This window comes from Panthera pardus, unplaced genomic scaffold (assembly GCF_024362965.1).
Source record: "Panthera pardus isolate Hobbes unplaced genomic scaffold, ASM2436296v1 HiC_scaffold_11, whole genome shotgun sequence".
Lineage (NCBI taxonomy): Eukaryota > Metazoa > Chordata > Mammalia > Carnivora > Felidae > Panthera > Panthera pardus.
Window position 1 is genome coordinate 72,880,919 of NW_026526666.1, and position 121,896 is coordinate 73,002,814.

Genomic DNA, 121,896 nt, shown 5'->3' on the forward strand with positions numbered 1-121,896 from the left:
GCAGCCGGGCTTCCTAGTGGAAAGCTGAAGTGGAGATTTTAGTGCCGTTTACATTGAGACTTTTAAACTCTATGTGCCAATTTTAGTTTCCAGACGCCAAGTGTTGGGGCCCTACAATTGCAGCGTTACTGGTAAGAGACCATAGTTGGGCCAGAAAGGAAAGGGAAATTAAATGAACTATCATTTGCCCCTAACAACTGAAAAATGGACTTGTGTTTTCGGAGTTCTCAAGACCCAGTGGGGCAGCCTCATGCTCCACGGTAGGCTGTGGAGCTAAATAGGTCTGCAAGTGGGGCACCTGGGTGGCTCAGTCGGTTGAGCGTCTGGCCTCAGCTCAGGTCATGATCTCGCGGTTCGTGGGTTCAAGCCCCTCATCGGGCTCTGTGCTGACAGCTCAGAGCCTGGAGCCTACTTCGGATTCTGTGTCTCCCTCTCACTCTGTCCCTCTCCCACTTGTGCTCTGTCTTTCTCTGCCTCTCAAAAATAAAGAAATGTGATAAAAAAATTTAAAAAAATAGGTCTGCATGTGCTCAGTAGGGTCAGTTATTTCCAGCGATTGTGAAAATCACTGTGTATTTTTCATAGCGGATCTAGATTTGGGGCTCCCTTGGTCCTTTTGGGCTGCCACAACAAAATACCTCAGATTGGGTGACTTACAAACAACATTTCTTACTGTTTGGGAGCCTAGAAGTTGGAGATCAGGTGCCAGCACTATCAAGGTGAGGGCTGTCTTCCAGGTCACAGTCCCTCACAGGGCAGGAGGGGACAGGGAGGTCTTGCAGAACTTTTTTTTTTTTTTTAACATTTAGAGAGAGAGACAGAGACAGTGTGAGCGGGAGTAGGGGCAGAGAGAGAAGGAGACACAGAATCCAAAGCAGGTTCCAAGCTCTGAGCTGTCAGCACAGAGCCTGATGTGGGGCTCGAACTCACGAACCGAGAGATCATGACCTGAACTGACGGGATGCTTAACCGACTGAGCCGCCCAGGCGTCCCTCCCAGACCTTTTTAATAAAGGTATTAATCCCATTCATGAGGGCTCTGCCACCATGGCCCAATCACCTCCAAAGCCCCGCCTCCTAACACCCATTGGGCATGAGGATTTCAACATGAATTTTTTTGGGGGGTGGGGGGAGGGAACGCAAACATTCAGACCATAGACAGCAGAGTCCTTCTCCAGGAGCAGGTTAATGAAACCAAGATGGGGACAGGGCAATAGCTTCACAGGAACCCATGCCTGCATCCACTTGCCTTCCAAGCCCCCTCCCGTGTGCCAGACCCTGTGCCACATGCTGAGGAGGCAGCCAACCACAAGGACAAACCTCATGCTTTGAAATGTGTAGCCTCAAAGGCAGCAGAGATCCTTTCATGGCAGAAACCCGAAGACTTGAAGCTTCGGGCCGTTTGTCTGAAGAACGGGAACCAACCCACTCTTTGGGGTAAGGCCCATGTTGTACTGGGGTTCCTATTAGAGGCTCAGTGTTTGATTCAGGGACACATGTAGTGATGTCTGATCCATAGTGAGGTTCCTTTGGAATGATGTTTCTTTTGTGGGGAGGCTAGGTGCCAGAGTAACCGCTGCAGAACCGCAGGATCCGATTTGGCCCTGAGAATGCCCACCCCTGATTGTGCTACAAGGCGCCAATAATTGCTCAGTCTGAGAAAAACGATAAGAGAAGCTGTCTTTTCCATTTTGACCAGAGGGACATAATTAACCTCCCCCTCCCCCCACCGACCACCTCTCTCCACACACACACACACACACACACACACACACACACGATGCCCAGCTACCGCCTGGCTACAGCATGTGTGTACTTCTTCAGTGACAGCTATACTCTTTCATGGCCTCCTGCACCTCTGATACACGAGCTTCAACTTCCTTGTAATAAATAAATGTGTGTTTGTCATGTTGTATTATAACAGGGAAAGGCGTGGGGAGGGGCTGGGTCTTCCTCGGAGGGAATTTCCAGTTTCCATCACCCCACAAAGGGTGGTCCTCTCACAGGAACCCGGCACCAAATCAGCAGCCTGAATCGGAAATGGATTCACCCCTGGTGGAGACCGGGGGACGCACTGAATGGTGTGAATGTTCAAGGAGGTTCTCTCTGGGATCCACGTGGGGTTGAGAAAGAAGTGAAACCAGAAGGGAAGAGGTGAATGCCTGGACTCTGAGGTGTTTCTCTCAGAGAAGAATTTGTTCTCCACGAGTGAGTTACAGGAGCAGCAAGAAATACCTGCTTCAAGGTTGAAGATAGGCGAGGTGGAGGAGTAGACTATGCAGCTTTTCAAATCACGGGACCAATGTGTCGTCCTACTGCGCATGCCTGATAGGCAGCCCGCGCTGCTTGCCGTGTGGATTCTTTAACACCCGAGATGTGGTCTCCCCGTGCCCACAGGTAGAGCGCTCTGATGTCTCGCAGCAACATCAGATTGATAGAAATATTCCCGAATGCTTACTCTTGCTTTCTACCCTTGTCTCTTGTGACACACTAGTCTAGTGGGGGTAACAGACGAAGAGGGTTAGGGGGATAGGTGGCTGGGGTCAGAGCCGAGGTCTGAATTTGTTTTGATTATAGCATTTCTGGGGTATGACAGAGTCTATAGTGTGACTGTGTGAGTGGCAAGGAAGTGAGGGCCACAAGATAGAAGGAAGTCCAACAGGGGTATGGAAGGGTCACCTGTAAAGATATGCTCCTTTTTTTCCCTCACTGTTCGGAACATACTGTATCTTTACATAAAACAGACATATAAAGACTCTGCACTGGGCGTTTCCAACACAGGCCTTCCTGATTTGTGTACCACCTCTGTCTTGACTGTAAGACATCAAGAGTCTTAAACTATTTCAAGATGGAATTCTGTCCTTCCTACACAGCGGTTCAGAGTTCTCTTGGGGTGTGATGGGAAGGACAGACCTCCTCCAAAATGATGGGGGTTGAGTTGGCCATGTTGGTCTCCTTGGCCAAGTATGACCAATGAGCGTCCTACTTGACCCCATGGTGCTCAGAGGACTCCAGACAATGGGAGACCTGCTGTATTTGCTTATTTGGGGCTGGGGACTGCTTTTCTCCAAGTTGGTCCATCTCCCGTCTTCCATTCTCTTCTGTGAATGGAGGTCGGGGGGGGGGGGGCGGGGCAGGGAAGGGGAGGAAGCGGGGAAAAATAGGGAAGAGTAGACCACGTTGGGTAGTGGGCAGGAGGCTGGGTGGGAGCTTAGTCTTAGGGACGAGGGCTGGCTGGCTGGTCAAGGCCCCACTTAGATTGTACTTCAGATGGTGGTGGTCTTGGGGAAAATATCCTTTTCCCTCATCTTAGGTTTAAATCAAGAGACTACCTGACCCTTCACCTTGACCCTGTGAAGAAGTCGGGGATGGGGCTGGTGGCACCTGGCTGGGCTTCCTCAGCCTCAGAACTATGGGAGATGCTGGCACTGCCTATCACCGCGGCCCAAAGGCTCTCATGACTCTTGTTCTCCTGAGCTGGAGGAGGCAGTGCTTTGTTTGTTTGAATAAATTGTACTTCTTAAAACCATGTTAGATTTACAGAAAAATGGAGAGGATAGTACAGAGTTCCCATGTATGCCACACTTAGTTTCTCCCCTACCATTAACATCTTACATTAGTATGATATATTTACCGTAAGTAATGAGCCAATATCGATACATTGTTATTAATTGAAGTCCATAGTTTATTTAGATTTAGTTTAGGCCTTTTTTCTGTTCCAGCATTCCATCCACGATACCACATTACACTTAGTTACCCTGCCTCCTTAGGCTCTTCTTGGTGTGACTGTTTTTCTGGCTTCCTGTTTTTGATGACCTTGATAATTTTGATCAGTACTGGTCAAGCATTTTGCAGGATGTCCCTCCATGGGAATCTGTCTGATGTTTTTCTCCCAAGTTGGCTGGGGTTACAGATTTATCACTGTTGATATTGACTCCGAGCACCTAGCTGAGGTGCTATTTGTCAGGTGGTCCCATTGAATCGTCACTTCTTTTCCCGCCTTTCTGCACTGTCCTCTCCGAAGTCACTATATACAGCCCACACTTAAGGAGGGGGGACTTCTGCTCCTTCTTCTTGAGACTTTACATAAAGTATTCAAAATTCTTCTGAAAGGGAGATATGTCTCTCTTCCCCTCCACTTCTTTGTCTAGGCAATTATTTATTTATTTATTTATTTATTTATTTATTTATTTATTTAATAGTCTGTCCTTTATTTCCCCCAAGTTGTTCCATGACTCACTGAAAAAGCAACGGACATTCTGCTCAGAATCCTTTCCTGAGCTATCCACCCATTCCTCCCCCCACCAAAAACGCTGTCCTGGCCATCTCTACCACTGTCCCAGTGTGGTCTCAGCCCCTCCACTTGACGGGATCTCCCGCACGCTTCATACGCCATCAGATGGACAATACTCCCTTTCCTGCGACCGGAGTTTCTCTCCATTTGTCTGTTTCTTCTGAATGAAGAAAAGCAATAAAGGTGGTTTGATGTCTGATCTTATTTATTTGTTACTCTTACAACGATCTCATTTTTGACTGGACTCAGACTTTGAGGTAGAAGCTGTCAGAGAAGTCAGCCTCCGTCTCTTGGCAATCTGTCCCTGGCGCTTTTCTTTGGCCTCCTTCATTCTGGCCAAAAGCTTAGCATCTTCTGAGCCTCTTCCTTGTTTTTCTTCGTGCGCTGCTTCTTCAAAGCAATGCGCCAACAAAGTTTGTGTTGGAGGACACGTGGCGTAACAAGACGCTGAATCTTGGGTGCTTTGGTTCGAGGTTTCTTACCTTCTTTGTTTAGGGGCTTTCTCACAACATACTGGCGGACATCATCTTCCTTCGAGAGATTGAAAAGCTTGCGGATTCTGCTAGCTCTCTTGGGCCCCAGGCGATGAGGCACGGTGGTATCAGTGAGTCCAGGAATATCCTTCTCCCCTTTTCTCACGAAGACCAAGTTGAGAACACTGAGATTGGCATCCACGATGCAACCCCGAGCAGATTTGCGCTTTCTTTCTCCAGTCCTCCGTGGTCGGTAGCAGGAATGCCCCTTACTCAGCAATAGGCGGACACGGCCATGGGTCAAGACACCCTGCTTCATGGGGAAGCCTTGTTTGTCATTGCCACCACTGATTCGGACCACATAACCCTTCCATTCTTCCCCTACAGCATCAGCAGCAACTTCTATAGCCATTCGTACCACCAAAGTTACGAAGTTTGCGTTCGTGGTCCACTTCAATGAGTTTCTGGCAGCCAGTGGCTGGGAAAGAGATGTTCAGCTTCATTGTGGTCTATGTTTATTTATGTTTGAGAGAGAGCGAGCACAAGCAGGGGAGGGGCAGAGAGAGAGGGAGACAGAAAATCCGAAGCAGTCTCCAGGCTCTGAGATGTCAGCACAGAGCCCGACGTGGGGCTCGAACTCACAAAACCTGAGATCATGATCTGAGCCCGAGTCAGACGCTTAACCGACTGAGCCACCCGGGTGCCCCTCGTATCAGCCATTTCTGAGGAGCTGTGCTTTCTTTTACTTGAGAATGACTTTAGAAACCAAAAGCTGGGCACCAGGCATGCTCATTGCTCCTGGGATATTGCTGCTAGACCCTCTCAGCCAACAGAGCAAGGAAATCTGTGTGTTTATACCAACTTGTGCATATACACATATCTATAAGTATTTCTATATTTAACGATTTGTATTTATATTAAGCTAAACGTGAGTTCATAGGATGTCTCCAACTCGAATCCATTACTACATGGGTCGGGGCAGTGCTTTTTGTCTCAGAACCACCCTCTCCCCTGCCAAACCCAACATTCATCCCTATTGCTTGATTTGTTAAAAGCATATTTTTCAGAAACGAATCACATCTGATAGTGAGAGATTGTCCATAACAAGAACCAAATGCACTTTATGAGAAAGATAAAAGGTTAACCCACGATTATCGGTGAATTCACCTCAAGTGTCAGATTTGTAAAAAGCCTACTTGAAAGACTTCTCCTGGTAAGAACAGTCAGGAAAACTCTGAAACAGAAGACCAATGAAGGGTGTTCCAGCCCAATCAGAACATGTGGCAGGTTGTATTTTCCCACACTGGCAGCGGTATCTCCTACCCTACGTGTTTTTCTTACAATGTGACCTTGACATTTGCCCTCCTGGGAGGTGGGGTCATGTTTCCTCTTCTTGGCTTTGGAGGGGATGGAGTCATTGGCAGTAAGACAAACGCAGAGGATGGGATGCTGCCTGGGTCAGAAAGACTAGACAGCTTCTAGTTCCTGGGAGCACTTGCGCTGTCACTCTGAGCTGCCATGTAAACCTTCCTGCTTCTCTGAAGCCACCATGCTGTGAGGAAGCCCAAACCAGCTCCTGGAGAGGGTCCACGTACAGAAACCTTGAAGTCACCTGATGAGAAAGAGATGGCTGGCCAGCCCCTAGCTGCTCCAGCTCCTCTCCTCCAACACTTTCCTACTTGCAGTTACTGTCTGGTAACCTAACTGTCTGATAAACCACCCAGCTGTGACTTTCCTCAATTCCTGACTTACAGAGACTGGGAGATATAATACAACAATTTTATTTGGCATGACCAAGTTTTGGGGTGGTTTACTTCACAGCAATATGGAAAACATATTACATACAAAAGTAAATTAAAATTAGTAATTAAAATAACGTGGAACTGGGACACAAACAGACCAATGGAAGAGAAAATCCAGAAATCGACCCAAATACATACAGGAACTTAGCATAGATTAAAAAGTGGTATTTCAAATCACTGGGAAAAGTTGGCCTTTCTAATAATGGGTGTTGCAACAAATGGTAGCTGTATGTAAAAAAATGAAGTTGGATCTGCATCATATATCAAGACAAACTCCAAATAGTCTAAGATTTAAATGTTAAAAATCAAGCCCACAAAAGAATTAGAAGAAAATGTGGGTGGATTCCCTTCTGACTTTGGATTGGGCAACCTTTCTAACTAAGCCTCAAAATCCACAGACCTTAAAAGAAAAGATTAATCAAATTTACTGTGTATAAGAAAAACCTGAAAGGCAAAATAAAAAAAAAGGGGGACAAATGTCAAAAATATTTGTAATTCACATTGCACATTAGAAATCAAAAACACATAAAATCCAATAGCTAAATGGGCAAGAACTATAAAAAAAGATAATATGTTAACTCACAATTTCATGATTATGAAAAGTTTATAGAAAATTAAATACAAATGGCCCTTTAAAATATAAAAATGTGCTCAGCCTTACTTGTAAAAAGAATAATTCAAAGTAAAACTCTTCTAAGTACCGTTTTCATCCATCAGTTTGGCAAAAACAGTCTTGACAAGGCTGTGGGGAAGTAGGTATGCTCACATACAATACATGTTGGAATAGCTCCCACGGAGGGCAATTTGGAAATATCTGTCAAAATCCCAAACACGTTGACTCTCCGACTCCCATTCTTGGGATCTAATCCTTTACAGCGCTATATGTAACGGCAGAAGATCGGCAAACACCCAAGTGTCAGTCAGCATGCGACTGGGCCGATAGATTTTGAGGAAGCCATATGATGGAATATTCTGTGGCTATAAAAATGGTTGAAGAAACTTTAAGTCTATATGAGGCTCTCCACGACACACTAGTGAAAAAAATAAGACGCCGAACAGTGTGTGCAATATGTTGGCTTTCGCGTACGGGAGGAGAAAATAAGTGTGCATATTCATAGTGCTTGTATTTGCATAAAGAAACTGGAAGGACATCCCAGAAATTCATAAAAGTAAGTACTCGGGGTGAGCAGAATGAGGTAGTTGGGAGCAGGGGGCTGGGAGCAAGCATCATCACCGTCCACCTTTTCCATTTTTCTGATCTCCGACCCACATTGCCTATTTGAGAACAAAGTAAAATTCACGTGACGTAAAGGAATCCAGCTCTTCATATTTATTTCCTCAATTTGAAAAAAAGGCGAAAAGCATTCTACTATACATGAGACAACTCAGGAGCATGAATGTCTGGTTGTGGTATTAAGTACCACATTAGAGGGAGTGCTCAGCTGTAAACCAACCAAAGCATTCTTTTCTTGACTTTTATTTTAGGAAAGTTAAGGGCCCATTTCCTGCAGTCATCCCAAGGAGTTGGGCCCACCATTGTCCAAGTGACCCTCATGTTCAAGAGGGACAGAAAAGCCCAACTCTCCAAGGTCCACCACCTCCCTTAACAGGTCATTCAGACAACACACTGATTTATGCCCCTTCCATGGTCTTCCATGGTGTTCCACGTGGCTTCTTAACCTGCACTAAGGGTTTTAGATTGCATGTGAGTATTCGCAGAAACATCTGACAGGCTCCTTTGAAAACGCCCATGAATTCGACTTCATTTTCTATGTAGACATGTTCCACAGTCTTCTTGCAGAAAAGGTGGTGGGATGGAGACCCATCTGGGTGAGATTGTTATGCAAATTACACACAAAACACTATTCGTGAAATTTAGGGCTGGGTGGGTCGACAGAGGGTAAAGAAGACGAATCCTTCCAAGTTGCCCCTCAAAACTGACATCAAGGCCATTGGAGTAAGTGTCCGATCGGCCTTCTTGTAAGTCACAGAGACTCCTCCCAAGGAAATCTGCCAGACAAGGGTACATCACCTGGTGTCCATGCAATTACTTCTGAAAATACACAGCGTGAGGGTTCCATCTTTGCTTCTTGGATGTAAGTCAGGCTGTTATTTACAAACTGTGTGAAGTCAGTATGTGAAGTTGAATGCCGCTTTGTTTTCTGCACTGATGTTAAAGGAAATGGGTAGTTTCCACCCTGCCCTCCCCTTCGCATTCCTACGTTCTCCTGAAGCATGCCCTTGTGTATTGGCTCCTAGAATATTTTGAAAAGTATTTAAGATATTTCTTTGTTATGTGCTACCCCAAATGCTGCTGTTTTTATATATTCCATAAGTGCTTTATCTCTCTCTCCTCTTTGTCACAATTGCTTTTTGAAGAACCAAGTAAAATGTTGCCTAAGCAACTTACGAAGTTTTCTTTTGGTTGAAAGAAGCAACATGTTCACCCAATTCCTAAGTCCGTCTTTGCCTGAAATCGACTTAACCAATAAATCAGTCTCCATGTTGATAAGCAAAAATAAAAAAAAGTAATTCTTTTCAGATTTTTTTTTTTTTTTAGGTCATTTGGTGGAAACAATAGTAACTTCACTTAACTTCAGCAGCAACTGAAGCAGTGTTGTCAATTCAAAAACAGGTTTTGCGGGGCGCCTGGATGGCGCAGTCGGTTAAGCATCCGACTTCAGCCAGGTCACTATCTCGCGGTCCGTGAGTTCGAGCCCCGCGTCAGGCTCTGGGCTGATGGCTCGGAGCCTGGAGCCTGTTTCCGATTCTGTGTCTCCCTCTCTCTCCGCCCCTCCCCCGTTCATGCTATGTCTCTCTCTGTCCCAAAAATAAATAAAAAAAAAAAGTTGAAAAAAAAATTAAAAAAACAAAACAAAACAGGTTTTGCTGTTCTTCCAGGAAATAACTGTATTTGGGAGGAAGTTTGTCAGCAAATGCTTCTGGAATGTCAGGCTGAGGCTGTGTTCCTGGAGTTAGCGAGTGTGTGTGTGTTTTCACTCTGGGCTGAAAAGATGTGCCAGGTGTTTGTGACAAGCTGTGATGAGGACTGTCCATTGTATTCTTTCTCCTTGTTGGAGAAAGAAAGCTTCTGAGAACAAGCCCTTATTTAAAGGAAGCCCCAGTTAATCCAACAAGGCTTTGAATGAAGTCCCTTTCATGCAAACTGCTTCACGAAGGCCATTGGCCCCCACCCCTACCCCGAGAAACCCTATGAGGCCAGAAGCCGGAATCAACACCCCACAGAGGGTTCAGACAGTTCAAAGCTCAGGACTTACTTAAAATGTAACAAATGTTCACTGACCTTGGTCAGAATGAAAACGGCCCAGTAACACAAGCAGCAGCCTTCTGTGGAACACCGACAGACCTCCATCACCATGACTAACAGTTATTAAACATTTACAGGTGCTGGTGAAGGTGCTGACGCCTTCTCAGGGGCTCTCTGCCTTTGCGGTAGGTTTCCTGATTGTTATCCCCATTTTTCCCGCGAGGAAATGGATGCTCCTTCACATTAGCCAGAGAGCTTAACTCTGTACCAGGCCTGCTGGACTGTCCTACTAGAGAGCAGGCAGGTTGAAGTCCCCAGCAGCATTTGCCGGGGGGCTGCTCCCGAGGGCCCGTGTCGCCCCCAAACTCCTAAAAACTATGTAAGAAAAGCCAACCCTTGTGTACCCTGAAAGGATTCGGGGTTTTACTCTGGAAAAATGAATTCAGGGCTGTGCTGGGTTATGATCAAGAGGGGGCCCGACAGAGATGGGCGGGCACGACTTCTCAGGGTGTCTGGCCTTGAGGGTACACAGGACCTGGTTTCACCCTCCTCGCCCTGAAACCCTAGCACCAAGAGCACACAACACAAAAGACTGTTGTCCTTCTGCCTCAAACAATAGCACGCCTCCTTAGATTACAAAGCACGTTTTATGAGAGAAAGCTGCCACCAGGGGCCACAGCCACGCATCCCACAGAATCCACAGCCTGGGCGAGTGATGGGGCTGCTTCCCGCTTGTTCGATCTCATTTCGAATATTGTTTGAGGATAAGAGGTAATGACGGCACAAGGCCATTAGCTCGCATGATTCATTGGTGGTGACACAGGGGTGTCAAGGAAACTTCTGAAGGCAGGGCCCCGACTCCCACCCTTTTCTTGACACACTTTCCCCCTGAAGGCCCGTCGGTGCTTTGCCAGCTCCATCCTGAGGAAGGGACGCTGGTACAGCAACATGGGGCAACATGGGGCGACACGCCTCCTTTCAGCCTTAAGTGGCACCTGCCACCAGAGGATTTCCACACGGGACTGCCCCAATACTCCGGGGTGTCTCAGGAGGGCTCCAGCTTTCCTCCCTCCCCCTTTCTTACCAGAGCCCCATGAGAAAGCGGGACTGTGGGAGAGATGATTGCTCCCCCCTACTGCCTGGGGAGGCGGGGCTGGGAGGGGACAGCAAGATGGGGCCACTCTGTACAGCTGGTCTGCCACCTCTCGCCACATGTCATCCCTGGCGGGGGTGTCCCCTGCTGAGTTCTGTCCTCCTGGACCCGGTTATTCCAGGGATAACGGATCACGGGGGGTGGGGGTGGGGGCTGCAGACTGCTACCTCCTTACACTGGGCACGTATGATCTCTAATTATATATCAAATGAGGCAAGATGGGGCTGGCGACTTGGGAAGAAGAAGATGTTGGATTGATGTGGCAACCATCCGAGGTAATTATACTGGAGTTCCAGGGTGGTGTGGTTGGGGCTATAAGAAGCTTGGTAAAGCTCTCCCTCAGGGTTTCGTGGAATACCGTGGCCCTGGACAGGCTTGTCCGCCTTGAGGAAGTGAGGCAACTTTGGAAGGTCCCATCCACCTCCAGTGTTTCCCTGGTCTCAGCTCTGGATCTGGAAAGTTCTGCTGGGATATAGCCTTTGAGCTTACTTGAGTGAAGTGTGACTTCTTGATGATGGCCAGGTCAGAGGATTTGTTCCACCGAGCTTTGCTTTAAGCCCATTCCCCACTTGAGACTTGGGACGACTTCAGGGATGCTCTGAACGCTGGGCCATGTCCAGGAGGTCAGCCTCAGGAAAGGTGGAGGTTGAATGGAGGGTGGCCCTAAGGAGGTGCTGACTCCACCTCCAGGGGCTTGCAAGAAGAAGGGGTCCTCGGCCTATTTAAAGGGGCCATCTGTTCACAATAGAACAGGTTCCTGCATACAGAGGGCGAAGGGTTAACACCAATTCTTAACCTGGAAAGGCCCGGTGAGCCCCCCAGGAATTCCAACTATTCATCCATCTGACAAGTTTTTGTTTTCTTTTCTTTTTTTAAGTCGGCTTCTCAAGGCTGGGCTCCAACCCTGAGATCCAGACGTGAGCTGAGATCAAGAGTCAGACGCTTAGCAGACGGAGCCATCCAGGTGCCCTCTGCCAAGCTTTTATGGAACACCTACTACATGCAGACCTGTAAGCACATTTGTGACTGCGAGCACTTTCCTGCTCTCATCAGCTTCTTGAAGAGGGACCGCAACTACCCCAAGGCGAAGACCCCTGGGTCTGCCCCAGGGAGGGGCTCGGTCAGATGGACAAGGGAGTGGGTTCAGGTGGGGAGCAGGACACCTTATTCTTTGCTTGCTCAGCATCTGTTCCCTGTTCTATCAGCAGCACCCTCAGTTTCCTTTGGGAGAGACAATCACATCTTTGAAATGATGGTTGTCTGTCACTACAAATGACCCCTTGATGGTAAGTTGTACTCACAGGAACAGAGGGATCTAGTTGGGGTATAACGGGAAAGGTGCTGGACTTGGAGCCCGAAGACCTGGGTTCGAATCCTGTCTCTTCCATTTACTAATAGAGCTATTAGCATGTTATTATAGACCTCTGCCTAGCAGGTTGAGTTAACATGCTTCAGGGAACAGTGAAACCACCAGTGGTCTGTGTCCGCCCCCCCCGCCCCCCCCCGCCGAGGATCACTCCACGTTTCACGTCCTAGGGTGTATCTGTATTAAGACCGGCATCCGCTGGGCAGCCCTCACTCCATGTGCCACATGCTGGCCGCATCCTATTTTTTCAACCCACTCTCTCTGGCACAGCAGCGATTGCTCCTAAAATCCATCTGTCCTCCCACTTTTCCAGGGCTCCTCACACCTCCCGTGCCTGGTCCTCGCTTCCCTCTTTACCCTGCCCGGAGTGCACGGGCCATCATGGCAACCACTCCCTTGCCTATGGCTCGGCTCCCTTGCCCCTCTCTGACTTTATCAGTTTTGCCAGGCAAATCCCCAATCCTGGCCAGACCAATTCTCTGTCCTGAGCCCCAGGATGACGAAATAACACCTTCTCAAACCCCAGAACCAGCACCGCCACCTGCGCTCTTCACTCTGAGCTGATGACATTGCTTCCTGTTTCTCTGGAAAAACAGAAGCCATCAGAAGGAAACTCCCTAAGGCTCCCATCATTTCACCAGTACACTTCACTTCGTCACAGAGACTCTCCCTGCTCCTGTCCAACCCCAACCCTCCACCTGTACACTTGACCCCACACCCTTTGATGCCTTAAGGACTCTCACTCCCATTGTCCCTTCTCTCTGTGTCATCAATTTCCTCTCTCTCCTGGATTATTCCTATCAGCATACACATATGGTCTAAAAGCCCCTAGCCTTAAAAAAAAAAGTCCTCCCTGGATCCCACACCTTTCTCCAGAATCTGCCCCACTTCTCTGCTCCTTTCATAGCAAGATTCCTTGAAGGAGTTGTCTTGTCTTCGTCTGCTCCCACACTCATGCATCGCTCATACATCACACATCATGCCCAGCTGGGCATTTGTCCCCACCATGCTGTGAAATTGCTCTTGTCAAGGTGGCCAGTGACTGCCACATGACCAATTTCAAAGTCAGTTCTCAATCCATAGATTAACTGGCCTATCATCAGCATCTGCCGTAGCCAACCAAGCTCCTGCCCTTGAAATGCTTTCTTCTCCCGTTTCCCAGGACCCCCCCCCCCCGCCCCCCATGTCTGCCTCCTACCATGCTGGCCACTCCTATCCTCCTTCCTTGCTTCTGCTCCCCTCTTTGACCTCTGTTCCCTGCATGCTCCAAGGCTCAGCCCTTGGCCCTCTTCTCTTTCCACACTTCCCTTTGGGGATCTCATCTGGACGACTGACTTTAAAAATCATCCACATTTTGCTGGTTCTGAAATATGTATGTCCAGACCTTACCTTCCTGCTGAGTTCAGGCTAGTTTGTGGTACCCGCCCACCTAGGACACGACCTGGATGTGTCATGGGCGTCTCACAACAAACACGTCCACCACTGAGGTCCTGACCGCCCTCCCAAAACTGCTCCTTCCAGAGTCTCCTCATTTCAGTCGATGACAACTCCATCCTCCTACTATTTGCTCAGGTCAAAACTTTGGAGTGATTCCTCATTCCTTTTTTTTTCCCCCTCAAACCTCACATCCAGTCAGAAAAATCATGTCAACTTCAGAATATGTCTAGAGTCTGAGCATTTCTCATTTCTCATTTCTTTTATTTAAAAAATTATTTTAATGTTTGTGTGTGTGCGTGTGTGTGTGTGTGTGTGAGAGAGAGAGAGAGAGAGAGAGAGAGAGAGAGAGAATGAATGGGGGAGAGGCAGAGAGAGAAGAGGGAGACACAGAACCCGAAGCAGGCTCCAGGCTCTGAGCTGTCAATACAGAGCAGGAGGCGGGGCTCAAACCTATGAACCTTGAGACCATCACCTGAGCTGAAGTCAGATGCTTAACCAACTGAGCCACCCAGGAGACCCTCCCCGTTTCTACCCGACTACTCTGATGCCACATTGCCTCTCTCCTGGATGATAGAAATAACCTCCCAGCTGGTCTCCCTGCTGCTACCCTGCCCTCCTCTAGTCCCTCCTTCACATAGAGTGAAAGAAGTCAGCCCCTCTCACCCAGGGAGGGAAGGATGGGGCCCCACGTGAGCTGGCCCCACACACCCTTCATGCAACTCCTTCTGTCCCTCCCCACTGACTGCACTCCCTCCAGCTGGCCTCTGTTCTGTTGCTTGAATAAGCCAGCCAGGCTCCCACCTCTTGGGCTTTGTTCTGGCTCTTCCCTCTTTCTGGAACGCTCTTCCCCCAGATATTGGCATGATTGCCATCTCACTCTTAGATCTCAGCTCGAACATTCCCTCTTCAGTGAGTCTCCTCTTTTCCTGACTGTCTACTGTGCAGTAGCAGTCACCTCTACAGCTCCCTATCACATGAAGCTATTTGACTTTTTTTGTTTTAATGTTTATTTATTTTTGAGACAGAGAGACAGAGTGCGAGCAGGGGAGGGGCCGAGAGAGAGGGAGACACAGAATCTGAAACAGGCTCCAGGCTCTGAGCTGTCGGCACAGAGCCTGACACCGGGCTTGAACCCACGAACTGTGAGATCGTAACCTGAGCCGAAGTCGGACGCTTAACTGACTGAGCCACTCAGGTGCCCCTAAGCTATTTTACTTTTCATAGCACTCACCACTATCTGAATTAATTTATTTCTTTACGTGGGCATTGTCTGTCTTCCCAACCAGAATGAAAGCTGAATGGTGGTGGGAACTTCGTCCTCAGTGCTAGCACTGAGCCTACCACATGGTTGCCAGGGATGCCATGGAAGGTTGTAAAGGTTGTTCACTGCATCAGAGCTCCTGGCTGGGGAGCGGGCGCTGACATCTGGCCTGTTCTCTGCTCTCCATGCACTGGGGGCATCCAGCAAGTTGCCTTCTGCTATTTTGCAATGTGTGCTGTATGGGCTGGTTGTGGCTCTGTGATGGGTGTTCAATAAATATTCATTGAATACATGACTGATGGATGTGCAGACGCTGTCTCCTTCTGCAGGGCTTCACGCAAATTACCTTCTCAGAGCCTTGTTTTCATCATCTGTTAAAGGGATAATTAACATCTATCTCATAGTACAGCTATGAGGTTTAAATGAAATAGTTTATTAAAAATCTGGCACAAATGGGATTTGTGGGAATACCCAGAACAGGCAAATCCACAGAGACAGAAAACAGATTAGTGGTTGCTGCAGGCTGGTGGGATGGGAAAATGAGAAGTGACTACTTAATGGGGTGCCGTTCTGGTGTGATGAGAGTGTTTTACAACTAGATAGCTGTGCTTCCGCAACATTCTGAATGTACTAAATGCCACTGAAGTGTGCCCTGAAAATGACTAAAATGGTGAATGCTTTTCGTGGGAATTGGGTTATGTTACACGAATACCTCAATTTAAAAAAGAACCAAGGGCAGGGCACCTGGGTGGCTCAGTCAGTCGAGTGACCGACTTCGGCTCAGGCCCTGATCTCACAGTTTGTGAGTTTGAGGCCCGAGTTGGGACTCTGTGTTGACAGCTCAGAGCCTGGAGCCTGTTTCAGATTCTGTGTCTCCCTCTCTCTCTGCTCCTCCCCTGCTAGTGCTCTGTCGATCTCTCTCTCAAAAATAAACATTAAAAAAATTTTAAATAAATAAATAAATTAAAAAGAACCAGCACTGGGACTGGTCGGTCCCAGGTGGGGACTGGTAGGTGTTCAATTGATTATCTTTTGGATCCTAGGATTTCCTGGATTCAAAATCAAAGCAAGAGCCCAAACCTTCCTTGGCCCCTCACTGCCCCATCCGGGGTAATAATCACTTTCCTCTCATTCATTCATTTGAGAAGCATTTATTACTGCCCTTTTAGACATTGGGGATGTGGAGAGGAACAGGACGGACACAGACCGACCCCTTGTTTACTGGTTCCTAGGGAGGTTGGGGGCACGGTGGGTCCTAGGAATAGAGAACAGTTCGGACTGGAGCTGGGTACGGAACAGACAAGGCGGGAGAGTTTGGAAGGGGCCAAGGGCAGTAGGACTTCAACTCCGTGCTAAGATATTCAAGGTCCTGCATGAACTGACCTTCACCTTCCAGGCTCCGTTCTACCATGCTGCACTTGCAAACCCCTGACTGTAGCCCTTGCTCTGGCTGTGCCCTGTGGGTCCCTGTGAATTCTTGTGCCTGCATGGTTTAACTCGTCCTCGTAACAGTTTCTCCTTTAAATATTTACTGAGAACTGCCCTGTGCCAGGTGCAGGGAACCCAGAGATGTCAAAACCTGGCTCCACTTTCACTCCACCAAAAGAAGAGGCAGCACAGGGGGTGCTTAGGACAAGAAGGTGGGGCTTGCAGGGGGGAGGCGGTGCTAGTCTGGGAGGACTGGGAGCTCAGGGAAGGTGACTCTTGAGCTGGGTTTATTTATTTATTTATTTTTATTTTTAATTTTTATAAGTGTTTATTTTTGAGAGAGAGAGAGACAGAACACGAGCTGGGGAGGGGCAGAGAGAGAAGGAGGCACAGAATCTGAAGCAGGCTCCCAGCTGTCAGCGCAGAGCCCCGGCGTGGGGCGGGGGCGCTCGAACCCACAGAACAATGAGATCATGACCTGAGCTGAAGTCCAACACTTAACCGACTGAGCCACCCAGGCGCCCCATTGAGCTCGGTCTTAAATGACAAGGAGGCACTGGGCCTGGGGAGGAGGAGTAAAAAGGGAGAGGTTCAGAGAGCCTCTCTGAAGAGCCTCTAAAGAGAGGCTCTCTGAACTCCCAGTATCCTCTGATCCAGATGAAGGCTGGACGGCTCCATCCCGGTAAACACTCTCGCACACAATAACTCCCCAAGGGCACAGATACACTCCCCATTTACCTCCACACCCCTCTATCCGCCCCCCTCTCTCCATCCTCCCCTCAACTCCTGCACAGGCTCACACACATTTTTGCAGGCAACTTTGAGCGTCCTTGGTCCCCGCGGCTTTGCCAGGGAAGAATTCCCACCTCCTCCCCTCCACTTCCGGCCCACAGCCTTCCCAGGCCTGCAAATCTTCCTCTTCCAACTCTGGACTTTGTACCCGTCACGGGAAATTCACTAGCTTATCAGGGCCGTCAGCCCGGGCAGTTGCCTGCTGAGGTGTCTGCCCGCCCATTCTAGGGCCCGCAGGACCCCTCTCTGGATCCCAGCTGCACCAACACCCCTCCCCTCCCCCCACTTTCTGCACCCGGCGCTGGGGGTGCGGGTGGGGCGTGCGCCAGAAGGTTCACTGCAAAAGCTTGGGGTGAAGTGTAATTAGTCGTCCTGATTGGAGGCGTTGCCTGCAGCCCAGCCCTCCGCCCTCCCTGCGGATTCAGCCCCGCCTGCCGGCTGCGTCCCCAGGTGAGTCAGGTGGCGGTGGCTTTGGCCCACCCACCTGTTCTGGTTCTGCCCGCCCCAGCCGGAAGCTTCATCCAAGGACTGTGCACAGTTCCTACAGGTGGGGAGCAGAAGGGGAAGACCTTGGGGGGCCTGGGAGGGGGATCCCACAGATTCCTGAGGGCTCCTGGGAGCAGAAAAGGAACCACAAAATCAGAGTGGGGTGTGTGTATCTGTGAGATCAGAGGGTGTGTGTTTGTCGGTGGAAGAGACGTGGGGGTAGGGTGACAGCCCGTGTCCTTGGGAAGAATTCACAGGGACAGAGCAGGCAGGAGAAGGATTAGGGTTAAACCTTACAGACCTCGAAGTGAATACAATTCACTTCCAGTTAACAAAATCTTATTTTGGGGGGATCCAGTGCCTAGCGTGGGGCCCAGAGTAGGCATCCAATGAGTGAACGAGTGCTTTAGCTCTCCTTTCTTTACAAAAAACCCCAAAAAGTTTATTTATTTATTTTGAGGGTGGGGGAGGAGGAGAGAGAGGGGGGAGAGAGAGGGAGAAAGAGAATCCCAAGCAGCCTCTGCACTGTCAACGCGGAGCTTGTTGAGAGATTATGACCTGAACTGAAATCAAGAGTTGGATGTTTAGCCGACGGAGTTACCCAGGCGGCCTTAGCTCTCCTAATACCCGCTTCACTCTCCAGCTAGCCCATACTCACCTCTCACCCAGACTGAGCTGCTGAGCACCAAGCTGTCTGCCAGAGCCCGGGCACATTTTAATTGACTCCGTCCTTGCCCCCAGACAGCTGCCCATCCAGTAACTGGCCAATCCTGATGGGTGGTTGACTGGGTAGGCCAGTGAAGGGGTCATCTGAGGGGTCAAGGGACAATCTCATAGGCAGGCATGGTTTGATTTGGCCTTGGGGGATGGGGAACTCAAAATACCGAGAAGGGGTGTCTGGGAAACAAGAGAGTGGGTGAGGTGGGAGGTGTGTGTGGGTGGAGCATGGTGGGGGGGGGTGGGGACTGTGAGGAAGACAAGATCGGCTGCAGGGCCGTGTGCTAGATTGTGGAGCCTTGAAGAACATGCCGAAGAATCTGCGTATAGCCCCGAGGGCCTGGGGAGCTCTGGAAGGATTTTTAAGCGGGAGACTGATGGGATCAGATTTGGGCTTTAGGTCCACCACTCTGGGGAGTGGACTAGAGGTGGGGAAAGACAGGATGGGGGGGGGCATTGTAAGAGTGAAGGTACAAGATGAAGGTGGCTTGGACTGGGGCAGTGGCTGGGTGCAGAGGAGGGACAGAGTCATTCCGGAGATACTTAGTTCCAGGAAGAACGGATGGGGCTTGGTGACAGGTTGGAGGTGAGGAGGGAGGGTATCATTAAGATATCAGCATTAAAGAATATATGGCAGGTACTCCCCTAAACCAGATGCTTCTCTCCTAGGTGCTTTCCTAGCCTGGATCCTCCTCCCCAGGTACTCCTCTGATTGAGGTGGTCCACCTGCAATAATCTCCGGTCCTAGCTGTTCCTCTGACAGGTACTTCCCCAGGTACTCCTCAGATTCGGGTGTTGCTCCTCCAGACATTCCTCTGACTCAGCTGCTCCTCCTACAGGTATTCCCATGCCTAGATGGTCTTCTTCCAGATACTCCCTTAATTCAGGTTCTCCTCCCTAGCCCTAGTGGTTCTTACCTAGGTAATTTCCTGATCCAGATGATCTGCATTTGGCTACTCGCTGAAACTGCTTCCCTCTGGGCAGAGGTGGATGGACAAGGGATGTGTCTGAAGAGCTGAGGGTCAAGGTGGGGTGGCAGGGGCTCCTGCCTGAGGAGGAGAGGGGCCCCCTGCCTGGGTAGGGACAGGCACCGTCCTCCACGTGTGGTCTCTACTTTTGTTCATTAGTTCTCAGCCGTTGCTGTTGTCTGACCCCTGGGAGCCAGAACTGCCTCTGTCCCATCTTCCCAACCTCAGCCTATCAGGCAGTGTAGCAGATTGGGCTCTGGGCCCTGGTGTCAGAGACCTGGGTTCAAGTCCCGGGACTTTTGTCCGAGTTGGTTCACCCCTCTGGGCCTCCGAGTCCTCATCTACAGAGAGAGGATAATGTTTATACCCACCTTACAGTGTTCTGTGAGGACATCCCGCCCGGTGCCTGAATCATACGTAGTGCTTAGCAAGTTCCAGCATTGATTTATTTGTTTCAGCTGCTTTCTGAGCTGGACCCTACAGTCTTCCCTTACAAATAGCCAATTTCCAGGTACTCAGCTTCTCTTTCGTGCACAATCGGTTATGGTTAATTGTCCAGTGCCCAGAGTTGGTGCAGCGCCCTAACATGGCTGTGAGTCTGCCCTGGAATGTGTACCTGTGGCCTCCCACGACACCCGCACGTGGTGTATATGTTCTAGGACTCTGTGCTCCAGGGCTGCCTGGCATCTGGGGGGTCTCCTTGGAGCTACGGCTCTTCTGGCAGAAGCTGAGGCTCACCGGTGTCTCCAGGCCCCTTCATGAGTGAGGCAAACCAAAGTGAGTGAATGGGAAGGGGGCTGGGGAGGGGGTTGGGAGAAGGACCCTGTCCCCACACCTTTCGGTCTCCCCAGGGAACCCATCTGGGGCCCCATGCATAATGCTGTCCCTTTCTCTGCAGCCACTGTGGGGCCCTCAGAGCTCTCCACAGCATCAGCCATCTCCCCTGGGCTGGGCACTGGGGCCCGGGCATGGCCTGTGCTGGTGGGCGTCGTGCTGGGGGCTGTGGTCCTCTCTCTCCTCATCGCGCTTGCTGCCAAGTGCCACCTCTGCCGCAAATACCGTGCCAGCTACCAGCACCGCCCGCTGCCCGGGACCGGGAAGGGTGTCTGTCCGGAGGTGGGTGAAGAAGATGACGATGGCTTCATCGAGGACAATTACATTCAGCCTGGGGCCGGCGGGCTGGGGACAGAGGGCAGCAGGGACCACTTTTCCTTCTGAGCCCCCATCTGTGGTCACCCCCCACCCATACCTGACAGCTGAAGGACAGTGGATACCACAAGGGGACCGTGAGCCTCAGGGACGGAGGTGTCTAGGGCGTAAGGGCTCACCAGGGGTAGAGCAGTCCTCCCTTCCCTGACACTGCTGCTGCTCGGGTGACAAACTTTCTCTTGCTCAATCACCCTCGATGACTCCCTGCTGTACTCAGGACAGCTACCAAGGGCCGGGCTAGGGAAATAAGGCCTCTGTCAGCCTCTTGGTTCCCTTTCTTGCCTTTCCCGACACCACTCCCTACTAAACGAATTATTTGTTTTTCCTTCTCTCCTACATGGTGTTTCACCATGCACTTTTTGGTCACGCTCTCTCCCCGGCCTATACTGCCCTTCTGTTCTTGCCAATCCTCCATGACTGTGATGAAAGTCCCTGGTCCATCGACTCCCTGTAGCCCGTCTACCTGCTAGCATTTCAAATGAGCCCGATGAGAACATTTTAGCAGGTGCCAAGCAGTGTGCCAACTTTCTTGTTGAAAATTTTCCCTATCAATAAAGTGAGTCATCTAAACGGTTACAGTATATTACACTTTCCACGGGTATTAATAAATCTATTTTCATTTTAAACAAAAGTAAAAAGGAGTCCCTGCTTCTCAGTTTTCCTGAGTTGGAACCTGTGCATAAAAGCATTCCTTCTCATAGCTGGATAGAACTGCTCGGATGTCCCCTCCTCCGGGGGACGCCTTTTGTGAGCCCCTCCGTCTCATAACACCCTGTGAGTTTCTCTACTATTCTCTTGTCATGGTTTATTTTGTTTTATTATTTTATTTTATTTTATTTTTTTTTATCTTTTTTATTTATTATTCTTTTTGCCACGGTTTATTTTAATCTGTATTGCAATTTGCACCTACCCCTTACCGTGCCCGTCCCCACAGTTAGTGAACTCTCTGAAGACACAGGCTGTGCCTCATTCTGTGTTCTCATTCTTGCGCATGGCAAGAATGCTAAGTAAGTTTTGGTCAAGTTTGTTTAATTACTGCAGGCTGAGGAATGAGTAGATGAAAGGTGAGGGAGTGAGGCGACCGTGGAAGACTTTGTCAAGAATTGATGAAGAGGAGGAGGGCCGGGTCATCCTTGCTGTTGGGGAGATTGGGACAAGGGAGGCAGCTTTGTGTTTTTTTGTTTTCTTTGTGTGTGATTCAACAGTTCCATACATTAGTCAGTGCTCACGTACTGATACTTGTATCCTAATCCCCGTCCCCTCTTTCACACACTCCCCACCCACCTCCCCTCTGGCAACCATCTGTTTGTTCTCCGTAGTTAAAAGTCTGTTTCTGGGTTTCCTTTTTTCCCCCCTTTGTTCATTTTTCTCTTAAATTCCACATATGAGTGAAAGCACATGCTATCTGTCTTTCTGTGACTGACGTATGTCACTTGGCATTATACTCTCTACCTCCATCCATGTCATTGCAGATGGCAATATTTCATTCTTTTTGATGGCTGAGTAATATTCCCTTGTGTGTATATATACCATCTTCTTATCCATTCATCTATTGATGGACACTTGGGCTGCTTCCATAATTTGGCTACTGTAAATAATGCTGCAATAAACATAGCGATGCACACCTTCTTTCAGATTCTTTGGGTAAATAGTCAGGAGTGGAATTACTGGACCATAGGGTAATTCTATTTTTAACTTTTTGAGGAATCTCCATAGTGGCTGCACCATATCACGTTCCTGCCAACAGTGCACAAGGGTTCCTTTTTCTCCATATCCTTGCCAACACTTGCTTCTTGCGTTTTTTATTTTGTTATTTTATTTTATATTTTTTAATGTTTATTCCTTCTTTGAGAGAGAGAGTGAGAGAGAGCACGAGTGGGGGAGAGGCAGAGAGAGAGGGAGACACAGAATCTAAAGCAGGCTCCAGGGTCTGAGCTGTCAGCACAGAGCCCCACACGGGGCTCAAACTCACGGACCGCGAGATCACGACCTGAGCCAAAGTCGGACACTTAACTGAGTCACCCAGGGGCCCTGATTTTATTTTTTAATTTTTAAAATTTATTTTGAGAGAGGCAGAGGATCTGAAGCAGGCTCTGCGCTGACAACAGCGAGCCCAATGTGGGGCTCAAACTCATGAACTGTGAGATCATGAGCTGAAGTCGGACACTTAACCAACTGAGCCATCCAGATGTCCCTGTGTTTTTTTATTTTAGCCATTCTGACAGGTGTGAGGTGGCATCTCATTGTGGTTTTGATTTGCATTTCCCTGATGATGAGTGGTGTTGAGCATCTTTTCATGTGTCTGTTGGCCCTCTGTCGGTCTTCTACGGACGAATGTCTGTTCGTGTCTTGTGCAAAACTAAAAGACACCTGAGTGGGAGGAGAGATTTGCAAATGACATATCTGATACAGGGTTGGCATCCAAAATATATAAAGAACTACGACTCAACACCAAAAAACCAAATAACCCAAGCAAGGGAGGCAGTTTTAAGAAGGGACAAAGTCAAGCTTCTTTCCAGTTGCAAGCAATGGGAGGAGAATTGAAGGGACAGCTGACTCGGGAGGGCAGGAAACAGGTGGCTCTAGCAGCCTGAGGACAGGAATGGTACCTTTTGTGCTCTGTCACTTGTGGGCGTTAATGACGCTCCATGCTTGGGACTCCTGAGTTCTCGATGGCAAGTTTCAAATACTCCGGTGACAGAGTCTCATCGGCCCAGTTTGGGCCAAATATCCACCACTGGTCCAACCCACTGTGACCAGCAGCAGGCTTCTATAGTGCAAATGTGATTTGGGGAGGCTGCCTGTTGGTTTCAGGTCATTCCCAGACAAGGGGAAGTCATCAGGAACCAGGCGGCCACCCCACACATGCTCACTGAATGCAATGTTAGCCTCTGAGGAAAGAGCCAGCAGAGAAGGAGGGTGAGGGCAGGACTGATACAGGGAGGAGCTTGAGAAAAAGGCAGGAGGTCAAGGGGGGCTGCCGTGGAGGGTCAAGGGATGCCCTCGGCAGTGGTGAAGTTGAAGGGTGGACCAGATCAGCTAGGGCCATCATGCCAAGATAGCTTGCACTTCAACATGAGAGCATCTGAGGCTCATCTGTGGATGTTTTTGGCCAGGGAGTGAGGTAATCATGATAGAAAAGTCATTCTGGATGCTGTGCCAATGGGTTGGAGGGGAGACACCCAGAGAGAGGCGATAAGACCTGCCTAAGCTGAGGCAGGGAACAGAGAGATTCCAGAGACACGAGGGAGGCAGGGTTGGTGGGCTTGCTGGCTGCTGGCCGTGGGAAGTAGAAAGGAGGTAACGAGGTTGTCCTGGTTTCTGCGTGGGGGGCTGGGCACCCTGAGGAGGGGCAGGCTTTGAGGGAACAAGGATTCAATGCCTGACGTGCAATTTCCAGGGGGAGAGGTCTGGGGACAGCTGGGTGCACCCGGGAGGACTCTGGTCTGCGGTGTGTGTTTGGGACTAGTTGGCAGTGGGGTCACCAAGAGCCGGGAGTGAAGAAGATCAGGAGCCTGGGTGGAGTTGAGGAGGTTCTGAGGACTAAACAGGGAAACACTGACATCTAAGGGCTTGTCAGCAGCGGAGGACGTGGCAGAGCCTAGAGCCCATGTTCCCAACCCCAGCAGTTGTTCCTGAGTCCAGAGACAGTCTGACTCTTGCAGGTCTGGCAAGTTCCTGTGTCTGGGACAGCAGCATAGGCTGCCCCAGCCCAAGACCTTGAGGAGGACGTTGAGGAGCAGAACTAAGGGGTGGAGGGCGTGTGTTGAACAAGGGAGGAGCTGCTGGAAAGTCAGCTGGGCCTGTTCCCTGCCTTTACACTCCCTCAGTGCTGACCTGGGTGGCACTGGGCAGGGTGCAGGGGGACACTGTCCTGCCTGCAGTTCTGGGCCTGGAAGCAGCTCAGCTGTCCCCGTTGTCATGTATTCTTTGGGACCCGAGTCAGAGCCTCTGAGGGATCCAGACAAGGGAAGGGCTTGCTTTCCCTGAGCCCAGCACCCAGCCAGGGTCAGCAGGGAGGGCTTCTTCTAGGAACCCGCTGTGGGCATCATGCCTGGCTGAGCAGGCCCCTGAGCAGGACCTTGGACCCTGTCCTAAGAGGCCTTCCTAGATTCCTCTGAGGAGTGATTTCCACTGCGCTCTGAGTGCTTGAGCCTAAGCACAAAGAGGGAGCATGATTTGGGCCCACAGGGTCAAAGCTGAGGGATCCTAGACTTTGTGGGATACCTGGGACTCAGCCAGACCTCTCTCTGGTCCTCCCTCCTCTGGCTTCAGGCCCTGGCCCCAGCCTGCCTCTGTTCCTAGCCCTGTACCCTGTCCTGCACCCTCAGCAGCTGCCAGCACCTTCTCTGTCCTGAGAGCCTGACCCAGACAGACCTGACTGTGGAGGACAATTCAGCTTCCCAGCTGTCTTGTCCCACTGCCCCCAAAGCAAGGCCACATCCCTCTTCCTTGTATGGAGGCCAACGATGGGTTCAAACAAGCCACAGGCATGAAGTTTAAGAAGCTCAGCAGAGCAGCAAAGTGAGCTGAGAGTAGACTACTTCGATTCAAGTCCCAGCTCTCAGTAACTTGCTGTGTGACCTTGGGCAAATTGCTTACTGTCTCAGGGCTCCAATTTCTTCTCAGTAAAATGGGGATGATAATAGGGCTTATATCATATGGTTGCTATAAGGATTAAATGTTAGTATGTAAAGTAGAACACAGCTATAAACCTATGGGTACCCTCAGGGCTAGCTCCCTACAGCAGGGGGCAGTCTTAATCCTGAAGGAGGAGCTTGCCAAGCCTCCTCCCTCCTCATTCACTCTGGGCTGGGATTTGAATGTGTCTGTTTCCCAGGACTCAGGTCAGAAGATCTGGTGGGGGCAGCAAAGGCCTTGAATTAGAATCTTGGCTACTGTAGAATATAGTCACAGCACGAACAAAATCAGCCATAATAGCACCGATGCTCTAGCCCTTCCTTACACGGCTCTGCTGGGCAGGCACCCCCATTTTATAGACAGAGAAGTTGAAGCTCAAACAAGTTAACTGCAACTTGGCTGCTTCACTTCACAACAACGCCGTGATCTCACCCCAAAGTAACGATGAAACAGACCCAGAGAGGGGACCTTTGGTGGTTGGAATTGCTCCCACCCTGCCTGGGCCGACACCCTCTCCCCTGAGTGAATGGGAGCTGAGAATTTTTAGGGCACAAGCTCCCGGTTTGGGAGGGCAGGCCGTGGGGGTGGAAGTGGTACGTTCCATCCTTGGCTGGGTGTCCCGGTCTCTGGGGCTGACTTCCATGGCCATGTCCAGGGAGCCTCTCAGGTCCCGAGGAACAGTGAAGAAGGCAGCCCCTGTCAGCATGCAGAAAACTGAGTATGAGGGGGCATGTGTTGGTCCCCTGAGGCCCAGAGGAAGCTCCTCCAGAAACCTGAGTGTCCCCAGAAGGCCTGAGGTCTCATTGGAGGTGTGACTGGATATGATGTAAAGACCACCCAGATTGGAACAGATCAGAAGTTTCTGGAACATGTTCTCCAATATCCAGGGGTCCAGGTGACACAGCTGAGAATCTGGAATGTGTTGAGCCCAGGAGGAACATGTGGCAAATGCCTCTCTCTACCTCCCCTGCTGCCCAGTGCGGACCTCTGTCTAGGCCCGGATCACTCCACTTCCTCTCTCATTCTCCATAGCAGCTCTTTAAAATGGCCTCTGCATCACAGAGAAAATAGCTGTTGGTCAGGGCCTCCCTCAGCTTCCTGCTACAGACCCCACAAACTTACCTGTGTCCACGTTCTTCCTTCTCTCCTGTCAAAGTGGCACCGTAAGCCCAACGCCACCATCTTGTGCCCTGGAGGCACCCTCCCTGCCTCTCTGTTCAGGGACTTTAAGAACAGCCTCTTCTCTGCCTTGTGTCTTAAACCTGTCTTTCCATCAACATTCTGTCAACCCTTCACACCTCTCCCATCTTAAAAAGCTCCTGAGTCACGAAGACATGTTGGTCCCACCCTCTGAACGTCCATCGAATCTGTTGTGTTTCACTCTGTCCCAACAGCCATCCCTTTGGTCCCCGTCATTGTGCATCTGCCGATGGCATTCGTCAACCAACTGATTCCCCTGCCTCTGTTTTTACCTCTTCCAGTTAATTCTCTGTGCTGCAGGGGGGAATGACTGTCCTAAAACCCAATTTGACCTCTGCTTCAAATCCTTCCCTGGCTTCCTCTTGACCTTAAATGGTGCCACCTGTACAGAGCCTCTGAAAGAGTGGTCCAGGGCTCCTCCCTGGCTGCCCCTCCTGCCTCCTGCCAGTGAATGTTCCAGTTCTAGCCACACAAACCCTTTGTGTTTCCTTGCAGGAGCCAAGTTCTCTCCTCTCTGGACCCTTCTTCTGCTCTTTCTTCTTTCTGGCACTCTTTCTTCTCAACCTCTCTAGCTTGGCCAGCTGCTTCTCATCCCTCAGGAGCCAGCAGCAATGGCACTTCTGGGCCTGATTGGACATTGCTTCTGATTCTTTTTCTCCTAAGGCCCGTTCCTGGCTCTACGCTGCAGCCAGCTGGCCCCAAATCCTGTTCTGGCCAAAGTACTTCCCTAATTAAAAGCTTTCCATGTTTCTCATTGTCCTGAGGACAAAGTCCAAATTCCTCAGCTGGGCTGACGAGGCCATTCCACAGATAGGAGTGAAGGAGGAGCGATTTGGGGGGAGCAAGGTGAAGGCCTCCCACCACATGACCCTCGTTTTCTCCTGACAGGGGAGGTCACACCATCTGCAGGGGGTGATGCTGAGGTGTGAGGGGCGTGGAGAGAACTTGGGGGGCCCGCTGTGAAAGCAGGAGCTGACCAGGGAAATGCAGCGTAACTGATGAGCAGAATCGCAGACCAGTCGAGATGAGTGATGAGGAATTCGTGGTGACACCAGGCGGCCTGGCCTAATACCTGGTCACTGGGAGGCAGTAGGTGTGGCAAAAGCAGCTGGGTGAACTTCAAAGGAGCGGGGCGCTAAGGGGTTGGGGACTGACTCTGTGAAGGAGTGGGTGAAATGTTGGGCGATGGGATTTTAACCAGAAGGGAGATGAAGACAGGAGGGGACAGCTTTAGAGAGAGAGAGAGAGCAGAGGGGCCAGTAGTTGGCTAGTTGCAATGTAGACCAAGAGAGGATTCAGTGAGATGCTTTGAGCAAACAAGCTTGAGGTTGGCGGTTGTGGGAAGTCTGCTTTAGAGATCCCGGAAGTAGTAGCATTTCTGCCCTGCCTGTGCCTGGACCTCGCTCTCACCCAGACCCATGTTATAGCTGGGTGTGTGGGTGCTGACTTCCACTGCCCTTTGGAACAGCCCTCTGGGGCCACGGGCCATATTCTTCATCTGGCATCTTTCCCAGGAAAGCTCAACAAAGGCCCTGCCTGCAGTAGCTGCTGATCTAGACATTTGTGTGATGTAACCCGTCCCTTCCCCCTTCTCTAGGCATCTGTGTTTCTGTTTTCCTTTAGGTGTTTTGTTTTTTGTTCTTTAAGGTTTTTTTTAAAGCGCTCTATTTATTTTATTTATTTTATTTTATTTTTATTTTATTTTAATTTTATTTTTTTTAAGTAATCTCTATGCCCAGCATGGGGCTCAAACTCACAACCCCGAGATCAAGAGTTGCATGCTCCACCAACTGAGCCAGCCAGGTGCTCCTTCCTTTAGTTTTCTAAAGCAAATATGTTGAAAGAGTAACCCTGTCTTAGCTGAAAAGAAATCGCATTTCACCCCATATTATAGGATGGAGAGGCAGTGTGGGGTTCTCTGGTGGCCCTGTAGCTGGTGATAAAGATAGATTTCTCTTGAGAATTTGTGGGGAGGCAGAAAGATTCAGGGCCAACAGTGGGGACAGTGGCCTAAGTTTCCTACCCATTCCTATTCTAGGTGGGTCTTTCCCTGATCCTTGCATACACATTGCCTTCCAACCAAGCTGAGTCCTTCATCCATGCAGCAAAGCACTTGCTATGTGTCAGGCCCACCTTGGGAACAAGGGGTGTGCAGATGGGCAAGACCCAAATCCCCCCAGGAGGAGCCAACCACCTGATTAAGGAGACAGGCACACAGAGAAAGAATTGCAGACTGGTGTCTACAATTACAAGGACAGGCACAGAAAACAGACAACTCATCAGTTTAGGAGGAGAGGGTCGGGAAGAGGCCTGGAGAACCGGGTCTTGAAGGGTATGGAGGAAAGGAGAAGAGAGCACACAAAGGCCGGGAGAAGTGAGAATATGCGGAGGTCACAACAGTTCCGCGAGGCTGGCTCATGGGGTGCTTGGAGGTGTGAGGGAGGCCGAATCATGTCGGGGATCCTGCACAGTAGCCTGCGTGTGGTGGGGGCCCGGGGAAGGACTTTGTTTTAGGACAGTGCTGGGTTGCAACTTGGAGCTTCCCGGGTGTGACCTGAAGCTGGCCCCGGTGCATGGAGGTCAGGCAGAGGCCGAAGACAGAGACAGGCCACTCCAGAGTGGTGACTGGCAGGTGTAACAGGCAAGGAAACTCCCTTAGAGGCTTGTCTTGAGTGGCCACAAGTCGAGTAGACCGCTGCACCTGCCTCTCATATCTTAAAAGTTTACATAGAGGGGCGCCTGGGTGGCTCAGTCTGTTGAGCGGCTGACTTCGGCTCAGGTCATGATCTCGCGATCCGTGAGTTCGAGCCCCGCGTCGGGCTCTGTGCTGACAGCTCAGAGCCTGGAGCCTGTTTCAGATTCTGTGTCTCCCTCTCTCTGACCCTCCCCCATTCATGCTCTGTCTCTCTCTGTCTCAAAAATAAATAAACATTAAAAAAAAAATTAAAAAAAAAAAAAGTTTACATAGAGGCCTTAACTGGGTTCCATCTCATGTACAGTCCAGATAGTCTCAATGCTGTATCATTGTCTCAAGGCTCTATCCTTGGGGTAGCTTCTCGGAGCCAGAAAGGCAAGTGGGACAGACATTCCAAGGACAGGGGAAGGGGTAAGGAGCCTCCCATCACCTGGGTCCGGCTCATGGGTGAACAGGTGGTCATGTCCTTCCACCCCACCCCTCTGCCCGCCAATACCTCCCTAACAGTCACTGTGGCTCAGGTGTACGTGTTGGGCTTGGGAGAGAGGTGAACTGAAGAAGAAAAGAGGGGCGCCTGGGTGGCTCAGTCAGTTAAACGTCTGACTTCAGCTCAGGTCATGATCTCATGGTTTGTGAGTTCAAGCCCTGCATCAGGCTCTCTGCTGGCAGCACAGATCTTTGGATCCTCTTGTCTCCCTCTCTCTCTGCTCACACTCTCTCTCAAGAATAAACCAACATTAAAAAAAAAAAAAAAAAGCAAAAGTAGGGACCCCAGGCGGGAGGCTGCACAAATGAGGCAGAGATGGAGAGGGCGCTGGGGGGTGAGTGTGGAGGGTTGAGCACCGCACACACATCTGTGGGGAAGTCCGCAGGTGATGTTCACTGGACACAGGATAAGGAGGGAGGCAGGGTGCCGTTTGGGACCACAACCGAGCTTTCTAACCCAGGTGCTGGGTGAAGGGTGCCCCCCCGCCCCCTCTGGGTGGGACAAGGAGCTGGTTCAGGATGAGGAGGGGGATCCGATGTTGAATACGTGGGGTCTGAGATGCCACGGGTCCTGGGGAGAGGTTCCACTGTCCTCCTGGACGTGCCCTCTTCTTCTCACTCACCTTGCTCCCTCCTTGGCTGGCAACACCCTTCCTTCATCCATCTGCTCCGCGTTTTCTCCAGGAGGCCCCCTAGGTCTTGACTCCTGAAAGCAATTTCCTCCTGTTGGAGAACCTGTATCTCCACACTTGGGGCCCCCTGGAGGCCTGTCTGGTTTCCCAGCCCATCTTGGTGCCCTGGCGGGGCTGCATGGCATCTGACCTCGAGAAGCAGGGAGTGATGAAACTAACCGTAGCTCCTGTCCTGGTGGAAGGTGCTGGGTGCCACATAGGCCGTTCTGCACCGTAGATGGGAGATCCTGGGGCTGACCCCAAGCTGGGAGTGACTCTTACCGCCCAGGGGGGGTTTCAAACAACCCTCCCATACCCGGGGTGGGGGCGGGAGGGCCCGGAGGAAGGCCAGCAGGTGCAGCTACTACATAGGCCAGGACGATCCGATTCCAGAGGTGGGGTAGGGAGTGGCAACCTCCAGAGAAACTAGCTGATAAAACCCCGGCACTTAAGACTTCATCTTGAACCAGCACAGGAGCAAATGTGAAGGACTCAGGCCACGCTCCTCCCCACCCCCCCTTCCCTCACCCCCTCTCCCCTCCAGCTTCCTCATACCTGTGAGGAGAAATCACAGGCCTGATAGGGGACACGTCAGGGTACCTTTTGTCAGCTTGAGGTAGGCAGTGTGCACCGTAGAAGCGGTGGTTGTCGGGGAGTGGAAAGCCGAGGGGGAGGGGAGGGTTTCTAGGTGAGATGGTGAGGTACCGACAGCGACAGTGACAAGGGCCACCAGTTTTATTGCACACCTGCCACGTGCCCAGTCCTTCCTCACAATCGATTACCACGACCACGACCGTGACTCTCTGGAAACTGAGGCTCAGAGAGCTTAAGTCACTTGCCCAAGGCCCCCCAGCCGGTGGGGGATTCCAGTCCAGTCCTGTCACATTGTGGAGCCCGCGTTCTTTGCACTTTGTCACCGGGTACTCTCCTCAGTGAAGTCGCCGGTATGGTCTCTGGGGTAGGACAGTCGCTCCCGGAAATCTCCGATAGGTGTTCCAAGGCAGGGTTGGATTTGAGGGGGGCTGGGAACAGGGGCCAAGAATCTTCAGGGGTCCCAGGTCGAGACGGGTAGACTCTGACAGTTCCACGGCCACAAGCCCCCAGTTCCACCTTCCTGTGGCATGGATGTGTGGGTACACGCGTCACGCAATCCCACGGAGGGCCGGATGGTCCTGGGGACACCTACGCACTCACGTGCGCGTGCAAGCACACACTCACACCCACTCCCACCCTGGCACGGCGTCGTGGACGCTGAGGCAGGTCGCGGGCAGGGGAACTCGGGCTCGGTCAGATGAGGCTGGCGATGCTGGACGTGGTCTCATGACGCCGCCCGGCAGAAAACCGTCCCGAGATGCTGAAGATGCTGCCGTCGCCACCGTGGTGGGCGTGGGTGGAGGGGGCGGCCGCACGGAGAGGCGGACAGTGTCCACTGACGCCCACCTGATAGAGCAGCAAGCCCAGCAGCAAGAGCGCACCGGAGGCGGCCAGGCCGATGCCCACAGACAGCATGGCGGCCAGGGGCCGGGCCGGGGCCGGGGCGGCGGCCAGCCCGGCCAGAGTCAGGCCGGTGACCAGCACCACCAGGCCGCTGAGCAGCACGACCAGGGCGTCCACCCCGCCGCCGCTCCGCAGCAGGGCCACGTGGTGGGGCTGGCGGAGGCAGTTCATGTCCTGCACGGCGGAGCTCATCAGCTGCTTGACCAGGACCAGCAGGGCCAGCAGGCACAGCACGGTGCCCGTCGCCAGCCGCCACTCGCCCGAGCGGCTGCTGGTGGAGGACAGCAGCGCCACGCCACCCGCCCCGCAGCCCGCCACGAGCGCCACGGCCACGGCGAAGCAGAGCGCCGAGCGCCGGGGCTGCTGGGACCACCACAGCTCTACCTGCTCCGCCAGAGCGTCCGGGGGCGGCCCCCCGCCCGGCGGGGCTTGAGCCTCTCCTTCCGGCATAGAGGGGGTGGGGCAGAGGACAGAGGTCAGTATCAGGGGTCAGAGGGTGCGGGTCATGGCCTAGAGCCCCCCCCACCAGCTCGGCAGCTAGAGGCCCAGAGTCCTGTTCCTCTCCCAGTCCAGGGTATGGCCACCATCACCTGCGGGGGGGGGAGGGGGGGGGGGAATCGCACTTGTCACCTCCCCAGCCCGCTCGGCCTTTATGGTCTCTCCTGGGAGCCTTGGGGATGATCCCAGGGAATCCACCCCAGTGTCCCCCGACGGCCTCCCCCCGCCGCCTCCCCTCGCCCCCCCCACTGCCACTTGGGAATGCTTCTCCAATGACCCCGGGTACTTCCCCCACGTAGCACACCTCCCACCCCTCCAGGGAAGCCCCTGGCCCGGCCCCTGACCTCTCCGGGCTCTCTCAGTTGCCTGTCCCATCCCGGCTGGCGAAGGAGCTGGTGCCACAGTGGATGATGGGACCAAGAGCAGAGATAAAGCCTCATTCAGGATCCGACTCACATGGCCTCAGCTGTCACCACTGGCTCCTGGGGGGAGGGCTGTGGGGAGGGAGGGGGCTAATGACTTAACTCTTCTGGAACCAGCAGCCTGACCCTGAATCTTCTCTCTCTCGGGGCTGCGGCTACTTCTCTTGTGGGTCAGGATCTAACCCCTAGATCTCTCCTTCCCCAACATCTCATCTGATTTCCATCCACAGCCGCTGGTGCCCTAATCGCTTTCTCCCTCAAACCTGGATCTCCTTCCTGAGCTCCAGACCCCGAAGCCAATTGTCACCTGGATGTTCCACAGTCACCTCTGATGCAACGGGTCGCATCCCAGGCTCTTAGCCCAGACCTCCTCCCCCTCTCATGTTCCTTACTTCCTTGTGGAGTGTAATCCCAGGGAGGCCACCTGCAAACCTCTCTCCATCCAGTCCCTGTTTCCATCACCATGGCTCCTGCCTCATCACCCTCTTCCACACCCGTCTTCCTGCCTCCCACTCTTCTCCGTTCTCCCCATCACCAATCCCCCATGACATCCTCCTCCACGATTTCTCTAAAGTGGCGCAAAGGGAGAAGGAGGGCTCTGTGCTGGAACCCCAGCCGCTGTTCTTACCACCCATGGGACTTGGGCAAGGGACCTGACGGTGGTCACTCTTTTAACATGTCCTCTAGAGACCAGTCAGCATGACTCAAACTGGGTGAAATAAAGCAGCTGTGGTCTCTGCCCTCAAGGAGCCCGAGTTTACAGCAGGTGTGTGTATGTGATAAATGCTGGATGTGGGTTAGTCAGAAGAGGGGCTCAGGGGAAGGTCAGAGAAGCCCTGGATGACTTCACCTCTTAGAGCCTCAGTCTCCTTATCTGAGAAGTGAGGACAGTAACATTTTCTTGAAGGATGGGGGCGAGTCAGTTGACACGGCCATTTCAAATCTCCAGTGGGAATTCTTGGGCCCGCACAGATGCCCAAAGCGTGCTTTTTGAATAAGAGAACACAATGTTCTCCTCTTTAATTTAGGAGAGGACTCCTGCTTCATATAGGATGCAGGTCCTGGATCGGTCCCGGAATATGATTAATGTGGCTGTGCATGGGTTACACCTCTGATGAGGTTACTGGTCCTTCGCAGCCCCACTCCAGGGGCTGCCTAGCACTTGAGGTGGGAGGAGCAGGTGCAGATGCCCCCAAGGGAGGTGGGGGAGGGGCCGTGGGAGGGGACCTGGAGTCAGTCCCGGCATTCCTCAGGGCTGTGACTTCACGGGGTCGGAAAGTGCTGGCACAGGTGTGCTGGGACAGTGGGGCCAGGCCGGGGGTGGGGTGGAGGTTGTCAGGAAGCGCCAGTGGGAGAGAGTGGGGGCGGTGGGGGTCAGGGGACCATGGGGCACTCACCAGAAACCTGGAAGTGCTGGATCCGACCAGAGCAGGCTGGGCCAGGCAGGTGGGGCGCTCCAGCTTCGTTTCCGGGGAGGCGCTTCACCTGCCTAACCTGCGTCCAGGTGAGCCTCTCGGGTGTGTGTGGGGGGGGGGGGGGGAGGGGGATCAACAGGTGTTTCCAAGGCAGGGCTTGAGCCGATTGGCTGACGTGGCAAAGCTCCTTCGGCTGGGCTGAGGCATTCCTGGGAAGGGAGGGGCTTCTGTCAACTGCTGTTAGGGCTCGAACACAATTCCCAGATCTGGGTAGCTGGAGGAATGTTGTCTATCTGCCCCAGAGCCTGGACCCTGACCCATCCCCTGGCTCCAAGCCCAACTTAACTTTCATTCCAGCCTAAACCTAACCCCGACCCCAGCTGCAGTTTCAAACCCTAACTAGAATTCCTAGCTCCGGCTGCAACCCCTACCCCACATCTCAGCCCCAACCCCCAGCCCCATTTCCAAATCCAATTCCCGTCCCAACTCCAGATCCCGACCCCAAATCTGGCTTGAAACCTCGTTCCAGTTCCTCACCCCAACCCCAGCTCCAAATTCTGGAATTAGGTCCTAGACCACAACCTTGACTCTTGTCCTTCAATTCAGCCCCCAAGTCCCAGCCCCTAACTAAAATCCTGCCTCGCCCCCAAATTCCAACACCAGCTGGTCCCCAAACCCAGTCCCAGTACACTCATCCCTGGATTGGAGTCCCTACAAGCCCCTTGCTCAGTCTCCTTAAAGCCCCAAGTGTGTGACTGCAGTAGGCTTGCCTCCTGGATGTGGTTCCTGCTGGAGGAGGTGGGATGGGAGCCCCCCCTGAGGAGGAGGAGGGAGAGGAAGAAGAGGGGAGGAGGAGGAAGAGGAGGAGGAAGGGAGGAGAAGGAGGAGGGGGAGGAGGAGGAGGAGGGGTAAAGGCTTTTCAGGAGTACACCAGAGCTCCCCTGCTTAAAACTCTTGCAGAATCAACACTTCAGGATATATGCCACACTCCTTTGCAGGGCTCACACAGCCCCTGCCATCTACAACCAGACCAGTCATTTGCCACTGGCCCCCTGCCATCCAGCCAGATTGCATGTCACGTCATTCAGTTCTGCATGCTCTGTCCACTGTTTTGCCCTTCTGGTTGGGTTTTGAACTCAGAGTTCCCCTGCATGGGGTACGTCCTGCCACCCAGGCTCCGTGTGGCCAACTCGAATTCTTTAACTGTGATGTCACCTCCTCCAGGAAGCCCTCTCGGACTTTGAGGCCGGTTTAGGTTTCTCTGGTGCACCCATGACCCCTGTGCTTCCCCCACAGCTGCTTTTGGTGCATGTGCTGTAATTGCCCCTATTTACTTACTGGTCACCCCCCCACATCCCCCCACACACGGTGGCCTTAGTGTCCGTTTTGCTAACCATCATGACCTTAGAAGCCAGCATTTTGCCTGGCACGTGGGAGGTAACCAATAAATATTTGCTGGAGAAATGAATGTGTGAGGTGATAGATGCAGGGAGCGTGTAAGACAATGCTGGAAGGGCAAGTTTGGCGGGTTGCACAGGGAGGTAGACGCCATGGCAAGGCTCTGGACTCACTTGCGGTGCCCCTGGAGGATTCCGAAATATACCAGAGACGTGGCCAGGGCTCTGCTTCTAATAGGGAATCCAGCACCACCCACCGCACATGCTTTGGGTGGGGAAAGGGTGCCTCCTCGGAGGTGGTTGTAGACTGTCCCCTGTCTCCTGGGTGGAGCCCCTTGTAACACCCCTTATTCTCTCTCCTTCTGATATGGATGGAATAGACAAGAAAAACAAAATCAAAGTCTTCTTCCCATTCTTTGCTCGCAAAATAATTCTTAAAAAAATTTTTTTTTAATGTTTACTTGTTTTGAGAGAGAGAGAGAGAGACAGATTGTAAGTAGGGGAGGGACAGAGAGAGAGGGAGACACAGAATCCGAAGCAGGCTCCAGGCTCTGAGCTGTCAGCACCGAGCCTGACGCGGGGCTCAAACTCATGAACTGAGAGATCATAATCTGAGCTGAAGTCGGATGCTTAACCGGCTGAGCCACCCAAGTGCCCCAACAAAATAATTATTCTTGACCCGTCTTAGCTTCGTTCTGTGGAGATGATGGGGGTGCCAGTCACAACCTTAGAGCAGCACTGTCGAATAGAAATAGAACATGAGCTACATGTGTAATTTAAAATCTAGTAGCCACTTTAAAAAGGTAGGGAAAAAAAGGTGAAAATATCTTACAATTTTTGTTCAACCCCCAAATATTTGCATTTTAATATACAAATGATTAAGGAGCTATTTCAGTCCGTTATTTTGTGCATCTCAGTTCAGACTAGCTACGCTGCAAATGCTCAATCACCACATGTGGCTCGCAGCTCCCTTCCTGGACAGTGCAGATCTAGATGGTTCTTCCCCTCAAGGAAAAGTTGGGGCAGGCTGGATCTCAGGGACAACCATGTGACTGTGTCACTTTGTGAAGCATTGTAAAGGTGTCCTTTGCCCTGGGAGGAGCTGGGAAGTGGGGTGGGGGGAGGGGGGGCCGGGTAGGGTTCACCTCTGTGTACTCCTCTTGCTCATGTCTAGCAATTATTTATCCTTCTGGTCCCAAGGAGGGGTTAGCCCAGCCAGCCAGCCATGGTCTAGCTGTCCTGGATGGAGCTGGGGCAGGGGAACTCATGAAATTTTCCCTCCCTTTCCCCTGGGAAGTTTGAAAAAAACTTGTTGGGTAGGGGTAACAAAGCCTAAAACTTCCTCAGTTTAAACATGGATTGTGTGTTTTTGTTTTCATTCTGGGTCTTATCAAGTAACTCGGAGTTCAAGTGGACAGGCAGGCTCCTTGCAGGGCTTTTGAACCGTGTCCCCAAAGCAGAGGCTGTGGGGGCAGCTCAGATGGGCAACAGTGAAAGCCAAGAGTAGGAGGTGGCCATGGGCACAGAGTGCAAAATGTGGGTTCTAGCTGGTTCATTAGATGGTGGGAGTTCTGAGAGGCCTGCCTCTCAAAAGAGAGGCCCTGTGGCCCAGTCTCCCTGCCTCTGCCACATTCCTACCGAAGGCTACTGCCAACCTGGTCGCTGGAGTGACCCTCTCCTAAGGCAGAGCAGGTAATGTCATTACTGTGCTTGCACGCCTCCAGTGGTCCTCTTCCGCAGAGAAACAGTCCTCCCCCATCCTAAGGCCCTCTCTGAGTTCCCTCCCTGGCTTGCTCATGCTAAGAGACTTTGCACAGGCTATTCCCTCTGCCTGGAATGCTTTTTCTCCCCAAGACTCCTTCCTGCACCTTCCTTCAGGAATGTGCTCGAACAACACCTTCTCAGGGAGAAGGTCTTCCCGGCAACTCTGTCTAAAATCACAGCCTTCCCCATACTTCCTATCTCTTTCCCTTATTTTATTTCCTTTGTTCTCTTATGTTTCTCTGTAGCACTTCTCACTGCCCCGTATGCTATATATTTTTCTTACCTGTCTGGAATGTTGGCTCTCTACTCCCCGAAAATGTAAGCTTCATGAGGGAAGGGATTTGAGTCTGACTCATGGTATCTTCCCTGCTCCTAGAATGGGCTTGGCATATAACAGGTGCTCAGGGAATGCATGTTGAATGAATGTTGGAACAGAACATTGGTTTTGGAGCTAGATTGACCTTGAGGTGTCAAGCCCCAGCTCCAGTTCTGTAACCTTAGAAAAATTCATTCTCTTCGGTTGTAAAACGGGGACAATAGTGCTTAGTTGTGTGTGTGATTAAATAATATAATCAATTCTTCTTTTTTAATGTTTATTTATTTTTGAGAGAGAGAGTGCTAGCAGGGGAGGGGCAGAGAGAGGGAGACACAGAATCCAAAGCAGGCTCCAGGCTCTGAGCTGTCAGCACAGAGTCCGACGCAGGGCTCAAACCCATGAACTGTTGAGATCATGACCCGAGCCGAAGTCGGATGGTAACTGACTGAGCCACCCAGGCTCTCCCCCTGCTTTTGGCATTTAAAAAAAAAATTTTTTTTTAACGTTTATTTATTTTTTTGAGACAGAGAGAGAGCATGAACGGGGGAGGTCAGAGAGTGAGGGATTCACAGAATCCGAAACAGGCTCCAGGCTCTGAGCTGTTGGCACAGAGCCCGATGCAGGGCTCGAACTCACAGACTGTGAGATCACGACCTGAGCTGGAGTCGGAGGTCAACCGACCGAGCCATCCAGGCGCCCCTGCTTTTGGCATTTTAAAATCAGACTAGAGATTCCATTTCAGCTTTGGGGCATGTACTAATGAGATGCTGAAGTACCTAGCCCCAGCTGAACTGGGGATGGAAAGTGGTCTGCAGAGAAGGGGGAAGGACAAGAGAAGGAGGGGTGGTCCAGCCAGGCCCTGGTGCAAGTTTCTTTTGAGGCCTGATTGTATCTCTGCCTTGAGATTCCCTAAGACCGCCCCCCCTTCTCGCCCCCAGCCCAGTGATTTCCCTTGTGGTTTAAACTGGCTGGAGTTGGGTTTTGCTACTTGTAGCTAAAGAAGGGCATCCATAGTTCTTCTGTTCAGAACTGGACTCTCCCAGTCCCACTTTTAATACATTTATTACATCAGTACACACAGTAGGGGCTAGGTTAAGTCCTAGTGGACACCCAGCACCCCTGCCAAATCCCACATGAACAACAGGTACACATTCCTGTATCTGACTGGTCATCGTGGGGGATCGGGAATGTTAGTTCTTCCTGCTGCCTGGCACACAGCAGGGTCACCTCCTCATACATTGGCTCCCATTCCAGTTCAGCTCAGGGGAGTCGGTATCTTAGGTGTGCTCAAAGCATAAGTGGATCTTGAACCTTCAATGGTCTAGAGGAGCTCGCCCCCACACAGCTCCGGGGGAAGGAACCCCACCCCTGGTCCGGACATCCTTCTCTCTGATCTTTCCAAATCCAGAGCAGTGATGGCAAGGGAGTCCTACCTGGACACGCACATATGCCCAGGCCCACCGGGGCTCCTCAGGAACCTCCTGGGAGCAGCTGTCGGGTAAGGACTGGTCATGCCTTGTGTAAAAAGCAGTGGGGAAAGGTAGATGCTGATGCTAGGACCTCCTGTGAGGCAGGGTCCTCAGTGCCAGGAGAACAGGATGGTGAGGGGAGGCTTGCTTGGGAGCTCACCCTGTCTGGCCACAGCCGATGCATATGGTCTAGAAGAAGGACAGGGGAGCCAATGGGTGTCTGGGGCTCAGAAAGAGGATAGTCATCCAAAAGCACCAGCTGTCCCACCATAAATGAATGACTCCCTAGGTTAACAATGGACCACAAGCAGAAGAACAAGAGTGGAGTTCGTATGCCGATGCCTAGCCACCTGGGTGACAGTAGAGTCCTCTAGGAGGAGGTGACTGCCAGGCCCACTCTGTCAATGAGGGGGTCAACTGGCTCTAGGGACCCTGTGAAGGGGGAGGTTCACCAGTGGGGTGAGAACCTCCCCTAGAGTCAGGATAGGCAAAGTGAAGGGAGGTCTCAGTGCAGCGGCCACCCCCGTCAGGGCCACCCAACAGCTTGAGGTGGGAACGCACAGGATAGACTACGGGAGGCAAACTGGTGTAGCTAAACCCTGACAGTGACTTTTCTCTTTGTAACAAGAGAGCCTGACTTCTCCTTTGATCTCCGAGGCATCCACTTCACAGAGGACTGTCTCAAAAAAACACATTGGCAGCCACTGAGGTTTCTTTGTCTCTGAGATCTTAGTTGATTTTAATAACTGACCCTTTGAGCCACTTTCCCCGCCCCCCTCCCTACCCTTCAAATTCCCACTCTTGTGTTTTAAATAGTGAGCCCACAAAACCCTAGGCCTCACACTTGACCCCAATAAAGCAGAATCCCAGGCCTGTGAGATGGCTTTCTCTCTCTCCCTCCCTCCTCTCTCTCCTTCCCTCCCTCCCCACAACTTTGCTGTGTGGCCCCAGGTGAGATGTATCATTTCCAGGCCCTGTAAGTAATAAAGCTTTATTTTTTTCAAAGTTTCCTGATGGTGGTTGCTGAAGGGTGTCTTGGGATCATAGTAAGAACCACAAGGGTGAGTCTAGCCACAACGTTGGTTATTGATAGGCTGAGACCAGCATAAAACAGCAAGATTGTACCTCTGGCTGCAAATTTGCCAACAAGAGGCCATCTGCCTGCCCCTGGGCAAGTGAGGAAACACCCTGTTGACCTGCTGGCCCAAGTGCCAGGCTTTGCTGGGATGGGGCTCTCCGTTTCCTTCTGCCTTCACCTCCTTCTCGGCCACTGGACTCAGGGGAGCCTAGTTTGGGAGGCATCAGCTCCCTCTACTTCTGGGTTAGACTTGTGGAGCGTCACACTCCTATGACCTCCACACCTGGTCCAGGTTCTGTCTGGTGCTTCTCCAGAGCAGGCTTAATGTGGTTGGGATGTGGAGGCCATGGACAGCCTGGGCTGCGAGTCCGGCCCTGCTGGGATGACGCTGTACCAACTATTTCACTCTTCCTGGCTTTGATTTCCTCATCTGTAACCTAACACATCTTTTTTTTTTTTTTTTAATGTTTATTTATTTTTGAGAGAGACAGAGACAGAGACAGAGAGAGAGCACGCGCAAGTAGGGGCAGGGCAGAGAGAGAGGGAGACACAGAATCAAAAGTAGGCTCCAGGCTCTGAGCTGTCAGCACAGAGCCTGACACAGGGCTGAAACTCACAAACTGCGAGATTGTGACCTGAGCCAAAGTCGGAGGCTTAACCGACTGAGCCACCCAGGCGCCTCCCCTAAGGCCCATCTTGTAGGTGAAATGTGATGACTTGATTCTAAGGCATTTTTAGGTTGAAAACTCTGTCATTTGAATGTTGCTGCATCCAGCCACAGTGAATTTCCTTCTGGCTGAAGAGCAACCAGTTTTCTCCGCAGGTGCCTTCTTCCCGAGTCTTCCTCCCTCTCCCTGTGCTGGGTGAACTCCCTCAGTCCTGAAGTCAGAAGAATTCACTTCTCAAGGGCACCTGGGTGGCTCAGTCAATCGAGTATCCGAATTCGGTTCAGGTCATGATCTCATGGTTTGTGAGTTCGAGCCCCGCGTCGGGCTCTCTGCTTTCAGCACAGAGCCCTCTTCAGATCCTGTCTCCCTCTCTCTCTGCCCCTCCCTGACTAGCTCTCTCTCTCTCTCTCAAAATAAATAAACTTAAAAAAAAAAAAAAAGAAAGAAAAATTCACATCTCTGCATCTCTGCTGCCACCATCTGGGTCCCAGAAGCTGTCCTCTTACTTGTAGTTAGCCATGGTGTCTTCCCGACAGCCCCCTGCCTCCACTGTCAGGTCCCTTCATCAATACTCCACCCAAACACCCAAGACAGCTTTAAACACAGACACAGCCATGGAACCAAGAGCCTAGGAAGAGAGGCAGCATCACACCATCAAATGGGTATGTTAGAGTGAAGGTTCTGAAGGTAAACAATACGGTGCGTGTAATCTACATGGGGAAGGAGGGATCAGGGACTACCTTTGTGAGCAAGTGACATTTCAGCTACCATCTGAAGGATGAAGTTCACTGAGTGAGGTGTGGGTACAAGAACATTTCAGGCAGAGAAAACAGTATGTGGAATGACCCAGAGGCAAGGAAGAACTTGAACTTTTATAAGAATTGGAAGGAGGCCAGTGTGGCAAGAGCCTGGAAGTGGAGGGCAGTGGCTCTCGGTGGCTTTGTGCTGGCCTCTGGACAGAGTCATATCTGTAATGCACCTTTAAACCCTGCAGCACCTAGCCCCGCTGACCTCCCTGATCTCATTTCAAGTCAGTTTCTTCTGCAAAGGTAAAGCCAATATGCTAGTTCGGAATGAAATCTGTGTCCCAGAGGAGCCCACCTGCCTGGCATGATAATGTAATGGGCTGTCGTCTCTGTGGTTGAATCAATTAGAGGGTGCCTGAATCTTTCCCTACTCTCTGAGCCTGGTCTCCTAGAGCAGAGGACATGCTGGGTACACAGTGGTCTGGAGGGGAGGAGCTGGCCACTGTGACAGGGTGTGGGCTAGGGGTGGCGGTCAGGGAGTTGCTAAGGAGCGAGTCCCACGTCGACTGCTTGGTAGCCTCTGCTGTGAGCCTTCCTTCTGATCTCCCCAGGCTTCAGGAGAGCTTTGCCAGGCGTGACAGCTACGTCTCAGCTCTCGCTGTGAAAACTAACCCAAGAGCAGTGCCCAGAGCTGGGGTAAAGCAGATTGGGGAAGATGGGGAAATGTCTTGGAGATGCCAGGTGTAAGACAGCCAGCAGGGACCAGCAGAGACCAGGGGCTTAAATATTTGCTATTTGGATATTAGAAGGGTGTCTGGCCTCTGAAGGTGGGAGAAGACAAGGACATCTGGGTTATGTTCCTTTGCTCGAGTGCATAAAATGTCACTTTTCCTGGTATGTGTGACTGGGGCACCCAGTATGGTGGCTTAGGGGAAGAGGTACCCTCCCCCCACCTCCATTCAAATGGAGGAGCAGGGCAGGGCCCTGCAGAACAAGAATGACCAGTGTAGAGTGCACAGAGTGCATGGGTGTAAGAGAACCCTCTGTAAATAGAGCTCTGCTTACAGTCCTCACCACAGGGTCAGCAGGGGATGGAAGGCCTGGGGGAACTCTAGTCACTTTGCCATGTTTATTACTTTACTGTCATCTTTGCACAGATGTACAAATCCTCAGAAAATCTCACTATGCTTCATAAAGGAGAAGAAAACGTCAGTGGCTTTGTCTGGTCCTGACTGGGCTGGCAGGGGAGGAAGCCAGCTCAGAAGCGGCAGGCAGTGATACTTAGGGTAGGAGCAGGCAGCCCCATCCCGGGGGCCCAGAGAGGACAGAGGGGCGGCAGGAGGCCGGGCCCAAGTCCAGTGTGATCTCCGCAGTGACAGGCAGCCCTGTGCCTGGACCGGGACAAGCAGCGATGGCTTGGGATGAGTTGAGCCCCCCGCCCCCTCACTTCCTCAGGGTCCTCTCTCTCTCTACTCGCTCCCTGGCTCCCTAAGCAGAGAGTTGGACCTGGTTGTGGGCAAACATCTTTATTCTGACCACGTCCCAAGTTCCCCAGGGCAGGAGAAAGAGGCTGGTGTGGCCAGTGCTGCAGGGACTGCAGGGCCAGCCCAGAGCCGGCCGGGGGACAGAGGCACAGGGCTTCCTCTGATGCAACTGCAGATGGCTTACCAGAGGGGGTCACTTGGTCTGCACCTCAAAGTCCACTTCTGACTCAAGGAGGGAAGGAAGCCGGACGACAGAGAGCGGGTGGAAGCCTGGGACCTGCTCTTGCTCTTGGATCTGCTCTCGGAGGCGCTGGATTTCTAGGCGTTGCATTTCGATGATTCTCCCAGTTTCTTGTTGCTCATTCAGTCTCATGGTGGGAGCGATGCTGGGCATGGCCTCGCTGGGCACTGGAAGGGATAGAGCAGGACTAATGTGGGCCTGGGCTGCCACAAAGCTCTTTTGAAACCAGCGTATCCCTCTTTCTTCTCCTGTCTCCTCAAATAGTTATGAGCACTTAAGGGACAGACACTCAGTCCCAGATGCCAGGGGTAGAGATGGGCCATTTCACCGTGTAGCAGACCCGGAGGAGTGAAGAGACACATTTCAGAGTGAGACACAAATGCTGGGCAACACCTCAGCCCAGTCTGGCTCCTGAGCCCCTCCAGTGGCCCCCGCTCATTCCCCTGTTCCCCACTCCCCAAGCAGGGTGGTGCTGTCTTGCTGACCTAGGTTGGCTTCCAAGCCCCCAGCCCTCCTCCTCACATAAAACTCCTGTGCCAGGAGCCAGACTCTTGGCACCTCTTGGGCTGGCCACTCACTCCTGCTCCTTGAGGACTCCCCACCCCCATCCTCCTGTCTCAGGTGCTGCCATCATCTTATGTGATGCTGACGTCCACAAGGGTCCGTGGCTCGTCCCGTTCCCTGGCCCCCACAGGCTGAATCTCAGCATTTGTGTCCTCCGGCCTCCACGCCACGTCAACACCCATCCTGTGCTTCCCCTCCCTCATCACGCCCAGGACCCCGCACTTTGACGTCTCTACTCTAGTAGCCCATCAACGATTACCACCCCTCTGACAGCCTTCTCCTTAAGATACCCGTTCTCTGACTGAATGTAGATGTCTTCTTCCTGGACCGCTCCATTTTTGACCTACCAAATGGGTTCCTTTTAGATCCACTCCCTTTTCTATCCAGTTAGACCCACTGTGAGTTTCTTCTGCCATTTTCTTGACAGCAGCCTCGATATTCGAGATGCCTTGTCCTTCTGCCCCATACGCCCTGCACAGCCCAAACCCGAGATTGCCCAACCATCCATTGTCTCCATTAACACCTGGCCTGTTGCGTGCTACTGAAAAAAGTAACATATGAGATTCAAATTCTCGGTTTCCAACCCCAGATGAACTTCCTGTCCACAGTCAGCAAACTCTCAGTGACCCCTCCCTCCCACCGCCCCAACCCACCTGCCACCCTGGGCTTTTGAACTTTGGTCTCTAATTCCTTGTCCTCACTCTTTAAAGAAAATTATGGTCAAATGTAACTTAAAATTTATCATCTTACCATTCTAATTAATTAATTAATTAATTAAAATTTTAGTTAACATACAGTGCGATGCTAGTTTCAGGAGAATTCAGTGATTCATCGCTTACATATGACATGCAGTGCTCATCACAAGTGCCCTTTTCAATACCCAACAGCCACCTAGCCCCTCCCCCATCCGCCTCCCTCCATCAACACTCACTTAGTTCTCTATCGTTAAGAGTACCATCTTACCATTCTCAAGTATAGAGTTTAGCAGTGTTAAGTACAATTTACATTGTTGTGCAATCAATCTGCAGAACTCTTGCAAGAACACTTATGCCAGCATTCTGCTTTCCGTCTCTAAGACTTCGAATGCCCTGGGAACCTCAGATAAGCAGAATCACACGGTGTTTGTCTTTTTTGGGTCTGGCTTATTTCACTTAGCACGATGTCCTCCAGGTCCATCTACGTTGCAGCAGGTGTCCGATCCTTCCACTTTAAGGCTGAGTAATATTTGTTTGCGTGTATACCTCACATTTTGTTTATCCATTCATCCGGTGATGGGTGTTGGGTTGCTCCCGCCTTTTGGCCACTGTGAATAATGTTGCTATGGACATGGGTGTACAAATATCTCTTTGAGACCCTACCCTCAGTTATTTTGGGTACGTACTCAGAAGTGGAATTTCTGGATCCTATGGTATTCTACTTTCAATTTCTTGAGGAAGTGCCATACAGTGTGGCTGCACCATTTTATGTCCCCACCAACAGTGCACTACGGTTCCAGTTTCTCCAGATGCTTGCCGACACTTTTCTCTTTGTTTTGAGAGCAGTCATCCTAACGTTGTGAGGTGGTATCTCATTGTGGTTTTGATCTCATTTCTCTGACGATGAGCGAGGTTGAGCATCTTTTCATGTGCTTATCGACTGTTTGTGTATCTTCTTTGGAGAAATGTCTATTCAAGTCTTTTGCCCAGTTTTTAATCTGGTTGTTTTAATCTGGTTGTTTTGACTGTTGAGTTGTGGGAAGTTGTTACAAATTCTGGTCATTAACTCCTTATCACATATATGGTTTGCAAATATTTTCTCCCACCCTACAGTTTGATGCATGTGAGTTTTCAATTTTTATGTAGTCTATTTTTGTCTTTTGTTGTCTGTGCATTGGTGTCACATCCCAGAAATTATTGCCAAATCCATCCTCTCCTCCACTTTTTTTTTGAGTTTATTTATTTTGAGAGAGACAGAGCATGAGTGGAGAGGAGGAGGAGGAGGAGGAGGAGGAGGAAGAGGAGGAGGAGGAGGAGAGAGAGAGAGAGAGAGAGAGAGAGAGAGAGAGAGAGAGAGAGAGAGGAGAATCCCAAGCAGGTTCCGTGTTGTTGGCACAGAGCCTGACGTGTGGTTTGAATTCATGAAACTGTGAGATCGTGACCTGAGCTGAAACTGAGAGTTGGACGCTTAACCAACTGAGCCACCCCGGTGCCCCTGTCCTCTCCACTCTTAACAGATGACATTGCCACCGACTTCACTGACGGTCTGTGTCTCCAAGTCCCTGACCGCCATCAAGCTTCTCTCAGCAGAAGAGGGGTCTCTTTCCTATCCACTGCCAACCTCTTCCCTGCACACCAGAAGTTAACACTAGAAAAGGACACCTGTTGGGAGCCAAGGAAGAGGGCATTTCAAGAAGAAAGCTGTCAGCAATGGCCAGTGGCCAGCCTCGCCTTACTTCTATGTGGTCTGATGATGGGGCCGGCATTCAGAGTGCTCCACGCATCCCACTCTTCCTAAGAGAAGTCTAGGCCTTTCTCTTTTTGCCTTTGCTCCTCGACTCTTCTTCTTTTGGCAATTCCCAGGCTCTTGATCTTTTACTATTTCTTCTTTTTCTAGCTCTTGACCTTCATCCTCTTGTTGCTACTGGTTGACCCTGATCACCATCCTGTCAGTCAAGCTGTGGACTAGCCCTGAGAGAGTAGCACCCCTGGGAAGGTATAGCACACCCAGGCCTTCAAGCCCCTCTGTCTGTGTCACTTGCCTCTGCCTAGTTTCTGTTTGCCTCTCCATGTGCTCCCTCTAACCTGGTTACCAGCATAGTCTTTGGACTAAGCTCTATGCCCTTCCCATTGGCCTTTAGACTCAGCTACTTACTCAGTTACCATCTTATTGCCCAGGGAGACCTGTGTTCATGAGGCCACGGTTCTGGAGACACATACCAGACAGAGCCCGGAAACATGCCAGCACTTTGCATTTTCCTTACTCTGCCCTGCCACTCGCCACACCATCCTCTCTTTGCCCCAGTGCTTCTCCAGGTGTTCTAAGGATCTTGATGCAGATGGCAGCTTTGAGGTCCTCTAGGCTGGGCAATCACTGGGTGAGGTCAATGGACCTCAGAGGTTGGACACTGGGATGTACTGCACATGTACAGGACAGCTCAGGGTTGACATAGCTGCTGGCTGGTGGCTGGCTGCCAGATGCAGTTGTCTCCAGAAACATGCCCGATCTGGGTGACACTGTCCCATGAATGTTCCCAGGGGTGCAGCTCTGCCTCTTGAGACCAGTTCACATGGAAAATGGTTCAGTGGGCTCAATGTGGGGCTTTGGCCCTTGTTTCTTCCCCTGTCTCCTTCCTTGGTCTGTGAGCATCTTGAGGGCATGGGCTGGGCTTTTCCTGTCTCTTCTCTTCACTGCCCCAATTCTCTCCCATCCTTTTGATAATGACCTGCCTGCTCATCAGATTTGGTTCAGTCTTACAGGGTCCTCCTTGGATGGTCCTTCCACGTGCTGTGGTGTGTAAACCCTCCTGTCCTCCTCCATGGCTGTGCCTCGTTAGTTCTCTCCTCATGGCCCCCGCCCCCACCTCGCTCCTCATATCCCCCCAAATCCCCTTGGTCTGTGCTCTGCTCTGACCCTGCCATCTACCAGAGCTGGACAGTCTCCTCTCTGCATCCTGCCCACAAGCTTCCTTTGGGAGATCAAGTTCTGATTTTAAATGATGGAAAAATAAGAACGTGATTACTAATACATTTGCATTCATTTGTACTCATTTCTATGCATTTTATGTTTGTGTCACTTTTTCCTTTCCTTTTTTGTCTTTTCAAAATTTAGTTCCACTCCCCCCCCCCCCACCCCTTTACTGGTTTGGAAGATATACACACTCTCTCTTTCTTTTTCAATAGTTATCCTAAAAAGTTTAACAAGCACATTCAACTTCAAAGGGTCCAAAGTGACTCAGTATCTTTACCTTCTTGCAAAACGATGCAAGACTCAGAATGCTTTAGCTCCGGGCCCCCTTGTTAAATGCTCAGTATTTTAGTTCTATCTTGTATCATTGCTCATATTGTTTTATACAGTTGTTTAGATTGTACATATTTACCTTTTTTCACCCATCGTTTCTTCTTGCATTCAGACTTCCCTCTGGAGTAATTTTTTTCCTGATATACATTCTTTAAAAGTTCCTTTAATGAGGTTTCGTTGGTGACAAATTCTCTCAGTTTTTGTTTGTTGGAAAATTTTTTTTCCTTCTGTTTCACTGGTTATATAACTCTAGGGGGCAGTTATTACCTATTAGCACTTTGAAGACACTATTTCACAACGTCTACACGGTTTACATTGCTGCTGCTGGGAAGTCAGGCATCAATTGAATTGTTAGTCCTTTATATGCAATCTGTCTGTTCTCTCACTGCTTTTAATATCTCTGTCTTTGGTTTTCTATAGTTCAGATACAGATTTCTTTTTATTTATAGCGCTTCAGCTCCATTGGGCTTTCTGGACCTGATGATTGGCATCTCTCATCAATTCTGAAAAGCCTCCAGCTTTTATCATGTTGTTGCCTTTCCCCATTCTCTCTTTCTCACACTTCAGTTAGACGTTGAGTTGGGTTATCCCATCCCAACTATACCTTTTGTCCCTCTGGGCTGCAATGTGGGTCATTTTTTCATTCCTTTAGTTCACAAAGTCTCCTTTCAGATATATCTAACCTATTGTTCAGTCTGAACACGGACTCTAATTACAACCTGCAGTTTTTATTTCTAGGAGTATTTTTGGTTCTTTTTTCAAATCTACCTAGCCAATTTTGGGAGACTCTTTGTCTTATTTTCAAATTTCTTTTATTTCTTTAAACATGTTAAATATCCTTAAATATCTTTGTTGATTTTATTCTGTTTGATACTTTTTCACTCATGGTGATTTATTTCTTCATGTATTTAGTGATTTTTGATTGTGAGTTCATGTTCCTTAGAATGTTATCTATGGGAATTCTTTGGCAACTAGGTTTAAAATGTATTCTTGCATAGAAAATTTGCATTTGCTTCTGCTTGGGGCCTGGGGACACTACCAGTTAAACTAAACTTTCAGCCAAGGTTGCTTGGAGCAACCTTGTAAATTATGTGTAAATTCTGGACTTAAACCTGCCTGAGTTTGGGCTTTTGTTTAGGAGTTCTCAGGGTGAGATCTTTTCTCTTGTTTTTCCTTTCCTTCATCTAGAGCTAAGACTGAGAGATACTAATCTCATATATCTCCCTCTGTGCGGTAGGTTTCCCCCTCTAGTTAGCCTATAGTTTCCCAATTCATTCTATATTGATTTGAATCCATTTCTTCCTTTTTCCCTCCCTCCCTTCCTTCCTTTCCCTCTCAACATCCTCACCAACACTTGCAGTTTTATGCTGTTGTTGTTTGATAGTAAGCATCATAATGGACCTGAAGTAGCATCTCATTGTGGTTTCAATTTGCATATTTCTAATGATTTGTAATGTTGAGCATTGTTTCATATGCTTATTAGACATTTATGTATTTTCTTTGGATAAATATCTATTCAAGTCTTTTGCTCATTAAAAAAAGTTTTTTGTGGTTATTATTCAGTTGTAGGAGTTCTTTATTTATTCTAGGTATCAGTCCTTTATCAGATATATGACTTGCAAGTATTTTTCTCCCATTGTGTGGACTGCTTTTTCACTCTTGCTGATAGTGTTCTTTGATGCCTGAAAGTTTTAAATTTTGATGTAGTCCAATGTATTTAGTTTTGCTTTTGTTGCCTGTGCTTCTGATGTCATATTTAAGAAGTCATTGCCAGATCCAATGTCATAAAGATTTTCTCCTACATTTCTTCTATGAATTTTATAGTTTTAGCTCTTACATTTAGGTCTTTGGTCCACTTTGAGTTAATTTTTGTATGTGATATAAAGTAAGGGTCCAACTTCCTTTTTTTTTTTTTTTTTTTTTTTTTTTGCATGTGGGTATCCTGTTTTCCCAGCACCATTTGCTGAAAAAATTGTCCTTTCCCCATTGAGTGGTCTTGGCACGCCTGATGAAAATAATTTGACCATATATGTGAGGGTTTATTTCTGGGCTCTCTACTCTATTCCATTGGTCTGTAAGTCTGTCTTTATGCCAGTACCACACTGTTTTGACTACTATAGTTTGCAGTAAGTTTTGAAATCAGGAGGTGTGAGACCTCCAATTTTGTTCTTCTTTTCCAAAATGGTTTTGGCTGTTTGGGATACCTTGAGATTCCGTATGAATTTTCGAATGGATTTTCTATTTCTGCAAAGAAATATCATTGAGACAGCAATTGTACTATCAGTAGATTGCTTTGGGTAGTATTGACAGCTTAGCAATACTGAATCTTCCAAACAGGAGGTGTTTTTCCATTTACTGGTGACTTAATTTTTTCAGCAATGTTTTGCAGTTTTCAGTGAACAGATCTTTTGCCTGCTTGGTTAAGTTTATTCCTGAGTATTTTATGCTTTTTGATGTTAATATAAATGCAACTGTTTTCTTAATTTCCTTCTTGGATTGCTCATTGTTAGTGTATAGAAACGCAACAGATTTTTGTGTACTGATTTTGTATCCTGCAACTGGCATTTTTTATCCTTTGCACGAAACCTCCCTCTATCCTCTTTAGAAGTTTGAAGGATTTTTTCTTCTGTTCTTTGGTCTTTAAGAACTTAATGATGATGGACCTGATCCATTTATTTTTTAGCCATTGTATTGGATACCAGGTAGATCTAACAGCTTCTTAAAGACTCCCTCCTTTTCAGTCATACCTTTACCCCCATTTCCTGAGATATCTGCTTCTGCTAATTCCTGAGCCTTCGTGGGGTTCTGTGATGTACATTACGTTTCTTTTAGGTTCCCCATTTCTGGCTTAGGAGTCTATGAAGTCAGTTACCACTCATCTATCTGTTTTCCAGCTTTCAAAATTTTGTATCTCTTTCCTTTTGTGTTTTCTTTGATCTTATGGGTTACTTATGCCATGTTAGTAGGTTTCTAATGAGCCATCTTTATTTAGAAGTTCTAATTATGTGGTTTTAGTAATTGAAAAACATGCAGGTTTGTCTATTAGACCTGCTAGTTCGTTGTTATGTGAATGAAAACTTAATATAAATGCTGCTAAAGCTAAAAAAGTGATTTGGGGATGGCAATGTGTCCTGTTCACATAAAGAGTTCTTAAAAACTAACTGAATTGGTCAGTCTTAAACAACTTGAGCATGCATATCTTGAGCTGACTTGTCTTGGAGGCCCATGTTCAAAACTAGAAGTCAGACAGGTTCTTCATGATCAAAGCAGACAGTTGGTAACACTTGTCTTCAACTGTTACAAATGAAATCTTCCTTGAGTAAAACTGTATCACACAGATGATATGATGTTGGGTTTGTTTCAGAATAATCCAAGGTGATGTGAGAGGAAGTAGCAGTAACTGGGAACTATGGATCCCGATGAAGCCAGAGTGGCAGGAGCTGATACTTGTTGAAGTCAGGGAATGGATTCATGGGAATTCATTAGGCTTGTCTCTCATTTTTTTTGCATATGTCTGAAAATTCCCACAATAGTAATAAGACTTGGCTATATCAGACAGTATCCTGAGGAGGTCCCAGTTGATTGTTTGCTAGGATGCTTGGGCATATTTGAAATATTTTTTAAAGAGAAGCTTCACAGGGGCGCCTGGGTGGCTCAGTCAGTTGAGCGTCTGACTTCTGCTCAGGTCATGACCTCACGGTTCACGGGTTCAAGCCCCATGTCGGGCTCTGTGCTGACAGCTCGGAGCCTGGAGCCTGCTTTGCATTCCGTGTCTCCCTCTCTCTCTGCCCCTCCTCTGCTCACGCTCTGTCTCTGTCTCTCTCTCAAAAATAGATGAACATGAAAAAACATTTTTTTAATTAAAAAAAGAGAAGCTTTGCAGTTGTTCACAGGCACATTTATGCTTCACCTTTGACGGAAGATGGTTTCATCTCTAAGAAGTATCTTAGACTTTGTAACACACACTGTGCTGTCATGTCAGTTTTTTAGACCTGATATTGCCACTTCAGGTACTACTCAGAGAGTTTACTCTTGTCTCAACTATCTCCTTGGCTCTAACAAAAAGGGCAGATGAGACAACACAATTAGATGTATAATTTTGTGATAGTTTAAGACTGCCAAGAAATTACAAAAATGGTACAGAGGGTTCTTGTGTGTCCTTTAGTCACCTTCTCCCAACGATAACCTCTTAGATGGCCACAGTACACGAGGTGACTGACATTGGAGAGACTCAGTCCACAGCCATGGGAGGTGTCCATCCCCTGAGCTTAGGTTTCTAAGCTCTATTCCTGAGTGTAGGCCACCAGAAAACAATATACTTGAACTGCATTGACTTAATTTTCCATAGAAATGCCTTATACTCTTGGTTTTTATCAACTGTCTAGATAAGAAACGCATACCTGAAGAATGATTTAAAAAAATTTTTTGTTTGTTATTTTTGAGAGAGAGAGAGAGAGAGAGAGACAGAGCATGAGTGGGGGAGGGTCAGAGAGAGAGGGAGACACAGAATCCGAAGCAGGCTCCAGGCTCTGAGCTGTCAGCACAGAATCTGATGCGGGCCTTGAACTCGTGAACTGGGAGATCGTGACCTGAGCTAACATCAGATGTCCCACTGACTGAGCCACCCAGGCGCCCTGTGAAGAATGATTTTTTTATTGTCTGAAGACCTACAGTTAAAGGCTATCCATTGTGTTATTCAACATCCGTTTAATAAGGATCCATGTGATAAGTTTCTTACAAAATGTAAGGTTTGTCTTCCCTAGGAAAAAAGCCAAAAACCTTCTTTCGCCATAAATGAGGACGATGTAAACTCTCATATTTCTTTGTTTCTCTTTTTGCCTCAGCTGTCAGAAATTCAGAGGAACTTTAGGATATGATTGCAGTAATTAACTCATTTAACATTTCTAATGTCATTCTTTCCTCTTTCCATTTAAGTAGTTTCTAATATTTCTTCTTGTCTTTATTTTAACTGTACAGGTCCACAATCCCTTATCTGCAATTCTCAAGTGCCAAAAGCTCTAAAAATGTAGAACATTTTAAAATTTATGAAGTTCAGTGTGAATATTCATGTTTCACTACAGAAATACGAATGTGTTTGATTTCAGGGACCTGCCTCAGACTCCTCTAGGGATGTTATATAATATGCAGTAGATAGTAAGCTCTTTCTAAAATTGGAAAGATTCTGAATTCTAAAACCAGAACTAACCCCAAGGATTTTGGTTGTGCACATGTTTGAATGTGGCAAGGGCCTCAAAGATCTTTTGGACAGCAGGTGTGCGGCATAGAGAGGTTCCCAGTAGGCCATGGGGTAGATGTGACCTGATACAGGAGGACACTGGGGACAGGCAGCTGTGGAAGCCAAACGGAGATCTGCTTGTGGCTGCCAATGGTCCCTTGACCCCCAAGTTCATCTCCCTTGGCCACTGGTGACGTTACCTGTCTCTGGAACATCTTGTGGTCGGATTTTCTTGGTCAGTTTCAGAGCTGCTTCAAGGTCATAGACTTGGGAGCGGGTGAACTTCAGCTCCCTACGGAGCTCATTGATCTCCTTGATCAGGGAGACATTTTCCTGTAGAAAAGAAAGAAGAGAGAGTGAGTATGGATGGATGAGTGATGAATGGGCCCAGGGCCTGCATCTAGACCCTTTCCAGCATCAACGATGTTTTTCTAAGCACTTCATATGAATTTAAATGCATTGAAGTATCATAATAACCCTATGAAGAGATTCTATTATAATCACAATTTTATAGAAGAGGAAACTGAGGCATAGAGAGGTTATGTAATGTGCCCAAATTACATAGAGAGCAGGTGGCAGAGCCAGGATTCTGACTCGGACAGTCTGGCTCCAGAACTCTGAGCTCTTAAAATACTGTGCTATCCTTTATTCATCCTTCCCCATTCATTTGTTGAATCTACGTTTTTTTTTGTTTTTTTTTTTTTGAGAGAGAGAGACACACACACAGTGTGAGTGAGGGAGGGGCAGAGAGAGGGAGACAGAGAATCCCAACAGGCTCTGCAGTGTCCGTGCGGAGCCTGATGCGGGGCTCGAACCCACGAAACTGTGAGATCATGACCTGAGCCAAAACCAAGAGCCAGCCGCTTAACTGACTGAGCCACCCAGGCACCCCTGTTGAACCTAAATTTATATGGTATTTGCTATGGCCCTGGGATGAACATAGAAATAAGAAATGGTTTTTGCCTTCAGCAGCATACTGTTTACTGAGGAGCACAGAAAAGCAAATGAATAATTAACATTTGCTATATCCATTGACAGTTCACTTCTCTTGTGTTTGACAAATATCCATCCATCCATCCATCCATCCATCCATCCATCCAATATTTACTGAGTACTTACTGTGCTGCACTGTGCTGATCTGAGGTATACAGAAAGTTAAGACCTGGCCTCTGCTCTTGAGGAGCTTAGGGCTTAGCGGGGGATCTAGGCGTAATTGAGTGTGGCAGCCACCTTGATGCAATGGAGGGGTGGGGCACAGAGCTCTGCCCGAATGACCAGGGAAGAGTCCTAGGAATTGACCCCTGGGCTGAGGCTTGAAGGAGCTACCAAGAAGAGGGTAGAGGGGGTTGCACACAACTGGAGCAGCAAGAGAAAGGCACAGAAGTAGGACACGGCTGGTGTGGGGGGACCTGTGGTGGTTCCGTATCCCGGACACAAAGCGAGAGGCAGGTGCAGAGGAGTGAGGATGTGGAACCTGCTGGGGGCCTGGGGTGAGGGCTCTGCACCTGGGACCAAGCAGTCTCTTCTCTCTTCCCTCCTCACACCTCAGATCTGCCTTCCTTTTCACACTCAGCCTGCGGGCATCGAGGGCGGCTCCATGGAGATTTCCTTGTCATCATGGGCCCAGAGAGGGACTGGCTACTTTGCTTTTAGAGTACTCTTTGCTCGGCTTGTCTTCAGCAGTGCCTCTCATGTGACAGTGCAAACGAATCACTTAAGGATCCTGTTAAATGTGGCTTCTGACTCGGTAGGCTTGGGGCTGATCCTGAGATTCTAAGTTTTGAGCCAGCTCCTAAGAGAGGCTGCGGCTGGCCTGAGGGCCAGGCAATCCATGGGTAGCAAGGCCACTGAGGGTTGGAATGCCAAAAAAGGCCAATGCAGGCCACATAAAACGGACCTGTGCCAGGAACAACCACCACTTCGGACACTGTCTCCATAGCGGGAAGCATGGAGTCAGCCCAGAAAACAGGGTGACCCCAAGCACTGTTGTCTGTGAGCCATGACAACCACTTTCCTGTTACGGGGATATGCCTGTGGAGCCCAAGTGGGAGCAGGGCCTGAACTGGGGAGACCCTAACATATTCTTTCCCTCCAGAGCCCCTTTATCTGAGCATGTCAGATATACCTTCAGATTTTCAGTATATCACTTAATTTCAGTATTCCTCATTAAAAAAAAAAATTCTCTCCCTCTTGGATGAGATGCCCAATTATTGCTGATCCCTCGTTTTCAGGCTGGGCTTTGTGCCTTTTTTTCTATAAAGTCAGCAGATTTCTCCATCTGATCTTTTACTATTTTAACCAACCCAGGCTTTAGTGATGAATCTCCCACACTTCCTTTCCAGATGCTCTCCAGCAAAACTCTCTGCCAGTTTCCTCCCCTGAAACCTCTCTGCGCTGACTTTCTGTCATGACGTGATCGATTAAATATGTATGTATTTGGTTCCAAGACCTTGGACCCTACCTTGCATGTAAGAGGCGCTCAATAAATATTTGTGGAACGGATAACAAATGAATAACTAATGCAGCAATATCAAGCTGAATAAGATGAGATTCTTACTAACAAGGAAATTACAAACCAGGGGGTAAAGGTTGCGTAGGGGAGAAGAGACAGACGGGAGACACAGGAGGGCCCGCGGGGAACTCAGGCAAACTTGCTCTGGCTCGGGGGTCTGTCCACTCCCCTACTTCATGGGCATCACTTAGCTTTCCCTTCTCTTGCCTCATTCGGTAAAGTAACAGTAATCAGATTGAAGATTAGAGACTGAAGGTACCATTTGTCCAGTCCTCTCCGGCCAGGTCTTGAGGTACTTCTGCATCATATTCATCCATTTTATCACTAAGTCCTGTCGATTCTGTGTCTGAACTGGATCTCATGTTCACCTTTCTTGCTGTCCATTTGTAACCCAGCTCTCAGCATCTCTCCCCTCTATTACCATAAACGGCCCCAAGTGGAGCCCTTGCCCTAGTGTCTCCCCACCCCTCCATCCTTGACAGTCCTGCTTGGGACTTGGCTCCCAGTACTTTTTGGTGTGAATGCCTGTTTCTAGCCCACTGCCTCCGTGATGCCTGCCACCCTAATGGGCCTTTAGGATAAGACCCAGTTCCCACTAGGGTGTGATCGAGACCCATGAGTTAATGCAGCCCGGTTCCCCATTCTGTTCACTCATTTTTTTCACTCGTTCATTCATTCACTGACTCTGAAAGCCTACTATGCACTGGTCACCGTGCCGGGCAAAGAAGGCCCAGCTTGGATGCAATGCTTAGAGAGGCCATGAGAGTCTGAAGAGGGGCGCACACCCAGTGGGAGAAGGACTTCCTGGGGAGGTGGGGGAGAGAGAGAAGACTGTTTCAGGCCTGGAACCAAGAGGGAGCAAGCAGGATTTGAAGCAGTAAATGCTGGATGCTGCTGCTGCTGCTGGTAACAAGAGTAATCATAACTTCAAGAGGTGACCGGATCCCTGCACCACGGCAAATATTTTGCATGCAATAACTCATCTAATCCCCGGGACAACCTTATGAAGAAGGTGTTATTAGACTCATTTCCCTATGAGGAAACTGAGGCCGAGGCAGTGCTTCAGTGGTAGTAGAGGTGGGATTTGAATCCGGTCGTGTCTGCCTCCGAGTGCTTGCTCCTCTACAACTGTTGTCTCCCGGACTCTCCTTTCCACCTGTGACGGACATCACCCCATTCCAACACCTCACGTCAGATGACGACCATGGGAGCCCCCGAAAAGTACAAGCTGGGCTCCCTAAAGTGGTTTCTGGGGTGGTCTGTGTTCTGGAGAATCCAGAGGTCACACTGAGGTCCACTGTATATGCCTTGGGTAGCTGTGTGAATTTAAAATGTGGACGCAACAGGTTTGCTGAGTCTTCTGTTCCTGATCCCTCCTTGGTCAGGACCACCTACAAAAGCCCCTCCAACCCTCCAGCCCCCCACCCAGCTCCTCTCCTGCGGGAAAAATGTGACCTGGGGTCCATCACATGCCAGGTCTTGGGGTCTGTAAGAGTGACTGGCTAGGGAATGCTAAGTCCATTTCTATAGACAACCTTCTAAACAAAGGAGCTACACAGAGAGCCCTGGCAGGAACGGACCCTGACGGAGCCTTCGGCCCAGAAAGGAGAAGGAAGGGAATACCAATAGCACCCCCTACTGGCCTTACCTATGTTGGCAGGGCCTGGCTGTGTGGAAGAAGCAGGCAACAGATGTGCTCCGTGGCCTTGGAAGCCCTGCGTCAGTGGTGTCCTTCCGGAACCCACAGTTGGTGGGACGGACATCTGCCTAACCGCCCAGATGAGGCATCTCTCTGCTCCTCTTTCAGTCTTCCTCTCACATCCCACTTCTACTCTGAGTTGTTTTTTGATATCACAACTTACCCCTTCTGAGGTCTTCTCATTTCCGCTGAACGGACAGTCATCTCCAAATGGGGTGCCCCGCCTCCTGCCTTGCGCCAGCAGCCTGTCCACCCTGCCTACCCTGCTACCTGCTTCAACCTTGGGTGGCAACTGCTTCTAAGATAAACTTGCTGCTTCTTGGTGTGGCAAGGAAAGCCCTCTCCGGGGACCCTAAGCTACTCACTCTCCAGTGGGCTTTTTCTTCTTGCCCCGGTGCTCTGCAATAAAGGAGGGTCTGGACGCCCGGGTCCCCAGACACCCCACAGGCCTCACTCTTCCCTGTCTGTTCTCAGGTGTTCTCTCTGCCTGGAAGCCTCTTCCCCCCACTTGCTCCCTGCTGCTTCTACTTCCTGTTCAAGGCACAGCTCAAATGCCTCTTCCCCTAATTGAAGCCTGCCTCTATGAGGGGCACACGGCACTGGATATACCATACTAGCAGTGCTTATCTGTATCTGGTTTCAGTTTCCTACCACGAACTGTTGAGGGCAGGCGTACTACCCCATTCATCTTGGAATCTTCCATGGCCGGCACAGAGTGTGGCACGTAAGAAGCCCTCAATATTGTGTCCTGAATGAATGTGTGTCCTAGTTGTTTGTATTCAAAGCAACTCTTATTTTCTTATCGGCAAGCATGCTGGAGAACGAGTGGAGAGGCCCTGCACTCCTGTATGAACATATAAATGAGACAGTGACCTCATTTTCTGTGTTTTCTAATGAGTATCTGCCTTGGCCTTCCTTGACCTCTTTGGACTGAAGCCCCAGGGCGTTGGTATCTGCGGATACAGGTCCTTACCAACGCAGAGCAAGGCATCAGGTCCCCAGGCCACCTGCCTGGTCCAAGCTGTGATGGCCTTCCAGGCTCTCCCACTGATTTCTGCCTTGGTTCTTCAGTAGGTCTTTAGGTTGGAGGACAGGAAGGGAGATAGCATTTTGGAGCACCTATTCCATACCAGGCCAGTGCCTAATGCTTTACATTAGCTTTCTCATTCAATCCTTGCAGTAACTCACTGAGGCTGGCACTTTCTTCCCCAGTTTATAGACAGGAAAGGAGGTTCCTGGAGAAGTTAAGGAATTCCCCCAAAGTCTCCCAGTAAGAGTGGTTGAGGCAGGATGAACCGGGTTTAGACAGTGTCCATTCTTGTTTCTCTTGCCCTGACACCTTGCCTGGTCCTGGCCTGGACCCTCTCCTTCAACTTAAGATCAAAGAAGGAAACAATTTTTGTAAGTAAAAAGAGTAGCTTTGAAAGTCTGTCTCCCTCCCTTTCCTTCCTTCCTTCCTTCCTTCCTTCCTTCCTTCCTTCCTTCTTCTCCTTCTCCCTCTTTTCTCCTCTCCTTTGCTTTCTTTTCTTTCCACCCTCCTTCCCTTCCTTTCTTCCAAACAAACTCTGACCCAGAGCCCACTATGATAAGCAAGGAGTCTCCTTGGTTAAGGGGTGGGGACCCAGAACCCTGCCTGCTGATCCTGTCTTGCTCCATGCAGTTATCTGGGGTATGTTTATGGATCCACAGGGCTCCACAGCACATGAGTTTACAATGCTGCTCCAGAAAACGCTCTTCTGGGGATTCCCCTGGCTGTTGGCTCCCTCCACCAGCCCTCAGGGAGCAGTAGGGCTGGGCAGGGGCCCTGCTGTGTCTCCTTGCCCCTTCTACCATCTCACCCTGCTTCACAGGAGCGGGCACGTGGCCTCTGGGGTACCTGGGAGCCAAAGACCTATGCCTGACCTGAGTGGCCTCGTGCCAGTGCTTGCACCCTCTGCCTGGCTGGCCTGTGGTCTTCACTTTCCTTTTCCTTCTCCAGGGACTGGCATTTGCTTTACCCAAATCCGCTTGGCATGGAGAGAGGGACCCCACCCCTGGAGAACCCTTCAGGCCTGTGCTCTGCTGGCAGGGCGCAGACGAAGGCACAGCGACGCCACCGGCTGTCACCTGCTCCTGTAGTCGCCCTGGTCCCACTGCCCAGCATGCTGCACTCCGGGGCTCCAGTGGGCTCTCCATGCCTGGGGGGCCTTGACACCACCAGCCAGGGCTCAGTGCATCAGCTGCTGGTGCCAAAAGGGTGCCACCAAATGGATGCACTCCTCTCTCTGGGCTTCTGACCGCTCTCGCGGCCAGGAGCAGGGCAGTGGTCTGATGGTGTCGGGGGCTGGTTGTGGGATGGACGGCACAGACCCACCACGCCTGGGTCCCACCGGCCTGAATCACAGTGCACCTATGTGGGGACTGGCTGAGCTGGGAACTGGTTTGTTTCAATCTGCGGCCCATCCCCATCCCGGTATTTTAATTATGGCATTAAAGCAATATAAACATAAAAAGGTACGTGCCTTATAAATGTGATTCTGATGTTCTCTTTTGATATTAAATCGCATTAATTGCCTCAGACGATACTGATACTCAAACAGAAATCTGGCAGAAGAATCCTGATCGGCAGTGCTGATCAGTGGAGGCGGCAGTAATGGGGTCAGGCTCTCCGGAGAGCCTGACGAAGGATCCCCGGGGAGGTGGGTGTAGACACAGTGAGGCCAACACGAGGGGTGGGTGTGGTTGGCTTCGGACCCAAGAGATAAGGGAAGGGACCTGAGGCCCAGAAAAGGTAGAAGAGGTGTGGAGATGGGTGTGTCTCGAAATACAAGCAGCAGAATAAAAAGCAACAAAGGAAAATCAGGTGAAATAAGAGTTGGAAACTACAGAAAAGAGGAGAGAGTGACTCTGGAGAGCTGGATGGAGGGCCGGAGCGGGGCAAGGGGGGGGGGGTGCAGGACACAAGAACACTTTGGGTAAAGAGGGGCAGAAAAAAGGAACGGGTGCCTGGTGAAGTGGTCGGGGGGGAAGGGTGATAGGAATGAACGGGTATTGGCGGGGCAGGGGTGGGCATGGAAACACCTAGAAAAAAGAGGGAGAGGCTCTTGGCCATGGTCACAGCCAGGTCAGGCTCCGGGAGGTCAGAGGAGAGGGCTCAAAGAGAAAGGTGTAGAGAAAGCTACATCTGGGGGATGCGCACGTACCTGCATGATGCGGACATAATCGGTGCGGCGCAGCTCGCTCTCCTTGACCACCTTTTTCCTGAGAGTGGCCAGGTTTCTCTCCAGGTGCTCCCGCTGACGGGCGTACTCCTGCTGCAGGTCCGTGTTCAGCCCTGCGATCTCCACCTGATGGGCCAGCCGGGCTTCTTAAGGAGGGAGCGGGGACCCAGGAGAGAAGGGGAGTTGGGGAAAGGGAGGCAGAGCTCACCATGTCTGCCCGCTGCACGTACTTCTCAAAGAGAGCTCGGACCTTCTCCTTCAGGAGCCGGGGTTCCTGGATGTACGCTACGCAGTTGTGAAGGTCTGTCTTAAACCGTCTGACCAGCGCCTCCAGGTCCCGCTCCTGCAATCAGAAGGACTTAGTCTGGCACCACAGGGGCTCTGCAGGGAGCGGGCAAGGGCGCAGGCAGAGGCACATGGCAGCAGGAAGACAAAGGACACCTCATCTGGGACTCAACAGTTGACCGCCAGGGCCCGCAGTGGACACAGACACCTAGGGGGGTGTGTAGCCGAGAGGCAGACGTACTAAAACTCGGGGGCAGCTGCCTGGACAGCCTCATGTTTAAAAGGCCGCACGGCAACTCCTGGATTGCCTCTGGGTCCCTTTCAGGACCACACCTTAAAAGATGAAAGGCAGCGTGAGTGGTCACCCTATTCCTTCCTGAGCCAAGACGGATCGTATTGCTTCTCTCTAGTGGTCCTTAGGCCAGAGCTCCCATGTCCCCCTTCTTAGCTCACCCAGGGTTTATTCTTCCAGACAGTCAGGAGGGCTGCTGTGAGCGAGTAGTGGAAACATGACCAGATTGGGCAGATCGGTCCAGCTGCAAACTTGGGCCAGAGGCTCGTTCTCCCACCCTCCTCTCGCTGATACCCATCCTCCTCTACCCCTGACCTGGAGGGTCTCTCCTCCCTCTTCGCTCCCACGGCCCTTTGTTCAGCTATCATAACCCTTCATCTTGCATTACAATTAATATGCACACACCGCAGATCCCCTAGCAACCTGTTCGGGTTGTAAAGGGCAGGACCTGTGTCACGTTGGTTGCTCTGTGGCTTCTACTGTTACCTAGCCCAGAGTCGGTGCTTCATGTGGGGAACGGAGAAAAATCCATCTGATTCCACAAACACGATGGGGTGCCCTGTGCTAGGGAGTGGCGGCGCAGCCACGTCCCAGCCCGGGACCAGAAGACCTAGTTCCTTCCCAGGGCTGACTCTCAGTATACCACTTAGCTATAGGCACCGGGTGACTTTTCTTAACCTCCTCATCTCTCTGGCCTTATCTACCTTATTTATTACCTAAAGAGACTGGACTAGACAATTTCCGAGGCCCTCCTTGCCTCAGCGTGTTTTTTGTTTGTTTCTTTCTTTCTTTTGGTAGTCAAAACCTTTTGCCACTGACTACAATGACCTCTCTGAGCATATTCCTTCCCCGGGCCAAACAAGCCAATGCTGCAAGCGTCCTTATGAAACCGGCCCCGCTCCCTTTGAGCACTTCACCCAAAGTCATCTTAGTCTCAGTCATGTAGATTTGCATGGGCCTGAAACCAGGCAGGGCTGTGAGCAAGTGAGGGGAGAGTTAAAATGGGAACGTATCTTAGCAATGGGCTGGCGCCGTCTCTCAGAAGCCAGCTGCCCCTTGCAGACAGGTGCCAGATCCTAAATCCAAGATCCGCCAGACTCTGAAAATCCTCACACCTTCTGTCTCTCTCTGTGCATCTCCTGATCAGTGGCTCTTAGTTTCTGCCACAGTTCCATGATGTTCAGCTCCAGCTGCGTGTTCTGCTTATGGAAACGCTCCAATTCTGCTTCCATCTATGGAGAACAAGGGGATAAAGTCAAGAATAAGAAAGTAAGGGAACACAAACAATATTTGGGAACTGAAGCCTATCGGTGGGAATGTGTCCCCAGCTACCAGGACATTTCTAGCTCCCACCTATGTCGTCTGGAATGAAACCATCTTCCCAACTCCTGGCCACCCCGGTAGGCCCCCATCCCTTGGTGGGTGTATTAACCCAGATCATGTGTTTCTATAGCCAGCCTCAGAACTGCCCCCTCCGAGTTTCCGTTCCTTCGGCCACGCTGATGACCTTCTTTTCTTGACTCTCACGTACTGGGACCTGGAAACTGAGGCAGGGTTCTGCACAGAAGCACCTTCCTTGCCTACTTTATGAAACTGTGTGAGTGAATCTCAATGCTTTGGGGCCGCAAGCCATCAGAGTCGATCCCAAAGCACAACGTTTTAAGGGACCAGCAGGTAGGCGTCCCCAGCCTAAGGAACCTCCGTCTCATCACTCTGTTGAAAAGGTTGTAAAAGTACAGCTGAGGAGACTATCTCATCTTCAAAAGAGAAGGAAGAAGCCACCAATGAGCTTCTGAAAGATTTTTATTCGTTGTTGCATTTGTATTAACCAAAGACGCATGAATGACAACTGGAGCTTCTGATTAGGACGAGAGCAGGTGGAGGTGAATTCTCAGTTGATCCGATTTCTGCCAAAAGCCAAGGGGGTGAGGTTTGCTTGACACACCGTATCTGGTGGACACTAGTATTCCTGTTAATAGAGAGGGGCGCTATTTTGGGGGGATGGGACAGGTCACTGGGTTCTTTAGTGGCTGGATGGAGTAGCTCCTCTAACCTATCCCAGGCCCTTCGGTCAGATTTCAAGGTTCCTGACCATCTTTGGGGGTATCGGAAAGCCCCGATGTACCACATTCACGTTCTGGACACGAAGGCGCAGCTTGCGGGAGAATGTTATCAAACTTATTGGAAGAATCTGGATAGACAGAATAGCCCTTTGGCTCAGCGCCTGGCATGAAGTCAGCACTCAGTATTCATCTGAACAAGTGAATGCGCGGCCAGTGTAGAAGGCGAAGGGGAGCCACGGTGAGGGAGGAGAGGGGTGCTTGAAATAGCCTGCCTTCTGGAAGAGGAATGAAAAGGTAAACGTGCCATGCTGGTGCTACATCAAACCACCTTGTGCAGGACACAGGGAGTGTGGGGACGTGCGCGGCTAAAGAATGAACGTGTCCACTGGAGAGGGCTGGCGGCCACTACCGGCACGGGGATACAGAACTGATGAAGACAGAGCGTCCGTCTGCAAGAAGCCGTGAGGTCTAGAGGAATAAGAGGGAAGATCCAGGTAGAAAGTACCCTCTGTGTGCAGAGGACGCGGGGAGGCAGTGCCCGGAAAAGGGATGTTCAGTCAAGTTCCACAAGACAAATCGGTACTAGAGGACAAAGTGGAGAAGGGGAATTCCAGGCGGAGAGAGCAGGCCACGCACAGAGAGGCCCAGGGCCATGGGCAGCCGGGTGCCTCTCTGCCGGCTACAGGTGGTCCAGGGGGCTGCATGTGAGGGAGGGAGAGAGGGGCTGGAGAGGTCAGCTGAGCTGGATCATGCAGGACCCAGGGGCAGAGGCTCACGTGAGGAGAAGTTGTGCCTTCATGCCGCCCAGAAGTTTGGCCATTATCCTGAAATCTCAGAGCCCTGGCAGGTTTTACCCAAGGGGTGGCATGGTTTGCCCTTAGAAGGCCTGATGCGGAGGTCCTACCGGAGACAGCACGACTGGAGCCGGGCACACCAGTCAGGGGTGAGATGGGGCCCAGACCAAGGGAATGGTGGCAGAAAGAGAGCAAGGCGCTTCTCCAAGGTCATGTCTGAGTGCCTACAGCTGGCCGTGCCTCTTTTTCCATGGTCTCGAAGCCAGCAATGACAGATTAGGTTAGAAAGGAAGTAATACAGGCAAAGCCTCAAAAGCCACTGAGAACAAAAATAACGTATTTCACAGAAAAATTGTGAAATACGCTGAGTTTGAATAGCTGGCGGGGCAGCTAGGAAACTAGCCAGTATGTGGGAACAAGTATCCTTTTCCTGGTGGAAAAGCCCCATCTACTTTTCCATGTGTTCTCCTCACACTCAGTGACTCTCGGTGGGGGTGGGGGCAGGAAACAGGTATTCTACCCCCAGAGGATATTTGGCAACATCTGGAGACATTTCTGGTTGTTACAACTGGGGGGAGGGGAGGGTTGCTACAGGCATCTAGTGGGCAGAGACCAGGGATGTTGCTAAATATCTTCTAGTGCAGGGACTCCCTGTGACAAAGAACTATCCGCCCCAAGATGTTAAAATGAGAAAACCTCGCACTGAATGAAAAAACAAGGGGGTGAAGTAAAACGATGAGGTTCTGAACACTCCCTAGGAAGCAGATAGTCCCATCGTACTGAAGAGAAGCTGGAAAAGTATATGTGCAGGGAGGTACCGAATCAAGGAAGTATTAGATTTTCATCCACGGAGGAGGGTTTACAGCTTCCTTCTTGGAGGAAAAAGAACTTCACACGAGATCCACAGCGGGTGGGCCAAATGGGCCTCTGACCTCCTGAAGGTCCAAGGTCAGAGGCCTCCAGGGGAGGAATCAGGTCCGGACTTCAGCCCTGGTGGTAACTGGCGTGGTGTAGGAGGGGCCCTGTTTGAATCACTCTCAAGGTGCAGGCGTATTCCCTGCTGAGGGTCAATGCCGTGGTCGGCCCAGTTACTGACGGGAAAGTGAATAATCCTTCAGGTGTGTTGGGGTGGATAGTAACTGTCCCAACTGTAAATCCACTTGACAAATGAGGAGGGGGCCCATGGGATGGTGATTTCCAGGGGCTGGCAGGACACTGACTTTCCAGGCAAGTGGGGCCTCTACTCTTTTCTGGGCTGCCATTTTTGGGCCCTGAGGTCACTCAAGAATGGCAGGAGGCCCAGATGAGGCAGCTCTGTGGTTGGCTGGGAACATCCTGCTTTTCTCCAGAGGCCAGGAGAAAGTCACTGGCACAATGACAAACCATCTCTGGACACTCTAGCCCTGGACTGATCCTACCACCTGGCTTCTTTCCTGGGCCTCCTAGAGAAAAGGCTTTGCTTTTCTACACCAGAGCTCCTGGGTATCCAATTCTACTCGGGCCATCGATGCTCTCTGACACACTTTACTTGTATCCTTGCTTAGCACAATGAGCGAACGTGGATGGGGAGTGGGAGGCCATTTTGGATAGGGTAGCCTGGGAAGGCTTCCCTGAAGAGGTGACAAAGGAGCCTCCACATGGAAGATATGGAGAAGCCGCCAGTCATAATCTGAGCACTTCTGGGCAGAGGGAGCAGCACTGTAAAGGTCCAAGATGGGAAAAGCTTGGCGTAGCCTCAGAACTGTCAGAAAGCCTTTGGGCTGGCGCTGGGGGAGGGAGCCTGGAGACAAGATTGGAGAGGGGTAGCGGCTGAATCATGCAGGGCCCTGGTAGGGGGTGTGGATTTTATTCTAGGTGAGATGGGACACCACTAGGGGTTCGCTGTGGCCTCTGTGTGGAGAGATCAGACCGGAGGCTAGACTCAAGTCCAGATGAGGGGTGACAGAGGCTTGCACCCAGGTGAGGCAGCAGAGAGGAAAGAGGGCTAGATTTGGGAGGTCTCTGGGAAGACCATCAGATAGGCACTGGCGATCATTGGATACAGCCATTGTGGGGGGGGGGGGCGCGGGAAGAATCAAGAAGACTACACTTGTACCTTAAGCACGTGGGTGGATTGTGGTAACTTACTGGGAAACAGGGAACAGAAGGGAGGGGAAGGCAGGAATTTGGTTTTCAATCAACCATGGACCTCACAGCTGCAATCGGCTTAAGGAGATGCACTGTGAATGGGGTGGAGGGACCAACGGGGGCCACTTGTACCTCGATGGAATCTCAGGAGTCCTTGTCCTGTTGATCTTGCTTTTAATCTCTCCTCTCTACCTTCCTCCTGTCTGCTTCCCAGAACACATACTTAAGGCTGCCACTCTCCTGCTCAAGAGACTTTGCATGACTTCCTATTCCTCCTCAGATGGAGTCCAAACACTGCAGCTTTGCATACGCCCCCACCAACATTTCCAGACTGAGAAAAAAAGGTTCATTTGGAGGAGGGTGCTTTCAGATGCGACGGGCTGGTGGCTGAGTACACACCGCCCCCTGGTGGCTGAAGGCCCAAGAGCCGCGGTTTCCCTCGGAGGGCCCGAGCACAACCTAAGGTCCGGCCGCATGCCAAATCTTAAAGCATTCACTCCTGCACAACTGAGTCCCCGCTGGGCCTCTCCTGTGACATCCTCTACAGAGTGGAGGCCCGCATACCCTGGGACAGGCAGGGATTGGGAGGAGGGGTTTTTCTTATCGCCCCCACCCCACCCCCTTGCTACCCCAGCCAGGAACCGTTGGGGAGGCGACACTAGTCCAGGAGGCCAGAGTGGTTCAGATGGTTCTCACCTCCTGAATCTGTTCCTTCATCACCTTGATCTCATCCTCTCGTGGTTCTATTTGCTTCTTTAGCTCCTTTATTTTGTAGTCGAGTACAAACTTGAATTTCTCCAGTTCTTGGTTTTTCTTTTTCAGATCATAGATGCGCTTCTCCTGTGGGCGAGATGAGAGAGAAGTAAGAGATGGCAGGAGGCTCCGGTATATGGAAACCCTTTAGGGAAAGGACATAAATCCTGTGACCTGACCGAGGAGGCCACAGGCTGCTCTCCCGGCTGGGGGCACAGAGGCTGGCTCCCCCACTAGGGCCGTAGCACTGACTCCTTGGCTTCTGTGCCGGGACTCAGCATTCATTCACTCAAATATAGCTTGTAGGCGACTGCATTTTCTAAAGCTGGCCTCAGCAGCATCTCCCATCCCACAGGCTCTCTGCAACGTGACCATATGCTTCTCCATCAGGAGGGAAGATCTAATTCCTTTCTCTTGCATCTGGCTGGACTTACGGTTTGCTTGTAACCCAAAGAATGCTGCTCAAGTGATGCTGTGTGGCTTCCGGTCTAGCTGAGAAAAGGCTAAGCAGCTTCTACCTGGTTTTCTTAGAACTTGTGCTGTGAGGGAGGCCATCTGCTATGGAGAAAGTTCCCCTACACTGAGAATCCCTGGCTGAGGAGCACAATGGCACTCTGGTTGACAGTACCCGTGGAGCCCAGCCTCCCAGCCACCCTGGGAAGTATGAATGAAGAAGCCATCTTGGATGATGATCTTCTACGCCCAGCTATTTGTGTCATCCCTGACTGAAGCCCAGCAAGGCCCCTGCCATCAGGGACAAAGATAGGCCATCTTGTTGTAGGCTGTCCAAATGCCAGGCCCACAGAACCCGAGAGAATAAAACAGTTGTTACTGTTTTTTTGTTTTTCCTAAGTAGGCTCCACATCCAGCACGGAGCCTGACGTGGGGCTCGAACTCGCAACCCTGAGATCAAGACCTAAGCTGAAATCAAGAGCAGATGCTTAACCGACTGAGCCACCCAGGCACCCCAAAGTTGTTGTTTTGTACCACTAAGTGGCCAGGGTCTTGTCTGTTGGCTTAAAGGGGATTCAGAATGTATCCAGGAGCCTAGAGTTGGCAAGCTATGTATGGCCTTTGGATCAAATTTGACCTGTTTTCATAAACTCATTCATGCATTGTGTATGGCTGATTTTACAACACAGTGGTAGAGCTGAGTAGTGCGACAGAAGCCATGCTGTGTGCAAAGACGAAATATTTACTACCTATGCCTTTATGGAAAAAACTTTGCTGTCCCTGCCACAGGCAATGGGGAGCTATGGCAGAGTTCTAAGGGGAAGAGTGACACAATTACAGGGTATGGTGGCAGGGAGCGGGGGTAGGAAGTGGGAAGGAAGTCCGTTAGACTGGTTAGGAGACTGTTGCAATTTTAGGTCAGGAGGCCTTAACCTCCTTATCAACACCCCCCTTTGAGAATCTGAAGAGAGCTTTGGACCCTCTCTACACAAACACCCAGGTACATACACAAACACTCAACATGCAGAAATTTCATGCGTTTCCCCTTATCAGATCCCAAGGGGGCCCACGTCACAGGTGAGAAAAACAAGGCTTAGAGAAATTGCCCAAGATCCTGTGGCAGATAAATGGCAAAGCCTGTGCTAGAACCCAATTAGCCAGGGCTAAAGCCCACCGTCTCAACCACTGGAGAATTCTGCCTACCTGAGGCAGGAATGGCAAGGAGAGAGGCAGGAGGGCACACATCCTGGATTTGCTTAGCAGGGGGCTACGAAATTTGGGTAAGCCTCACAAAATGTGATGTGTCTGTCTTCTAAGTGTTTTGTGAGAAAGGCATTCTGAAAAGTGATCCCAGCTTTCTGGGGAGCCTGGCAGTTGTAGGTCAACCGCAGGGAGTGTGCAACGTCTGTGGGGACGGTCACCCGAGGACACCTGGAGCCGTGGCGAGCAGGGGCCCTGCAGTCAGCCGACTTAGATTCTTATCCCAAGTCTGTCGCCTATCGACTGGATTACCTTGGGCAAGATACCAAATCACCTGGAGCTCAGTTTCCTGAGCTCTACAGGGGGTCCCTCATGGCCCCTGGGGTGGCCGGGAGAACTGAGTGTGGTGTGTTTACAGCAATCGGCCCAGCACCCAGCACCCAGTAGGCCCTTCACAGACCACTCATCCCCATCAGGTTAAATGAATGTGTTTCAAGCAATCAGGGACCCCCCTCTCTCCGGAGCTTGGTTCTCCTCCCCTGGGTCCATCCATCTGGGTGGTGGTTGAAGGAGGGCAGAGGTGAGCCTTCACCTTATCTTGAATCGTCTCATCTCTTTCCTGGATTTCCCGCTTGAGGCCCAGGATGTCCTTCTCCAGGGACTTAATGACCCCTTGCAGCTTCACCTGCTCCCTCTTCAGGCTCTCAATGTCATTGGTTCGCTCTTCAACCTCCTTCTGCAGGCTGCTGAACTGCAGACACAAATGGCAGCAACAGAGACCACCGAAGTCTTTGTGCTTCCCTCCCTGCCTCCCAAATGCCGGTGAACTTAGAGGTCCCCAACACATCACCGACCTGTGACCTGAAAACATGTCTAGTACCCAACATTTCTGGGATTTTAGGAGTGAAGTTTTGGAGATTTGGGACAGTTTGGGGATTTCCCTGGCAGCACGAGTGATGTAGCATTCTGTCTGATGAGATCCAGTCCCATCCCCTTCCGTGAGGATGGGCTGTCGGGGTTCCTGAGCGGACCCAGAGTTTTCCAGGACCTTGCCAACCTTGAAAGGTTGGGATCCATGCCCCATTAAGGTCACAGATACTGTAACTGATGAGCCACCTTGGCCATGTCTAAGAAGGGAAGAAGACATTGTCCCTGGTTCCCTGGATTAAGTAGGGTGATTTCTAATAGGAAGGAATGTGAGTTTGCTTTGAACTTGGCTTCTCTAAGGCTGAACATTTTGGGGAAACTGTGGCAATTCCACAAGGATCTGTGAATTGAATCCCACTTCACCCCAACCACCAGTGACAATAAACATGTGTCTTGCCTTATAAACCAAGCATCCCACACCCCAGTCCTTCTCCTGCCCACAGCTCCCTGCACTGAGACCCTGATGACACCTCCGGCAGGGACTTGACCTTCATCTCCGTTTCTACCCGAGGTTTAACTCTGAAAACTGACTAAATCCTACTAGCCCATAAATGAAAGTCTGGGGTGTCCATCCAGTGTTGGGGCAAATGTCACTACTCCGGTGAAAAGGACAGAGAAGGGACAGTGCCACGGAGAAATGTTAAGGGTGCATCTGCCTGGCGGTGCAGAGAGATTGGTGATACAGCCCTCGCCTGCGCCCAGGCCTGTCGGGGAACCACACGTGCGATACCTTCTTCCTCATGATGCCGGTTTCTCCTTTGAGTCGCAGGTTTGATTCCTTTTCATCCCGAAGCTTTTTCTCGTACTTGGTTTTGATATCTTGGATTTCTCGGTCTTCATCTTCTTCGATCTGTTTCTTGGTCTCTTCGAACTCCCGCAGCTGCTGCCTGACGTCTTCCTGTGCCTAGTTCAGGGAAGGGGGAGAAAAGGCACTTGACCCTTTTGTGCTGAGAGGGCGCGGGGTGAGATGAGCATGTGGGGCCTATCATGGGGAGTGGGAGACAGAGTGCTATAACAGAAATGGGAACCAAGGCCCTGGGTCCCCTGACCTTCCACTCTCCTGTCTGTCCTCTGCCTTCCCTTCTCTTCCTACCAGATGTGGCTGCAGGCTCCCCTTCAGTGACCGCCCTCCCAACACCCCCAGACCTGTTCCATCTCTGGTCTTCTTTACAATGACACCCACGCTTCCTCTATCTTTCCTCCACTGAACCTGTGACAGTTGTAATTTTATATTTCGGAAGTACTTGATTGCTTTTTCCATTAGATGTAAATTCCTCGAGGGGCGCCTGGGTGGCTAGGTCGGTTAAGCATCCGACTTCGGCTCAGGTCATGATCTCACGGTCCGTGAGTTCGAGCCCCACGTCGGGCTCTGTGCTGACCGCTCAGAGCCTGGAGCCTATTTCAGACTCTGTGTCTCCCTCTCTCTCTGCCCCTCCCCTGTTCATGCTCTGTCTCTCTCTGTCTCAAAAATAAATAAACGTTAAAAAAAAATTAAAAAAAAAAAAAAAGAAAAAAAAAGACGTAGATTCCTCGAGGAAAGAAACCTGGTCTATCGTGCCCACCACTGAGTTCCCAGAGTACAACCGGCACGGGCACACAGTTGGTACTCAATACCTGAATAAAAGAGTGAAGCCTTAAAAAAATCTTTTTGAGAGAGAAAAAGCACGAGTGGGGGAGGAGGGAAGAGCAAGAGAGAGGGAGAAGGAGAATCTCAAGCAGGCTCCATGCTCAGCACAGAGCCTGACGTGGGGCTCGATCCCATGACCCTGGGATCATGACCTGAGCCAAAATCAAGAGTTGGTCGCTCAACTGACTGAGCCACCCAGGCGCCCCAAAAGAGTGAACCTTTAACTCTGCCCTCCTGCTCCTTAATCCAATCACCTGCACGTCCCCCATCACGTTGTGTTATATTGCAATTGTCTGTTGGACAGGCTCCTGGAAGCTCCTTGATGGCAGGGCCACATCTCTCTGCTCACCACCGGGAACACCCTGCACAGCAGCTGGCACGTCACTGGCGATGAATGAATGCAAGCCTGGAGCCCGGACGCTGGAAGAACCACCTCTGCCTGGTGGAGTCTGAGAAGTGACTCGGGTGTGACTCCTCTTTGCTTACTGCCCCCAAGTGGTGCAAGTTACAGATCCTTTTTCTCTCACACTGACCCTGGCATTCTCCCAAACTGCATGTACCATCCCTGGAGTGAGTGTTTCAGGGGTGAAGAGAGACAAGATGGTTTTCAAACTGGGTCCCCAAGAAAGGCTTCTCTCTTTCCCCACCACATGTCATCAGGCCCTTGCTGGACGGAAGCCTGGCAAGGTGTGCTCTGTGTCCCAGAGTCGCCCGGCAGCCACTGCTCTTGCTCTGGTAGATGTCGCTAAAAAGGAGAGTAGGCCAGCCAGGTTGGCGAGAAGGCATGCCAGGTGGAAGCTCCCTAGGGAAGCTCTGAGTTGAAATCTTTGACTCAGAAGAAGAAATGGTTGTGATCACAGTGTGGGTCCTGGGAGGAAGGCCAGTCTCTCTCCCCTCAGGGCAGATTCATTCCCTCTACCTCGGCCCCCAAGGCCAAGCTCAGATCAGTTTCCTGGAGGTCAACAAACATTTCTGGAGCATCTAGGATGTGCCAGGGGGGCCCTGGTTTGAAAATCAGTGATGGGTGAGCCATAGTCCTTGCCCTTGAGAAGTTCCCCTGGAGAAAGAGATATTAACACAGGACGCTACCATGTAGGCCGTAAGAGAAAGGGGTCTGAGGGCCCTGAGCACACAGAGGAAGGCTTGCTCAGGCCTGTGGGAGGGGACAGGGGTTAGCGAAGAACTCCTCCAGGAGTTGGCTCCTGTCCTGAGTCTCTGTAAGGGTGGGGACGAGCTGCCAGGTGAAGAGACATCCAGAGCAGAGGCTCAGAGGTTGTGTGGGAAACGTGGCCATCCCACGTCGTTGGGTGGGAAGAAGCCGGACGGGGCAGCAGGACACGGGGCTGGGGAGGTGGGCAGGGCCAAGGCGGGGGTGGCTGTGCCAGGAAACATCCCCACTGGCTGTTGGAGCTCAGCCTGCTCTGTCTGAGGCCCGTGCTGTCAGGAGACCTCCGCCCTCCACCTCTCACCTTGCTTATCCCCCACTGCCTGCTCACTTCCCAGCTCACTGTGGACTTCTGGGTGCCACCTCAGTCCTCCTTGCCGTAACTGGGGGTGGTTACAGAGGGTCCTATAATGTCCAGGGTGCTTTGACCTTTACCTCGCCTCTACCTGAGCTACCCACTCTCAGGTCCATCCCCAGAATGGTGCCACCTCGGAAGCCTGAAAATCCAGGCCCTGCTCTCAGCACAGGTGACTTCTCTGTTGGCCCCCCCAGGTATGCAGGCCCAGCTCTCAGGCTCACCACGTCCCCTGGCCCTGTCTTGATTCCTCCACTATCTTCCAGGCTCTCGGTTCTTTACCCCTCTCTGGCCTGGACCGGATGGCTGTTCAGCAGACCACTTGTATTTCTCGGCGGCACAACTCGGTCACACCCCAGCTGTGAATCGGGGCTGCTCTGCGTCCCCCTCGCTCACACACCTGCTTGCCGAGCCCTGCTGGGGAAAAGCGCACGGCCTGGTGGATTAATGCTGCTGGGACTCACGTTTACAACCTCAGCTGGGCTCTCAGCTGCATACCTGCCAGACGTCTTCTCGGTCATTCCCTTCCAAACTCATTCCACACCTTCAGGACTCTCCCGCCCCCTCACCTACAGTAGGCCATCTGCTGCAATTTCATGCAGAAAAGGCGGCCATCTGGCTCTTCTCGGTTTTCTCTTCATCTTGGGAAACTAGCTATTTTGGCAACCCAAACTGCTTGAACATTCCATGACTTTGCCTGCCTGCCCTTCCCTCCTGCATTTCCCCATCTCCTGTTAATTCTAACTCTTATTCTTCCTGGGTCTCATTAGCTCCGGCAAGCCTTCTCTGGCCTCTCAGGGAGGTCTGCATCCCCCAGCTATCCTGTGCAGCCCTCTCTTGAGTATCTGTGTGGCCGCCTCTCTCACATGACTGAAAACCAGGCCCCGGTTTTTCTCTTGGTCACCCAGCACTCAAGCTGAGTTCTAAACCAAGAAGAGACCATCTGTGTTTGTCAAATCAGTGAAGGAGGGATTTCATCTTGTAAGGCATAAGAAGTTGCTAAAGGGTTTCAGGCAACCACCTTCCCCATTGTTTAGGGCCCTCGTTCCTCTCCAGGTCCTACAGGCTTCTAAAAAGGTCTCTCTAGGGGCGCCTGGGTGGCACAGGCAGTTGGGCGTCTGACTTCGGCTCAGGTCATGATCTCATGGGTCTGTGAGGTCGAGCCCCGCATCAGGCTCTGTGCTGACAGCTCAGAGCATGGAGCCTGCTTTGGATTCTGTGTCTCCCTCTCTTTCTGCCCGCCCGCCCCCCACCCCCTCATGCTCAGTCTGTCTCTCTCTCCCTCTCAAAGTAAATAAATATTGAAAAATGAAAATAAAAAGGTCTCTCCAGTCCTTAAGGCTTGAAGGTACAGTTAGGCTAGGACAACAGATACGAACTTAGAATTTCAGTCCCTAACACGGAGCACCTCCCAGCTCACTGGGCCCGCTGGTCTAGGGGAAACAAACGGTGAAGGGCCTAACACAAGGCTGGATGCTAAAAGCAGGGAGTGGGAGGGAAAGGAGTTGAAGTGAGCTTTCCCATAGCTCTTTGGGCTGTTCACAGGCCAGGCCTGCAGGATGCACAGCAAAAGGGAGGTACAGCTCAGCTTCCGGTGAGTACCTCTTCCAGAAGGGTAGTTTTTTCCTGAAGTTTGGCCTCATAAAACTCCGTCAGCTCCTCCAGGGCCTGGCTCTTGGTCTCATCATTATCCCGAAGCTGTTTCTCATACTCCTCCTGCATCCTCTGGGATTTGAGCTGCAATTCCTGGTACTTCTCATATTCTAGAAGCAACTTTTGGTTGTTGCAACACTCTGGAGAGAAGCAAGGAAGGTTATTTCACATTGGACAGGAGCACCCACCTCAGGGCCACCCAGGAGCCTTTGGTGCCCTCCCACCCACCTACCAGCACCAGCTGAGCCTCAAATACCTGCCCAGCTCTTTCTCACCTGCCCTCACCCCATTAGCTGGTCAGGCAGCCAAACTCCCTCCCCTTGTTGGCTAGGCAGAAGGTTTCCAGGAAAGGGCTGAGGGGTGTTTTAGGGAACCAGGGCCAAGAAGAATGTCCTGAATATGCAAAACAGTTATCAGCACCTCTTCTTACAGAAGACGAGTGAAAACTGAGGCTAGGTGAGGTTTGGTGACTCCTTAGAATACCCAGAAAGTATGTGGTGAGTCTGGGACTCAAGGCAGTCTATCAGGCTCCAGACCTGCACTTTTCTGTAACTCCTACTGGCATGCAGTAATACATGTGTAATGAACAAGGAAATGCACAGGAGTAAAATCCACACTGAGGTCCAGGGGATAAATGCAGCCTGTTTACAGACAAAGCCAGATTACCTGGGACTTCTGTTCGGTCCCAACGGTGGTGGGGGAGGGGGGACACTCTCAGACTTTTGTCCCCACGCTACCACGTGGCCTCTACCTCGGGACTCACCCAGGTCCTGCAGTTCCTGGCTCTGTTTGTCTAGGAGGTCGTCAATGCGTTCGCGATGGAACACATCCTGCTTTTCTTTTTCTGTTTTTAAAACCTAAAACACAGAGTCAGCTGTTCTCATTTCCACGCATCTGCTGAAATCACCCCAGGGCAACAACACATTTTATAAGTGACATCCTCCTTCACTTACAAACGTTTCTCAAGCCTGTCATTTTGCACCAGGCACTGTTCTGTGAGCCACAAGCAAGCTATCGCTTTTTATTTACATTATATTCTGCTCTGTAAGTTCTAGGCTTTATTTATATCCTTTCTACTAAATGGGTCTTGTCAATGATGAGTTCAGTCTTGGACATGTAGCAGATGGATTTTGAGGTGGAAAAAGTAAGGATTCATTTGAATTCTCTGTTGTCTGAACAGTGCTGTCAACTAAATCCTCGGATGTGTTAATGTGTCAGCTTCTAAGAAGTGTTTTCTTTAATCGAGCAGGAAAGCTCCTTGCAGGCAGAGGGGCGCTCCCAGGAATAACTTCGAGTTGAGCTTGTGGAGGGCACCACGTCAGTATTTGTTGACAAAGGAATAAAATAATAAAACTAACAGCCAGGGGCTTTTTTTTCCTTTTAGCTAAACTCTCTGACCCATGGCGATAACATAAAAGAACAAATACCCTCTAAGCCAGGGGTTTTAGATGAAGGGCAAGACAGATTTGTGAACAAAGGGGGTTATTCTGGGAAGTCCTGTAGATCAAATCTGACTACAGGAGGGACCATTTAGACTAATTTTATTTAAACTACTGACAATCCAGAAATCAATATTCTGGTAGCTCTTCTTTTTCTACACTTTGCTTTTCTTGTTACCTTTTTCATTTTGTTTTTAAGTAAGTTTCTCTTGATCACAGAGATAATATATTCTCATTGTAGGTGATTTGCAAAACACAGAAAAGTAGAAAGAACAAAATTTAAATTACCCAGAATCTCAACTTCCTGAAGTAATCACATTGCGGGCTATTTTCTTATGAACTGTTCTATGTGTATTTATTTTACTTAATTAATACCATTCGCTACGGTTTTGTATTCTTCTTTGTTCCACTTCGCACTTTGCTGTAAGCATTTCTGATGTTAGCAACTATGCTTAAAAACCACACGGTATCATATAGTTCATTGTTTGGGCTTGGCTTGGGTAAGGGAGGGCAGTTCCATCTGGAGTAAATTGGCAATGTCTCATTATTTGTGGCTGTTGGCTCAGTCTCTCAGACAGACCTGGTTTTTCGTTTTCAAGGACTCCATTTCCTGCAGGAACTTATCTGTTAGCTCCTTAATCTTCTCAGAATAGTTCATATCCTTCAGTCGCAGCTGATACTCATTCTCCATTTTTAACTCTTCCACACGAGTCTTCAGCTCCAGCATGATCTGAGCCTTTGGGAGAAGGACATCAGAGTCAAGAACATTCATGGTGGGGGTGAAGGGGAATATTTAACCCGGGGCCTGGAGCTCTCTGAGATCTGCGGTTCTGCTCAGCCTCAGACTCATGTGTCTCAACTAGAACCTGTCATCTTTTCCCCACAAGACCCACGGGCTAAAAACGAGGAAACATATAACATATGGGCTTCCTCCTCTGCCCTCACAACATCCATTCAGTGAGCCCTACTGGGTGCTAGGCATGCCGCTAATAATTCTCTCATCTTCCAATACGTGTTAATGTCACCTGTTAAATGAGGTCTACTTGGGCCACACTAGTTAATCCTGCGACCCTTCCCTTCCTGTTCCCGGCACTCACGACCCTGCTCACTCTGCTCATTTTTTATTATTTTCTTAGATCTAGGCACTTTCTAATATAATTGACTTATGAATTTATTGTCCTTTGTCTTCTTCCTCATTAGAATTTAAGCTCCAAGGGGCGCCTGGGTGGCTCAGTTGGTTAAGCATCCAACTTCAGCTCAGGTCCTGATCTCACGGTTCGTGGATTCGAGCCCCACGTTGGGCTCTGTGTTGACAGTTCAGAGCCTGGAGCCAGTTCAGATTCTCTGCCTCCCTCTCTCTCTGCCCCTCTCCCCACTCCACTTGCTCTCTCCCCCTCTCCAAAAATAAATAAACATTTAAAAAAAGAATTTAAGCTCCGGGAAGGCTGAAATCTTTGTTGGCTTTGTATACTGATACATGCCTAGTACCCAGAAGAGTGCCTAACACATAGTAGGTACTTGAGAAACAGTGTTAACTGTGATTCCTGCCCCCATCGACTCTATCGTCTACCGAGGAAGCCAAATAAACACATCATTACAAATTGTGATGAGCGCCCAGAGCCAGGCAGCTTCCCAGGACTGTCAATCTGTCCCTCTCAATGTCTGTTATGCCTCTTCTGGCCTCACTAACATTAATTTAGGTCCTAACTCGTCCTGTCTTGCTTGTTCCTACATCTAGTGATTTCTTTCAATCTGTTGCATTCGCTGATGTCAAACTTTTCTAAAAATACTGTGATGTACACACCCTTCATTTCCTGAAAAAGTTAATGTTAATGACAGAGATGGTGAGCACACAGGTGTTTTCCTCTCACTCATCCATGATCACCCTCCCCCCCCCCCCCCTCATGCATCCCTGTCTCATCTTTTCTGGTCTATATCCCCCATAGCCATGGACAATTAGAGAATAATGAATGTGTGATGCTCATTTCTGCATTCCTGCCCAGAGGACAAGTGTGGCCCTGGCACATAGGAAGTACTGAGATGAGGGATGAACACAGGTTGTATGTGCAAAGTCAGGGATAAGAGTGAGGACGCCTGGTCAAAGCGCTGTGTGCGATGCGGTGCAGGTGGGAGGCAGAGGGAGAGGAGGCCGAGATGGGGTCAGACCATCAAGGTCGTTGCCGGCCATGATAAGAAATTAGGATTTTCTCCTAGCGGTCCTCTAAAGGCCCTTGTCCAACCTGATTGAGCTCACTCTGGTCTCAGAAAGACCTCTCTGATGGCAGTGTGTAGCCCAGGCTAGATTCAAGCACTAAGACAGAGGGATTGGTGGGGAGGGGGTACCGCATAGTACAGGCAGGGGATGGGCAGGATGGTGGAATGGAGAGATTCAAGAGACAGATTTGAGGGAACACGGTGCCTGGCGGGGTGTGGGGTGAAGGGGACGCGGCCACGGATGAAGATGGTCTCCTTGGTAGGATGCTCCCTACGAGTGGCACTTGGCCTCTCCTGATTCACTGCCTTCTCCTGGGTGCCTAGCACAGGGCCAGCAACATAGCATTGAGTGAATGTTTATCAGATGAGTGGGTCACCCCGGGGTCTGCCTCGGACTATGGAATACATTTAGTGATGGCGACGCTGGTTTCTGACACGTTGTGTCTGGGCCACATGCTCATCATCCTTCCTCAATCCGTGCACCTGGCCGCAGACGAGGCTCTCCTGAGCTTATTCCCTAACTTACATCTATCAGTGGGTCCTTAGGAACAATTTCCAAGGTCTGAAACACTTTGGAAACACTTTGGGTGTAAAAAGACCCTCCAGCTCCGCACACCCTCTCATCTCTGGCCCCACCTAGCATCTTCCCCGGAGCACCTGTCTCATCCTTCTGCACACTCACCCCTTGGTGTGGAAGAACCTTTCCCATCTGTTCAGGAAGGCTCCATCAAGGCTCACTTACTTCCTCTGGTACCACCTGGCTTGGGTCAGGGTCCCTTCCCCTGTGACCCCAGAGCATCGTTCCTTCATAACACCTGTAACACACTTAGTTTCCCTTTTTAATTTTACCTATACCTCCTTCCAGGCTATGAGCTCAAGGCCCCCACATGTCTTTCATTTCTGTCACCCTAGACCTTAGTATGGTGCCTGGCACATAACAGGGCACCTCTGTAAGTAGTGGTTGGATGAATGAATGAGTAGGTAAATCATGTTGTGAGAGATAGTAACATAGAATATCATAGAGTCTCAAGAAGAAAAAGAGAGCTGGGAATTCTGAGAAATGTGACTTTTAGAGGACAGGTGGAGAGAGAGCAAGGAGAGGGGAGCTGGGAAGGACAGGGAGGTTTACAGGGAGTAGGACTGCGGTCTCTCACATGCAGAGATAGAAGGGGCTCCAGGAGGTGAGCAGAACAAGGCCAAGCTGGGGGCTGGGTCAGGAGTCAGCCCAGACACCTCAGGCCTTTGGCACAGCCTGGTGTCTCCTAGTTGTTCTTTTCCCCTACCCTTGGGGAAGAATGGGGGAGAAAACAGAGAGGAGGAGGAACAGAAGACGTGCTTGCCTTCCTGCAGGAGGTCAGATCCTGACTCTCATAGGCTCTCCCTTATCCTTTCCTCCCACTTTTCCTTTCCTGCAGAAAGTTCCAGGGAGCTCTAGTAGGGATCTCTGGGAATACCTGGGTCTCATCATCCTGCTTTGGGGCCATTTTGCCTTGCTGCTCTGATGGTTTACTCGTCTCTACTTGACTGTGTTTCCTGATCACAGGGCCCATGCCTGTCTTTTTATACATGCATCCACAGTACCTAGCAAACAGTAGGTAGTCAATAAATGCACTCTAGATCCTGGATGAACAGCAATGAATGCATAGCTCTGCCATTCCCTGTAAGCCTCGTGACTTTCCCATCCCTTTGGCATCTCCCTTAGGGAGCGTGGCACAGAACTCTCAAAACACGTCTTCCTAGAGTGTTTAATGCATTTACAGCAGGGAGGGCCCTTTGGGGTAGTGATGAAGAGAGTGGGCTCTAGATTAAATCTCGGTCAGAACTCTGGTCCTACTACACTTCACTTCACTCCTCCAGAGTCACTTCTTAAAACATGGGGAGAGTAACAGTATCTTCCTCACAGAGATGATATAAGATTTAAATAAGAAAATACTTATAGAGTAATTAGTGCAGTGCCTGGTTTGTAGAAAACCTAAAAAAAAATATGCTGGTTATTATTACCTTTACTGTTTTATTATGAAGAGAACTGGTTTTCAGGGACGTTTTCTAAATAACTTCTTTTTATATAAAGAAGGCTCTACTAGCAATTATTAAGTTTCCCAGATACAACGGGTATAGTCAGCTTGTCAGTTCAACTCTGTAAATACTGATCGACTGTCTTCACGTGTCTAGCATGGGCTAGAAACTGCTGGTCACCCAAGGGAACTGCATGTCATGGCTCCTGTCCTCATAGAGTAGGAAGATGAAAGGTAGTTTCACAGGCTACAAGTGGAGCAGAGTGTAAGTCAAGATGACCACGTGGCAGGATGATGGGCAGGGTGGGGGTGGGAAGAGATGTAGCCGCAGTGAGGAGGGCAGCATGATGGTGGGGGCAGGGAATGTGCAAGAAGCCGGTGGGGGGGTGGGTGGGATCTGTGCTGGGCAGTGGGGGGTAGCCAGGCTACACAGGCCCTCGAATGCCAGTCCCAGGAGTTTGGACACAGTCTGGTAAGGAATTTCCACGTCTCTCTTCGTTAGACCCAATTCTTACCTTCTCTTCCATGTCTGTTTTAGTAATGAGCACCTCTTCGGCAAAGCCCACCTCCCTCTCTCGCTTGATTCCTCGACCATCCTTATCAAAGACCTTCCAGGTAAACAGGCAGCCATCTTCAGCAACAGTCAGCAGGAATTGGTCATCAAAGGTGAGCAACATCTGAGGAGAGAAAGAGCATGGAGAGGAAGCTTTCAGAGGTCGTGGGTGACCAGAACTGAGCTGGCTATGTGCAGGGCCTCCATTCAGGCAACCCTGGGCACATCCTCATGGGAAGGAAGACAGGATCCTGGGTAAGAATGAGATACATCTCACAAGCTTCTGTTCATAAATAAAAGAAGACTGGGTCATGTCCTCTGTGGATTTGGAATCTGAAGAGTTAATTATTATCTAGATTATAAAAAGAACTCTCAACCCTCGGCAGTAAAAAACCCAAACCAACTAGAGGGTGGGCAAGAAATATGGAGACGTTTCACCAAAGAGGTATCCAGATGGCAAAGAGGCACACAAGAAGATGTTCACCACTATTAGTCATTAGGGAAATGCATATTAAAACTACGGGGAGATATTACTACACACGTGTTAGAACAGCTAAAATGAGAAATAGTGACAATACCAAATGCTGGCAACGATGTGGAGAAACTGGATCTTGCACGCATTGCTGGTGGGAATGGAAAATAGCTTGGCAGTTTCTTAAAAAAAACTAAACATAAATGTATCACATGATCCAGCAATCATTCCCCCGGGCATTTATCCCAGAGAAAGGAAGGTCCACACAGAAGCCTGTACGTGATTGGTCATAGCAGCTTTATTTGTAATAGCCCCAAACTGGGAAAACAGTAAACTATCTTGCAATAGGCAGATGGCTAAACAGATTATGGTGCATTCCTGCCATGGAAGAAATGAAGTATTGATACATGAGAAAACTTAGATGGAGCTCGAGGGTATGCACTGGGCGAGAAAAGCCACTGTCAAAAGGTCACATACTGTACCATTCTATTTATATAAAATTCTTAGGGCGTGCTGGAAAAATAAATAAAATTCTTTTTTGTTAAAGGTGTATTTATTTATTTTGAGAGAGAGAGTGTGTGTGTGTGTGTGTACAAGTGGGGGAGGGGCAGAGAGAGAGAGAGAGAGAGAGAGAGAGAGAGAGAATCCCAAGCAGGCTCTGTGCTGTCAGTGTGGAGCCTGATATAGGGCTCGTGAACCATGAGATCACGACCTGAGCCCAGATCAAGAGTTGGACACTTAACTGACTGAGCCACCTAGGCGCCCCTATATAAAATTCTTAAAATGACAAATTATGGAGGATGCATGGCATGTTCTCTCTCTGAATAAATAAACAAATAAATAAAGTGACAAATTATGGAACTGGAGAACCAACAAGTGTTTGCATAGGACTAGGGAGGGAGGTGGGTGAGGGGTGGGTGGGTGTCACTATCAAAGGTAGCCCGAGGGGGCTCTTTGTGGCCAGGAAGCAGTTCTGTGCCCTGATTGCAGTGCTGGTTACAGGAATCTATACACGTGATAGAACGGCAGTGAAACACACACACATATTGTACCAACGTCAATTTTCTGGGGTGATACCATACTATAGTTACAGTAGATACAATTATTGGGGGAAACTGGGAGAAGGGTACACTGGACATATGTCATCTTTACATTCCTATGAATTTATAATCGTCTCAAAATAAAAAGTGAAAGCAAAAGAATCAACTATGAAGATGCCTTCTCACCATCAGGAATGTGCGTCAAAACCTTACAAATGGGGGCGCCCGGGTGGCTCAGTCGGTTGAGCGTCCGACTTCGGCTCGGGTCATGTTCTCACGGTTTGTGAGTCCGAGCCCCGCATCAGGCTCTGTGCTCTCAGTTCAGAGCCTGGAGCCTGCTTCGGATTCTGTGTCTCCCTCTGTCTCTGCTCCTCCCCCACTCATGCTCTGTCTCTCTCTGCCTCTCGAAAAATGAATAAACGTTAAAAAAATTAAAAAAAAAACAAACCTTACAAATGGCAATGTTCTTTCACTTGGGGCTTTTACCCCTGTTTAGCAATTTAGCCTTTAAAATAATCAGAGATGCCCACAGAAATCTGTAGAGCAGAATATTAGAGTTCATAAGGTCATTTAAATGCCCAGTTTTAGGGGCGTTTGGGTGGCTCAGTCGGTTCAACATCCAACTCTTGATTTTGGCTCAGGTCATGATCTCACAGTTGTGGGATTGAGCCCCGTGTCGACCTTATACTGGGCACGGAGCCTGCTTGAAATTCTCTCTCTCTTTCCCTCTGCCCCTCCCCTGCTCATGTTTTTTCTCTCTCTCTCTTTAAAATAAAAAAAATAAAAATAAATGCCGGGGTACCTGAGTGGCTCAGTCAGGTAAGCATCTGACTCTTGATTTCAGGTCAGGTCATGATCTCATGGTTTGTGAGACTGAGCTCTGAGATGGGCTCTGCAATAACACCACAGAGCCTGCTTAAGATTCTCTCTCTCTGCCCCACCCCTGCTTGCACTTGCACACGTGCACACTCTCTCTCAGAATAAATTTGATCAGCTCAGGTTGTGATCTCATAGTTGTGGGATCAAGCCCTGCCTTGGGCTCTGTGCTGAGTGTGGAGTCTACTTGGGATTCTCTCTCTCTCTCTTTTTTTCTCTCTCAAAATAAATAAACAGTAAAAAAGCCTCTCATTAAAAAAATAAAAATAAATGTCTAGTTGTAGGGGAGCCTCGGTGGCTCAGTCGGTTAAGTGTCCAACTTCAGCTCAGGTCATGATCTCACGGCTCATGTTTTCAAGCCCCACATCGGGCTCTCTGTTGTCAGCATAGAGCCTGCTTCAGATCCTCTGTCCCCTTCTCTCTCTGCTCCTCCCCAGCTCATTCTCTCTCTTTCAAAATAAATAAATAAACTAAAAAAATAAAAAAATAAAAATAAAAATAAATAAAATTTTAAAAAAAAGCCTAGTTGTAAGAGAAGAATTAAGTTATGGTCCATCATTTACTGGGATATTTGTGTAGTTACTAAAATCATGTTTTTGAGGAACACCTAATTATATGAAAAAAATGCTTATAATAGCATTAAAAAAAAAAGCAGCCTACAAGAGTACATACAGTATAATCTCTATTTATTTAAAATGCACACAAAAGTACACAGAAGAGTATGAGAAAAGGCATCAAAACATTAATGAGGATACTATAGGGATTTTTATTTATAAAGTGAATACGTGTTGCTTTCATTATCAGAAAAATAAATACCTTATCCACAAAACTTCACGGCTATGAAGAGAAGAGGGGGAGTTTTCAGTTTAGAGTGCAAGACCCAGGCTCAATACCGGAATGTTCCAGCTGATAATGAAAAATCCTTTCTTCATAAGGATACTGTCTGCGGGTAAGGCAGTGTAGAGTTTGGGACATAGTTCAAAGCCTTGGGTGTTGGTGTTGTTGGAGGGACAATTTACAAATGTGCGTTCATGTTTTGTGTCTTCAGGGGGACGGAGGGGTTCATCTCCTGGGCTTTGACTCTTTTTGGTCCAGGGCACTTCCGTGGGGGAGGAGAGCCGGATGCGGCAGCCAGCACTCAGCAGATGGGAGATCTGGGTGGATGGCATACAGCGTCTCTCAAATGGCCCACTATTATGCATGGTATTATGGTGAACAACCTTGTGCATGAATCTTTAGGTGTACCTCTGATGATCTCCTAAGATATATTCGTGGGAGTAGTTTAAACAAAGAGTATTAGTAGCCAATAAGGGCTCATTGAATGGGTGGTTGGATGAATAAAGAGGGAGAGAGGAATAAGGGGAGAGGAGACACAGAGAGGGGTTGCAAGGATGAAGCAGGGGTGTGGAGGGCAGGATCAGATGGATCCATGGAGAGCTAGTTCTGGGAATGGGCCCCTAAAGAGAGGGTCCCTTCTCACCTTGGTGATAGGACCCGCATGGGCCTGGTACTCATTGAATTCTTTCTGCAGAGGCAGCGGGTACTTCATCGCACGGATGGTTCCCACCGAGGTGCCCACAAACATCATGCGCCCAGAATGCGAGATGACGATGGCTGTGTAGACGACATCAAAGGCTGATATCTCTCGAAGGATCTGGAACACAGACGGGTGTTCAGGGTGAGGGGCTCAGCTGTGGCCCCATGTCATTCCCTCCTCTCCTGTAACAGCAACACTTGGGCAAGTTCTGTACTGAAAAATGTTTCTCTATTCCTTACAGCACCTGGCATGGTGCCTATGCATAAAAGGCACTGATTTCAGTATATCCTGGCTGCCTGACTGGTGAACAAGTATTCTGGGAGTTAGGATTAACGTTAATAAAAGGAAGCCAAGGGGCGCCTGGGTGGCTCAGTCGGTTAAGCATTCGACTTCGGCTCAAGTCAGGATCTCACGGTTCATGGGTTCGAGCCCCGTGTCAGGCTCTGTGCTGACAGCTCAGAGCCTGGAGTCTGCTTTGGATTCTGTGTCTCCCTCTCTCTCTGTCTCTCCCCCACTCACGCTCTGTCTCTGTCTCTCTCAAAACTAAATAAACATTAAAAAAAATTTTTTTACAAGGAAGCCAAGCCCCATTTTATGGCTTTTGCATGTTGTAACTCATTTGATCCTCACAAAAACCCTTTGGGGGCAGTTACCGTTACCCCTATTTTAAGATGACGAAACAGAGCCACAGAGACAGCACCCACCTAGGAAGTGGCAGTCAGGCCCGGGTGTCTCTGCTCGTGACTGCTAGGCTACCTCACATCTCACACTCAGAATATGATACGGATCATACAGTCATTCAGCAGTTATTAATGCCCGTTACACAAACAAAACTATACTATCAGGAAACTCATTTTGTTTTTCGTGAATTCACTCACCGTGCCTTCCCTCCATCCAATCACCCACCCACCCTCCCACCAAACATTTAGGGAATGTTTGCGTGGGTCATGCAGTGTGCGCCGGCTAGTAGGGACAGCAAGAGGCGTGAATTGCGGGCCTGGCCTGAAGGGGCTTGTTCCGGTTCAGCACTGTAAAAGCCACCACAGAATTAGGACTAAGCTACTTGGGGGCACAGTGGAGAGACCCCCTCCTCTCAGCTGGGCTCCAATCATGGCAAAACCCGTCTCGGGTCAGTCTGCTGCCGTGGTGTCTGTGTGCTTTCCGGCCCCAGCGCCAGGAGGGTGACGAGCACCAAAGAAGATCGGCTGTCGCTGGCGCCTGGAGAAGGATCCAGCCACGTTTGTGTGAAGTGTCTTTGCTGAACTCTTCTCTCCTCCCTCAGCTATTTGGAGCCAAATGTGGTAATTCCTAAATTTCAGAGTTTGGAGGTCTCGAACAAATGTGGTGGCCGAGCCGAGGCAACAGCGGTAACTATACTTCCGTCTCTACCCCAGGGTAAGCATGCAGTTTGGAGATGTTGCTGACCTGTGGGCCTGGAGGGTGGAAGAGACCTGTAGCCAGCCAGCAAAACAGAAGGAGAAAGGGGCCCCACGGTTTAACCAGTCAGGTAGGGCACCGGGCAGGAAATCCCAGAAGTATCAATAACGGAATGACCCAGAGGGTCGTCCCATGAAGAAGGGACCCTGTTCTGACGAGCCCTCTTCCCGTCACACTTCCTGCCGCGCCCGTGGAGGCCGTCTTCTGCAGACCAGCGGGCAGCCCGGAGGTGGGGCCGGGGCAGACTCACCGAAGAGTCTGCGATCTCCTTGAGAGTCTGGTCTGATCCAACTGCAAAGATAATTTTGGCATCGGGGGAGACAGTAACACAGTTGTAACTGCAGGACTTGAGAACGCATTCTGTCTCTCTCTTTCCTGAGGACAGATTCCATTCATAGACAGCACCGTCTGTGCCGCAAGAGATCAGTTTGCTGTCATCCGCGTTCCACACAACCGAGCGAACCTACAGGGGATGAAGGCGTACCCAGTTAAAAGCGTGCATATGTCCCTGTGCACACACACGTGCACACACACACACACACACACACACACACACACAGACGCCTCATTAGGGAAAGGAGGATGAACTCCTCACGTGTTCCACTAGACTGAGGCAGAATGTCCTTTCCTGGTGCGTGCCCTTCAGCAAACCCAAAACTGGCTTTATTTGGAACAGAGCATGAACAAGTCTACCCTCTGGGCATTGTCTAAAATGATGGAGATATCGGTGTAGGTCCACAATATGAGCAAATAGCAGAGCATGAGAATTTTAATAGAACGAGGGAAAGACACGGTCAAGGAGAGACCTGCAATCATAGACAACTCTGGGGGTCGGGAAGGCTGTGCGCATGTGCTAAGCCGCCCCACTCAAGAGCAATCGGAGCAGTATATGGGGGAAAATTCGAAAGCGTCTTCTGAGCTGCACAGGGACCCATCAACACAGGGCAGAAACCTCACTAGCACAAGGGGTTTAAACATAACATCTGACCAAACCCTAACTGAATAATAATCTCTTCTGGTCCACGGGCATCTCCCAGGAAGCCAGGCTTAGCAATAAAATCACACTTATCCCTGGCAGCCTGGAAGACTGTGTGCATGGCTAGGGCTGCACTCTCTCAGGTACAGAGAGAGAGCCTCCAAACTACTAGAACCTGGCTGAACAAGGAGCAAAAAAACGTGAACTCTGTGAACTGTGACAGCCGCCTCCCAGCCACACAGATCCAATGGTAAAGGGTGAAAGTGTAACTGGCTAAGGGGGCTAAGCCCAATCTGTGACTAATGAGTGGCTCAGGTCAATGCAGGGGCAACCAGAGAAAAGATAAAAAAAAGAACAAAAATCTGAGCAGGGACATCAAGGCTGCACACTGCAGGGGCAAGAAAGACTTCTCAGGATTCGTTCAGCCAGGTCACTAAACAAAGAAACAAACAACAACAACAACAACTTTCTAGATCTTCCCCTTGTCATATTTATAACTCCCTTCTCCAATAGTGAGAGTCCTGGCTCCCGTTATCTTCAATATATTTGCTTATTTTCTCATAAGGAACCAACCTTCTGACCCACTGGCCACCTCTTTTGCTATTTCCAAGACTGCGACCCTGTGGGGCACGTCCTTAACCACCTCCTCAGCTCCACTTCCACCTCTTAAATTGGATTCTCTGTTTGTTACTATTATGTACAAATACCCTTGAAAAAATATAGTGACGCTATTTCCAACACTATTCCTAGATTCACTAATTTTAATAGTTTCTCTGAAAACCCTTTGAATTTCCTACATACTCAGTCATGTTGTCTGTGAGGATCTATTTATTCCTTTCCAATTCTACGCTTTTTATTTTGCTTTGGTCTGAATGTTTGTGTCTCTTACTCTGCCCTGCAACCCCCAGTTCGTATGTTGAAATCCTTACCCAAGAAGATGATGGTATAGGGAGGTGGGGCCCTTTGACAGGTGATTAGGTCATGAGGGTAGAGCCCTCATGAATGGGATTAGTAAGTGTCCTTATGAAAGACGCCCCAGAGAGCTAGCTCACCCCTTCTACCATGTGAGGATATGAGAAATCTGCAGCCAGGAAGAGGGCCCTCACCTACCCATGCTGGCACCTGAGTCTTGGACTTCTTGCCCTCCAAACTGTGAGGAAACTTTTCTGTTCTTTATGAGCTACCCAGTCTGTGCTGTTTTGTTATGGCAGACTCATGGACTAAGACATATTTCCTTTTCTTGTCTTATTGCACTGGTTAGGATTCAGTACCAGGCTAACAGAAGGCATCGTCTTTTGTTCTCTATCTCAGAAGGAATGCTTTCATAATTTTGGGATCAAGTATGCTGTTTGTTGTAGGTTTTCTTAAATATCTTGCATAAGATTTTTATAATAGAAGTTACATTATTTTTTAGTTTGTTGTTTTTTATTTTTTTATTATTTAAAATTTTAAAAATGTTTATTTACTTTTGAAGGAGAGACAGAGCGTGAGCAGGGTAGGGGCAGAGAGAGAGGGAGACACAGAATCCGAAATGGGCTCCAGGCTCTGAGTTGTCAGCACAGAGCCCGACGTGGGGCTCGAACTCACAAACCACAAGATCATGACCTGAGCTGAAGTTGGATGCCTAACCGACTGAGCCACCCAGGTGCCCCAAGTGTTGTTTTTTAAAATCGTGAATGGATATTAAATGCTATCAATTTTATTATATCTGCATTTATGGAGATAAACATATGATTTTTTCATCCTTATTATGCTAATGTGGTGTACCACATGAATTGATTTCAAATTGTAAAACAATCTTGTATTCCTGGAATAAATCCATCTTGGTCATGTTGTGTTCTCCTTTTTATATATTGATGGATTGGCTTGATAATATTTTATTTCTATGGTCACAAAAAAGACCAGCTTAGCATTTCTTCCTTGTGATGTCTTTGACAGGTTTTGGTATCATGATTACGCTGGCCTCACAGAACAATATTGGGAAGTATTTGCTCTTTTCTCTATACTTTGCAAGAGTTTCTTCAATATTATTAGTGTCATTTTTTTTTTTTTTTCCTTACAAGTTGATATAATTCTCCAGTGATATGCTCTGGGCCTAGAGTTTTCTTTATAGGAAGGTTTTTAAATGATAGACTCAATTTTTCTAGGAATTTGTTTCATCTATATTATTCAAATTTATTTTCATAAAGTTGTTCATAATATCCCCTCATGATCTTTTTTTATTATATAGGATCTGTACTGATATCCCCTTTTCATTCCTCATACTGGTTATTTACCTTTCCTCCTTTTTTTCTCCTTTCGTAATCAGTCATATTAAAGGCTTGTCCATTTTGCATTTTCAAAATGCTAAGTTTTGGGGACACCTGGCTGGCTCAGTTGGTAGAGCATGCAACTCTGGATCTCAAGGTTCTGAGTTTGAGCCCCACATTGGGAGTAGAGATTACTTAAAAAAACCTGGGGTGCCTGGGTGGCTCAATTGGTTAAATGTCCAACTCTTGATTTTGGCTCAGGTCATGATCTCATGGTTCATGAGAGCCTCGTATCGGGTTCTGTGCTGATGGTGCGGAGCCTGCTTAGATTATCTCTCTCCCCTCCCCCCGTCTCTCAAAACAAACATACATTAAAAAAAAAAAAAACCCAAAACCCAAAAACCATGTTTTGGCTTTGATGATCTTCTATTGTGTTTGTTTTCTATTTCATTAACTTCTGCTCTTATCCTTACTATTTCCTTCCTTTTATCTTCTTTGAATTTAATTTGCTGTTCCTTTTCTAACTTCTTTAGATGCTTATATCACTGATTTTTATCTTTTTATATTCCTAATATATGTATTTAAGGTTATAAGTTTCCACGTGCATGGCTTTATTGTATCCTCCATCTGTATATGTATATTTTTAATACTGCAGATGTAAGTCTAACATACAACCCTGGTTAGAAACCAGTGTTATAAATACTTGCAAAGGGATGCAACAAAGGGCTGCTTTCCTGGACTGGTCAGGGAGGGCCTCCCAAGGAGATGCACGTGGTTCTAGAAAGAGCATCAGAATCACCTGGCATGCTTTCATCTGCACCTCCACAGTCACTTGAAGACCAATCGCATTGTTGAAACCGGGAAAGCTCAGTGTTTTCACAGTTCCTGCACTTATGCACCTGTTATTTGCCACACTCAATGGTTAGTTTTTAGTCTTTACAGGACCTCTCTCTGACCTTTACTTATTTTTGGAAATGTTGATTTATTTTTGAGAGACAGAGAGAGAGAGAGAGAGAGAGAGCGCGAGCAGGGGAGGGGCAGAGAGGGAGAGAGAGAATCCCAGGCAGGCTCCATGCTGTCAGCCCAATGCAGGGTTCCATCCCATATACCATACCATGAGATCATGACCTGAGCTGAAATCAAGAGTTGGACATTCAACCGAGCCACCCAGGCGCCCCTCTCTCTGACCTTTAATACCACCAACTACTTTATCTTGGAAGAGTTCCTTCGCTTCTCTGATACAATTCCTTGATTCCAAGTTCTCCTGTGCCTTTATTTGCAGTCCTTCTCTTCTTTAACCAGTCCCTGAAATGTTGGTCACCTGTCTCTGCCCAAGATTCTTCTCAAATTCCAGGCCCTTGGTGATGTAATCTATGCCTCTGACTTCCACTACCACCTAATCCCCTGAATCTTCATTTTCAGCCTTGACTTCTTTCCTGACCCCCGTGCCTGAGTACCATAGTTCTTGGACACATGGCACATAACATATACAAAATGGAACTTAATGTCGTGCTTCTCTCTGTTTCTACTACCAAAGCCATGGTTTATTTTCCGACTCATCTTTCACCCTCACTTCTTAGCTGGTCTCCATCCCTCCAAGTTCCCTCTCCTCTAATCCATCCTCAATACTGTTTGGAGAAGTACCTTTGTAACCCCATTACTTCCTTTCCTGAATCCTTTCAATTGCCTCTCATCACCTACAGAGTAAAGTCCAATTCCTTGGCATGGTGCACACACTGGGATGTAGCCAACCTCTCTGGCTCCTTCCACCACTGCTGGAATGTGCCCAACGTTCCAGCCATGTGTACCTCAAACCACCACCCTATTTTATACTCCAGTTCCATCATCTCTAATAGGTCCCCTGCCTAGCATGCCTTTCAAGTGCTTTTTCTGTCCAAATTCTTTCACCGACTTCTTAAGTCTTTCCACCTTTGGCCCCTCCCTTGTCTTCATGCCCCATCTCCACTCTGTCTGAAAACTACTGGTTTTGCTTGCTAAGTATCTTTTGAATCCACCTCCTTCTCCCTACCTGTACCATCTCCTTTATGGTCCAAAATGGTGTAGACATCCACAATAGTCTCCTTACCATTTCCACCCTTTCAATACATTCTTCTTTCTGCAGCCAAAGTAGTCTAAAATGCGAATCTGGTCATATCATTCCCTCCTCTGAAAATCTTCAGTGATTTCAAGGCACAAGGAGGATATCTTTTTTATAGTTTTTTTATACTTAGGAGGCCTGCAAGGTTCCATGCACTTGGGCCTTTGCTAATCTCACCAATCTCAGCTGGGTCCCGTTTTGTCCTGACACCTATGGTTCCAGCCCCACAGACTTTTCAGCTCCTCTGAAGCTCTATCTGGTTAATTCCTTCCTACTCCTTTAGGACCCAGCCTTTATGAACACCCCACTCTAAATTATGCCAACTCTTTCATTATTTACTCTCATAACACCCCATGTTTTTCTTTCATTGCATTTATTGCAATTAGTAATTACCCTGTGCTTTTGTTTTATCGTCTCTTTCCCCAAGTAGACCGTGAACTCCAAGAGGAAACACATTGCTTCTCTTTTGTTCACTCGGCAAGCATAATGCTTGGCTCTGTGCCTCCCGTGTCCTTGGACACTGCTCACTCACTGACCTTCCCGGTGTGTCCTTTCAGGTTCGAGATGTTCTCCAGGCTCGTAGTGGCAAAAATGTGAATCACATTTCCACTGACTGCAGCAAACAGGTGACCTCCATTGCTAAAGGAACACTACAAAGAAACAAAGCAAGAGAGCAAGAATGAGAGAAATGAGCCTTCTGGACGTTACAGTCAAGAGCTCTTTTTCCTAAAGAGTTCAGGCTGAAAGCAGGTGTGGAAGTGGGAATGGGGGGGAAAGGTGCAGAGGGACTGAGGACCAGCCAGCATCTTGGCTATTCCTGTAGCTCATACTGGCCAAGATGCTGCCACTGGTGTGTGCACGGACCATGACGCTGCTTGGATGGTAGAGTGCAGCATTCGTTGTTTGTAGAAGTGTCAGAGTGGGGAAGCAACTCCCGAAATCACTATCTGGTTTCTGCGGTCACCTCAGGGGGAAGTGTGATGGGCGGCCTACTGCCTCTCCCGGGTGACGCTTCTATTCCCAGGCCCCTCCCAATCTCCAACTTCACCTTCCTGACTGGCTCCCGCTCCGATTCTGAGATGACTTCCCTTTTTGACACTTTTTGTTACTCGGCAATCAGAGAGAGAATTAATCACACGTGGGATCTCACAAGGCTTGGGGTTCAGTGAAATATCTTGGTGAGCAAGAGAGAAATGGGATAGAGCCGTATGCTCAAGAAGTTTGGGGAGAGGAGAACCCGATCTCTTGCCTTTTCTTCTTTTAAAGCCACCGATGTTCTCTAAGCAGACTTTGGTCCCACTTTGCCAGAGTGTGTTAGTTCTTGATACTTCAACCCCTGGTTTTCCAAGAAACTGAAACTTTATCTCCAGCATCTTACCTCTCTGCATCCTCTGACAGAATATTCTTTGAAAGAACGTATATCATCAATGAGTAGATTCATAAGGCGTAGTTTGTCAGCAAATCCTACGACAACAAAGTGCCCCGATGGATGAAGGCTGATTGCATAAGCCTCTTCCTGGTATTCCTTAAATAGCTCCAGAGTGCTGTGAAAAAGATTATGGAATTCTAAGAAACTCCCTTGAGCCCTCCATTGTATCTGGCACATATTTCTATCATAGCATAGGAGATACTTTGTCGCTTGAAATTTTGGTTCCTCTTTTCCCCAGGTTTTGGTTATTTGAGGAGAGTGTCCGGCAATGAGTATGGGAAATAGGGGAAGTGATCAACGAGTTCTCTAGCGATGCTGAAGGCACAGCTCCATTTGGATCCCCCGAGTTGGAAGGACCGCACGGTTTCTTTTCGGCAACCCAGTGGCTATACACAAAGGACAGAGAAATTACAGTGGGGGGCCACTCTAGGCTGGGGATCCTCAGGGAATCCATGTCAGGGAGAAAAAGTCACTAGGGAGTTAAGGATGGTCAGGGGCAGTGATGGGGAGAGATGTAGTGGTCTGGAGAGTCCCATGTGACGAAAAGTACATCTGGAGGGAGAGAGGAAAACTGGAAGAACACAGGAGATTATTTAAGAAGGCGGAGTGTTATCTTTATGTCCCCATTGTCTAGCATGGTGTCTGGCGTGTGGTGAAGCACTTAATAAAACACAAAGCCATGTTCTAGCCCGAGCGCGAGCAAAAAGGGAAGAGAAACAGGTAAGTTGACAGACTTGATTAACAAAACAAAACAAAACACCTTTTCCAACTGAGAGCTTCAAGTAATTACATTTTAAAACTCTCTAATTAAAATAATTTACATGAACAAATGTAACAACTGGGATCCTGCACGCTGCAGTCGCGAAGCCTTTCATCCTTACTTTGATTCATAATTCCAGATGCGAACGGATCGATCCAGAGAGCAGGTGGCAATGAAGGGTTTGCGGATGCACGTGGCTAGCCCGGTGATGGCTGCGGAGTGCAAGGGGTACATCAGATACTCGAAGTGAGCAGGCTCCCCCTGGAGAAATCACACAGAGTGAGATCTGGCAGAGTAAGCAAAGGGCTGGCTGTATACTTCAGCTCCATTACCACCTACGAATGTTAGTTAGCCTGGGTGCACAGATATTGGCCGTGGGAAGACTGCTTTAATATTATGCATATTTTCCAATGCTGCTATTATTTTAAAAGCAATTTAAAATGACAAAAAATGGCAATTAAAAAATTTTTTTAAGGATTTTTTTTTTTTTTGAGAGAGAGCGAGATGGCACAAGTGAGGGAGGGTGGAGAGAGAGAGGGAGAGAGAGAGAGAGAATCCCATGAGGGATAGAGAGGAGATGGGGGAGAGAGAAGCGGAGTTCACCCGAAGCGGGGCTCGAGCTCACAAACTGTGAGATCATGACCTGAGCCAAAGTCAGATGCTTAAGTGACCGAGGCACCCAGGCGCCTCAGAACTTTGTTCTATAGCTATACCAGAATTTAATGTAGCCATTCCTCTACTATGGGAACATTTCAGTGGATTCCATCATTTGTTATTTAGGAATAACATTAGACTAAACATCCTTGCGGGTTAAGTCTTTGTACCTCTCTGATGACTTCCTTAGCTTCTTCAGTGGAAGTATCCAACACTAAGCTTTTGAATGCGGACGCATCCATTTCAAAAGACATCCATCTTAAAGAAACATAGTGCCAGCTGTGTGACACAGTTACCAGCAAAACAACCAGATGAGGAATGAGGCTGCCCCCCCTGCTGCCCATGTTAGTCCCTTTCTCAGAATGCCCTGGATAACTTGGATAACTGGCTGCTTGAGTGATCCCACTTCTTCCTTCCTGTGCTCTTAGGTTTTAAATTAGCCAATAAAGAGCAAACCCACAAAATCCTAGACATCCCACCCCCCACACTCCAGTAAAGGCAAAGCCCATGCCCTTTCTCTCCCCATGACCTTGCTGTGCGGCCCTCACGTGTGCTCCGTACCCTCCAGAGCATGTAACAAACCTGTTCCCCTAAGTTCCCTGGTGTTTTGTGCTGAAGTGCCTCCTGCAATGATCCTAAGAAGGAAAAGGTCCGGTCCAGCCACAACTCTGGCCGTGGTGGGAGAAACGTCTGGGGGTTTGCTATGAGTAATATTGGCCTGGGCAAAGTGCCACGGGCATTCCTAGCCAAGAGCATCACTATCAATAGGCTGGGACGGACGCAACGGGTACGTTTCTAGAAGGGGAATACTGGGGGAAATGGCATGAATGATTCTAAAGACCTTCAGAGGCCCTGCCAGACTTCTTTCCAGAGAAATGGCGTCACTCCACCGCCAGCAGCAGTGAGAGGTGGGTGATTTCACACGGAGATGCTTCCTGTGACACTGGTTGTACAGGCTTCACATTGTTCTATTTTCGGAGGCCTTATACCTGGGACACCTGAATGAGGAGTGATGGCTGGGAAACTCAATTAGGTGCACGTATTTTAGGCCCATTCACAAGCAAACCAAAGGCTGAGATGGGGATTCCCTCAAATTCTGGCCCTTTCTCACTTATAAACTCAGCTGCATCCACTCAACCTTCCCTACTATCTCGGAAGAAAAGGTGCTGTGCTGGGGTGGGGGGCAGGACAGAGTATTCCCCTTCTTCTCCATCCCTTACCCTTTCTTTCTCCAATATCTTCAACTTCCCTGTCTCTACTGGCACATTCCCATCAGCTTTTGAATACACTCACACCTCTTACCTTAAACACAACAGTAATCCTCTTTCGTCCTTTCTCTGCACTTCTGCCTAAGAAGTTGTAGGATGATGGAGAATCAGACAAGCAGGCTTACCGATTTCACTTGGAATTCATGACCACAAGCCTCCAACGGACCGATAACTCCATGTTTTTCAGTAAGTTCACTTTCTGAATCTCCAAGATACCAATTTCATGCCATTTATTCTCTTTCCAGGCCTTCAGACTCCCTTCCTCTTTCTCCCAGCCCCGAAACTTGTCTGATGACCTTGCCTCATATTTCCTTGATTTTGTATCTTTACTTTCTTCATTCTGTAGCTCAGGCGCAGAGTTGCAGACTGTCATAATTCACGTACGGCCAATTTTTATTTTATATTTCATTCCCTTCCTCTTTTAATTTTCACTCTTGTTCCTCCCTTATCAAAGGCACCAATTAATGTGTCTCATTTGTGTCCTTGGAAATTTTTCTTTTTTTTTTTTCTTAACGTTTATTGATTTTTGAGAGACAGAGACAGAGCATGAGTGGGGGAAGGGCAGAGAGAAGAGACACAGAATCGGAAGCAGGCTCCAGGCTCTGAGCTGTCAGCACAGAGCCCGATGCGGGACTCAAACCCACAAAACGGGAGATCGTGGCCTGAGCTGAAGTCAGATGCTCAACTGACTGAGCCACCCAGGCGCCCCTATGTTCTTGGATATTTCTATACATGGCACCATCCTTCAGACTGCATTCTTCAGTTTTACTTTTTTCTCTCAACCATCTATGTTGTCATGTATATGATTATTGCTTCTACCAGAGATTTGGTATTCTGTGGTATGCATCCAGATCTTTCACTTCTTTATCACTCCTGGGGACGGACAGCTGGGTTGTCTTCGACTCTCCATTGCTACGAACACGAAGGCGAACGTCTTTGTATGTGCTCTCTAATGGACCGGCATGATGTAATTCCTGGTATGCATCCAGGAGCAGACCACTGGGTAACAAGATATATGCATTCTCTATTCGACCAGGAACTATCAGACTGCTCTCTAGAATGTCTATACCAGTTTACACCCCCTCACCATCCCATAAGGATTCCCATTCTCTTTTGCTCTCAGAAATTCCGGGTGATATCTGACTTTCTGATTTTGGCTAATGCAGGAAACAATTATACCACTGCTCAGGCCAGGCTCTCTGGGCTGCTGGCGCCCCCAGCCTTGCCTCTGGTGCACATTAAAGATCCCAAACCACGACTGACTCCACGAGACTTCACAATCAATAAAAAAGGAGCAATCTTTGAATTAGAGGCTGAACTCAACAATGAAAAGAAAGAAAAAGAGGAAGGAGGCTGGGCAGAAAGCGACTGCTGCCACGACCGGAGGCAGGATGTCAGTTCTCTCTTTCCAGATGTAAGAAACTATACGCACACTGACCATCTGCCTATCTCTATTTGATGAACCTAACCAAGAGTCAGCCAGACGTGGCCATCATGGCTGTCCATAGCTTTGTGAAGGACAGTGAGGATCCCAATCCTCTAATTCAGGCCTTGGCAGGCAGGGCCAGGGGTGCATCCGGGTGGACAAGATGACAGAATAGCTCTGCAAGTGCTTGAAGGATGAAGATTCCTACGTTAGGAAGACAGCGGCAGTCTGTGTGGCAAAATTCCATGATATTGATGCCCAAATGGTGGAAGATCAGGGATTTCTGGATACTCTGTGGGATCTCATTGCAGATTCACATCCAATGGTGGTGGCTAATGCTGTAGCAGCATTTTCTGAAATCAGCGAATCTCACCTAAATGGCAACTTACTCGATCTGAAGCCACAGAACATTAATAAGTGGCTGATGGCCCCAAATGAGTGCACTGACTGGGCCAGATTTTCATCTTGAACTCCCTAATTACAACCCTAAAGATGGCCGGGAGGCTCAGAACATCTGGGAACGTGTAACTCCCCAGCAATCTCACGCCAACTCAGCGGTGGTGCTTTCAGCGGTAAAAGTCCTAAGGAAGTTTCTAGAGTTGTTACCCAACGACTCTACTACAAGGTAGTAAGTAGTAGAAGGTGGCCCCTCCACCTGTCACTTTGCTGTCTGGGGAGCCAGACGTGCAGTACGTTGCCCTGAGGCCACTTCAGCTGCTACGTCCCACTCAATGGTGCTTTTTGTAGAAGATGGCAAAATGGAGCACCAGGTATTCCTTGCGAAGGAAAGGATGGTCCCAGTGAAAATGAACTTCAGTTTCAGATTAAGGAATGTCACTTAAATGCTGAGACTTTCCAGCAAATTGCAAAACAACAATGTCTGTACTATTGCCAAGAGGAATGTAGAAGGGCAAGACATTCCGTACCAATCCCTGAAACTCACAAACGGCCTCTGGATTTTGGCTGAGCTACGTGTCCAGACAGAAAACCCAAATTACACACAGTTGCTGAAGGGTAGAGCTCCCGAAGTCTCTCAACACATGTAGCAGGCCTATGGCAGCATTTTGAAAAATGAATAGACTGGTCCTGTGCCCTCTGGCCACCCTGTGATTGGTGCAAGCCAAGAACTCTTAACTGGAAGAAATTGGACCGCCGTGTAGAACCTGAACCCAAACACTGAGGCCACCCACCAAGGTAGTGACTAGTCTAACCTGTGTTAACATTAAGACACAACCTGCTGGATAGTTTTAGCTTCCTGTGAACATCTGTAACCACTGCTTCAATCACTTCCCACCTCTTGCCAACTGCCACTACTATCTATCCTTACTTGGGGGCTTCTCCACGGTGTGCCGATGGCTGGCATTTTTAAGGGGTTTGGTATTTTGTAATTGAAAGCTCATTTCAAAAGCAGAAAAAGACAAAAATATTAAAGCAAGGAAAAGTGTCACTGGAAAAAAAAAAAAGAGGCATCTCAGACTTGTTTTAATTTGCATTTTGCTGTGCATAGGCAACAGACATTGCCTGTGAGAGTGGCCAGGTATTGGATTTAATGGATGACAACTTCACAGTGGCTATTACAGATCTGTTCAAAGAACTAAAGAAAACCATGATTAAAGAAGGAAAGAAACTTTTGATAACAATGTCACATCAAATAGAGAACATCACTGTTTTAAAAAAAAGCAAATTCTGTAGGTAAAAAGTACGATAACAGAAATGAAAAATACACTAGAGGCACTCAAAAGCAGATCTGAACTAGCGGAAGAAAGAATCAGTGAAGTTAAAGGCAGATCAAGAAAGATTATGCAATATGGAAAACAGAAAAATGAAGAAAAATGGACAGAACCGCAGGTAAATGTGGGACTCCACTAGACACACCAACACATGTACAGTGGGAGTACCAGGAGGAGAGGAGAGAGACAGAAAGGAGCAGAAAAAAATATTTGAATAAATAATGGACAAAATTCCCCACATTTATTGGAAAGTATTGATGCACACATCCATGAAGCTGAAACACAAAGAGATCCACAGACACATGATAGCAAAAATATTGAAAACTGAAGACAAAGAAAAAACCTTGAAAGCAGCAAGCGTAAGATGATTGATCAGTTACAAGGAAATCCAACAAGGTGACAGCAGATTTCTCAGCAAAAATAATAAAAGCCAAGAGGGAGTGGGATAACATGTTCAAAATACTCAAAGAAAAAACTGTCGATCAAGAATTGTATATCCAGGGGCTCCTGGATGGTTCAGCTGGTTAAGCATCTGACTCTTGGTTTTGGCTCAGGTCATGATCTCACAGTTCGTAAGTTTGAGTCCTGCGTCGGGCTCTGCAATGCAGAGCATGCTTGGGATTCTCTCTCTCTCTCTCTCTCCTTCTCTCTCTGTTCCTCCCCCACTCACACTGCTTCTGTCTCTCTCAAAATAAATACACTTTATTTTTTTTGAGAGAGGGCATAAGTGAGTGAGCGGCAGAGAGAGAGAGGGAGGGAGAGAGTGAGAGTGAGAGAGAATCCCATGAGGGGGGAGAGAGAGAGAAACAGAGACAGAGAAGCAGCGCTGTGCTCACCCGATGCAGGACTCAAACTCATGAACTGTGAGATTATGACCTGAGCCAAAGTCAGATGCTTAACCAACTGAGCCACCCAATAAATAAACTTAAAAAAAAAATTCTATATCCAGCAAAGCTGTCTCTTAAAAATGAAACATAAAAATATTCCTAACAATGGGGCGCCTGAGTGGCTCAGTCAGTTGAGCATCCAATTTCGGCTCAGGTTGTGATCTCGCTGTCTGTGAGTTCGAGCCCTGCGTCGGGCTCTATGCTGACAGCTCAGAGCCTGGAGCCTGTTTTGGATTCTGTGTCTCCCTCTCCCTGCCCCTCCCCCAATCATGCTCTGTCTCTCTGTCAAAAATAAATATTAAAATAATAATAATAATAAAAAAAATTCCTAACAAGAATAAAGAGTTTGTTGCTCACAGACCTGCCTGCCATGGAATACTGAAGGAGATTCTTCAGGTTGAAGTAAGTGACCCCAGACAGTGATTTGAATCCACCAAAAAACACAAAGAATACCAGTAAATGTATCATGACATTATAAAAGATAATATAAATACATATCTCATCCCCACTTTTCTTTCACCTTATTGAGAAAGCAACTATATAAAAAATATGCATATTATGCATCGTTGGGCTCATGGAAGTGTATTTGCCAATAAGAGCACAAAGATGGTGGGCGGGAGCAAATCCGTATCCGGCTGAGGAAGTGACTTCAGATGATAATTCAAATCCACAGGGACAAACAAAAAGAACCCGAAGCAATGAAAATGTTCTAAAACTGACTGTGGTAATGGTTGCAACAACTCTGTGAGTACGTTCAAGACCACTGAATTATACACTGTAAATATGTGAATTGCACGGCATGTGAATAAATACCAATCGATACTCAATAAAACTGTTATTTAAAAAAAAAACCACCATTACCAAGAAAGATATGTTAAAATCTCCTCCTATGATTATTGATGGTCCATTTTCCTCATTGTTCTGTCAAATTTTGCTTTATATATTTTGAATGCATGCTATCAAGTGCATAAAGTTTAAAACCATAATATCCTCTTGATGAAGTGACCCTTTTAGAAGTACAAAGTGACCCTCTTTATCTTTATGGTGCTTTTTTGTTGCAGTATCTGCAGTGTATTTATGCTAGTTTTGTTACTTAAAAACAAAAAAGAAACAATCAACTTCTTCATACACTTGCATGTTTGTGCACATGAGTAGGTAGAGAGGCATGTGCAGCAGTATGAGGAATTCTCTGAAGTATAATGGCAGGGTTAAAGGATACGTACAATTTAGACTTGACAGCCAACTCCAAGGGGTCCTCGAAAGGGGCCGCAGCAGTTGCAACCCCACTGAGAGCAGCCGAGTGCTTCTACGGGGCACCTTAAGATTCGAGGTTCTTCTTTTTCCAAAAAAATTTTTTTAAAATTTTTATTTATTTGAGAGAGAGAGAGAGAGAGAGAGAGAGAGAGAGACCGACCCAGAGTGTGAGCAGGGAAGGGGCAGAGAGAGAGGGAGACACAGAATCCGAAGCAGGCTCCAGGCTCTGAGCTGTCAGCACAGAGCCTGATGCGGGGCTCGACCTCACAAATTGCGAGATCACAGCCTGAGCTGAAGTCGGCCGCTCAATCGACTGAGCCACCCAGGTGCCCCAAGATTCGAGTTTCTTCTGCTCTTAGGAAGGGGCTAAATGAGCCCCTGCTCAGAAAGTCTGGATTCAAATCTGCCCACGTGGTAGGCAATCCCTGGGCCGGAAGGAAGCGCTGCTGGGAAAGACTTACCTTGCTAATCTCCGTCAGGGACATGGTGATGCTGTACAGTTGGTTCTTGCTGGTGCTGACGACCAGCGTTTCCTCTGAGGGGCTGAAGCACATGCAGAGGACGTCCTGTTTGTCCGACTGACTCCGCTCATTGCTCTGTGGGTCCGTCGGAATCTGCCCAAGATGCAACACAACCGTCAGTCATGTTCCCACATTGTCCACGTGTCCTTGGGCTTTCGGAGTCCTCGCAGATACTTTCAGCTTACAGATACCCAGACCGGCATGCTGCCAAGGATCCCCCTCAGATGTGGACAAGGGAGGGCTTGAGTCACCTCTGTTTCTGTGGGATTTGTATTCACCCTTAAGTGATTAGTGGCTGACTACGAGACAGCAGCAGCCGCAAAAAGGATCACTCTCTACATCGGAATTTGAGATCCCCTCCGAAAACAAGTGTTAGTTTAAATCCCGCTCCCGCCCACCTGTCAGAAGCCCAGTGCGGGTGCCACCTCATCAAGCATGCCAGCGTGCACTTTGGGGCAGTGGAGGGGAAGGGGACAGCCCCTCTTCCACGTGGGGTGGGTGACAGGGCAGAGAAAAGACAAGGGGTCACACGGCGGCCCTGCCAGCAGCCTCTGAGAGGGCCTGGAGTTGCCAAGCAGACCTCACCTTAGGTTTCCTTTCCCCACCACTGCTCTTCACCTGCTAACCATCAAACTTCTCGAAAGGCTGGCCCGCCCATACCACGTCCACTCGGTTCTTCATTCCTTCCACTGTGTCATGTACTGAAATGTCCTCGTCAACCTTAGAAATGCCAGAGGCCCCTGCTCAGTCCTCATCTTCTGGGCTTTCCTAGATCCTGTAGCGGTGATGGCAGCACCTGCCTCTGGGGGGCTCAGGACACGGAGCTCTCATGTTTCCCTCCCGTGGCCTGGAGTTGTGTCTTCCCCCGTATACCCCCGACTCCTTCCCGCCGTCATCTCCCCCTGCTCTGCCAGCACACTGAGGGCTCTGGGAGAGAGGAAAGTCCCGCCCCACCCCGCCCGGGGTTGGGTGAGCCCTAATATCATCTCAGTGTGCTCACTAGGGAGCGTCCGTCTGCCGCCACATTCATCACACTGCGTAAGCGGAATGGGAGCCTACAGACCGAGGGCCTTGCCTGCGTCCCGCTGCTGTGTGCCAGCGCTCGGCAGCGTCTAGTGCACAGCAGAGCTCAGCGAAAGAGTAAGTGTGGCCTCGCTGCTCTCCTCCGGAGGTGGTGGGGTCCTTGGGGGAAGTGGCCGTGGCCGACGCCTCTAGCTCAGGCACCAGGCCTGGAGCGTGGCCCGTGGCAGGTATGAGACAGCCATTTGTTAGACGAGTGAGTGAATGACCACCACTTCTCAGTGTCCTCTGCTGGGCTCTCGTTCTGTCTCAGACTCTAAATTAGGAAATGTAAGGTTTGTCCTCAGTCCTCCTTTTTTTGTTCTGTCAGTGACTTTGTCCAAAATGAGGGTTTCGGTGAAAGCAACGGTAGTGAAAATAGTCACAATGATAAATTCTTTGAAACAGTAAAAATAAAGCACCAACTCTATGCCAGACATAAGCTAAGCGCTCTGTGTGTGTGTGTGTGTGTGTGTGTGTGTGTACATTGATCCCACTCCCAAAGTCTAAAACCACATTTCCAATGGATTCGCTTTATTCCAGTGTCTGGTCAAACATCAACTTCCTCAGCGAGGCCTCCCCGAGCCACTCTCTCTAGAACAGAACCCCCTCTCACTCCCTGTCCTTCTCCTGGCTTTATCTTCTTCACAATGTTGAGCCCCATGTGACAATCTGTTCACATCTGTTTGTTCTAAGGACAGGCTCGTAGTGTGTGTGCTTCCCCTCCTGCATCCCCAGCCCCTAGCACAGAGCCTGGCACATAGTAAACCCTCAATACATATTTATTAAATGAATAAACAAATGGAACAAACAATTGTTAAAAATTAAAATTTTTTTAAAAAAATTAAAATTAACAAAACATTTTTTTTTTAATTGAAAGTTCCCCTTGGTTCCCACTCACTTTCCTTACCCCCAACTTTCTTACCTGTGGCATCTTTCCCCAGACAGCCAGTCTCAAGGCCAAGGCGGCATCTCTACGAGCTCCTTACCTCTGGTCACCCACATCTACTCAGGGCAAGTTCTATAGGCTTAACCTCCGCAAAGGCTCTCTCCCTTCACATTTTCCCTGCTATTCACTGTGGTGACTACATCTCACCACTTCTTGGCTTCAGTAGCAAAGCCTGATTCTTCATCGTGGAGATAATAACGGCTATCACTTATTGAGCATCAAGCATTTCACACGTGATTTACACAGGTGTTGTGTCATCCTTCTGATAACCAGCAGGGCGAGGGGCTACTTTCTCAGAGAAGAAATAGAGGTTTTGCTGGATTCAGCAACTCATCTCAAGTTACTCAGCCAATAAGGGCAGAGTCAAGACTGGCTCATTCAGAGTGCGTGTAGCTGCCTCACGTCCAGGGCCTCCGGATCCCCCGCCCCATCCCCACCGCAGGCAGATTGCTTTTCTTAAGTGTCATGCTTCTCCGCTCAGAAACAGGCTGGCTGTGGGATTACACACATGCTCCTCGGGCTGGCATTCGAGATCTTTCAACAGCCTCAGCTCCTGGCTTTCCCTTTCAAGTGATTTCAGCTCGTCTCCACTGGGGAGCAGAGTATCTCCCAGACAAACCACCTGCTCCCCCCTCCGCAGTGCCTTTGTTCCACCTGTTCCTTCCACGTGCAACTCCTAACCTGTTCCCTCCCGTCAACTGTTACCCCTCCTCTAGGACCCCTCCTCAAAGATTGCCGCCACACGCCGCCGAGAGCCTTCCTGGTTCTTCCCCAACCGCAGATGATCTCTCTCCACAGCACTTTGTATCACTTATTCCACAGACATTTACTGAATGCTTTCAAGGTGCCAGACAGTGTGTGCTTGACATTAAATATCAATATATATCCTAACACCATTTTTACAGGAACGCTAAGCTTCAAAGTGCAAATATAACTTGCCAAAGTTCTCTGCCAGAATTCAAATCCAGATCCTCCCAATGTCAACCCCTGTTCTGTCTGCTCCATCCCCAAACTTCCCTCAGGACAAATGGCTCGAGTCCCCATTTCCACTCAGCGCTATAGCCCTCTCCTTCCACCAAACTCCCTGTCAGTGCTCTGCTGCTGGACGACACGTGCCAGGAGGACCCCAGTTCTCCCCTCCTTACCCGGATTTCCCTGCTCTCCCGGTAAATATCCTTCTCTTCCATCTTCTCAAACAGGAGAACTCTCCCCGGCCCAGCGGCACAGGCGAATCCCTTTGAATAGGCTGCAATGGCGAACACCTGGGGCATGGCCAGCTGGCTGTTGTTACTGGCCATCATGACCTGCTCATAGGAAGGGACCGGGGAACTGATTGTCGGAAATTGGATCAGGCTAGAAAAAGAAAACAGCATGTAAAGTTTACAGGCAATCCCAAGGAGAGGAGTTCAGCTAGGGATGAGAATGAAGGGCTGTCGTTGGGTGCGGGAGAAATCGCCCATTGCAATTCTGTTCCCCAGGCCCAAACGCCACCCTTTGGCCTGTTATACAAAGTCCAGAGAAAGACTGGAAGGTTATACATTTATTTGGTAGTCTCACCACCCTGTGTGGTCGCCATTATTGTTGTGGTTGTTGCTAGCATTATTATCCCTCTTTCGTTTAGGAAAAAGTGGCTCAGAGAGTTTTCTAGGATCACACGACTAGTAAGTGGAAGGCCTGAGATTTGAATCTTGCCTCCCTCCCTTCCTCCCTTCCTTTCTTCCCTCCTTTCTTCCACATAACAAATATTTATTGGAATTATACTGTGTCGACAACCCTATGAAACAATGGTAAGTAAGACTGACACAGTTCCTGTCCCTTGAAGCTTAGAGTCTAGGGGCAAGTGCTAAGGCCCATTAGGTGGCAGCTGGGTGGGATGGAAGCAGGACTTTCTGAGGACCGTTAAGGAGAGGTGCACCCATCTGAGATGAGCAGAAGCTGAGAACTCCCAGCTGGTCTGAAGAACAAACAGGAGCATGTGGGTATGTGAGTGTGTCCAGAGGAGTGGGGTAGGTGGACCTACACGTGACCAAACTCAGAAGTAAGAGTGTGCAAGATGTGTGTGGTAGACAGAGGCAGAAGCTGATGCTCCAGATGGAAAGAAGGGTCAGAGCAGCAGGGATGGGTGGGCCAGGTTCAGGAGTCTGGGTTTTATTCTATTTTGTTTCAAGTTTATTTATTTATTTTTGAGAGAGACAGAGACAGAGACAGAGCACATGAGCTGAGGACTGGCAGAGAGAGGAGGAGAGAGAGAATCCTAAGCACGAACTCACGAACCATGAGATCATGACCTGAGCCGAAACCAAGAGTTGGACACTTAACCAACTGAGCCACCCAGGTGCCCCTGGGTTTTATTCTTAGAGCACTGGACTCACTGCAGGATTAGGAACATGGCAAACTGGAGGGCAGAGGGACTTACTAGGAAGCTCTTAATAGAATCGTGAGAGAAAAAGGAGGTGTCATGGGTGTGGGGGATGGTGAGAAATGACAGACTGAAAGTTACTGAGGAAGAAGAATCTACAAAATGCCATGTGTTGAGGGCTCAGGCTCCAGAGCCAGGCAGACAGGGCTATGATCTTGGGTGAATCACTTAACCTATTTGAGCCTCAGTGTCCTGTTCTATAAAATGGGCATAATATGTACTATATGGGGTAAGACTCAAGTAAGAATACACATAAAGTGCTTGAAGCAGAGTCTAGTGATACAACGGTATATTTCAATACGTGTGAGAGATGACCATTATTGCCTGAAGTAGAGGTAAAATTGACCTGAGCCCCCACTTTACCTCATATTCTTTTGTCATATTTACACCAATAACACTTCCCTGAGCTTCTTTGTTGGTCTGCTGGCTCCTTCCAAACTGCAAAGTCTTTGAGGACACATGTCCCCAGCATCTAGCAAGGTGCCCTTCACACTGCAAGAGCTCAGTGGCCATTTATGTAATTGAATCAATAAATTAGGCAGCCATTAGAAAATACATTTTAAAAGATCTGGAGTTTTGAAGACTAGTCGTGCTAAAAGGCTTATAAAATGCATGTAAACAAAAGAACTGTATGTAGGCTGTGGTCACAACTGTCCAATTTGTGCTTGAATATAGATGAACATGCGAAAGGCAGAGGGAAAATGAAAAGAGTTGACTTGAAGGTGGAGGGGTTCTGAGTGACTTTTAAAGAATCCCATTTTTGGCACAACGCTATTGGTATGATGAACATATTTTCACAAGAGCACCAGCCCAGAGGGGCGCCATTACCTCTCCGATTCCCGGATCACCTCCAGGTTCCCGGTCTCGCTGGTGGGCTCCTTGACCATTATACTTGTCTCCCAGCGTTGATCTCCAGATTCAAAGAGGAAGAGCTTGCCTGTATCCGTGCCGACAATGATCTTGTCTTCAGACACCCACGTGTGGGCTAGATAGTTTTGGGGTTCTCCCCTCTGAAAATTGGTTTGCTTCAGGGTGCCCTCAGCAAAGCGGAGAAGCTTAAATATCCCATTGCCAGTGACACAGACCTGAGTGTTATCCTGGGGATTGAAGCTCACCTGCAAAATGTAAAAGGATAAAAGAAAACTACTTATAAAACTAATCTTGGTGGAATTACTTCTCATTTTACTAGTGAATACTTGTTTCAGGTAGCTCAGAGTATCCTTTAAACATCACTAGGGCATGATTAATTTTGATAGCACATTTGATAAGAGCACAGATTCATTGTATTTGTGGGGCCCATGCATCTTAAACCAGGAAACCTACAAAAATCATTTTACAAAGGCCAAAAAGAGGATAAGCGGTTCTTGACAACAGCTAAACTCTGGGCCAAGAAAGTGACATGAAGACTCAGCTGGAAACGCAGAAAAAGGAGGATCTGGTGGGTCCGGGGGAAAGGGAGTCTCCTACCAACTGGGAGGTACAGTAAGGGCAGTCAACTCACACCCCTACTAGATGGTGAGCAACTGACGGGCTGTAACACCTGCATCTCTGTATTCCCGATGCGGGGTTCATAGTGGGCATCCAGCTGAATCTGTTAGGGAGGATGTGTGTACTCTGCTCTGAATAGGGATGCTGGACTCGGCCTCACCAAGGCCGAGACAAAATAATCTTCCGGCTCTCTCTGCCTCTGGTCTGATTCTGCGATCACCAAGCAACCTCTGATTACTAATTTCACCTCCCCACTTCTCTATTACTAGGGAGGAAATATACCAGATAAATAATGTGAGTGTTCTCGTAGTCACATGCTGGGTTATTCACTGGCCTCTGGTGAGAATAAGGGAGTCTGTTCCTGAGACGCTGGCAAGCTAATATCTCTGAACATGAGCAGAGCTGAGTTCCTGAACTTGTAAAGCTGAGTACCAGATCCCAGACTGGGGTGACCACACCAAGGTAAAACCTCCCTGGGACCCACTGCCTGAGCAGTCAACCAGCCTCCTCATGGGTCCTCTTCATTTTGCCCCCAAACAACAATGGAAAATTCTGTTCCCTACGTAACTGCGATTTTGTTGACACGTTCCTCAAGATCAACCACTTCATGTTATATTCCTGAAATCTACCCACTGCCCAGCAATGCTGTTAGGAAGAAGACAGGACCAGCAAGACAAAGTGAGTTATCAGTTCATCGGCTGGGCCTGTGAAAGCAGTTCTGGGCCAGGGTAAAGAAGAGGGGTACTGGAGTCTGAGACTCCTGACCCTGCCACTCACTACCTGTGTGATACTTGGGTGGGTGACTCAACCTCTTGGAGCCTCAGTTGTCTCATCTATAAAACAAGGATAATAATTATGCAGACCATATATGGTTGTTGAGAGATTAATTTAAAAATGCATATTAAGAGGGGCGCCTGGGTGGCTCAGTCAGTTAAGCATCCAACTCTTGGTTTGGGCTCATGTCATGATCCCGCAGTTTATGATTTCGAGCCCTGCAACAGGCTCTGCACTATCCGTTTGGAGATTCTCTCTCTCTCTGCCCCTTCCCCACTCATGCTCTCTCTCAAAACAAATAAATAAACTTGAAAAAAAAAAAAAAAAAGAACTTTTCAAAAAAAAATGCATGTTAAGAAACTGGCAGTGTTCCTGGCACACAGAAAGCATTCAATAAAAGACAGCTCTTACTAGTTTTATAACTTGCACGATACTTGTTATGTTGGGAGGTACCTGGTAGACAGCATTGTTCTGAGAGTCGGTTCTAATAATAGCCATTACTTTCTGTTTTTCCCACAGCCAATAGACAAGGTTTGACTCTGGAGGTGATGTCTGAGTCAACAGGTATTTGGAGTCTGGAGAAAAAGCCATGCTAATAAATCTCTGAACGGGGAAGTCAAAATTATTAAGGATTTTGCGCTTCCGGCAAGGGATGGATGACAGTTCGTAAATGGTGATGACGGGTTTTTCTTGCACAATCTCGGAGATGGCGAGGTATCGCCGATTGGGACTGATGGATAAGGCCAGCATGCCCTGACTCTTGTCTGAGCCTGCGAACAGAGGTAAAGGGGGATAATGAGAGCAGATCATGCTTTCACCGTGACTCGACATGTACCGGGCACAGTGGTGGCAAGGTTGACACATGGGAGAAAAGGCACAGAAACAGGTAACTGTCAATCCCTGCAGTCCCTTGGCCCTGCTATGTCTGGGGTATTAGGAAAATGGCTAGGACGGGTACCTCGCAGAGGCTGAGGTAGGAGGAGAAGTCAAGGAACGATGCCAGAGGGAGGACAGGTGGGATAGAGTGCAGGGTGGGGCAGGTGGCAGGAAGAGCAGAGGTGTGCGTGTGAAAAAGGGTACAGTGTGGCTGGGGCATCACACGTGAGCCCAGGGAAACCACAGGTGGGTGTAGACGGGTGGAAGAGGGTGGGCCTCCATGCCCTGAGCAGCCAGCAGGCAGCGCCCCTCTATTTTCGAGGCTGAGACACCAACTGCTGGGGGCCCCAGGCTGTCTCACAGTTAGGTCATCTGTGTGAATCTGGCCAGTCTGCTGGACTGGCTTTACAGTAAAGCTTGTGTTCTCTCGAAAACCAGAGATGGATGCATTCTACCCCGACTTTTCCTGGAATGTGTCAGTGGTACCTGGAGACAGAGCAGTCATCTTGCAACCATGAGGTAACAAGCACGAGAATAAAAGTTGTGGTCTAGAAAGCAAAGGCTGAGGCAAAGATGAAGGGGCAAGAACTTTATTTGGGAGATGAAATCAGGCCCACATTATGATTTTCTTGGGTCCCTTCTTCCATTAACAGTAAAAATTAATAAAGTGGTTTAAAAAATAAGCTGGTAAAAATTGTATCTTACGACTGCGTTAGCATAAAGAATATAATCCAGACTGGACTTAGTATTATTATACTCATTTTCTTGGGTCTCTACCAGTATCATGGGCCCTGGGCTCTGTGCCTACTGTGCCTTGTGCAAAAGTCCGCCCTGATTCAAGCCCAGGGCAGGGATGGTGAGCAAGGCAGCGGAGAAGTGCTAGAAAGTGATGCCCTGGGCCCTGTGCTGTCTTTCCCAGCAAGCTGAAGGGAGTCTGTCCAGCAGCAGGACCTCTCTGGAAGGGCTTCAGGAAGTGACCGTGCCTTGGAAAAGACCCTAGGTTTGGGGTCGCTGGAGACCCTGCATGAGAGTTTGGAGTTTATCACAGAGGCAAATGAAAAGCCACGAGAGTTTGGAGTTTATCACAGAGGCAAATGAAAAGCCACAGAGGAATTTTTGGAAGGGTCAGACGCATGTTGTAGAAAAATCCCTCTGGCAACTGTGTGGAAGACAGACCTTGAGGGAAGGAAACCAGTGGGCAGATAATTTCAAAAACAGGATGGCAGTGACAGGCGGTATGAAGGCTGGGATGGGGAGATGAGAGAGATGCCAAGTAGGACCCAGTGGCTGCCTGGGTGAGGCAGGGGAAGGAGAGAAACAAGCAATGATTGACGTCTGGTGACTGGGAGTAGGGGTGACAGCTGGGAAGGAACATAGGCCGAGGGAGTTAGGGGTCATGGCGAAGAGTATGTCCATTGTTTTTTATGGAAAACAGCCCATCCAAAGATTTTACTTTTACTCATGTTTATTTGGTTCTAGTTTTTTCTGATTTCATTTTTTTTTTTTTTACACTAAAGTCTTTACTTCCTCTCGGGGCATGAAGTAAAGACTTAGATTGATTCCTGTTTCCCAAATACCTGACTAGTTGTCCCAGCACAGATTCCTCCTAATGCTACCTTTATGATATATTCAATTCATTTACATATCTACATATATATAACTGGGTTTTGGGGATATTTATACCAGCACTACATTATTTTTGTAATTGTAGCTTTATCATGCATTTGACAATCTGGCGAGGTAGGGTCTTAAGGAAGAGAGGGAAGAAAAGGAAATGACAAATTCAGTTCTGGATATATTGTGTGTGAGGTGCATACTGTGGGACATTTAGGTAGAGAGACTTAGTGGACAACTGGATATGATTCTAAGGCTCGGAGGAGAGGTTGGGACTGATAATGCAGACGTGAGGTAAGAGTCACCGTGGGAAGTTGAAACTGGGGGCATAGATGAGATTGCCTGGGGGAGGCAAAGGAAAACTTCTCCCTCTTTCCTTTTGTGCTTTCGTGCCTGGGCTGTAGCTGGCATAGCATCTATCCTGGTCATTTCCAAGTCCTGCTCCTTTGAAAACACACCTGTCTCCATGGCAATACTGAGAGCTTCTAGAAAGCACAGGCCGTGGTTTTCTTTATCCATTCACTCATGCAATCCACTCATTCAATCACCAGTGACTGGCACCAAATGGGTGCTTAATATATGTTGGCTGATTGCAGAGCTTGTAAAATGCCTTTGCACACCTAGTTGATGACGGCCACCTCCTTGAAACAAGTTCACCTCGTGCATGAGTCTCCTCCTATCTTTTGGTTCTTTTTTTTAAATTATTATTATTATTTTTAATCTTTATTTATTTTTGAAAGAGAGAGACAGAGTGTGAGCAGGGAAGGAGCAGAGAGAGAGAGGGAGACACAGAGTCTGAAGCAGGCTCCAGGCTCTGAGCTGTCAGCACAGAGCCTGACGCGGGACTTGAACTCACGAACCGTGAGATCATGACCTGAGCCGAAGTCGGACAATTAACCAACTGAGCCACCCAGGCACCCCATACTGTAGCAGGATTCTTGCACAGAGAGTCGTGACACCGAGGCTTCTCTTTCCATAAGGAAAAAACAAAAATCTTTCCATAAGGAAAATTACCCGGTAATTTTAGTCCTGGCCATGTGCGCTGGAGAACCCACACAAGTGGATGAGCGTACATACATGCAAGAAACTTTACAGCAGGATGTTTTGTAAAGCAAAAAACTGTTGTTTCCCAAATGTCCATCCACACTAGAATGGATAAATATATTTGGGGCATTCCATTCATATGATGGAACACCATATAGCAATAAAATGACTCAGTTAATATATATATATTAAGATGTATGAGTCTCAAAAGCATGATGTCAAACAAAAGAAGGTCTTGGCATACGTATAACCATGATTAAACTTATAAAACTTGGTAAATAGCAAAAACAAAGATCTATTTTCTATAAGGCCACACATATACATGGTAAAAGTATATAAAGAAATAAGGGAGTAATTACAATATCCAGGATGGGGTGTGAGTATGCGTGGTGAGAACGAAATCAGGGAGAAACACTGGAGCTGGCAATGTTCTATTTCCTACCCTGCGTGGTGCGTTCATGGACCTTCGCTTTATTATAGTTCTTTAGATATTAGATATATGCAGTGAACACAATTTTGTAGGCATGTGTCAAGATCAAACATTTTGAATGCAATAAAGACTGGAAAAAGAGTGACTGAGTTGTGGAAATCAGGTATAACATTAACAGGACCAGTGTGAACAAACACAAATGTAACATTATGTATAACGGTTATTTGTGATTTGTGATTAAACCTCCAGGGCCTTCATCATACACGGTTCCAAAACGTGATGTAATGAAGGTACCGAACTCTGGAAAGCTGTGCTAAACAACTCAAAAAGTGGCCCTGAAGATGACGAAGACAATGATATTGCAGAGGCATGAAAAGAGACTCTAAAATAATTTTTTTTTTCCATTAAATCAGTGGGGAAAAAAAGTACTTTTAAATTAACATCATTTTACATGTGATTTTAACGATGTATGTGTGGTTACTCTGTTAATGCAGGTGGACGTGTACTCCTTCTACCTTTATAAAACTATACGTATATTTAAGTTGGCCAAAATACTTAACTTTCTATAGTCTTGTCGGGATTATGGGGTTATATTTGGCACGGTCAAACGCATGCGTAGGGATGGAAAGGTTTTTTTACCTGGAATGAATTTTTGCCACTTCTGATCCACATTGTACTTCACACAGTGATTTCCTGAAGGAAATATAATGATTTGTTCATCGAAGAAAAAGATATTGTTGGCCACGTGGGATCGAAGACCAAAAACATGCAGCGACTGAGCCACCACGGTCGACATGGTACCCGGCAAAGAGTTTGCTGAACAAGGAGCGCAGCGATGAGCGTGGAGGCGCGCGTCGCCCCGCCCTGCCCCGCCCCGCCCCGCCCCGAGCACGCCCCTGGCCCCGCCCCCGGAGCCTTCCTTAGTTTCCGCCCCCCCCCCCCCCGCCCCCAGCGGCCCCCACACCCCCTTCCACCGCGACAGCTGTTTCTCCCCTTTCCTTCGCTCCCTCGAGGCTTCTTGCTTCTCCAGAGGACCCCCAACTACGCGCTCACACCTTTGGCGTCTTCTCTTTGGGTCACCAGACCACGCGTGTATCCAGGAGTAAAACCCCTATGGGTCCCGAGCAACCCGGCTCTTTCGGACGCCGGAGCGGTTCCTATAGCAACGGCAAACCGGAAGTGTGGGTATACGGCCGGAAGCGGAAGTCCCGGTGGGAAAGTTCTGCCAAGGCACCCGGCAGTCGGCGTTAGTGGGGCTCGGGTCCACGTGGGGCCGCGGCGTGCGAGCAGGGGGCGGGGGGCAGGCAGCAGCAGCGAGAGGCGCCCCTTTCCGGCCGCGCGGGCCTCAGGCCACCCGGCTCCCTCGACTAGAGTGGACGTGCACGTTCGCTGCGACATGGACACCCCCCCGCTGTCAGGTTCGGACTCGGATTCTGATGATTCTCTGGTCACCGACAGGGAGGTAGGTGTCGGCCGGGCTCGCGGGGCTGGGCGCGGGAGAGGGTCCTCATTCCCCCGGTGCTGACTGCCGATTATACCCTGCAGTTGCAGGATGCGTTTTCCAGAGGGCTCCTGAAGCCAGGCCTCAATGTGGTGCTAGAGGGGCCGAAGAAAGCTGTGAACGACGTGGTGAGCTCGGGCGCCTGGTCGGGGGGTGCTAGGACACGGGATGCTCCCAAGGCACAGTTGTGCTTGGCGGACTGAGTTCTTGTCCCTGGGAAGACGCAGCCTGGGCATTGTCAGGAGGTCCGGATGTTGGGGTTTATTTAGTGCTTTGTCCGTTGGCCTGTGTCCTTCATACAGGCTCAGTGTCTGATGAATTTCCTAGAGTGGCCTGAAGCAGTGTTTGGCTGAATTCAAGCGGGATCTGGAATGGGTTGAAAGGCTTGATGTGACCCTGGGTCCCGTGCCGGAAATCAGTGGACCTCAGTCAACCCCTCAGAACAAGGATCAGAAAGCCTTTGATCCGGAAGATGACTTCCAGCGGGAGATGAGTTTGTATGTTTGTTTTCAAGTGTGGGAGAAGGTGGGGGGGGGGGGGGGGGGTGGCCCTGTTCGAGAAAGGGGGGAGGTGGGAGAAGCAGTGAGCCTGCAGTCCTCAGAAATTGTCATAAGCCTGAGAGTGAGTAGGAAGGCTTCTTTTTTTACTAAAAAGCTCTAGAAGATTGTTCCTGGTTGAGAAAAGAGCCTTTGGTCCACCGGTTATAATCCAAAGTCTAATTTATTTTATTTTTAAATTTTATTTTGAGGTATTCAGTTTTAAAGTTTTTTGTGTGTTTTCAGTTAAACAGAAACTTGCCTCAGAAGGTTCTTACATGACCTTTTTTAAGGACTACATAAGAATTCATGATTGGTATTAGTTTCCTTTTTTTTTTTTAACGTTTTTATTTATTTTTGAGACAGAGAGAGACTGAGCATGAGCAGGGGAGGGGCAGAGAGAGGGGGAGACGCAGAATCCCAAGCGGGCTCCAGGCCCTGAGCACAGAGCCCGACGCAGGGCTCAAACTCACAGAGTGTGAGATCATGACCTGAGCTGAAGTTGGACGCTCAACTGACTGAGCCACCCAGGTGCCCGAGTTGGTATTAGTTTTTAAGTTAAGGGGTACTTTTAGTGTGGTCACTGTCTTAAACTAATTTATTTTTAGCAGAACTTCCCTTCCTCTTTAAAGAGTATACAGTTAAATCTCTCCTAGATACCAAGTTAATGAAGCTTTATTACATTTTCATTAGTGTGTGTGTGTGTTCTTGCTGGTGGAGGTCAGATGTTGAGCATTTTTCTGCCCCTGGATAACTCCAAGGTCATCCTCGTTGGATAAGGCAAGTGAGAGGGAGTGGAAGGTCTCTCTCCCTTCGCTTATTTCACGTTTTGTCCTACATCCTCAGCTACCGGCAAGCCCAGGCCGCTGTGCTTTCCGTATTACCCCGGCTGCATCAGCTCAAAGTCCCTACCAAGAGGCCCACTGACTATTTTGCAGAGATGGCCAAGTCTGATCAGCAGATGCAGAAGGTAAGAAACAAAGGTTTTCTCTGGAAAGCCAAGGCTTTATACTTAAGTGTAGTCAGCTGGCTTATCTCTTGTAATTTAAAAAAGACTAAGCCCACAGTGTTCCTGGGTGGTTCAGTGGGTTAAGTGTCTGACTCTTGATTTCGGCTCAGGTCATGATCTCACAGTTCTGAGTTTAAGCCCTGGGTTGACTGCTTGGGATTCTCTCTCTCCCTCCCTCTCTTGGAGATTCTCTTCCCCTCTCTCTCAAAATAAATAAATGAGCTTTAGAAGAAAATAAAAAGAACTAAGCCCAATAATAGGGAATTGGTTGTCAGAGGACAATTATCATCTTGATTGCCTACTTCAGACTCATGCCAGTCACCACCAGTTAGATAAATAGAAGGATGATTTTTTCCTAGTTTAAGCATTTAAGGGGAGGAGAAGTACTGTAAGAACTGTGGTCCCGAGATCAAGATGGCCTTTTGCATTTCTTAGCTGGCGTGGTCATGGCATGGCATATAGAAAAAACACACTTCTTGTCCAGCCATTGCCAAGGGGCGGTGCTCTAACTTGTAAACAATTATTTTTCTCTGGGCATCAGTTTTCTGTAAAATGAGGGATTAACATATTGCTCAGATGTAGTATAATTTAGGGTTACATAGAACTTGATCCTCATTTAACTCTGGGAGGAAGAGAATTGTCAAAATTTAATCCCAAGATATATTCCGATAGTCCTATTGGGTCTCCAGCTGGATTTTAGGGAGCTCTTGTTTCAGTGGTACTTGGGGAAGCTAATCTAGAGACGAGCTCGGACACCCCTCTGTACACTCACACTGACACGTGCTTACCCCTTGACTGAAATGTGTGTGTCTGATGGAAAAGGTGAGGTACCTGGTACCTGCTTGAGTTTTTAATGTGTATGTGGTGTATCGGAGAAGGGGACTGAGGCTGCATGCTTGTTTGACCTTAGTCTGCAGACAGTTGGGTTGGGGAAAAGTTGGTTTCTCCTGGGAGAATGGCAAGCAGGCAGTTTTGCATAGCAGAACAAACAGCACACTGGGACAGCACACTGGGAGTGGGGAGGTCACTTTCAGGTCCACCATGGATACTCTTGGTATCTTGGACAAAGTGCTCAACCTCTGGGCCTCTTGTCCTCATGTATGAAACAGGACGTACAAGATTCCTTTGAGCTCCAGTTTGCAGAACCGGGAAGATGTGCTCCCTGCTCCAGCACACCCTACGTGGTGGTCAGCCCAGATTCACTTAACACGAGCTGACAATATTTTGTGTTTCAGATTCGGCAGAAGCTGCAGGCTAAACAGGCCGCCATGGAAAAGTCTGAAAAGGCTAAGCAACTGCGAGCGCTTAGGAAATACGGGAAGAAGGTAAGAAGATGTGGGCGCACGGGATGAGGCCGAGTGTTTTGTCAGGCTGGGGTGACTGGGTCAGGTCTGCTTCCATGCCCTGTGTGTGCTCTGTCTTGTGTTTATTATCTCACCGTGGGGAGTATGTGCTCGTATCCACGAGCACAATCTTCCCTTGACACCAGGGTCTCACCAGGGGTAGCATGGTAACTGTAGGCAATTCATTCATTCCACTGGGCTCCATTTGCTCATCTGTACAGTGAAGAGGGGAGTCCAGATCAGTGGAGTCCCAACCTGACCACAGCAAAATCACCTGGGGAGGTTTTTCAAAACAGATTTCTGGGCTTCAGAATGTCTGGGAATCTGGGTGTTTTTTTTTTCCCTTCCCCGTCATGCCCCAGCTTCTCAGATGATTCTGAAATGCATCCTGCTTTGAGAATCACTGGTCTAGATGATGTGAAGTCCTTGAAAGAACCATATTATTGTGATCCAACTGAGAGGGAAAAATGGTACCCGTGTGCTTGAACTATGAACGTCTGAGTTCTAACATGAAAAAAACCTCAGGTAAAAAAGGGCAGGCATACCATGAAACTCTTTGGTTTTTCTTTGTTATTTCATGGTTATTTAGGAAACATGATGACAGGAATTGAAGTCAGGGTTGTGGGAAGAAGGGAGTGTGAGGAGGGTCAGCAGAAGTGTTCGGACCTTGTCCGCGTTTTGGACATAAACGCTTGTGATCGGGGTGCCGAGCTGCTGTCCACATTGGGAGTCACTTCACTGCCGGATCCTCAGCAGAGTAAGAGTAGATGAGTGTCCTGTCCTGTGCGGAAGGGCAGCTGCGTATTTGTTGGATTGATCTGGTGGTCGATGGCCGGGGCCAGCTCAAAGACGTGGGCATTTGGTGTAACAGAATCTAATTTGTCAGAGCCAAAGAAAACGTCACTGGCGCCTGTTAGCTCACTGTTGCTAACTTGAAGAAACCTCACAGCAGCGATTCTCAACTGGGGATAATTTTGCTTACCAGGCAACATCCGGCAACATCTGGAGACATTTTTAGTGTCACATCTCCATGGGGAGTGTGCTACTGGCATCTAGTGGGCGGAGGGCAGGGAGGCTGCTAAAGCTCCCACAGTGCGCTGGGCAGGCTGTCCACCCCCCAACACGGAGTGATTCCTGTTTGAGCTATCAGTAGTATGGAGATTGAGAATCCCTGCCTTTGAGTATTGGCATCTTCTTTTGTCCTTACAGCCTTTTTTCTTTTATGTTTTTTGGGAGATTGTTTGTTTCTGTTGGTACTTTCATGCCTCATAACGGAGTGGGTTTGACACTTAATCTGCTCACATATAACGAACGGAGAGAATTGGGTGTAGACCTAGACGTGATTTGCCGTGATTTTGTAGGCAGGATGGTGGAATGGGGTAAGAGTGCAGACTGCCTGGGTGTGAATTCAGCTGCGTACTTTCCCACTGCGTGACTCGGGCGAGCTGCTTAACTTCTCTGTGCTTCAGTTTCAGGGGTGATAGGGATTTCTACTTCACTGGGTGGTTGAGAAGATAAAGTAAGAATATGCTTAGAGCCTTAGCATAGTTCTGGCACACGTAAACATGCGGTGGTGGTGTTAGCACATCGTTGTTACCGAAAGCATGTAGGCGCTTACAGCGATGGTCTGGAGTGGGTATGACGGCCCTGTGTTCATGTCCAGGTGCAAACAGAGGTTCTTCAGAAGAGGCAGCGGGAGAAAACACATATGATGAACGCCATTAAGAAATATCAGAAAGGTCAGTATATCTCTGTCCTAAGGATACAGGGAGCAGGGGTAGCTGCTAATTTGAACACATACTGCTCTGGAGCCTTGATTGATTTGCAGCCACGGGACCTAAGGTTTGGGGACGGTGTGGGGAACAAGATGTATCTCTTAAAGTTAATTTAGCAAGTAACAACCTTCTTTCGAAGCTCAAGCTCTTCTTAAAATGAACATGTCAGTGCTGATCAAAGTACCTCTTCCCTCCCAGGCTTTTCTGATAAACTGGATTTCCTTGAGGGGGATCAGAAAGCTGCTGCACGGAAAACAAAGGAAGGAGCCAAAGGCCAACAGATGAAGAAGGGGTATGAAGGGTTTTTGTTTGGTTTTGTGATGGGTGCTGGGCAAGCGAGTCACGGGCACGGCAGCGAGTTCCACAGGAGTGGCCTCGAGTTGAGAGAGCACAGTGCTGCCTGTGGCCGGGGCTTACCGGCCCATGTGATGGGTCCTTTTAGCCGTATCAGTCTTGGGAGATTAAAGTAGGGTGGTTTAGGGGGCACCTGGCTGGCACAGTCAGTAGAGCATTGGACTCTTGACCTGGGGGTCATGAGTTCAAGCCCCACGTTGGGTGTAGAGCTTGCTTTAAAAAATTAATTAACTAAAAACCAAAAAAACTAAAGTAGGGTGATTGAAGGATTTGGCACATTTTAAGTGGATGCTCAGTAAAAGTTGCTCACGGCGTAGACCGAAGGTTCAGGTCCAGAGCCTGCCACTTTGGGCAGCTTTGAGCAAGTTTTACTTGACCTTTCTGAATATTTGTTTCCTCATCTATGAAAATGAGAAAATTGTATGCACCTCATACCATTTTGCAGATTAAAAGGGTTAATGGCAAAGATTATTATTTTCTTCTTAGTTCACCTTTATGCATCCCTGGATCCCAGGCCTGGGGGAAATGATAATTTCTGTAGAATATATGAATGCTATGATCAAGGCATTTGAGGGAGTAGTGTGGAAGAACATTTTAGAAATAGCTGACCTTGTCTGGTGATGAGGGCGTGAGAATGGCTCCCTGGAGGAGGGTGCCACCTGAGCTTAGTCTGAAGGATGAGTAAGAACCAGGAGAATAGGAGAGACACTGGTTTTGGAAGAAGGAAGAACACGAGAGAGTGAAAGCATAGAGGTGAGAACAGCAGTTTGTGTATGAGGGAAGAGCAAGCATTTGGTGCCACTGGGAGTGCGGTGTGGAGCAAGGAGGAGTGAAATGTAGCTGGAGGGGGCCCTGGGCCAAGTCACAGAGACAGTGTTTGCCTTGTTGAGAAACTTGGGTTTTATCCAGTAGGCACTGGGGAGACATTGAGGGCTTTACTCAAAATTATGAGTAGGTCATATTCATGTTTTTGAAAAATTAAGTGTACCTCGTATAAAGGATGGACTTGAGGGGGCAGGATAATTGATTAGGGGGCTATTACAAAAGTCCAGAGAGCAATGATAATGACCCAAAAGGGGTAACGGGGGCAGAGAAGAGAAAACCGATTGAAGAAATATTCAAGAAGTTAAACTAGCAGCACTCAGTAATTGTGTTGGGTGTAGAGAGTGAAAGAAGGAATAATCAAGGCTGGCTCCCAGGTTTCTAGCCTGGTGGCTGAAAAGATGTAGTTCCACCAGCCTCAAGTCACTGCCTTTTTTTTTTTTTTTTTTTTTTAAGTAGGCTCCACACCCAACGTGGGGCTCGAATGAATAACCCAGAGATGAAGGGTCGCATGCTTTACTGACTGAGCCAACCAGGTGCCCCACCAAGTCATTGCCTATATACAGGAGGTGAAACCGGTCTAGGAAGGGAGATGGCATGTGATTTTGGCTATGTTGAATTTGAGATTTCCTGCAGGAAGACCAGTTTTAAAATTTATTATATTTGAATGTTAATTGCATGTACTATCCTTGAAGGGAATAGAAACAACTGAGGATGATCTAGCAAAAATTAGTTAAAATAGAAAACTCTTCAGAGAGAAGAGGTGAGCCACAAAATGTATGTGAAACCTTTCCTGGTTCTTGCTTTGTTTTCTTGATCTAGTGGTTAACACCATAAGTAGATGAGCTTGCCTGGGGGATTTTTAGAGTAAGAATGTAGGGCCAATGATAAGATTCTGGGTAACAAAGTATCTAAGAGATTTTGCTTAGACAGGAAACAAGGGGTAGTCGTAGGCCGTAAGACTCATCAGGATTTGCAGTGCTGTGGGTGACCTGTAAGCCGGCATTTTTCCAGGCCCAATGCTAAGCGACGCTATAAAAACCAGAAGTTTGGTTTTGGTGGAAAGAAGAAAGGCTCCAAGTGGAACACTCGTGAGAGCTACGATGATGTATCCAGCTTCCGGGCCAAGACAGCTCATGGCAAGGGCCTGAAGAGGCCTGGAAAGAAAGGATCAAATGTAAGTGAGCCAAGGGGTCACATGAGGGGCTGGATCACCTCCTCTCCCATCCCACACCTACCCGCTCCCTTCCTTTCCCTGGGGCAGAAGATCAAGCTGCTGTGTGACCACATGTGGTATTTTCTTGTTCCATAGAAGAGACCTGGAAAACGAACAAGAGAGAAAATGAAGAGCAGAACACGCTAAGCAGCATCTTTGTATATGAAGAACCAAGAGAAAGGGATGCAGACTTGGGATTTCACAATACAGTTGGATCATCTTTTGGTTTCTTTTTGTAAAAAATTCTTTCATAAACTAAAAAATTTTCAAAGAAACACATCCTCTTGGTTAAAAACTCAGGACTGAAAGATTGAGAAGTTACTTTTATGTATTAAGATTGCTGTTTATTGATGATAATTTAGACTTTGAGCCCAAATTGCCTTCCTTTTATGATAATTGGAGATTTAATGTATACCTTCCTCATCCTTCCAGGTAATTGTATCATGGTTTTAGATAAATCAAGAATCAGTGTTTATACATTATGATTGTTAAAATACCAATCACTGTCAAACTAGTTGTACTCTGATAAAATTTCCTTTGTGATACAGCTTTTGGGTTTTCCTTGAGTTGATTATCACCCTTATTTTCCTGTGTGCCTAATTTTCCTTGTATATCTTTATTTTTCCTTAGACCTATGTCATTTTAACCAGCTTATACTTTTCTGCTCCAACCTAGATCTGTCATGCAGCTGTCACCTTGTGTCTTCTATACCATCTACATCATCAGCTACATCTTAGCTTATGCCTTCCTTTGGTGTGTACCATCTTCTGGTATCTTCTAAGGAAGGGGAACTTGAGAACTTCCTACATTTCTGCAGTTGCCTTTAGTTTGGCTGATGGGTATTGTCCCGACAATGTTGTAGGCATTGCTTCTCTGTTTTGCTGCCTCCTCTCCCCACTGAGAAGTCACTGCCCTTCCCTTCCCTTCTTTCTGGAAGCTTTTCTTCACCCAACGATCTGAAATTCCATGATAACATGCCCTGGTGTGGGCCTGTTTTTATTCTTTAATTAGGGTATTTAGAAGGATGCAGGTTCTTCAGTTCTGGCAAATTTTATTTGATAAGTTCTCCCTATTTTCTTTGTTCTAATTCTGGAATTTTTGTTAGATTGTGAAACCCTTCCAGGGATCTTCTAAGTTTGTATTTTCGTTCTACTTTAGGGGAAAGATTCTTTTGATTCTTTGTCTAATCATTTATCGAGTATTTATTTTAGCTTTCATTTTCCATTTTATTCTAAGCATTCTTTGTTCTTTTATCTCATAATGTGAATTATAGTTTTGTTTTTTTTAAGGCTTTTCTTCTGTTCCCTTCGTTCTGTTTCCTTGGGTTTTCCCCTGCCCCACCTGTGCATTATGATCCCCCTTTTTCATGTTGAGCCGTGTGGGTCAAGAGCACAGACTTGGGCCAGACTGCTGGGTTTGACACCTGTTTCTGCTGCTTACTTGTTGTTTGACCCTGGGCACATTAATTTTTCTGTGCTTTGTCATCTTTTTATATACATGAGAATAATATCTACCCAAATGTCAGCATTAAGTGAGTTAATATATGTAAATGCTTAGACTGTTGCCTGCCATATGATAGGAGTTTATACCTGCTTAGAATTATTTTGCTG

At 48.8% G+C, this 121,896-nt stretch overlaps 4 protein-coding genes, 2 long non-coding RNA genes and 1 pseudogene across 13 annotated transcripts; 4 read left to right on the forward strand and 3 right to left on the reverse strand.

Moving 5' to 3' along the window:
- Positions 1–4,475: 4,475 nt before the first annotated feature.
- Positions 4,476–5,269, reverse strand: LOC109254782 (40S ribosomal protein S6-like; annotated as a pseudogene).
- A 5,265-nt stretch (positions 5,270–10,534) lies between these two features.
- On the forward strand, positions 10,535–15,348 carry LOC109254781 (uncharacterized). 2 transcript variants are annotated; one of them, XR_002074974.1, is made up of 4 exons: positions 10,535–10,607; positions 11,867–11,999; positions 12,198–12,275; positions 15,079–15,348. It is a non-coding gene; the product is annotated as an uncharacterized LOC109254781 (long non-coding RNA). The 2 variants fall into 2 exon arrangements; XR_002074975.2 differs by lacking the exon at positions 10,535–10,607 and adding an exon at positions 11,057–11,264.
- Positions 15,349–17,420: 2,072 nt separating this feature from the next.
- CUNH1orf210 (chromosome unknown C1orf210 homolog) lies at positions 17,421–21,234 on the forward strand. 4 transcript variants are annotated; one of them, XM_019428955.2, is made up of 4 exons: positions 17,421–17,723; positions 19,146–19,315; positions 20,104–20,221; positions 20,343–21,234. In XM_019428955.2, the coding sequence occupies exons 3-4, from the start codon at positions 20,203–20,205 to the stop codon at positions 20,660–20,662; spliced, it is 339 nt and encodes a 112-aa protein (XP_019284500.1). In that variant the 5' UTR covers positions 17,421–17,723; positions 19,146–19,315; positions 20,104–20,202; the 3' UTR covers positions 20,663–21,234. The 4 variants fall into 4 exon arrangements, with proteins under 4 accessions (XP_019284500.1, XP_019284501.1, XP_019284499.1 ...); XM_019428956.2 differs by having other exon boundaries at positions 19,146–19,239; XM_019428954.2 differs by having other exon boundaries at positions 17,706–17,820.
- Positions 21,235–31,086: 9,852 nt separating this feature from the next.
- On the reverse strand, positions 31,087–32,293 carry TMEM125 (transmembrane protein 125). Its single transcript, XM_019428952.2, has one exon. The coding sequence runs from the start codon at positions 32,291–32,293 to the stop codon at positions 31,634–31,636; it is 660 nt and encodes a 219-aa protein (XP_019284497.1). The 3' UTR covers positions 31,087–31,633.
- CFAP57 (cilia and flagella associated protein 57) lies at positions 32,284–112,915 on the reverse strand. 4 transcript variants are annotated; one of them, XR_008420006.1, is made up of 26 exons: positions 112,786–112,914; positions 112,370–112,546; positions 108,220–108,536; positions 106,333–106,619; positions 104,231–104,438; positions 101,018–101,170; positions 93,459–93,598; positions 92,527–92,692; positions 91,685–91,798; positions 86,076–86,288; positions 84,332–84,505; positions 80,426–80,587; positions 76,262–76,417; positions 75,006–75,099; positions 74,192–74,382; positions 70,173–70,346; positions 69,108–69,266; positions 66,806–66,949; positions 62,241–62,357; positions 60,757–60,891; positions 60,531–60,674; positions 53,338–53,470; positions 43,285–43,508; positions 34,161–34,387; positions 32,686–32,835; positions 32,284–32,433 (listed from the first exon to the last, which is right to left on the reverse strand). XR_008420006.1 is itself a non-coding variant. In XM_053896494.1 (24 exons), exons 2-23 carry the CDS (start codon positions 112,524–112,526, stop codon positions 43,294–43,296), a joined length of 3,753 nt encoding a protein of 1,250 aa, XP_053752469.1. In that variant the 5' UTR covers positions 112,527–112,546; positions 112,786–112,914; the 3' UTR covers positions 38,130–39,313; positions 43,285–43,293. The 4 variants fall into 4 exon arrangements, 3 of the variants coding, with proteins under 3 accessions (XP_053752469.1, XP_053752468.1, XP_053752471.1); XM_053896494.1 differs by lacking the exons at positions 32,284–32,433; positions 32,686–32,835; positions 34,161–34,387 and adding an exon at positions 38,130–39,313; XM_053896493.1 differs by lacking the exons at positions 32,284–32,433; positions 32,686–32,835; positions 34,161–34,387 and having other exon boundaries at positions 43,127–43,508.
- On the forward strand, positions 74,087–84,485 carry LOC128775333 (uncharacterized). The gene is made up of 3 exons (XR_008420011.1): positions 74,087–74,183; positions 80,449–80,576; positions 84,383–84,485. It is a non-coding gene; the product is annotated as an uncharacterized LOC128775333 (long non-coding RNA).
- A 16-nt stretch (positions 112,916–112,931) lies between the features above and the next one.
- On the forward strand, positions 112,932–120,833 carry EBNA1BP2 (EBNA1 binding protein 2). Its single transcript, XM_019428951.2, has 9 exons — positions 112,932–113,192; positions 113,276–113,359; positions 113,559–113,728; positions 114,614–114,737; positions 116,012–116,101; positions 117,783–117,858; positions 118,093–118,186; positions 120,085–120,247; positions 120,383–120,833. The coding sequence occupies exons 1-9, from the start codon at positions 113,127–113,129 to the stop codon at positions 120,431–120,433; spliced, it is 918 nt and encodes a 305-aa protein (XP_019284496.1). The 5' UTR covers positions 112,932–113,126; the 3' UTR covers positions 120,434–120,833.
- Positions 120,834–121,896: the final 1,063 nt, after the last annotated feature.

Bases quoted from the DNA above. Each gene is read 5' to 3' on its own strand.
- EBNA1BP2 (XM_019428951.2), top strand. From the start codon at position 113,127: ATGGACACCCCCCCGCTGTCAGGTTCGGACTCGGATTCTGATGATTCT. The intron at 114,738-116,011 runs GTAAGAAACAAA...TTTGTGTTTCAG, and splicing joins CTGATCAGCAGATGCAGAAG to ATTCGGCAGAAGCTGCAGGC. The intron at 118,187-120,084 runs GTATGAAGGGTT...GCATTTTTCCAG, and splicing joins GGCCAACAGATGAAGAAGGG to GCCCAATGCTAAGCGACGCT.
- CFAP57 (XM_053896494.1), bottom strand. From the start codon at position 112,526: ATGTCGACCGTGGTGGCTCAGTCGCTGCATGTTTTTGGTCTTCGATCC. The intron at 108,537-112,369 runs GTAAAAAAACCT...CTCTGTTCGCAG, and splicing joins GTGGCAAAAATTCATTCCAG to GCTCAGACAAGAGTCAGGGC. The intron at 106,620-108,219 runs GTACCTCCCAAC...TACATTTTGCAG, and splicing joins AGAACAATGCTGTCTACCAG to GTGAGCTTCAATCCCCAGGA.
- TMEM125 (XM_019428952.2), bottom strand. From the start codon at position 32,293: ATGCCGGAAGGAGAGGCTCAAGCCCCGCCGGGCGGGGGGCCGCCCCCG.